Source organism: Tympanuchus pallidicinctus, unplaced genomic scaffold (assembly GCF_026119805.1).
Source record: "Tympanuchus pallidicinctus isolate F22 unplaced genomic scaffold, pur_lepc_1.0 scaffold8, whole genome shotgun sequence".
Classification (NCBI taxonomy): Eukaryota; Metazoa; Chordata; class Aves; order Galliformes; family Phasianidae; genus Tympanuchus; species Tympanuchus pallidicinctus.
The window spans coordinates 28,616,693-28,730,815 of NW_026294802.1; the positions used below are offsets into that span (position 1 = coordinate 28,616,693).

Consider the following 114,123-nt stretch of genomic DNA (forward strand, 5'->3'; position numbering starts at 1 on the left):
AGGACTATTCAACAAAACCAAACAATGTATAGTATGTGGAAGACAGACTTTGCTGAAAGTGTGTTGTTTCTGAAGACCACTACTATATGCTGCTCCCACCAAATCTATTCATTCTGCTTATTAAATCAATTCACACGCCCCAAAACTATAAATTCCTTTCTCCAACTGGATAGAAAGCTGGATGGGTATTTTGGCATGGTCAGACTTGACCACAGCAAACTGTATACTGAGAAGTGAGAATCTTGTTTTGCAAAATGTGGCAAATATCATCAGAAATAGTTCCCCTCACTGCTCAGAGCCCTCATGATGCTGGTGTCTTTGTCTGTTCAGAGCTTCTCCTGTATTTAAACCATCGGTCTCAGAGACTGTCTTCCCACATGGCTGTGTCCTCCTCTGGTGGCTACAATCCACTAGACCTAAACAGTTTGCTTCAGGAAGGAAAAAGCAGGAGACAGAGGTATTTCACAGAAGCTAGGCCCAGGCCACTGCAGTCTTCTCTTTTGGAGGCAGGAATTGCTGCAGGACTTTAAAGAAACCAAGCGCAGTGTTCTCCTTTGATCTGATTTGAATTAGTTCAAGTTTCTCACATGTACATGCAAACACTACGTATGTGTTCCAGCCAAGGGAACCTTTCCTTCTCCAGGTTGGAAGGAAAAGGAAAGATGCAATTGTTCTCTTAACAGATATTTGAGTGTGTGCCATAGAAGGGTGTCACAAACATCTCACAAGTAAATAAAGCAGATGAACTTTGAAATTTTATTTTTACTTGCTTGTGATATTCTTTTCTAATTTCTTTTGTTGGTTTTTAATATTGAACAAACTGTAACCAGAACTTCAGTTTCAAACAAGATGTCATAAAACAATCAAAACAATGAACTCAAGGAAACCACTAGATGAACCTACTGATAGAAGTCTCACATAGTTGCAATCCCATAACACGATGAAAAGGAAGAAAGAATGTTCTTCTACGTACAAGAAAGGTACAAAGACTATAAATATTATCTATTCTAAAGATTTTTTTCCTTCTACTAGTTCAAATGAAACAGTGCTAGCAGTTTTTCAACCACAAAACAGTGAAGAATTCCCCAGTCTAGCATATCTCAGCATTTGGAATGCAAGTCTAACCGGTACACTGGCATAAATAAGTATTGAGATTATGGAGTCTTAAAGTGACTTAAGTAATTATCTTTTTGCTACTTTCTCTGATTCAAGTGGTATAACATGATATCTGTATTTTTATTCAAATTTAGACACACGTACACCCAAAAAGAATAGCAGCAAGTAGACAAGATTGATGTTAACTGTTGATGCTAACTGCTGCTGAAACTCTTTCTTCAAGCTTCCAGTGGTGGAGGTCACACGGCCTCCTTAAGCAGTGCATTCCAATTCCAAACTATCCTCAAGTTAGAAGTATTTCCTAAAGTCTAACCTAGTCTCCTTTGCTGCAGTGTGGGACAAGAGATAATGGGCTTATATCAGTGGTTAACAGAAACAGTCAGTTTGATAGCATCATCTATCCTCTGTTTTCTTGAAGACTAAACACCATTATTTTAATCCTTTCTCATGGCTTATGGCTTTATTCTCTCTGAGCTTCTTTCTGTTGGACATCATCGTAAAAGGGCGGTGCTCAAGTCTGAGTACAGCACTCCCGCTGAGGTCTGAACAGCACTACTATGTCACATGCCTGCTTCTATGTCCCAGCAAAAGCTTTGCTTTTTTTTTCCCCTTGGTAGCAGAATGCTGCTTAGCCAGTCCTCATCCTGTTTGTATGTGATTGGACTTACGAACATACTTCTATGTCCATTGCTTCTTATTAAAGCCTAACACATTCTGAACAACAAGGAAAAAATTTCTGGACCTTCCTATCCTGCAAATTTAGTAAGTGCACTTCCTATTCCATCAGCCAAGTCATTAATTAAATTATTGCATATTATCAGAACTAGGATGATTCTCTGAGATTATATGCTTTAATAGCTAACCATTCAAAACTGTGGTTTGAGCATGGTTTTTAAAACAGTCATGTTCTGTCTTGCAGTAGTTGATGCCAGATGGATTTCTCCCTTACTTCTAATGACATGTCATAGTAAGGAATTTCAAAAGCCTGTCTATATCACATGAATAGCTCCTTTCCTAGTTCTCTTGGAATTAGTCAAATGATGTGCTCACATCAGACAATAAATCTGTTGCAGAATCAAAACCCAAAACAGTTCATAGTCCTCTGCTGGAAATGTCAGCTGAATCAGCATGAGAAATGAGGGCTTGAAACGGTGTCTTAAAAGTAAATGTTCATGAAGGACTTGTATTCCTTAATAAAATCAAGAGTTAAATACCAAAAAATGCAACACTAGGAGAGAAATTCCTTTTGTACGCTGTATGCATCTGTGCACAACCTGCAGAAAACTCATCGACACAATAGAAGAAGAATGGCAAATTCTCGGCCATGTTAAAAAAAAAAAAGATTATCATACTTCTGTATGACTACACAGAACCCAGCTTAATTAGGGAAAAATATAAATGAATGAAGAAAGAATACCAATTCTCATTTTTGAGGGTACAAAGCAACTAATAGGTAACAAGGATTAAAAAGAATTTTCTCCTTTGAGCAGTTTGCAGTTGTCCACTTTGACCATAAGACTGATTTTGCAAACAAGTTGCTGGGCTAAGCAGATTCTTCTGTTGCTTATAAAACAAATAGTGCTTCTAGGTTTTTTGAAGGTGCTTATAAATGTAATTCAATACTGAACGGAAGGAACAAAAAAGCTGTAATGGCCTCACCAACTTATGTAAGGACTGACGTGTGGTCTCATTTATCTTTAGAAGCAAGCCAGGGACAGATCGTGAGTGCAATTATAAATAGTATGTGTTCATCCCTGGTTGGAAAATGGCAGAGTTGCCAAACCTGATCTCAGAAATCAGACAGTAAAAATATGAAGTGCATTTTCATCTGAAAGTTTACTCTGTGAAAGCCTAACAAACTTCATAGTCCTGGTAAATCATAGAATCGTAGAATGGCTTAGGTTGGAAGAGACCTTAAAGCCCACCCAGTTCCAATCCCCTGCCATGGGCAGGGTTTTCCATCCTCCAAATCAGGCTGTCCAGTACCCCATCCAACCTGGCCTTGAACACCTCCAGGAAGGTGTTCTTAGTATCCAGTTCATTCTCTGAATATCTTCTGCCTCATCTTTCCCTTTCTCATGCTGTCAGACACTTACACAACTTACACCCTTTGCCCAAGACACAACTGAAAAAAATCCCCCATCCTTACACTCCCCATTGCATTTGGTGGCAACATGTCTATGTTTTGGTTTGAGTCCTCCTATAATTTGAGTGCAAGTAATGAAGAGATGAAGAGTCTAGTTTCTCTCATCAGTGCAGCAGTGTGCTTCAATCACACATCTACCAATGGCAATATGTTGCACCAGTGTTGCTTTACACCATTCATTACTGCACAGTGCATTTCTCTTGGTTGTACACTAACCTGGATCTCCATTCTCATTAATGATTTTTCACATACGCAAATCAAAATACATTCATAAAGAGTATTTTTTCAAAGAATTAGTAAAGTTGTTCTTGTAATTATTAAGTGGGAGGAATGCAAGGGTTCATTTATACTATTAACCATATTGTTCATTGTTACATGCTATTATTATTACGTTTCCATGTAGGGAACAAGAGTTTCCATTTGCTGCTCTCAGGGACTTAGCACCACCCACTAAAAGCCTAGCCTATTGAGCCATACAGAGCGTAGAATTGTATAATCACCAAGGTTGGAAAAGACCTCCACGATCATCCAGTCCAATCGTTCATCTGCCATCAAAATTTCACACTACACCATGTCCCTCAGCACAACATCTAACTATTTCTTGAGCAACCCCTGTGTCAGTCACTCCACCACCTCCCTGAACAGCCCATTCCAGTGCCTGACCACTCTTTCAGAAGTATATTTGCATATTATAATTGGTTCTCTTGCAAAGTGGAATGGCACTGGCTTCAAACTGTATTAGTGACCAACCCACACACGCTGTTCCAGATGAACAGTAGCACTTCTGAGAAGCAGACCTGAAGTCAAGAAAAAGCTGACCTGACATTCAGTCCATGTGCTGGATTTTGAGTCCAATTCCTAGTCACCTCACTCTCAGCTGCTTTGTCAATCCCGTCTCTGTCTGACAGCTCCCACACCATGACATCAGTTTGCTTTTGTGGGTGTGCACCTTCTAGGAATAAAGGGACTGTTGAGACTGATAGCAATCTCAGTGACAACAATATTTCTCATACCAAACTCAGCGTTAATACATAAAAAACGATGTTTATTTCGTTACAAGGAAGTTGCAAATAAAGTGTTTCTGAACACGGTTTTGTGGGACTGAGAATTAATCTGTCAGGGCGGCCAGCTTTATCCTGCAGACAAATTCATTTGTAATCCTCTGAAGTATTTTACCATGTGACTTCCAGAGATAAAACTGCCTGCTTTATAGTGTATTTTCACAGCCCACACTGAGTGATGCTAAGTATGGCAGTATCTCTCTCACTAGATTAACTTTTAATTATTGCCATTTCTCTCATGAAAGTGACTGTGAGATATGAAAGCAGCTCTCCACATGTTCCTTCTAAGGTCAGAGGACATTTTATGTTAATTTGTTCATTTATTCATTTGTTTAAGACAGGAATTCTAGCAGCAAGTGACAGTAAGTAGAAAAATAAAGCAAAACCCAATCCATTCTCATCTGAGAAAATCTGACAGCAGCTTCTTTAATATTGCTCTCTTCCCAATATTCTAATTATTCACTTCCTTTCTATGAAAGGATTCTTTCATGTCTTTCAGACCACATTTTTGCCTAGTTGTTATGGCATTTCTTTGGATTTGGCATAATGTGGTGTTGTTACAGATATTGACGTGTTTGCTTGAAGATTCACTAACACATGACATGAATCAGTCTTTCTTCCAGAAATCTTCCAATCTAGGAGGAAAACTAAAAGGAAAACAATGGAAAATAAGAGAAATAGAAAGCACAAAGAAATGAAATGATTTGTATATTATAGATTTTTACCTGCTTCACTGGTCTTGTTAAACACCTGCTGATGGTATCAGCAGAAACCTGTCTAATTATGCAGTGCAAAAATGTTTTTGTCCCTGCATCATTTACGTATGTTCAAAAGACATCAAGAGAACATGAATGTAAAATATATCATTAGTAGTGACTGTCAGTGGAGCTGTGCATTTAGAGGAGCTTCTGACAATTATTCCTGCAGATGAGACTCAAATTTTTGTCTTCCATGTATGCTTTTTAGGCCAAAGGACATCTTTTGCTCGTATTTGGGAATGATGCAAAGGGTGCTCATCAAGAAAGATCTCAAAAAGCACAGGAAGTGATAAAATTAGACCAGTCATTGCAAATGTGAAATACTGTTTCACACACTTCACAAATCCAACAGCGTTTGATAATCTTTTAAAAACGTGCTGTATTCAAACAGAATTTCTTCATGCTACCTGACATATGACACCTGTTAAAAATAGAAAAGGTGTGAGTATCTAAAACAAAGTATTACTCACTAATCATCTCCTGAAGATATCTTTGTTTGGATTAATGATCCATAATAAGACTCCATATCAGTTTTGAAAGGTATGCAAGATTTGCAAAATCATTCCTTAACTACCTGCGTGAAATAATGAGTTGTTTCAAGTGTAAAGATCACTAGAACTCTAGCAATAATTTGCAGGTCCTTACTCGTTCTGATGAGATGTTAAGAATGTGCTATAAAACTTCTTCATTCACTGCATTGCACTCAGTTACATTTTAAAATCTCATATATGATGATGAACATCCATGTATCCTATGGTGGAAGCAGTTACACAGCAGAGTGGAGACAATAAAAATACAAATCCTTACAGAAGTCTTTTCCTTTATAATTCTTCCGAATGCACTTATTTATTTATTTCCTGTGTTATGTTGTACACATCAGCAGCCTGCTAGCCAGTTAGTTACTTTGCAGCTTATCTATCTGAGCATACAATCATAGAACCACAGAATCACAGAATGGCCTGGGCTGAAAAGAATCACAATAATCATCCAGTTTCAACCCCCTGCTATGTGCAGGGTCACCAACCACCAGAAGAGGCTGCCCAGAGCCACATCCAGCCTGGCTTGAATGTCTCCAGGCAAGGGGCATCCACAAATGACTTCCAGTTTGTAGATGGGCAGAATTACTTATTTTCAATGCTAGTGGTCCCAGGAGTAAAAGGAGTCTGTGTGGAGGTGGTGCACGCCTGGTAGCCAAAGGCAGATGGGGCCAAAGGTGATATTTAGATTTAAAAGATCAAAGAGACCTCTTGTCGTATTGCTATTTACCTGGGAAAAGAGGCAGACTCCCACCTAGCTATACAGCCTCCTGAGCCTCCTCTTCTGCACTCTGAACAGTTCCCTCAGCAGCTCCCCATAAGACTTGTTTTCCAGATCCCTCATCAGCTTCACTGATCTTCTCTGGACACATTCCAGGGCCTCAATGTCTTTCTTGTAGTGAGAGGCCAAAAACTGAACATGGTACTTGAGGTGTGGCCTCACCAGTTCCAAATTAGGGGGGCAGAGGCTAGCAAAATTTTATGGTCAGCAAAAAAACAAAAAACAAAAAACAAAAAACAAAAAACAAAACAAAACAAAAAAACCAACCATGTTTTAAGTCTGAGTAATTCTCTTCATGGCAACCTTAGAAGATCCCCGTCGTTAGGAGCTTTCTGGCAGAGGGCAGTCGCTGTAATAGGATCGGGCAGCATGTTTCCTTATGCCAAGTCACCAAATGCTAAAATGATTTGTCATCTTTCACTGCAGGCCACTGCCTGAAACACACATGCCCCAGTCTCATGTCTCACCCGCTTTGACATCAAAGTGTCTTCCTCCTGCAACTGCCAATGAGAAGAAACGCAAACAGTGATAGCGACTCATTTGCTTTCAGAGAGAGTTTTAATTAAATAAGTGCTCTTGGATAGTTCTTGTGCCTTATAATGGGGCTGAGGCAGGGGGAAAGATCTTTCATCATAAAATGTATTAAGTCTATAAATCTTGCTTACCCTGTCCCCCTGTGACTTCTTTATTTATTTCATAGTCACATTATTCCATTCTCCATAGAGATTTATGTCAACATTTTATGACGTCTCCCAGGCTTTCAGTCTGTCACCTTTTACAGCTGCCTCTTAATGCCAGGAGTCATTAAAGAGGGAGTTCATCTCATTTTGCAGAGGGGAAGGGGGGGAGGAGTTCCCTTCAGCCACATAAAGGCTGTTGTGAACAGGTTCAGTTAGCCCAATATGACTTCCTATAACAACAACTACACCTGTTTTGAGGAATGGGTGTTTTCTGCAGCGTGCCCTGCAGTTCTAATTTCCCAATTCCAGGCAGCAGGTCAGCAAGAGAACAGCAATGCGCCCCAGGGGGTGATCCAAGAGCAGCTGTGGCACATCCCCCAGTTTGTCCCAGATTTGCCCAGGTTGTCCAGTCTTCCTATTTAGGTGCACTCTGTGCCATTCCCTAACACGTCTCTGCAGAGCTAGGTGCAAGGAGGCAAATCTTTAAAGGTCATGGTGGAAAATGCTTCTTGTCTGTCCCACTTCGGGACAGGGAGTAAAAGGAAGAAAACGGGAGGTGCCAGCCAAGCCATGGCGAGACTCTGCATCCAAATGAAAGGGGTCCTTCCGGCGGCAACCGGCGTTATAATTATAGACTAGAAAAGAGCAAGATCAGCAGCTGCTGCTGCCGCTGCTGCTTGCGTTTGTTCCCTGTGTAACTGACAGGACGGAGGACTTGGCAAAAACAGCCTTCCAGAAGTGGAAAGTCATTTTAACCCCTGTGCTTGTCAGTCCTCTCTTCCCGGGACGAAGTGGAAGCAACTCCCTGCTCCAGGTTACGGGAAGAGCACAGGACGACAGCAGCCCAAGCGGATCTCCGTGTGGGACATCAGAACAGGAGGAAGGGTCTGGGATTTGCCTTCGTGCCTGGACTGCCAGATCCACGCAGCAGGTCAGTGGGCACAGAGAGTGCTCAGCGTGCTTTTGTATTTGGTTAGCGCGAATCTCTCTCTCTTGCTTGTTTTCTCTAATGTAGCATACACTCATATATCAGATAACTCAGTGACAAGGGGTAGATCTGTGCAGAGGCACTATTTATTTATATGTTCTGTAATGCCCCTTTAATGGTCAGTTAGGGAACACTGATTGCTGTTATTTTTTACTGTGGTTTCTCTCTGAACACTAATGCATCCTGAAATTCTCAGCCAGGCAAAAAACCCATTTACATTTGGTCTCAGTATCAGTAGGGGAAAAAAATCTTTTATTTTTAGGCACTTATGTCTAAGGGCTTCTGATGATCTTAGCAAAAGTGAAATGCTTTATAACTCACATTTCAGTCCAGGCTGGAGAAAGTTTCTTGAGCCAAAGAGAAAGCAATGTCACAGATACGAGCCAATGCATTTGCTGGCACAAAAGGTGTATAACTCGTGTCATGTCATCGAAACCCTCAAATCCAAACCAACAAAAAGCCTAACCCTTTATCTGCTGATTGAGGCAGGGCAATGCGATTGATCGGTAAGTCCGCAGCAGCAGTTACTGTGGTGTCTGATCCAGAGCTCTTTCCCTCTGTGCCCCAGCCAAGATAGGCAGGAATGCGCTGGAGGTATTGGGATCATTTGCTCTTCCTGTCAGCCTCAGCTTTAGCTTTTTAATTTCCTGTTATCATGAGTAATGTTAGAAGGACTCTCAGGCAAATGCTGCCCATGCCCCATGAGTCGGAAGCACCGGGCAGGAGTCAACCATAGATTCAGATGAGAACTTGACACGTAAACGTGGGTGTGCTGTACCCCGATGAGGGCAGCTGTTCATGGAGGAAAAGCACAAGTGTAGAATTAAATCTGTGTTTGAGATGTTGTGAGATCTAACCAGACAGGTATGTTGCTGTCTGTCATAGCTTCCTATAGTCCAAAGCGATCTTCAATCACCTAAAATGACCTAATGTATATTTTAGGACATTACATTTCACCCTGAATACCCTGTATGAACCCAATGAGAAATGTTCAGTAAAGCATTTTCTTAGCAGGAGCTTAAAATACAGAGTGTCTCAGGAAAGGAAGGAAAACAAAGGCACCACAGCGTGAAACTTCGGTAAGAGTCCCACTTCTATTTGCCCCATTCCAGAGGCAGAAATAAAAATTTGCTGGTATCCAGCACCTCCTGAACTCATGTGAAAATTTTCTGCTCGTAGCCAAGGGCTTCAAAGTGCTAATAGAGGTGGCAGGAATCTGATTAAGTGAAATGTAGCCTCTGGAATTAAGAAGACACACTGCAGAAAAATCACCTCTCCCAGTTCAATGTAGGGGAAAATATTTAATCTGGAATCCTGTTACTATTACATCTCTGCAGCTGTAGCCAAAATCCACCCCCTAGGCATTGCTGCAGGTCCTCAGAGGAGGTGAACCCAATTTGTCCAGCTAATTAGTGCCAATTTTTGGCACCATACAGTCTTTGATGTTTCAGAGGAAATCCAAGGGGAACACACTACATACACAGATCTCAGTGATGGGAAGGGAAGTGGGGGAAGAAACGCAGCCCTGTACCCAGTTCAAGGGAGTGGCGGTGATGGTGGTTTCTGAACTCTGGGCAGAAACAGCTATGGGTTTGATGTGAATCACTGTCTTCCTGCACAGCTGCAGTCCTTTTTCCTTCATGGTCCATGACAGAGGAAAACAAACAGAAAATTTCTCGACACCAGAGGAGACCAGTTCCAATGTTTGATTGCCTCCCCAGTCAAGAATTTATGTTTTACTTCAGATTGCGTTTGTCTGACTTCTCCTTCTGTTCCCTGCACCCTGAAAGGGTACCAGCCTAGCTATTAAGTCATCACATTATCAGATATCTTGTCAATATCTGTGCCTCTATACAGTTCCATTATGAGCTGTATATTAGTGGGGAGAAGGTTGCTTCACTGTACTGTTTGAACACACAGTTTGTCATTCACAGGCAAGGGCAGAATTCTTCTACAGCTATCTCAGGACACTCAGTGTGCACTGACACTGCTTTTCTACCCTATTCCCACCCTGTAGCTTAGCCACAGACTTCTCTCCGTGCTTATAAAGCCCTGTTTCTGCTCAAGAATGGAGATCTCTACTTCCATTTTCTTAAATGTTGCATCCTGACCACAGGCTTCCCAGCAGAAGGGCTGCTTGCTGCTTGCCAGGCAGTCAGCTTGGCTCCCAAGATGAACTTTCTGGAGTTCAATGACAACAATGAAATTGAAAGAGATGTGCCAAGTCCTAGAAGCGGAAAAGCTATCATTTGGATGCTAGGGAATAAAAGCTATGCAACTCAAAAAAAAAAAAAAAAAAAAGCAAAAAAAAAAAATTAAATAAATAAAAACCATGGAAAAAACAAAAATGTCAGAGCCCAAGCTGGCAAACTCAAGCAGACATTCGGCACATGGGAACAGACAGTCTGTCAGTAATAGGAGGCTTATGGTGTCTTTTCTCTGCTGATTCCCTGATAAGTAAAAGAAAAAATGGCACTTTTACAGCTGAATTTTAATGGTCTGTTTTTACGCTCTGCATATGAGATGTAGCCAAACTGCACTAAATACTATCTAGCCATCAATTAACCGTGGGTTCATATTTTGTTCTGAGAGTTAATGACCTACCCTGGCACCAAGAAAATACAGCCAAGAATCACATTTAGGCTAGTGTCTCAATGATGACTACCTTGAGGCTTTGCGCTTGTCTTGTTTGCTCCCTTTCTTAAGTGCTGTACAAAACTGCTGTCATCCATATTTAGAGTTTTCTGTAAGCACATAAAAGCTGCTGTGGCATCCCTATGCTCAGTAAGCAAGAATGAACACCAGAGCATACTATTTACCTGTACTTTTTTGGCATTGCTTTAATTAGGCTGCATTGCACACTGTGGACCTGAGCAACCTCATGGCTCTTTGCATGGTCATGCAATGCCGAAGTAAAGTGATGAGCATGCCTGGCTGCCAAGGAGCCAAATAACAGGGCTCCCCAGCCACCCTCAGCTGCTGTCATAACTATTAATGAAAGAAGCTGCCTCCAGATCTCATTTGCTTCTCGATGACCATAATTACCAAAGCCAGCTAAAAATACTGGCTGGGGAGGAAGGGGTATTTACGAATTTTACCTTTGCTTCTATTGCTGGACCACTGGAAATTTTTCAAGCAAATTTGCTTCCTTTTCTTTTCTTGCACCAGACTGGAGCAAACTGGGAGTACACAAAAGCTTTGGAGGTGTGATGCATCCCTTCCAGCACTGCTGCTGCCACCCAAAGTTCGGCACTGGCCGTGCCTTTGGCTGGTGGCTGGGGCCATCCCCAGGTGCAATGCTGCATCCATCGACCTGCAGGTCTCAGCGAGGCACAAAACCACAACACCTCCACACTTCTCTCTCTTTTCATATATAGAAAAACAGCATGTATATCTGTATACATCTAGCATTGTATGTCTGTATGTGTGTGTGCATCTGTGTATCTATCTATCTATACATGGCTGCATTCAGGTTAGGATATGCTGTCTAAAATGTTGTTGGTTTCCTGCTTCTCTTCTACTGTTTCTAGGCTCAGCCTGCCAAGACGATGACAGTCACTTATTCCAGCAAAGTAGCAAATGCCACTTTCTTTGGATTTCACAGATTACTCCTAAAGTGGAAAGGCAGCATCTACAAATTGCTGTACAGAGAATTTATTGTTTTTGCTACCCTTTACACAGCGATAAGTGTATTATACAGGTACACTCTTTACAATTCACATCTCATTAAATGTTGTACTGAAGTTTCACACTTCATAGCATTAGGCTGATAAGTGAGTTTGGGGCGGGGGGTACTACAAAGTTGGCTTTTCTTTGGACATTTCTAATGTCCTCTCATTTCCACATTTACTTTAAAGTTCCATAGGAAGCATGTGGAGTGTAAATAAGATACAGTCTATCATATTTGAAAAGTTTAGATGTCATAATGAGGAACATGGTTTAGTGGGGAAATACTGGTGATAGGTGGATGGTTAGACTGGATGATCATGGAGGTCTTTTCCAACCTTGGTAGTGCGGTGATTCTATGACTATGATTTGATTTGAATGAGCTCAGTCCTTTGCCTGTGTTGAACAGTTCTTCTGAAGTTAAGCCAAATAAGATAGCCTGAATTAGTTATGACAAACAAATGCCCACAGCTAGCTCACAATGTCTACCTGGCCATTATTGTTCTGACAATGTGCCTCTCTTCTCTGAGTGATGAGAATAGGCCTTTCATTCTGCTTGCTGTAGTTTGACAGCTACTCGGAGATAATTTCACTGACGACACAGAAAGGATTAATTTGAGGCAGAGGTTATATTTAGTCTTTTCTCAGGAACTGTGAGGTTTTCCTTCAAGCTAGAAGAGAATGCCAACCTTTATTTTAAGAACCTAATTTTGCAAGACTGCATGGAACACGGCTGTGGTTATTGCCTGTATGCAGAACAGCACCAGAGGAACATCTCCTTATTCTACTGAGGTGTGAGTTAAGCAGCAGCAATGCATCATTTAGTGCAGTGAGCCTTTAATTGATGAAGTGCACTAACATTAGTATCAAAATCCTGATTCAGCTCTTACCTTGATGTGTAATTAGATCGCAACGTTTTCTTTTTATGGATAGCAAAGAAAATTAGCATCTGTTTGTCTATATTTAATCAACAATTTGGCAACACATTCAGTGGTCTATCCCTGTGCATTCAGAAAGAAAACTACAGTATTAATACATTAAAAGAACACCACTGAAGTCGGAAATTTATTAAATTAACTAGATTCACCCAAAAGTTAAGCAATTAAAAACCATAGTAAATATAGAATGGAAAGCATTTCATATGCACTTTAGACTTTACTACAAAACCATAAGAAAATCCACTAAATATTTGCCACGTGAAATCAAAGAGTGGCTGTAATACTCATATATTCAAATAAAATAATGGCTCATGTTTTTGTATTTCATTAGATAACTCGCGCCATGGGAAAAGCTGCTGGGCTCCACTCATTTTCTACTATGTGGTGAATCTTTTCCCCACTGTAAGATAGGCACTGCTGCATTCTTCTTTGGTGGATAAGCAAAATTTTGTGGGAGTAAGAGCAAAAACTGCTGCAACTATGTGGCATTTTCAAATAACAGCCAGTAGAGATTGGTAACCTTTTGCAATTCAAGCAGCCCTGAGCATTTTTTTCAAGCAGCTCTCCGGAAAACAGGAGAGCAAGCTCTGCTTGCTGACTCACCTCTTACTGTCATCATTGGCCTCGATGGGATAGCTTGCTAGTTCTCAATGTGCACTGATTTTAATTAGTAGTGCTAGTTGAATTAGGAAACTACAAAGGCAAGAGAATACTATCATCTTCTCCAGTTTCTTTATTACATGCTACAAGTGTTCAGCACTTTAAGAATCTGCCTGGAGACGTTAGCCAAGTTTGCTCTCTTGTATGTATTTGCACTCTAGCAAGAGCCAGAATACTACAAAAGGACATATACATTTTATTTTTGCTGCAGATTTTTTCTTACAGGAAGCCAAAAGCGGTTCTTTGAAAAATTATCAATTTACTGTGACAAATACGCTGAACAAATCCCAGTAACTTTTGTGCTTGGTAAGTACTAGTTACATGTGAAATTACTCTCCAACACTGTCTCTGTTCAGGCATCTTGTTAATGCCAGTGCATGGAAGCATTGAAGAGATGAGGGAGTTTAAAGAAGGTCTCCTTAAAGTCAAGTTGCTTTTGTCACATCAACATTTATGCTCAGTTCTTAATATCCCAACAGAAAGTATTTTCATACATATATATATGTATAAACATATACAGTGCCCACTAACATTGATACATGGTGCCTGACCTTTCAAAGCACTAAAAACATTCAACATTTACTACAAAAGAGAAAATCTGGAAGTTTGTGTTAACACTGTATGAGATACTCAGCTGTAACAGGTCATAAAGTTGCAGTGTCTACTAAACAATAAGTTTTGATTGCGTACTGTTTTTGACTTGACATACTACATTTATTCTGGTACAAGGAGCAGCTTAGTGATGTGAATGACACTCTACAATCTAAATCAAAGTAAGCTAAACTGAAGCACTGAAAGGCACTGAACATTTTTCCTTCTCACACACAGGTTTCTACGTCACGCTGGTGGTGAATCGCTGGTGGAACCAGTTTGTGAATTTGCCATGGCCAGACCGACTGATGTTCTTGATCTCTAGCTGTGTCCAGGGAAGAGATGAATATGGCCGCTTGATCAGGAGGACTCTAATGCGTTATGTGAATTTAACTTCTCTGCTGATCTTTCGCTCCGTGAGCACAGCTGTGTACAAGAGGTTTCCCACCATGGACCATGTGGTGGGTGCAGGTACTGCTGCGTCCTTCTCTGAGAATTTCTTACTTCCCCACACGGGTGGGGGCACGGGGTAGGAAGGTGTTTGCTTCATACACGTATTGAACGAGGCTTTATTTTCTCTCTACAGAGATTTGGTGATCTCATCCAAATAGCACAAGTCATATTTTTACTGAAAATCTTGCATTTCTTAAAATTATTCCTTTGGCACAGATTAGTAAGCAAAGTTGTAGCAAGTTAAATTATGCAGTGCATATATACATATACAGATTCAAATATATGCAAGAAGCTTTGGGTGTTGAAAAAAAGAAATCCAGGCAAAATGCAGAACGCAGAACGCAGAATGCAGAATGCAGAATGCAGAATGCATGCATCTTACCATAAGAAATCATTTGTGTTTCCACCCCATTTTCAAAATTCAGTTGAAGTTCTATTCCTTTTGCTTTCCAACAAAATTGTTTACCTGAGCCTGCAAGAGGTCAAGGAAACTTCTGTCACTCTCCCCAGCAATCTGCTTCTAGCACACACTGGAAAATTACCACATTTCCAACAGGCTAATCCAGCTCTGCCTCCCTATTGCTAAAGACAATCTGTTCCAAAAGAGACAAAATTGTAGACTGGAAAACAAGAGTGCTTTTTTTCTTTTTTTCTTTTTTTTTTTTTTTTTTTCCCCCTGTACGTTGGAAAACATTCTAGTATAAACAGCATCACTAAATATTGACAGTATAGGCATCTTGGTGGATTTCAGTACAGATTGTGTAGGCTCTTATACATACTGTGCTGCAGAATTTTTGTTGATGTGGTATTGAGCACTTGGGAGTAGATATTGCTACTACTAACACTGAGTGATTAAGATAGTACTCTGTAATTATCCCCTTCCTAATTCCCTACAGCATTATATAACAGGCTGCAACATTTAGTATGAATGTGAGTGGCAGAATCTGATACTTACAGAGCAATCATCACTGAAACAACTTGTGCCGATTTTGCATTTTGTTCTCAAACTGAGAACCACCGTGGTATAAGTACTGCTACACGTTTCCCTTCTCAGCAAATGAACTGCTTAAATTTGTAGTTTTAAATCTGGGAGCAGTATTATGATAATCTAGTCTGACTCATCCACAACACATGGCATAAAAGCTTATTCACCATCTCCTTTTCAAATTGCAATTTCTGACTGAACTATAATACCTTCTAGGAATCCGAGCAGCCTTGATTTAAAATTCAGCTGAGTACAATGGAGAATAAACAGATCTGACATTCACAATTGTGAACTCACTGTTGAAAAGTGGACTTTCATTCCAAGTCTGAACTTGCATACAGTCATCTTCTAAGTCACTGGATTTTTAAATGTGTTTGGTTGTTCTTTTTTTAATTAGATAAAATCAATGTTTCCTATCAATAATTCCTTATTAGCAGAGTGTATAGGGGCTTGAGAAAACTTACAAGATTGGTCTTCTTTAGTCTCTCCCTGATAAGGTATGGTCTTCATATCTTGATCTTCCTCATAACTCTTTTCTAAACTCTTTTTCATTTTTTAACATTTGTTATGGAACTGTAGGCAGTAGATTGATGTAGATCCATGACATTGAGATGTTGAGTACTGTGACACATGTGCCACAACCATCAGTGCCTAACAGTCATGAGTTTACAAATCCTGTTAGATGCAAGGTGAGAGAGCAAAGTTGGATGATCAAGAGTATGAATCTTGGAAAATGTGAGTAATGAGACAACAGCTGGCCAAAGAGCAGCCCAAGACAAGCAGTAGGGAGTCACAAAGAGAAACATGAGTTATCAGCCCAGGGACATGAACGCCTACTGCTGGTTGAAATTCACAGACCCAGACCTACCACTGGAATGAAGCATCTAATTAGTCCTTCTCACATGACAGAGAAACAGAAAGTAGGACTTGTATCTGCTTAACCTTTGTTAGCACACTCTGGGGAGATGTGGGAGATGATCGCCAATCAGATCTTTCTTCCTCTAACCACAGGATGTTATAGTTATTTACATGGGTATCTTGAAACAGTCTTGCCTCAGTCCATGCCATTTTGATGGGAGACCCAAACATTCCATAAAGCACTTCAGGGAGAGCACAAGTGTATTTTTCCAGACAGGGTTATGTTCTCATTAATAATTTTTCCATAAGATTACTTTGGTTGGCACTGTTCACATTACTGTCTCTTCATTCTTTGCTGATTGTACTGTCAAGATTTTAATACTTTCTTTTTCCCAAGCATTTAATTCCCTGTCATTCCTTAGATCATCTTTCTCAAGATGCATCTTGAGATCTCAATATCCTGGCACAATATTTGCAAATATTTCCAGTTTTCTGGAGCTGCCCCCATCTTCCAGTTCTTGTGAAAACCAACAGTTTTGTTCAGAATTTCTCAATTAATTCTTCGAATGCTTTTAAATAAACATTTAATGAACGTAGTTAGAAACCATTTAATTTTAATAAATGAGCTTTAATATAATCTCCTGTAATTTATGGAATAGAAAATGTTTCCTTATCCAAGCAGTTACAAGTGCTTCTGTACTGCATATTGGTTTTACTGCAGTAACTTTTGCCAGCAATAACAGCAATCAAGAAATGTTTAATATTTCCTAATGTTTAATATTTTCTACTATCTATTATATATGTCCATCAAAGACAATGTTTAATTAGTGTAAACGTGAATGCCTTGACTTTAATAATAATGGCAATTTGAATGCTATTGTGAAAACAGTGGTGCTTTGTCTTGATTTTCTGAACAAAAATGTACCCAATTTAAGTGGAAAGCTGAACTGATCCCTGGAGCTTTGCTATTCTTCATGTCCCCCTCAGGCTGTGTCCTCAATAATGACTTCCCAGAGCCTCTCCAGGGAATTTCATGCTCCAGACTGTCAGTTTTTTTGTATTCTGTCTGTCAATTCCAGTATGATAAAAACATTCTTCTCCTATCTTGCAGTAAGTAAGCTGGTCAGATGAAAATCAAAGATAGCCTAAAAGAGTGGCACTCAGGAGTCAGAGCAGTCATAACTAGCACAATAAATTGATTGCCCAATTTTTTCTGTGCAACTCGTTATAAGAACTGGATGCAAACTGTGAAGGGACCTTTAAAAGCTATATCTTATCCTGCTTTTATGTTCCAGGATTCTGCAAAAGTACCATATCTTACTGGTGAACTGCTTGTCTTCTAGCTCAACAGCAGCATGTCCTATCCTTGTACTCCATCTCAGTACAGAAAAGTATTTCATACCTCCTGTGTTGTGCGGTTCCAAATACACAACAGCAGCATCAATCTCATCAGGGTTGCCTTGTTTAACAAACCTGTTCTTGCCTTACTCATATATTTGTGCAAGAAAAACAACTGTGTGAGTTTGTATACATTTATTTTTCATAGCTTGGTGTATAATTAGCAACATTATTAAGAGCAGGCCAACTTCTAGTTAATAGCTGGAGTCTAGAAAAATTAGTGTCTATTCTTAATTCAAAATCGAATCTTCAGCACTCAAACTATTGTTCAAACTTATAATTAGTTGGAGAAGTCCCTTATTTTGCAGCTACTTTGTTATTAACTTTGTACTGTTTCAAAGCTAATATCAACACAACAAAAGAAGTCTTGCATCCATCTGAGCAAAAACTTAGGTTTCCCAGAATTAAAGATTGCTCGAATCCCAGAATATCTGAGATCTAGGCAAAAGAAAATGTAAAATTCCCTTTGTGAAATTTCCGTTGTATTTCTTAGAGGTGTGGGTGAAGGGAGGAGAGCAGAGCAGAGCAAAGCTTTTCAATCCACGAAGCCCAAGGGGTTGAGGCGTTGCTCCAAAAAGCGGGCTGCTCCCGTGCCAATCCCAGGCAGTGGCGACTTTGTCAAACACAGCCCTGGCTGCCCTTGGAGTGCCTTACAACAGAGGGAAGCGGGGCTTCACAAGGCCATGCTGCCTCGGCGGGAAGCACGGTGCCCTCCCAGCGCCCGGCCGGGCAGGCTGCCAGCCAGAACACAGCTTCAATCTGCAGGCCCACAGCCGGGCCTGGCCCAGCGCACCGCTAGCAGTAGCGCTTCTCTGCGTGACTCCATTTCCTTCCCCTCGTGTCCCTGCATAGCCCCAAAGAAAATACAAAATCTGGCAGAGAAGCATTTCGTTGGCAGAAAGCACGCTCTCAGCTGAGCGCTGTTTCATACGTGTGCTTGTGTGCTCCATTTCTTGCTCACTACCTTGCAGGTTTACCAAAAAATTATTAGAACCAGGTCATCCGACTGCCCTCGGAACAGATTATGACATCCTGCTAAAAGCCATTATTGCCGAAAAGTGATACCTTATTGATTTTCCTAAAAGTAGAATATGAAACTAGAGAGTAATCTGGTGAATCTGTGCAAGGCTTAGTGGTATACGTATCTACAGTATTTCAGCAGTCACAAAGGAGAGCTGAAGCATAGCAAATTGTCACATATATTGATGGATAGGGATTGCTTTTTAGGTAGTTAGAGCAAAAAAAATTGCTTCAAACAAGATGCAACCTGAGAAAATAAATAAAAAAGGAGGCTACTAGATAGAATCATAATTAGTGTTTTGCACGGTTCTATGCAAATAAACATAATTATATATAACAAGCTGCACTGTCAATACAGTTTTGTTTTTTGTTGTTGTTTTATAAACAGGTTTTATGACAAGACATGAAAGAAAAATATTTGATGACCTTAAGTCTCCCCATCTGAAATATTGGGTTCCGTTTGTCTGGTTTGGAAATTTAGCATCGAAGGCACGAAATGAGGGAAGAATTAGAGACAGTGTGGATCTACAGACGCTAATGAATGTAAGTTGAAAAAGTAAACCTCCAGCAAACCAGTGTTAAATTGCTATGCAGTAGCTTTTCACCTACATAACTTGATTTAGAGCACTCAGCTCTCCAGTGTCATCTGAAAGATCTTAGAGAAAATCTATAACACTTTTCTGGTGTGCCAGTGTACACTCAGACACACACAGTAGAAGTTCACTGGGATTGTGTTTATATGACTAAGAAAGAATTACTTGAAACAACAGTTTGGTGAGTAAAAGCCTCACTGTAAATTCATACTTGGCCCATTACTGTAGAAAAAAAAATCTGATTGTTATTTGGTAATTCAAAGATTTTAGTGTCAATTTCAGGGAAAACAGACTCCCTAAATATTTTGTTAAGTGGCCCGACATTATTTATGTAATAAAATGCATTCTCTTATATATCACTAAGCTGTATATAAGATAGAAACAAAAGATCATTTGTGAAGAAATAGATATTATATTAAGCATTCCAACTCCATAAATTAAGTGAATATTCAAACATTACAATGAGCAGCTGAGTATTATTATTCTGTGAATTTATACGACACCATCTTATCTCCCTGTCCTTTTGCATGTATAAAAATAGACTATAACTAAATGTTTGTCATCCAGGATTAACTCCATTTTAGTTTGTTGGGATATGTTTCTTCTTTTTCTCTCTTTTTTTTTTTTTTTCTTCAGGAAATGAATAAGTTCAGATCTTGGTGTAGCCTTTTGTTTGGCTATGATTGGGTTGGAATTCCTCTGGTCTATACACAGGTACTGGATAGTTTCTTTCACCTGTTTTCTTTGAAATACTTTTTCCGTAAAAGGGGACATTTGTGCCAAACATCCATAGTCTGGACTGGCATCTCCAAGAAGTCTGGGGCTTGTTGAGTATCAGCATCTGGCTAAATATTTAATGTTAAAATTAATGTTTAATGTGGAGATGTTTTGAAATCCTTGCATAATTTGGGAGAGCAAGGAAGCTCCAAGATGTTTTTGTTTCCTGGGTCTACCTCCTGGCAGTGATTACTCTTGCATCCTCTTTATTTGTAACACTTTGTTCCAGTTTTGTAAATGATATTACAAAAGGCAGTCGGAGGCCTTTGGACTTGTGATGCCTTATGCATAAGACTGTATTATTACATTTCCAATTTAGTTTTTCTCTTCACAGGTTGTTACTCTTGCAGTGTATACCTTTTTCTTTGCCTGCCTGATAGGCCGCCAGTTTTTGGATACTGACCAGGGGTATCAGGGACATGACTTAGATCTTTATGTTCCAATCTTCACGCTGTTACAGTTCTTCTTCTATGCAGGATGGCTCAAGGTAAGCTGGCATTCTGGGAAGGCAATGGGGGAACCTTCCTTACATGAGCTGCTGAAGTGTCAGATTCGTGGCCCACTAAAATCACCAAGGTTTTGGGGAGTTACAGCAAAGCTAAATTCAGCCCAAAGTGTCTTGCAGTTATAAAGAAAAATTATCCAGTACATTGTTAATTCCACTCAAAAAGATCTTACCATAAGGAGTTTTCAGGAACCTGAAAGATACAATTTCATTTGGAGCAGCACAGCAACAACTCCCTAAGAAAGATAACTAGCAAAATCTGGTCCCTGGATGTGGACTATGAAGTAACAGATGAAAAATGCTTTAAATATTTTTCCCACTGGGCAATTGGTGGGCAAATACTTTTGCAGACCTGGCATGGGCTGAAAGGAACTAAATCACAATTTTGTCTTATGATCACAGCCTGCCTTTAGTGTCTGCTACTAACTAATATGATTCAGACAATTTAAGGTCTGCTGTTTCATAAGGCTCTCAAACAGTGATAGCTGTTATTGCTTACAGTCTCACTGCATAAAAGCATTCATTAAGAAGAAAAATTATGGAAGGCCTTGGATGCTACCCCTCAGCCCATTGATGCCTGGTTAGTTAATATATTGCTGTTGATCTGATAGATAAGTAATTAAGTCACACACCTCACACTGGCTCTCTTCTTTGCTGTGAGGATCAAGATAGATTAACTGAGAGAAGTTTTAAGTAAAAAGCAAATTTGTACATTAGGGCCCACGTACTTAAAGGTTTTCTCTTGGGATTATTAATCATAGCTGGAAATTTTAAGTTCACTTTTCTTAGGATATAAATAGTACAAAATTGGCCCTCTTTCCTTTAATGCCCCCATTTTTAGAGGGTTTTTTCCCACAGCCATCTCAAAATGGTAGGGTAAAAAAATGCAGCATATCAACCTGTTGAACTGCAAAGGTCTGGGGAGGGATTGCAAAGCTGCTCACTCTTCAGAGGCCTGCAGGGTAAGCTCTTTTAGTCCTGTATGGCAGGAAATTTTTTGGGGGGGAAAAGAGGCTGCAGTATAGGGGCCAGCCTGGAGAAGGAAGAAGGGAGAGGATTCTGCTGCAGGAGGAGTGCAGTATCCATGGATGTGGAAAACTTTGCACATGAGAAAGAGTTAGGATTGGTTCTTCTTTGATTTCCATCTGGTTTTGCCACCTGCTTAATGATGTTTTATGTTTAATAGCAAGTGAGATACCTGCAGGCCTTAAATTCCTATCTTTTTTAATTGAGTTTCAGCACTGATTTTCTTTGAAATTATAGATATGAGGCTTTGTCTCTAGGCACTACCTTTCAGGGTTGTCCTGGTGGGTTATAAAACTGGAAGCTTATCCTCCTGACCACTCTGCCCAATGTGTCAGGAAGCCATGGGGGATGGTTTCCTCTCCATCAATATCCATCTTTTCCAGTTACAGGCTTCCAGCCAACTCCAGGCAATAGATATGGAATATCATTATAACTGAGAAATCTTCTGCATAAGAAAATGAGGAGGAGGAAAAGCAGCTTCTAAAAACCAGACAAAATCAGCAGTGTTCCCTCAGACTGCCACAGAGTGCATATCTTTCTGTTCTGAAGGTTAAAGCTGTTTCCTGCTGAGCGCGTTGGGTTTTGGCTGCCAGTGTGCATACAGGGCCAGCACTATTGACTTCCAGTAACTTGGCAATTCCTCAGAGATGATAGCAAAACTGAGCTCATTCCTTGGCCTCAAGCCTGATTTGTTATACCTGCAATACAGGGGCAAAGTTTCACAACACGTGAGACTCTGCTAAATCCCTATTTCATTGCTGCAATAGACAGACCATCCAAATACAGGGCTTAGCTGTCTAGCATTGCATTCCTCTCCAGACAATAGAAGCTAGTGGCCAGGAAATGTCCTCTGTCCTAACCCTGCTCACTGTTTTTTTTAGCTCATGGGAGAGGTTTTGCAGTGGATTTTTGGGCAGTAATTCCTAGGTTAACACTGAGCTAATCTGGTGCCTTCCCTGGAGACCCACAATGCCATTTGCATTCTGCCATCATCTGATTCCAGCAGCCACATAGCTGTACCCGAAATGTAATGCCCCAGGGCACACACACAAATGTGAGCAGAGGTGTTCCCCTTCTGCTTCTCACTCCTCCTGCCTCCTTTTTTGTTCTTATAGTTTGTCTTCTCAGCATTTCATTCGTCATCTTCCACCACCAGCAAAGGAGAGTCAGCAAGCGGTTAGGTAACAGTGCAGTTGAGCAGTCCTTAAACATGAGGCACATGCAAATAAATAGCCAGGGAGTGACAGCCTTACTATTAAAAGTTATTTAGATCATAGCAGCCCATAGCGATCATTTTGCCCAACACCATGATGAACGTGGGGTCTCTCCACTCACCCTGCATGACCCTGGCCACCTCCAGGATCAGCAATGGCATCACTAGCTTAAAAAAACAAAAAGAGGGAAAATGTGGAGGAGGGGAGAATATTTAACATTAGTTCACCAAGAAACTGAGAAATAAGTAGTCTGAATGTCCCACTGCTGTTTTTCTCCAGTTCTCCTATTTCAGATTTTTCTTCTTCCTCAGCAGCAGTGATTTCATCCCCATAACGGTTTTTGGTGATCATGAGGCCTGGAGCAGCCTCCGATTATTTTTCCACTTATTAAGGCCTTAGCAGGTGGGGAGTAAGTGAGGCAAGGGCAGCCCAAGAGGTTTCCTTCACCTGAGGCACCTCACCATGGACCTGCCTGAGCTCCCTGAGCAGTCACGTCCTCCACAAAATAGTCTCTACCCCTGCAGCTTTACTCACTTCATTTACAGAAACAGAAACTCCAGGCTGAATTAAAGAACAAACTCAGACGCTGTCTCTTGGCTTTGGCTACCATGCCAAATGACTTTCACTGGAGCCAAGCCTTTGGGTAGGCTGCTTTTCTCAGACCTTGAGAGGGATACAGTTAGCATGACCTCAGGTCAATCGGCAGCAGCCAGGGGCTGATGTCCAGGACTCAGGGGATGGGCTGTGTTCCTTCCAGAAGACCTCAGCTATCTTGCCTAGAAACACTGAGTGGGCCAGTGGAGTATCATAGACCATAATGCAAGAGCCTTCCATTGCTAAATCACTAATGTAAGTCAGCTTGAGAAGCAGTGAGGGAAGGTAATGATTATCTCATGTGACAATCACAGCGGCCCGGACATTTCTCAGTTCCTGTAAAGCAAGACCAACAATCATGACTGACAGCACCAATGAGACACCATGGTCTGCATGCATAGGGAAAGCAAGATATTCTCTGCTCGACTGGCACAAACATCAAGCTCATGTTATGATTGCAAGTGACAGGCAGGGAGAGAGAGAAAAATCAGATCATATTTGCTCTGAGGCAGCAGTCCTGACATTGCATGTTAACCTCTATTCACTGTCTCATCACCCTCTCAGGTCGCGGAACAACTTATTAATCCATTTGGAGAAGATGATGATGATTTTGAAACTAATTGGTGCATCGATCGAAATTTACAGGTTGCTGTTGTTATTTCTACTTCCAGCTTTGCGGTATCATAGATCATCATTATATTTAATCCCCTTTCTTACGTCGAAGTACAAATTAAGGGCAATGAGTGTCATTAAAACAAACTCTTTCCCTGAAGCAGTGCCTGTAGCTATGATCCCCAGATTGTATTTTCATAAGCTAATGCATCCTGGTTTGGGTATTTGGCATCGCTTTTTTTCCTGACTAACATGCAAACATCTGACCTCCAAGTCTAAGCTCACCTTATGCCGGGAAAAGCAAGTAATGTGGGTCAATCCTGCCAAATCCAAAAGCCATCCACTCCCATTTAGATGAAAACAAGCTTTGCTAATCTGAATGTCTAATGATTGCAATGTTGTATATTAATCTTCCTTGTATAATATCTCAGAGAAGATCCCAAAGCAGAGCCTTCGGTCTCTGGCTTAATGCTACCTCAGGCTGCTGCAAGGGTGTTGCAGAGCCCTTTTGATGAGACCTCTCGCAAGGCCCTAAACAGGGACAGTCACATTTGATTCTGAAAGGGTTAAAATGTGGAAGAAATCTTCTCAGGCAGTGGAACATTCAGAGGAACATAACGCATTACAGACTACCCACTGCACACTGGGATCACAAGTCCGTTTAACCGCACCACTGGTGAAGTAAGGACTTCAGACCCAAAGAAACATCTTCACAGCACAAGACTCAAGTTGCATTAAAATTCAGACTTTCACAGGTGTATGAAGGTATCAAGACTGGATTTTAGTAATACTGAGTTTCTTCACAATGACCAGAGCACACGGTTTAGTTTAAAGTGTCTCTAAAAAAAAAACATTGAGCTGAGTAGTACAAAGCAGGTTATTTTGTATGCTGTAATAAATTGAACGTGACATGATTTATTCAAAAAATCTAAGGTCTCACTACTGGCGGTGGATGAGATGCACATGAACTTACCAAGAATGGAGAGAGACATTTACTGGAACGATTCTTCCGCCCGGCCGCCCTACACAAAAGCAGCTGCTGATTACTGCATTCCTTCATTCCTCGGATCAACAATTGAAATGGGGTGAGTGGCACAACAGTCCCTACTGCCACCACCAAGATTGCCACAGCTGCAGCCCCCACCTCTGCAGCTGAGGGGTGTGGGCTGTACCAGCGACTGCTGCAGGACCTTCGCTGGTCTCCAGTGGCCAGTCCTGCTCATTAGCACTCATCCAGACAGCTGCCTCAAGAACTGCATTTTGTAACACACAGTTAAGACAGTTTCCATTGGGGGAACGTGGTAAAGAGGCATGGGGCTCACAGATAGGATGACATTGTGAGTGGGAAATGTCAAGAGTGGAAAGGGTGTTGCTGGGAGGGGGCAGGCAGGCTGGTGTTGATGGGAGGATGTCTTCAGCAATCCCTGTGCTCATAGAGATTGCGCATCCACAGCACATGTTGTCTAATTAATAACTAGAGAATGCCTGGGGGGAGCGCTCACAGATGTTCTCTGACTATTGGACAGCACCTGAAGACAGTGACAGACTTCTTAATAATTTTCCACTTACTATGGCTTCTCCATACACCACCAAACAGCTATTCCTTTGTTCGTTTGAGTAGCAGATGATGGCTGACATTAGTCCAGATTTTTGAGAATATAAACAGGAAGTGATCTGAAATGTAGTATGGCCTTTAATTGAGTAATGATCCAGGCAAGGAAGCTGGAACGGTCAGCATTTGTGAAAGGGTAAAAAAGAGGAATTATACAAAATAACCCTTGTTGTAAAGAAATACTGAGAGTTACAGGACCACCCAGAGTTGTTGCAATCTGTATTAGACTGCAGTGATGGGCCTGTCAGTTTAGCAGGTGTTGAGTTTAAGCACTTGTGACATACCCTAGCATAAAACCAGTCAGTGTGTGTAAATATCATCCTGCCTTAGCAAAGGCCAGAGCAAGTCAACATTTTTACCTGAGTATGTTTACAAAAGCAGCATAGAAGTCTTTTTTGTAACTTCATAATTTATTTCAACAAGTTCTCAATTTTTTCAGAAAAAAAAAAAAAAAAATAAAAAAAATCCATCCTTACCAAAACAAAAAATGTGGGTTTTTTCTTTTTTTCTTTTTTTTTTTTTAATTCATTTGGCCTTGGAAAACCAAAGTGATGTTTTCTCATTTTTATTTCTCCTATTTGCTCTGTTTGCCTTCTACTGCAAGGAACAGTGCTTTGTATTGGTTCCTTTTCTCATATGCCACCTTTTCAGAAATCCTTTCATTCTGGAAAAAAAAAAAAAAAAAAGAAAAAAAAAACAAAACCAACAACCCTATACATTATTCAAGAGAGAAGATAAATCCATAGACTATAATTTATTTTACTCTAATTACCAGGGGGGGGGGGAAAAGAATACATATTATTAAGTCTGAGAATAATTTTTAATAAGAAGCCAACAGCCTCATAAATGCATAGTGAGATTCCCTCTGTCCTTCTGTATCAGTGTTGCCTCCCTGCTCTCCTTGCCTCGGGTTTGGCCCACATCCTTTTGTAGTCCTTGCCCTTAGGAAAACTGAATGGCCTTGTTTGACTTGTCTTCTGAGATGAACCCAGACTATAGTGTGCAATGCATGGCATGGCAAGCAAAACAATAGCTGTTCTCATTAACCACAAGGCTGGGAAGGGGAAGAGCACCAGCTACAGGTGAGACTTTCAGATACCCTATCATGCCTTGGAATTAAATGAGGTTTGACCACCTGAGTCTAGCATTATTCATTTATTTATTTATTTAGAAACCATTTCACTCTGCTTCCAGGAGTAGCTTTTTTTTTTTTCCTTTTTTTTTTTTTTTTTTTTCTTTTTTGCCTGAAGGTCTCTCTAGATGGACAGCACTGAGCAGGCTTTCCTTCTCCCCTCCCTACCTTCACCCTAAGCTCAAGCCAGCTGGGACATGCCCTTCTGAGGGACACGTAAGGGCTTTTGATTCCTAACATTTCTGCCTTCCTGACAAGATAGTAGGATATATGTGCATGCAGACTGCACACTTGCTACGTGTAACACCTACTTACCTACTTTATTTGGCAGGCTGGCTGATACAGAATTCCTCTATGGGGAAGAGTGGCCCTGGGAAGAGGAGAAACACCACAGACAACATTCAGTGCTGAGGAGAGTTAAGAGATTTCTCAGCGTCCACGAGCACCCTTCCTCCCCCACTCACAGGCGCTACAACAGGCAGACGAGTGAGAATTCGGTGTTCTTCCCCGCAGATGAAAAGGGACACATCAGGCGGCTGCAGGAAATGCACACTAGGGGGAGACATTCTACTTCCAGCTTCAAGAGGAAACACGAAGGAGCTGACCGAAGTAGCAGACTGCACAGTAGCAGGGATCTAGGACCTATAAGCGAAACCTCCAAGAATGAGGCGCTGCTCAATGACAGTGACACCTCATCTGAGACGAACAAGCCGGTTCCTGAGGTCATCATCTCTGAAGCTGAGAGGAAAGAACCTGATGTGCTGGGCAAGCCAACTCTGCAAGCAGAGAGCGCCGAAGTCACACCAGAAGAGAAGCTCCAAAGGAACCTAACTGAGGCAGATGTGTCTCTTATGGACCTTTCTTTATTCCCCCCAGAAGTGACTACACACTTCCCAGGTACTGAGATGCATCAGTCACTGCCTAGCATAAGGGAGCCCAAACACGAAACCCACAATAGTAACATAGCTGGTCTCATAACAGATCATGAGAGAAACCTCCAGCGATGGAGCTTACCGAGCTTCCATAGTCCCAGTGCAATGCCCAGTGCTGACTCTGCACATCTTGTAACAGATGCTGCAACATCTTCACAACCAAGGACTGTGGTAAGTGATGGAAAAAGCGTTACTTCTGCTACTGCTCCAGAGACATTTGAAATGCACCATCTGTTGGATAACCTGGATACCAAAGAAACAGCCATAGTAGAATTTTCTAATGAAAAAAGTAAAAGAAATCCTTAACAGTGCTTCTGGTTCTGGCTGCGCTTCCTGTCTTTTCTTGAAAGTGGTTCTCACAGATGTCTGTTGGAAGGTTCATAAAGGCAGACATGATGCTCAGACAAGTCCTGAGCAAGATCCAGCAGAGGATTCAGGCATCTAAACACGAGGCACTGCAATACGTCAAGCCACTTGGTCACTGGTGGTAAAGAAAAACACAGAGAGGACTGAGAGCCTCAAAAATGGATTCAAACTAGCCAGCGCACATGGTAGTGAAATGTGTGGGCTTGCCTAGAGGAAACACTAAGGTGCAGAGGTGGCTTTTTCCACTTTATATGCACCTTGAATATTGCCATGTAATCTGACAGATGATCCTTCAGATTTAAACCTGTAACATCCTTGTAAGACGACCAACACTCTTGGTTTCTAGTCAAGGAGCTAGAAGGGGAGATTTGGGCTCAATTCCCTCCTCAGCCCACTAAATTCCAATACTTAGAGGTATGCTTAAATAAATCAGGCACCTTATTGTGGCTTGTGGAGGCAAGAGCCTGCTATGGTCCTGCTGAAGCTATGCCACAACGGATTGAAAAATAAAAATGAAATACTTCATATTAAAACTCCATTAAGAGAAACACAAAAGGCAAAATTTCTGATGAACTAGGCATGGGAGGTATGAGTCTTGTTCTGTGCTCCTTAGAGCATGTACATAGCTTATCTAGGGGCCATAGGCCTCTCTCAAGAAGGAGAGCAGCGGAGGTAACTGATCGGAGGCCTCCACCCGTAGGGAGCTGCAGCTGGCAGCACAGGCATAGGAAGGATTTTCAGCAGTTATGGAGAAATTGTATACTGTCTAGCTCTGTTATTACAGACCAGGAACTGTTCTTCCCTCTGAAAGGAGATTGAAGCCAGAAATTGGAAATGACTCTGCCTGTAATATAAAACTCCCACAGATCCACACTTATTCCAGTCCCACCACACCTCCTCAGTATCTTCCTTCACATAACTTTCACCAGGGAGTGGAAGCAGCCTGGCCAGCAGGTCAAGGGAGGTGATCCTGCATCTCTGCTCTGCGCTGGTGAGACCCCATCTGGAGCACTGTGTCCAGATGTGGAGTCCTCAGTACAGGAGAGATGCAGACCTGTTAGAGCGTGCCCAGAGGAGGGCCACAAAAATGATCCAGGGGATGAAACAAACACTTCTCCTACAAGGACAGGCTGTGAGAGCTGGGGCTGTTCACCCTGGACAAGAGAATGCTCTGGAAAACCTGAGAGCAACCTTATGGTATCTAAAGGCAGGTATAAGAAGGAAGGGGACAGACTCCTTAGCAGAGTCTACTGTGATAAGACAAGGGGAAATAGTTTCAAACTAACAGAGGGGAGATTTCAATTACCCAGTTGAAATTTTTTAAGAATTTTTTTTTTTTTTTACAAGAAGAGTGGTGAGGCACTGGACCAGATTGCCCAGAATGTTGGTGGATGCCCTGGATCTCCTTGGAGACATTCAAGATAAGGCTGGAAGGGGCTCTGAGCAAACCTGATGTAGCTGTAGGTGTCGCTGTTCGTTGTGGGGGGTTGGACTAGGTGACACTTAAGGGTCCCTTCCAACTCAGACAGTTTTATGATTCTACCTTCATTCCCCCAGCTCAGATGTCAGCTGATCTGTCTCAGAATAGCTCAGCCTGCAGGAGCCTTCCCAGATTCTCACTGTCCAGCTCTGCTCATCTTCCATCATTTTCTTCTCAGCATGGCCACTGCTAAGAGCACACACTGATGCTATCCATCAGACTTTTGTGCATCTCATGAGCAATGACTTTGCTGCCACTTCCACTCACTCTGTCTGCACTCCCTGCCCCAGTGACAGTACTCCTCCAGTGGAGGCCATGGGGGGGCCATACAGTAGCCACAGGGTGGTTAAACTTCAGTTAGGTCCCACAGAGGCATCTGTTAGATACAGAGAGGTTAGGGATGACAATTCTGAAGTCCCACAGCCTATTATGCAGTAAACAAACAGTACATCACATGTAGTAGGCCAGCTCCAGGATAATTAAAATATTCCATTCATTAGCTCACAAAGAAACTAGTGCTGGGATGAATTATCAGAAAAATTTCCGTGCATTTAGTCTACTATCTCACTGTTGCAAACATCTTCAGGCTCTGTCTTATATTAAATTTTCTTTGGGGATGATGTGCTCCCTTTACACTACTTCTGGTAAACTATTTGCCTTAGCATAGTAAACAGACAATTTCAGCAACCTCAACAATTCACAATTCATGTTCACTGGCATAAAGAATGTAGAATTATTGCATGAATAAAGGCATTTTGAGAAACACAGATGTCTTGACTGTATTGAACTGTCAAGAAACGCTTCTGGCAGAGATGTGAACTACCGTGCAAGTCAACTCAACTTCTACCTGGAACAAAGAGGCAAACCTACAGAAGTGGGCAAAGCTGGAAAAGACTGAGGAAGTGATGGGAGCAACGTGGTTTTCTAACATATTTATATACCCTGACCCTATCAGGTGACGTCAGATAGGATGAGATGCATCAGAATAAAGTGAGGGACACTCCCTGAATGCTCATGATGATTTTCCACATATTTCTAAGATGCGTTTATGCTCCATGCCAGGATTCACAGAGCCAAGCTGTCAGCATGCTGTAGAGACAAATCCCACTGCCTTCAAAATCCTCAGTCATGAACAGCAGATCTCTAACTTTTCCTGTAACTTCTCATTCAATGAAAAAATACGTATTTCAGAAACAATGGAAACGTACCAGAATTGTAAGTCAACTGCACAGCAAGGAAAACAAAGATACTGGCTGCTATGAAACAATTGAAACCTCTTCGTGGATGCTTTTTTTTGCCCTGGTTTATGACCAAAAAAAAAGTTTTCCAATTCAAGAAGTTTTCTTATGGCCATTCTTCTCTAAGCACGATATGCACAATGAGGAGATAATGCAAGGGAGGCATGACATAAGTGCTAACTTCATATAGTTTAAACTTTCCCACAAAAAGAAACAAATGGCAAATGAATTGCTATTGCTATAGGCTGATAGCTGTGGTATCAAAAGTCCAAAATAATGTAGTTGCAAAAGAGAATTGTAAAAACACACACCAGAGAGAGAAAATATTTCATATCTGAAGGCAAAATCAACACCTCTGAGACACCTACACATAAACCACCGCACTCTGTTAATACTTATCAAGTCTTACAGCTGAAGCCTTAAATCTCAGACCTGTGATGGTAACCCTGCCAAGATGCCAACAGACACTGTGCTGTGCTGCCTGTGTGCAGAGCTCATCCAAACAGCTCCTCGTGGCTGTTGGTCTCTATTCCAGGAACACCAAAGCTGCATGGGTTCCTAGTCGCCCTACAGCTGTGCCCAGGCCATGGGCTCCACTCAGCTGGCCCCAGTCCATGTTACCAAGTCTGTACCCAATGCCTGGTGCTGAGGCTGCTCCAACACCACCAAAGGTGAATACTATCCATATATACCACCACTGTAACCTCCCTCCTGGCCCCACCTGACATCAGGCCCAGCTGTGAGGGGAGGTGGGAGATAACACACCATTTGGGCCTGATGGAGAGAATTTGATCCTTCACTTACAGGCCTTCAAGTCATGGCCCTTCTCACCCGCCTCACTGGAGACTTTCCACACACAGGTATTTCAGGTTTGGGGAGAGAAGAGCAGCACAAGCATGTCCTATCTCTCCCCCCCCGGACTGCCAAGCAAGCTGTATATTTAATTGCTGCTGACCCTCTCAACCCCCTCAGAGCAGGTGGCACTGGCATGGCAGGAGCCACTGCAAGGAAACAAAAACCAAGGCAGCACTGAGTCCAAGCAGAATTCATTTGGTTAAGTTTTATTCACATGTACAGAGGCAGCAGTGGTTTTTAACAATCGAAACAAATATTCCAGTAGGTTTCATTTAGGTAAATCTTCTTTGGCTCGATCAACTGCAGAAAGTTCAGCAACTCCCCTTGTGTGGACTGCAGTGTGGTTTTTGCAATGCAAATAGATACCCTGAACCCAGAAGATCAGAATCAAGTGACATTGAATACCAAGACCCAGAGAAGGAGAAGTAAAAAGTCAGTAGAACAAACCTAGGAGAAGAGCAGGTTTGAGAGAGCTGTAAGCTGTCTGCAAGGAAGTGTATCAGAAAGCATGGTGGTCACTCAGGGATCACTCCTTTTCATAAGAATTGGTTGGAGCAAACCCAACAGAATGTACATGGCAGGAAGGAGACAAAGTTGCCAAAACAAGAACATAATGGGAAAAATGAAGTCAGTGGGAAAATGAGATGGAAATGGCACACAGGAATAAAAAAGGGTACAAACAAACCAGCCTGGGATTAGCTTCACTCATTTCTAACTGTTATACTCTCAGTCTTATGCTTTTCAGCATTTTCATCCTTCCTGCCTTCTTGCAGAGCTGCACAGCATGCTGAGATGAGCTCTCTTCATCGAGAGAGTTATTCAGGAAGCTCATGTATCTCACTTGTAAGTATACAGATATTGAACCAAACTGAATAATTTGGGACAAGGATTGCCTCGAGCACTTAAAACTTGAGGAGCAGGTCTGCATTCTGGTTCAGTTTCACCTTTAGTCCTTTTTCACAAGTCTGCTCAAAATCATTATATCAGCATCCATGCCGATGCAGAACGAATGCGATTACAACTCACTAATAATCGTCCCTGTGAGCAGATTTTGCAAATCCCACTCTATCATTCCCACGGTCAAAAATGCAGTAAAAGGCAGACATAAAGACATCTCCTAAAATCCAGAGCGAGCCACTGCGAGTTGGGATGTCAAGAGACTGGAAGCCGCTCATGCAGAAGGTTTGGTCATCGATGGACTCCTGGAAGAGAAAGAATATCTCCTTGCAGTGGCTCTTCTGGCCCTGACCAGGAGCAGAGAGTCAGGAGGACACGCACCTTCACAACGTACTGCTCTGCTGTCAGCTTGTATTCGTGGTGCCCAATGGTGAAGCTGATGTGGGGCAAGCTGGACAGTCTTCTGCAGTCTACAAGAAACTGTATGCAACACGCTGGTTGGCATGGGATTGATTTGCCTTTTTTTAAATACTGTTCTTTGCATTCAAGCTTTTTGCCACTACTAATGGTGAATTTACTGCAGAGGAGCATTAGGCCAACTCATGGCCCAGCGCTGCCACGGGTCCCACACTGGGTCATAGCAGCTGCACCAAAGCCCCCAGGGCCTCTGAAAAGCATTGCATGCCCTAACGGGACAAGGTGCAGGGCCATTCTGATGCCCCCCATGTACAAAACCAAGTTTGTGCCCCACAAATAAGAAGAGAGAAGCAAGGTGTGCTGAGAGGAATCCCTCCAGGTGTCGGACTGTGGTGGGGTCCTGGAGCTGCCTCCAGCCCACGCAGTGCCTTATCGAAGGTAACATCACTGCTTCAGGAGAAAAAAAAGGGAACCATTCAGAAAGCTCATGAGGAACACAGCACTTCATCTGTTTATACGTTCATATATTCATATGTTACCCTGCACTGGAGTGGGATTTAAAGAACAGAAAAAGGACTGAATGTTGGCATGTCCATTAATTTCTATAAATAATGCATTTGCTTACAGTAACCCAGCAGATCATTTCCTGGCCTCCCAGCTATTTCACCAACCAACCAGTGTGTGAAATGGCACTGCACGATGCTCCAAGCCCAGAGGGATCTTTGAGGCAAACTGTAGCGTTTGAAGTCATTGTTAGGGCCTTCCTACAAGGAAGGCACTATTTTTGCTGTTGTTAAATCAACTGAATCAAAATACAGCCATAAATCTTTTGTATACCAAGCAGGTGTCATGCCATTACAGCAAGATAAACAACAGGATAGAGAAGATAAGGGAAAGAGAGCCAGCACAGTGATTTGCAGGATATAAGAAGCATGACATAATTCATTTACATCGTCAGTACATCCAGAGCAAATTAATCCTTTCTGGAAAGAGATAAAAGTTCTGGTAAAATCACTGATGAATGCACCTACTTACACCAGGACAGATTTAAGCCAACACACTCAGCCTGCCTGAGTTTTAAAAAAAACCAGTGACATAAAGAATGTCTTCCAGGTTTGTTTTTACAGAATTGGAATAAGTGGCCTCATGGTGAAACGATGCATTCCTTGTTTATATAGTATCAATGTGATTACTTTGAAATTACCTATTTTATCTACATCCATGAATATGTGCCGTTATAAAAACAACCTGTTATCAAAACAAACTTTCTAACACGCATCTGAAAACTTTAATTGAAATATAAGGTTTAACTGAAAAAGAAATCCAAAGCCCCATCAGTTACACAGAAGCATCTCCAGGCCTCCCCCTCCCAAAGGGAGACGGATTAAAGCTCGCTTTCTCTCTGAACTTTGCCTCACACACAGGGCAAAAGTAACACTTAATTCTCTCCAAAGTGCAGTGCTGTCGTGATAACTGTGGAGTCACCCAGAACTGTAGGAGGTGGTTTTACTTGCAGTACTGGAGTGTGGCAGGATAGAAACTGACTGTGGGAGTCAGCCAAAGGTCAGCAATAATGCATGGAAAAATAAGCAGCCTCCTTCCTGGAGCTGGGTAGGATTAGCCATCAAAGGCTCACTGTCTCAGTGATTTACATATTGCCAGGGCTTGGAAAAGTAACAAGGAGAAGGTATAAAGGGTGGTAGAGGAACATCCTTGCTGAGAGGGCAGCGACCAGCCCAACCTCCAGCAGCCTCAGCTTGTGTAACCCCCAGAGAGAAGTGTGGGGAGCTGGGAGTACAGCTGTGCAGCTGGAGAAGCCATGAAGCAACAAATCCCAGCCACCTCAGCTGACTAGAAGAGGTGGAGGTGCTCCTTGGAAGAACAGCAGTGAGGAGGGGGAGTGCTGGCTGGTATCAGGAAGGGGGATGCAAGAGGAAAGAGATATTCAAACAATGAGGAAATGCAAGAAAAGCACTGAGCAGGGAGAGCAAGAGGCAGCGAGGTCTGTCCTGTACTCCTGGGGTACTCCAGAGCCAATGTTGTGAGAAACCTGGATATGCCCCTCCCCAGAGCCCTGGCATGAACCCTCCTGATCTGCAGACAGAGCGGGCAGTGGGAGGTCCATCAGCAGAGCCACTTGGGGTCATAATTAACACACCGTTCTGTTGCCATTCCTTTTTAATGTTGATTGGGATGGCCATCAACTCCCTTTAGCTCTGGGGAGCCCACAGCTATAGCTGGGGACTCGGCAAGGTAGTACTATTCTGATTGTCCAAAAGAAAATTACCTTTCAGAAAAAATGTGGAGCATGGAACAATTCCTTAAACAGATTCCCCCAGTTTCCTTACACATCATCACTGAAGAAAACTGGAGAGGAGGTAGACACTGGGAGGAGGGCTGGGGCAACAAGGCAGGTGCATCAAAACCAGCACAGCACTGAGTTCAGCACTGTCCTAGAGACAAGGCTTTCTCTGAGACCTCTCTCAGCCATTATTTTGGGTATTTTTTTCTTTTTCCCTCCCTCTAAGCTCTTTGCACCAAACACCAGTTTCTCTTTCTCTGGCTGATTCTGGTTGCACAGTTATTACCTCTCCAGAACGCGATGGACTTGCCCCAATATACTCCTGTAATCGTCTGATTTGTGACGAGGGACCGGTGATGAGAGAAGTGCCAGAATCAACGATGGCTTCACAGCCATGGGAGCAAAATGCCACCCGGCCCTGGATCTTTATACTGCAAGTGGAGAAGAAGGCATCTTTAAACAAATGGTAAATACACTGCCTCTGAAGCAACACACCACTGCTATCTGACTTCAGAGTCAGGGAACAATCTGGAGAACTGGCTGCCAAGCTTTCTAAGTCTGAAGATACAAGAATGTCTTTTAAAAATGAGAAACAAAAAGAAGCAGCTCTAGAAAGACCCATGTGTGGAACCACTTTTCTCCCAGGACTCCTGCAGCCCCAGTCATTTGCTGATGAACGTCCTCATGGGTCTTCATAGCTTTTATGCAGTACAAAGGGATGTGAACAACTTTGACCAAGGTTCAAAAGAAAGATTAGAGCAAGACCTGGGACTGGACTCTGTTCATTGGTGCCTTAGCCACTTCCATGAACAGTCCACCAATACGCAGTCTGACTGTTACTGAATCATATTAAAGCATTTTAAAATGCCCTCAAAGAAAACAGCCATCCCTTCCACAGCAGATTCAGAGAGCTGATAGTCCTCAGACTCATCCTGGCAAACCTCCTCTTTGAGACCCACTAAGGAGAAACACTACAGCCCCCTTCATCTGCACTGTTGAGCCTTTCTGCCTCTGTGGATTTTACCCGGGGAGATGAATTCCACCACGTAGTGCATACATACTTGTTCAGATGTATCTGCCAGTAGCTCTTCTCAGTGACTGGGACCCAGTGAATTGAGCCTTTATAGAGGGAGTGGTCTATGCCCCCCAGGATCAGCTCACCACCATTCTCAGTGTCATCTCCCCTGGAAGAAGAGCACACATCAGCACAGGCATGGGAGTATGTTGGAGTACAAAAACTAGATCAGTCTTAAAAGGAAAAGACAAACCACAGTGCTTTCTAAATTCAAGCATGGATGGCTGAACCTGATTATTTCTGAATTGTAACTTAATATATCTCAATTCAGAACCTCCAAGCACTCTCTGAGAAATTGTGCTGTGAATTGCCAAGGGCTGACAGCAAGCACTAGGAATACATTGAGCCAGTTGCTCTCTCCCCTCAGAATTAAACCTAGACAAATTAGTAGAGCTACAGACAGGTTCATATTAGAGAGCAACATTTTTCTTCTTAAATGCAACCACTTGAGTGTAGCATTGCAATTCTGTTCATCTCCATTGGTAAGAGGGAAACCTCCAGCAGCTCAGCACACTTCAAGTCTGAGTTAGGAGCTTTTCTTTTGTCCGTGATCAGTTACAACAACAAACGTCTGTCCAGAAACTGGTGGTCCCTGCTCACTCCAACATATTTTCCTTTTCACTCCATTTTTCCCATTGGAAAATTGAAGGAAAAAAAAATAATGAGAGCAATTACTTTCTGGCACAGAAGATTTACGAAGATGCTCCATTGCCTCTATCAAGAACTAAAGTGCATTTGTGTCTTGCTTGGCCCTGCCACTGCTACGACTGACCGCTTCAGGTAGAAGGAAAAGACTGGCTCCTCCACCAGCTTCTGGTTCATGATGCTGTCAAACACAGGCAGAGCATTGCCCACTGCTAGGGAGGGGTAGCCCAGGCCCAGGACACCGTCAAAGTGGGCAAGGGCAAAAGTCATTCCTGGCTCAAACACGGACTCGCCGAAGTCCTGTCCCTTGATGGAGATGTTACTGATCTGTTCAGTAGGAGAAAAAGAAGAGGTGAAAGAGAAGACGCCATCAGTGCCAATGAATGAGGCACATGTCAGACTCCACACCCAAGGCCGCTCCCAGCCGGAGGCTCACCTGCAGCGTGTCCTTGGCCGCAATGCCCAGAAGCTGCCCGGTGCCATACTGCAGGGAGAAGGGTTCCCCACCGTGCTCGTATGAATCTGACAGAAAGGACTTGAACCTCTGGTGCACCCCTGCACAAAACAGACCACACCTGCACCCCGAGGGAAGGGCCAGGCCGCTCACCTTCTCCCCATATAGAACTGGCTGTGATGCTGGTGAGGAAGCTTTGAGTTTCGGTGTGAAGAAGGCACCGACAGAGGCACAGCTGCCCTGCAGACACCCCATTTTTCTGCTCTCGAATACCTTGGGGGTTATTTTTGGTTTGTAACTCCCCGGGTACATTTTCATGCTTTCTGCTTGACACTGCCCACCCTGTCTGCCACCGGCACAGAGAGAAGCGGGCCAGCAAGGCTTCAGGGCTACTCCAGGCTTTTGCCCTCCCACAAACCCCTGACAATTCAGAAAGCAACACCTTGGCCCTTCCCAAATTTTGCCCACACATGCACATGGTGTTATTGGAAAATCAAACGCCAGTTAGATCTTTGCTTGAATGTGGCCAATTTACCCAGGATGTTGGGAGCACGGGGAACAGGAAGATTTCTTACTGCATGCTTCGCTGATGCAATAAACAGAAGGGACCCAAAAGTTGGAGGAGCCAGTGTCAAACACCACGGTGAAGCTCTGAGGCGGTGTGCCAACGCTGATGACTCCGTAGTACTGTGCCTGGGAAGGATAACCCGGTCAGCTCCACCACTGAGGTGGTGAACCCATGATTTCCTCTGGGCCTATTGCAATGAGCAGCTATGAGCAAGTCAGAAACAAATTCTGTTCCACAGACTGTATCTGATGTACTGAGTAAAGTTCATCCTGCGGTTAAAGGAACCACTGACCGTCCTTGGGCATCAGCTGAAGATAGAGATATCTGTGGACACGTGATTGCTGAAGTGAAGAGCTTATCAACACGCAGCATGCAATTGTCTGAGTGCCCGTATCTGGCCATGAAAGAGCACTTTAGCATTAAGAGACTTATTTATAGGATGAAGCATTTCTGGAATTCAAAGGCACAAGTCTTTTGTAACAGTAAAAAGTATTTGAGTATGTATCTTCAAGTGTATGCTTGTTAATTAATACACTGAATACAGCTTGTGACCCTGGAGTTTACAGTCTGAACAAGATAACCATAATGCAAACACGCGTGCAATGTAACAGAATATTAGAATATCCAGCTGTACAGCAGGGAGTCCTTTCTTTCTGTATCAAACAACCTATAAACTGAGGCAGCCCCCTGTTACTTAAGTAAAAAAATAAAAAAAAAAATCCCAGAAACTTGCAAAAACCGCTCACAAAACTGTTACAGATGCAAGCTGGATATGCTGGGGAAGTAGCTTTGGTTTAGTTATTTCGATAAGTCTAAGAGCAGGTTGAAAACTTTCTGCCTTTGTTCTTCTTCACTCACATCTCCGGCTTATCTGGAGACTTCTTCATAAGCCTCAAATGTCAGAAAGCTCTTTCTGAATAATTCACCTTCCCCCCACTGCCCACAGCAGCCTCTACAACATTTCTGCAGCTTCTCTTTGCTTTAGACAAACATAACAGATGAACCGAAGCAGGAAACAGACCAACAAAATGGACAAAATGCTAAAACCAGGAGACACAGAATGGTTGACCTGCTCCCTTGCCTGTCTCAGATCCAAGGAAACTCAGATTTTTCCTTTCTCAGCATAGAGACCCAGGTCAGTCACAAATATGCAACACACATTAGACTCAGCAAATAAAGCAAAAGAATAAAAACTCTATTTGGGTCCTCATTATCACTGATTTATGACTCCAAGTGATGAAATAAATGAGATCTGGGGATCTGTTATAACACGTAAACATACAAGATTCTGATAAATCTGAACTAATCTGACTCTGCCCAGCCTTCACCCCAGATTGATAGACACAAGCATTCCACCTTTCTTTGAAGACCCGATGAAGACCAAAACAGATCTGTACAGAAATCAAACTCATCACAGAACTACTCCTGATAAATTGTATCAGTTTTCTGTCAAGGTCCCATATTAGCCTCTATCTATACACATTGTGTTTTGCAGACCGTTAAACTAATTGTGATGATCTAGTATTTACAATGAGTCTCCCATCTCAAGTCCTACAATGGAGAGACTCTATTTCAAGTGTTGTCCATTTCAAGTGGAAAAAATCTGCCTTCAGTGGAAGAGAGCCCATGCAGTTGCATTACCATAACCGTACTTACGTTCATGTAGTCATACAGCCTTTCTGAAGCAGTTCCTACTGACAAAGTGAGATCTGGAGGGAAGCAATAGAGGTGTCTCCGAGCAAAAATGTCAGGGTGATGATTCCTCCAGAATTCCTCCAATTCTCCCTTTTCTTTAAGTTGTGTCTTGATAGATTTGAATCGAACGAGTGGGACCCTACACAAATAAAAAAACCACATGAAAGCTAACTGAATCTCCTTCCTAGAGTCCTTGTATGCTTTTCTTTGTATCTTTTTGGAGACCCCAGTAGCAATAATCGCTATCATGCCAGGAGCCAGCTGGAACAGGAGGATCCAGGGAGGCCCTGCACACTCTTACCGTTGCAAGGCCACGGTGAAGGGGATGTAAACCACAGTCAGCAGTATGGCCCTCATGGCTTCAGCTGCCCCTGAGTCCAACAACACTCATTTCCTCTGAAGTCCCTTTTTTATACCCCACTGTGAGGAGGGAGCTGCTCGCCAGGTCAATCAATCAGAGGAGGTCAGAGCTCTGGCAGCAAGCGGAGGGATTTGTTCTCAGAGCAAGCACTGGATTGAGCAAATATTGGTGCCCAGAGAAGCTGAGCACAGATAGCCAGGGCACAGTCTAGACCAAAAATATGTTTACTGACAATCATTAGTATCTTTCACGTAATTACAATAAATGGGGGAATCTTGGCTCCTGTTAGCACGGGAGAGAGAAGACAGCCCAAGGAGCTGCCTGCTTCCCTCTGCATAAACTATTTTTCAAGCTTGCTTTAATGACAAGAAGGCCAGGAGTGTCAAAGGCAGAGAGAGAAGACAGAACACACAACTGACTCACTTCTACATGGAGAAGTACTGAGCATATGGGCGCTTGGTTGGTTGGTGAGAAGCCATCCTCTAACAACTGAAAATTAATTCCCTATTTACACAAGAAATAATTATGACTGCCACCCAAGAGAATATGTATAAATGGGCCTTAAAAGTAAAACAGACAGCAAAGCAATAAACAGCCAGTAGTTTTCTCGGCTAAGGCTACTTCGATCCAGAGCTCTGTTGTGCAGGTTCGGAGCAGCTCACTTGGGCTGATTCTGTTCCTGGCTGCTCCCACCCCACCTGGCACCAGAGCTTACCTCAGGCTGGCAGGAAAGCAACGGTATTAAAAAGACAGTGATGTGATGGACAGCAAAGAGCAGCCCGTCAGCCCCCTGCGAGGGGGCTTAGCACCCAGCCTGCTTCCTTATGGGACTTTCTGAGCCTTTGGAATCTGAAAGTGCATGACTAAGAATGAATGACAAAACCTGGCCAAGATAAGGAGTCATCACCTGCTCTACGGGTGATGTTCCAATGAAGAAAAAAGAACAAACATACAACATTGGTGAGCGAAGAAGGGATCTAAATGCCAGCCACAGATTTAAAATAAATCTATATCAGATGATTTGCAGCAATCAGCGAGGACTATTCTCAAAACTGTTTCTTCGAGCTTCTTGCTTTAATACACCAGCCTGACCAAAGAGAGAGTTTTGCAGAGTAGAGCTCTCAGAAAGCAGCAGCACTGTTCACAAACCCCTCCCATACCCTCCATGCACAGTAGAGCCCTCTACTGCAGCACTGTCACTTTGACAGGAGCAAGACAACGTCTGTGCTGAGCACCTTTATCACTTGAACTTTTCCTGAAATGCCACGAATGCTTCTGGGCAATCACTAATGCCATGTTGCAGGGCGTGAGGAGCAGCTCCACAAATGCAGTGACTTCCAAAGCACTGCAGTTGGTCTGCAGAGGGGACCATCTCTGCCTCATGTCCTCCATTGAGTCAGTGATTCTCAGACGGTCCAGGATCGTTCATTTTATTGCAAATGCAGACCTTTATTATCCCACAACATGAAGGTTATTTTTCCCAAGCACTGATCTCACACTGTGTTCCAAACAGACCTTCGGTGAAGCCAGCAGAGGTACAAAATGCAGCAATAAAAGGTCATTGTGACTTTTTTTGATAAGGCAGAATAATGATTAAACTACAATGCAGAAAATCCCAAATAAATAGTTTTCTGAAGCTTAAAAGATTCATTAAGTAGAAATGGTTCAAGTAGAAAAATACATCTACATAGCTATGTCTATAGACGACATATATTGCATACTTCTCTCCATATGGCTTATTAAGAAAACTATATCTAAACCACATTATTGACAGCTGCTCATCTATAGGCTGCTATGCCATGTGACCAGCAGGTCTCAGAGGGGATTTGCCTCTGGGGCTTAACTTCTCTTTGTTGTGGGTGTAAATTCTACCCCTCAGCCCCCAGTGTTTGTACCAAACTCCTTTGTATGTGGTTATACAAGGAGTCTCTGTTCCCCAGCTCCACATTCCACCCAGCTCCTCAGCACCAGTGCAATGGCATCAGGCTGTAGTACTGTTCTCCATCCCCAGCTGCCCTTTCTGCTGCACTCCTGCCAACCTCCATACACTTCATGCCATTGCTTCTATGCAGAGCAGACCAAGGAAGCACCCTATACCCAACATACATGAAAGAGCTGATGTACACTTAAAAGCAGGTGATCAGAGATCTCTATCACCAAATCTAACTGCAGATCGTGAGGCAACATAACCTGTCTGACATTGCTTTTTTCTCAACCTCCTGTCCTGCTTTTTGTTTCTCCAAGGATACGTGGCCTCCCGGCACTCACATCTGTGGGTGTGTAGCACCTGACCCCCAGAAAGTGACCGCAAGAAAATAGCCTCCCTGAAGTAGGTGTGGAAGATGGCAGCATTGGGCTGCAGAGGGCAGAGGGCCAGCTGCCAGGCAGGCTGCTTCCCTGCCTGACACAGCTCTGGGAGGTACAACAGAGCCACGGGTTGGTGTATGCACACCCACAGCAGTTTCCCACCGGGCCTCAGCCCAGGGACAGCCATCACACAGCTGGAAGGCTGCAGAGAACAGCTTGGGCTGGCTGCGATCGCGTGTGTGAAGTGGGGATTCAGGAAAGATGCAAAGCAGAAGCCAGTGAGAAGGCCCTGCATGGCTCAGGATGTCAGGGACTATAGTAAACGTGGCTACAGAACATAAACACTGCAGCAGCTAAAGATAGCCGTTTGCCAAGGATCTGTATGAAAGGTTCCAGATAAGTACTGGGTGGCAAGTTACACTGTTCAATTGTGTATTTGGCACCTTGCAAGGCAAGTGCATAGAAGTGCTACTCGTCTGCAAAGTCGGTCAAGTCCTGACAGGTATTTTGAACAGCAATTCGATCACAGCCAACATTTCTGCTGAAAATTTAATTAACGTTGGAGTTGAAAAATTCAGTCTTCTGTCGTGTTTCGTTTCTGCAGCCAATCCCCAGCACCGTGCCAGCTGCACGGACCGCACCGACACAGGGCAGTGAGGGGGCATGGAAGCGGCTGTTTGGACGCAGCTGCAGGGCAGTGTGCAGGCCGGGGGGAGGATGGCTCACTGGGGAGCTGAGGGGCGCCGAGCGCTGTGGGGCAGAAGGAGGCCTGCGCTACAGGTCACCATGTCTGCAACCATCACCAAACACTCGTTCCATTATCAGGAACATTTCAGAGCTCTTGAGATTAGTGGCTGGTGCCATGTAAACAGAGCCTTATATTGGGCAGACGGAGTTACCACCAGGCCAGCGCGCAGCGGGAGGAAGCCAAGGCCGGCCCCAGCCCTCAGTCTCCGAACAAAGAAGGACCCGAGATGGGCAACAGCCTGAAAGCCATTGTCGCTTTTGTGCCCTCCGATGAGTGCCAGAAGTACCTCCTGGAGGACCTGGAGGAGATGCCCGTGGACAAAATGGTGGATCTGAGCGGCAGACAGCTGCGGAGGCTGCCCCTGCACATCTGCTCCTTCAGGGAACTGGTCAAGCTGTACCTGAGCAACAACAACCTGGCACAACTCCCTCCTGAGCTGGAGCAGCTGCAGAACCTGCAGATTCTGGCACTAGACTTCAACAACTTTCGAGCACTGCCGCTGGCCGTGTGCGCGCTGAAGCAGCTCTGCATCCTCTACCTGGGCAACAACAAGCTCTGCAGCCTGCCTCTCGAGCTGCGGCTCCTGCAGAACCTCAGGACCCTCTGGATCGAGTCCAACTGCCTGCAGCAGCTGCCCGAGGTGGTGTGTGAGCTCAGCCTGCTCAAGACGCTGCACGCTGGCTCCAATGCGCTGCGCACGCTGCCCACCCGCCTGCGGCGCCTGCGTGAGCTGCGCTCCATCTGGCTCTCGGGCAACTTGCTGGCCGAGTTCCCCTCCGTGCTCCTGCACATGCCTTCTCTGGAGGTGATCGATGTGGACCGCAACGCCATCCGTTTCTTCCCCAGCCTGGCCCACCTGCCCGGTCTCAAGCTGGTGATCTATGACCACAACCCCTGCCGCAACGCCCCCAAGGTGGCCAAGGGGGTGCGCAGGGTGGGGAGGTGGTCGGAGGAGAGCCCCGAACCCCGCAAGCGCTCCGGGGCTGTGATTGAAATCTCGCTCAGTGAGAGACCGTCACCACCTCCTGCCAACAAAGCTGAGCCAGAAGCGGAGGCCTGCTGATCTCTGCCGGCCCACAGCACGACAGAGGAAGCAACGTGCAGCAGAGCTCTGTTCTTACAGCTGCTGTCTTCTTCCCAGAAGATCTGTGACCACTCTGGTTTTGTTGTTGCCAAGTAGCAGTTAGAATGATTGTGAAGGCAGCTGCATGCGGCTATGCTGGTTTTTGTGCCTGTAGGGTCTGCCTTAGGGGCAGCTGGGCGTGCCAAGGTTTGATGCAGGAACAAAGAAAACCAAAGCCCTGGCTAAAATGGGAGAACCATAGCTGCAGCAGAGGGAAGCCTGCATGTGGAACCAGAGGGCTGGGAGCCCACCTCTCCAGGCTCACACAGGAGCTGTAGCTGAGGCAAGTTACTGACTGTCCAGCCGGGAACGGCTCCAGCTTGCCAAACTCAAACCTCATCAGATTCCCTTGGAAACGCACAGAACTTCTGTTTTCTAAAGTGTATTTTGCTTTGATTGTGTAGCACAGAACAGAGACGCAGTTCAACGTGTCTTGATATCTAGCTTTTGATTCCACAGCTGTTTACTGGAAGACAGCCCTCTACCCCAGGGCGGGCAGCCCTCGGTGCTGCAGGGCAGCCACGTCCCTCTCCCCATCTCCGCTGTGGTCAGAGCCACCCCTCCCAGCACAACAGGCAGCAGTGACGGCTGGCTGCCCCTGAAACCTTGGAGCCAGTGCTGGTTTGTTTCTGCTTAACATCATTCTCAAAAAATTCTCTGAAAATGTATACTCTATTCACACTTGCTGGCTTGTTAAATGAAGTCTGCATTTGGATCTGGCTGGCACCTGAGTGTACTTGCAATATTCATTAAATAAAGCGTTCCAGAGTCTCACCAGACTGTCTCGCTTTGTAACTACCTGCACCCTCCCTTTCCCCAGTCCTTACCTAAACTTTTTTTCCACAATCTATTTCATTTTACGAACAGGACAAGAATTTGGGGCTTCAACTCAACATCCTACAGAACTACCTTAGCACTCTGTTTAGTGGGTGGGAGGGGAATATGTGCTTTCACCCATTCCTTGAAGGCTTGCATTGAGGCAGCGCTGTCACTGCAGTAATTTGAAGTCTATTTTGATTTGGAGGAGTATTTTGAGTCCATTCTCTTCATTTCAGGAAGAAAAACCATTTGCACAGATAGATACTTTCCTGATTTCAAATTAATCTTCCTGCTTTGGCAGACAGCCGGCGTCATTTGCTGAGGTGCTGTGTTGTCTGCAAAGGGCCAGATGGGTCACCGAGCTCAGCCAGCTCCTTTCTGCAGGCTGCCATGCAGACGGGGCGCCGCCACTCGGCCCTACTGAGAATCGCCTCCAAAACTTATGCGAAGGCTGCCGTTGGAATCGGGCTTCAATGCTGCTTCAGCTAAAGGCACCGCTAGCCTAACAAGGAAAAGCATTACCTTTGCACCAACTACTGGAATAGGAAGGAATGTACAGTTCACAACAGAAACGGGGCTAAAGGGGAAGAAAAAAGGGAAAGCAATGCAGTTTGGCACAATTCCCCACCAACTGCCCTAAGTTTAATAATAGGTATTTGCAAAGGCAGGCAGCCTGTGTCTATAACCTAGCACACACACAGACTCTTCAATCCAGCATGTTCATACTTCCCAACTATTTCCCTCTGAAGCATCCTACACTGAATTTGCAGTGCAAAAGGCTGCAGTGTGATTTAAGTTACTGCCTAAATTTCCTCTTCAGCTTTTCATCTTCTTAGCATCAGAAAACAAACAGTACTCCACAATCACTAGAAAAAGCTAACAACTCTAGAGCCTATTACTTGGATTTCAATTCCAAGCCTATGTGGCCAGGACTGGAATAAACTGCTTATAAAAACTGAACAAAGACAACCTAAAGAAGGTGATAATGGCACACACAGCAGATGAGAGAGCAACCCTAGCATTAACTGATCTATTCACTTTAAAGCATCTTAAGTGTGAGTGAAGATACGAAACACAAAGACCAACACAACACTGATGAATTTTATTTTTTATTTCTGTGTATCTTAAGTGGAACATGGAAAGGAACAGAAGCTGTACGGTGTATAAAGCCCATGTTTTATGTGGAAGTGAATCTTACCCACAACACACATGAACTGAAATAAGTTAAAAGAAGCTGAAAACACTTTCTTCTTGCCATTGTTGATGGAGCTGCTCATCTTAAGCTTCTGTTCCATAACCTCACAAAAACTAAATCATTAAAAAAAAATTACTAAGTGAGATCTGGTCCACGCAGTCTCAGGTGCCAGAAGTTTAACATGGGCGATGGTCTGGAACGCGTTTTCTGGGGAGAAAAAAGACAACTCAGAAAGTTTTCCCCTGTGCTGAGGCCAACAAGCCTCCCTCCACCTGCCTTTATTTTTCAATTGACATTTTGCACTCAGTGCTAGTTTCATCTCACAGCTTTGAGATGATACTGTCTTTTGTGATAAGACACAAGCTTTGGCCATTCTAAGAAAGAACTGTGAGTCATAAAACAGTGCAAACTACTTTGTAGGGGCAGCATAACCTGCCTAGAAGTAAGATTTCTTCCTATGCTTTGCAACAAACACAATTTTGTTTTAGGTGCAGATTCTATTTCAGAAGCAGCTGCACATTCAACTATGCATTCTTCTAAAGAAAAGCCCCCTACATTTTGGTCAGCCACTTCTGCAGATGTTTTAGTACTCTAAGTGGCACATGAGGAGATGGTGCCTTCACATTAAGTAGGCATTTCTCAGGAACACTATTCTGAGTGCACTGATGGCTCTGAAGGCCTGTTCATATTGCTCATACAAAAATAAATCGCATATAACAAGTGCTGGCATGTCAGATGTCAATTTTCGTTCCAATAAAATAGTTTTAGAATGAGACTTTTTCTGCAGTCACTCTTGCATGGAAGGAGGTCACTGCATACTGCTGGAACTGACCAATGCAGACATGCTAGTCATACCTCGGTGCTGCTTTAATGATGTCATCTACACGAAGAATCATTTCTGCTGCTTCAGCTGCACTCAGCAGAACTTGTCTCTTGACTTGGAAACTTTCTGTTACTCCCAATGCTGCCATGTCTCCAATGATCCCCTCTTTCATATCTGAAAGAAAGCACAGGTTAAGAAGTAGTTTGTTTTGTATGGATTTTTTTCCTTCTCTTGCTTACTTGGAAGGAAATTACCAGAAGCTGACAACCCAACAGTTTACCTGCTCAAATGAACCATACTGATAGTAGGGGAAGTATTAAATAAAGTCATTCACATAAAGGTCCCTGCCTTAAGTTCAAAATTCCATTTTTTTTAATTATTATTATTTTTTAGATGAGCACACTTACTGTGCCATCAATATACTCAGTTCTTCCAGCTGAATTTATCAGTGACAAACAAGTTCAGTAAGTCTAACTCCCCTCCCCCCACTCAAACACCAACCCAAGAACAGAAATAACATCAAGCTCTTTACCAAGTCCATAAGTTGTCTTCCCTTCACTGTGAGCAGCTCTGAGCTGAGAAACCAAATCTGCACTGTCATAGCCAGCATTATCAGCTATTATTGTTGGGATCTAAGCAGATAAACACAAACACAAGTTGGTTTTAATTAACACATGGACTGATTCCTACAGTCAAAAACATCACACACTTCGACACTGCTACTTATTCAGTTTCAAGAAGAGCAGCTGATCAAAACCAGTAGATTATCTGTTGCACTGATCAGAACTGAGGAAACACGATCCAACCCAACCACCCGTTTGTTTAAAACTGGAAGACAACCGCTGAGAGGACAGAAGTGCATCAGCAGATTTGTCACCATATTTTATATGAACAGAAAGAAATACGTCTCTGTGTCAAATCACTTCAAATTACAACTGGAGGATTTGAGAATCCAGCTTCCTGGTCAGCACCAACCACCACATCACTCTGTTTGCAAAACCTGCACGAGCTGACAGCAGATGTAATGCCAAGTCTTACTTCACTCTTCAATTACTTTTTTTTTAGAGAGATGCTTCCTCACAGTCTAATTCCCTAACGAGGCGTTTCCCTAATTTAAAATAGAGAAACCGGAAGGCAACTGGTCCTCACACTGAGTGTCTGTTAGCAGCATAATATCCTATAAACTTATTTTCTTGCAGTACTCTAATTCCTACTAAGATGCAATCTCCAGCAGGAGTCTAGAAACTTCTGGATAGCACTAGAGCACAAATAAAATTAGACAGAACACAAGGGCTTTTGCAGAAACCCTAATTTTTCATCCAAGATACGTTGCCGTACTTCAGTTCTGAGTTTTGAGAAAATCAGAAGCTGGATAGAGAAGCAACTGCCTGCTACAAGGAGTCAATAAACCAACAAGCTCTTGTAGATTTACGTTAATCCAGCACTCTGATTAAACAAACTTACCATTCGTAAAGCCTTAGCAAAGGACTCCATTGCAACAGATTCTTTGCCAGGTGTTCTGATGGCAAGTTCTGCAACAGCATTAGCCATCAGCATCTCTGAACAACCTGTATGTTGAAGACACACAAGTATTTTATACATGAGTTGAATAGTGATACAAAACGTGTATCATGTCCATAGCACAGAGATTTGAATACTCACCTCCACCATAAACAGTTCTGGTGTCCTTCACAGTCTGCGCAAGAACACAGAGAGCATCGTGCAAAGACCTCTCAGCTTCATCTAGAATTTGTTGTGTTGCTCCACGCAGAACTATGGTACAGGCTTCACCTACAAAGTTCAAATGCAGGAAGATTTAGAACAAACAAACCAAAACAGTAAGATGAGTGTTAACATGACACAAGGCAACGATATCACAGAGCACCTGAAATGGTTTTAGCTATGGCCGCAATTAAATTCCACACAAAGTAATCGATCTGTAGAGAGGAAGAGGGGAAGCGTGATGACATTTCACAGGCAGATTGAAATGATGTGCACTATACTGCTTTCATTGGCGAGCTGCTCCAAATCTTTCCTCATTTAATAGAAAGTGAATCCTTTACCTCAAAACAAGCACCTGGAAATTTACGGTACTGGTATCTTATTAGAACAAGCGAGCCAGTTCTTCAAGCATGACACACTGCTACTCCTCTCGTCAATTTAATCACCCCAAATAGAAATCCTGGATACCACACTTGCACTTATGTAGATGTTCAATGTTATGTAAATGAACAGTTTTCAAGCATGAAGATGTATTTGTGCAGGAATCATGCTTTATTGAAGAGCAAAGCGTTCAGAAAAAGATAAGTCATTACATGGCATTGCCATCCTGGTAACTGAGCAGTGCTAGCACAGAGTTAACAGATATTGCAGCATGTCATCCCTGTTAAAACACTCACCCATTGCCACACCAGAGAAATGAATGAGTTTATCTTCTCCAATCATGACTTCTTCAATAAGCTTGCAACTTCCTAGCTTTACCAGCTCAGGGTGATCAAAGGTTGATGCAATTTCACCACCTACAAATGTAAGATTATACCAAGTCAAAAAGCACCCTCACTTCTAGCCAAGACCAAAAAAAGGAAAGAAAATTTATCATCCTGCACTTCCCATGGCTAAAGTATCTTTTCCCTTTTCTACAAAAACTTTTCAACTTTTCAAACTTTTCTAACATTTATCAAGCAGGGACTTAATCTGAAGTATTTTTACAACACCAAAGATAATTTAGCCAGTTTGTATTTCTATTTTGCGCTTAGTGCCATCACCCTTTGTTCACAGTTGGTAGAAAAAACGTGTTTACATCATTGTGAAGGAAGGATTCAGAATCAATCATTTTACAAGTGAAATGTTATATGCTGAAAACAGAAACCGAGTCACCTGCTATGGAAAGAATGCCGATTTGATAAATCCACAGCTTAGTGTTAAAGTTACTGATGGTTAATTTCATAGCCCTCCATACATGTTTGTATGCAAGTTGTGTAAAATAAAGCTTATTCTAAGTACTTTCCATGTTCACAGATCAATCTTTGACATTTGCTGAAGACAGAAAAAATAACCTCCAAGTGGCAGGCAGTACAGCAGTCTAATCTACATACCTGTAACAAGAGCCAGACGCTCCACACCAGCGAAGTCTGCATGTTCTATGGCCATGACACCAGCAGCCCCAAAAAGCTGTTCAGGATAGTTGTAGATGAGTTGTCTACAATTAAAGCAAAGGCACAGCTTCCCATTAGAGAAAGAACAGATGTTTTGAAAGATTCTACAACTAGCAGCATGGACGTAGATTTCTGAAAGCTACAAGAACAGCTGTATGTGAGGCACCAGCCACCCAAAGTTACACTCACACACAAGCAAACAGCAACGACAGGAAAAAAAAAAAAGCTACCAAAAAAAAATCCCAACTACTATAGTTCTGAATACATTGCCTCTGATGACACACTATCAATGCTTTAAATTCCAAGCCCTTTGATTCTAGGTGCCTGACAGAAGCTTAGCTGCCAATCCTATAGCAGGGTGAGCTAGAACAACACGGCAAAGGCTTTCTTTAGTTCCTTACCAACACAAACACCCAGCAGCACACAACTCCGTGTGTACCTGGCCAGTCTTCTCACACGCACACAGCTAAAAGACTACAGAGAAGTGTATGTGCTTCTTTATTTATACGGATTCTCCTCTCTTCAAAGCGCGGTCAACAACCGAATTATTTTTCCCTTTCAAATTAGAGGAGGACTGTAGGAATTCAGAAGCTGGGAGATGACACCTCAAGAAAATAGATACTTATCATCTATCTTCAAAAGAGACAGGTGGCATTTCTGATTACATACAGAGAAGATTCTTCCTACTGTAAATCAATATTGCCTTGACCCATCACACATCTCCTCAGTCGTATTTAAGTGGTAAGCATGTGAGATGTGGAAGAGATCTACAGCATGGCTGTAAGCAGAAATCAACTGTACCAGTGAATAAATCAGACTTAATACATTCTAACTAGAATATCATTAGCCTGGCTACAACTGATGGCTACCTGAACTTCTTAGGGCAGCCACCACCTGTTTTACAGGGAACACTGCATAGCAATGGGAAGTTAAGAATTCTTTCTGCACTGCTTTGAAGCTTTCTTCCATCAATCCACTCACTGGAGCCCTGCCTCTAGGACTCTACACATCTGTACCACGTCTACTGGACAGACTGCTCTTTTGCCTACACTAGAACAGAACATAGTGAGACGTGACACGGGTGAAAAGACTCTCAGATTCATAGATCTATCATTAGTTATGCTAAAACTACAGCAACACTACTTAGACTACTTGGGCTTTGCCATGGATCCCTAACTACAGAACAGCCAAACAGCAGGACAATAGTGTACAGGACATTGGGGGGGGGGAGGGGAGAAGGGGAGAAGAATGGTGCAAAGGAAAGGTGCAAAGGAAACACTCACCTCAGCATCATCTAATTTTACAGATCTAGGTATAAATACTATTCTTCATACACATACTGTATTACAACCTCACTACTTTGTGTTTGCATTAGAAACCCTACCTCTTTTCCAAGAAAACATACCTGTTAATAAAGCAGTTTATTCCATGCTTAAGAATACGATCTACTTTCTCCTTCATTTTTTCCTTTTCTGCCTGTTCTATTTCTGCAACCTTTGCTGTAGAGTCCACTCTAACACGAGAGCCAAAAATCTAAATTAAAGAGAACAAGGAGTTCAGCCTGCACAGTTAATTCTGCTTATGAAAACGCTGTTTCAAAACAGTAGTTCTATCACATACCTTAATCTTGTCTGTATCCATACCAGTATTTGCAATAAGAATCTTTGCGTTCTCAATCCTTTTGGGCTGGTTTACACCAATCTTCTTGTCGAGCAAAAAGCCTATAATAATAAAAGATATTGGTGGGGTTTTTTTTAAGACTTCAAATTAAGAAAGGACAGCAGTCCATTTATATTATTGCAAAAACAAAACTCTTGTGCCTTACAATTCAGTATTTCCATAGCAATGTCTAACTTGTAACAGCTTCCCTTCTTAAGCACAATTACAGCCAACACACAAACACTTACCTTCATCTAAGTAAGAATCGGCCAAACTTCCACCAAGTTTCTTAATGATGTGGATAGCCTCCAAGTTTCCAGAACCCTTCAATCTAAGAACAGCTTCTACAGCTAGCTTGACAAAGTGATCTTTATGATGAGTAAGTAATTTTGATGAAAGAGTCGTTCCTGCAATGTTCATCAAGTCTTCACGGAACTTCACTTCATCATCACTACAACAAAGGTAGCAGCACAGCTCCATTAGTAGGCAGTAGGCCTCAATTTCACAGCCTTAAGTACCACCAGACTATCATTATCATGGTATTTCTGCTTAGTGCTGTGAGATAAGATCCATTACTCATTTTGAAATTGGAGAAGCCACAGGTGAAAGACTTTTTTGAAGCTGGTTTTAGTTTAATTTAGCCTAGCTTTTGTTGAAACAGTACTTTGTTAACTGTTAGTTGTCTTTACTTTTACAAAATCAGTTCAGCCTTACAGTGATTTACCTGCAGTTTGCTGTTTTGATCAGGGACCATAATAGCACATATTCTATCAGCAACCTGCATGTCACGACTACATCCAAGATTTTTGGCTATGTAACATAGCAAAACATTTAAACTCACCCTGGTAACTACATATTGGTGCTTCTTCCTATATCAAGGCTTTAAAAAAATCTTATTTCACTGTCCTTGTACTATTTGTACCACAATACTGAGCTGGCATTCTATAATGTGTAATTTCACTACAAAAATAGTTCAGACTGATTAAGAACAAAAACGTTGCATTTGGAAAAGCCTGTGCCGTCACGTAAAGGATTCAAACACACTTAAAATCAGAGCAAGAGATCTGAAATAACGACTCAGACTTTTGGCCTATGGGGAAAATTACTGTTCATTTTCTGTTTCTGAATACAAGTAATTTCCAATAGTTTTACAAAGCTTCTACAGCTCACCAAACTCAAAAGTCTTTTCCTCCAAATGTTCAATTCAATCACTCTGTTGCTTTCAAACAGCAAAAAAATTCCCAGTACTCTTTAAGTCTCACTGGTAAGTTTTCATCTCAAATAGTTTATAAAGAACTACTGCAACTATACATTACTAACCCATGATCCACAGCTGCTTTCAAGAGTGCCTCTCTGGAAGCTTTTGTGGCTGCCCTCCAACCTGCAATGATGGTCTGAGGATGAATCTTCTTTGAAATCAGCAATTCTGCCTCCTATTTGAACAAAATTAATCATTAGCTTTCTTACATAGGACATTTACATTCACTAGGAAAGACATTTCAGAGCAGTCTGAAAATTCTGAATGCCAGCAAAAGCATCAGAACTATAAAGTGAAGACCTAAGAGAAGAACATTCTAGGCACCTTTCCACTCCCCCCTCCAACCTAGGCAATTACGATCTGCCCTTGGAATTAAGAAACAAAACTAATTTTAATACAAACAGAAACCAGACACATGTAACAAAACAGCCAACTCTCACTTGATTACACATCCGTTACACAAGCTCCTTGTTCACTTAAATCTGTAACATAACGTGGAGTGGGGGCCCAGAGGAGAGCAAGGAACCCCCTCAAAGTTCCTTTTGCAAGGAAGTCGGCAAGCTGACACGCCATTTCTCAGATGCTCCTGATCTCAGATCCACAAACCATGACCATTGATTCCCCTGGTACAGTCTGAGTTCTTCAGTTCTAAGATCTATTTCACAGTGACTTCAAATATAGCGTTTGGCAATCTTCAATGTGCTGTGTTTACAAGGAACGTTATGAATTCAGGTCTTGTGCACGCAACAGAATTTGACAAGGTTGGTCTTTCCCCTCTTAACATAGTGGAAAAGGATTTCAAAGGAGCAAAACGAAATAAGGAGAATTTTTTTTTTTTAACTGTACCAAATCTAAATATTTGTGAATTTATAACTTATATGGACCACAAATATAAAAATATATTTCAAAAAATACATGAAGACAGTACCTAAGGGTTTTTTCCCATCAGTTTAATGGCAATGGGGCAAAGTATTCCTATCCTTTGGGAGCCCACTTCATAAGCATCAGCAACACATCTCCTATTGATATCCCAGGACTATGCAGCCTATATAAAAACATCTAAAAACATTAATACATCACCCTCAGTAACTCAGCTGCCAATACTGTGACAGACGTAGTTCCATCACCAACTTCATCATCTTGAACCTTTGACATATCTAAAAGAAAGCCATTGCATTAATGCTTGGATTCACAACAAACCGAACACCTGTGGCAGCTGTAATCAAGAGCATTTTTCTCTCTCGTTACTGTGAGATTCCTTCTCTGTTTTTTTGGCTCAAAGCTTGCTTCCTGAGGTATTTCTTGTGATAAGACTCTGAGTGATTTGTTGAGGAGGCAACTAATGGGTGCTAACCGTGTGACAATGGATATCGCTTTGGGAACATTTAAAAGCCCCTTCCCCCAGAGCTGCTTGCTCTGTAGAAGAGTGGATGAGAATGCTCAGGAGTGTTTACTGCTTACTGGTTGAAGATCTGGCCTGTGACTAAACAGCTCCAGCTAGTTGTGGGAAAATTGGGGAATGATACCATTGTGTTCTGTGAGAAACAGGATGCAGATGGGCATCCCTGCTCCCTCTTATCTGCTGGCAAGGCCCGGAAGATGGCAACAAAGGATTTTCTGCTGAGATCCCAGAGCCAGAAGCTGCCACTCAAAGGAGAGCTGACTCAACCTCTTTGGATTTGAGCTGTCACTCCAAAGACAGCTGATTCGACCACTCTGAAACTATTGAAAAGGGGCCATCATCACCATGGTCGTCTCTCGTCGTGCTTCTCATCGTCACTGTCAACAGAACAACTCTGCCTGACGACCCACCGCTACTGAAGATCAAAGACTGAACTATGAACCACGCTGGATCCATGGTGGTGACTATGTCCCTCTTGCTTCCTATAAAGACTCCTTGCTTCTTCTTTTCTATCACCCTCCTTCCCTTCCCCATTACCCTAATTCATAGTAGTGTCCGTCCTCCCCTTCCCCATTTCCCTGATCAGGTTTTGTAATAAACTGGTCGGACCAACACTTGAACCGTTGCCTCTTAATCTCACGCCGGGTATACGGATAATAAAAGAACCTCCTCTCCCTCCTACAAATTGGAGCGAGACAGTTACTTTAAGGAAAAAAGAATGTTACTGCCAGACAAAGAGGCTGTCAAACTGTAACTCACAGAAAAACCTGAGATGCAAATCAAACACAGCACCCTTCAAATTCCCCGTTTGTTTGCAACAGAGACCTATTCTAACCTGGCAGTGGTCAAAAGCCATCCCTCTCTCAACCTGTGCCTAAAGATCATCATCAAAATGAAGTAAGGCCAGACAGATGCTCTCAAGTATAGATATGCAATATCTATCACAGAATATGTCAATTTCTCACACCATGTAGAATATTTTTCTATGAAGAAGTTAAAACTACGTAAGAAAGTTGCAAGTGAAGAAATTCCAAGTATGACAATGACAGACTGTTAGAAACTCACCAACCAAGACCTTGGCAGCTGGGTTGTCAACTCCAATAGCTTTCAGGATGGTTGCACCATCATTGGTCACTGTCACCGTGCTATCCCTGCCAGTACTCAGGAGAATCTTGTCCTACATGATGCAAAAATTAGAACAGTTTGAAACACAACTATTATAACTAAATTATCATACAATGGTTTGAATTGGAAGGGACCTTTAAAACCATCTAGTTCCAACCTCCTGCTTTGGGCAAGATTGCCACCCACCAGCTCAGGCTGCCCAGGGCCCCATCTAATCCGGCCTTGAACACCTCCAAGGATGGGGCATCCACAGCTTCTCTGAGCAGCTGTGCCTGAGAGAGAAGAATTTCTTCCTTATATCTAATCTAAACCTGCCCTCTTTCAGTGTAAAAATATCACACCTTGTCCTGTCACTGCACTCTCTTCCCAGCTTTCCTGTAGGCCTCTATTTAGGTACTGCAAGGCTGCACTGAGGTCTCCCTGGAGCCTTTGTTTCTACAGGCTCAACAAGCCTAGCTCCTTCAGCCTGTCACCGTAAGAGAGGTACTCCAGCCCTCTCATCATCCTTGTGACCTTTACCAGACCAACTCCAATAGCTCCATGCTCTTCCTGTGTTGGGCACCCCAGGCCTGGACAGAGTACTGCAGGCATGCCCTCTTAAGAGAGAACAGGGGGACAAATGCCCTTCTTGTCTCTGCTGACTGCACTTCTTTTGATACAGCCCAGGAAACGGCTGGCTTTCTGGACTGCAAGCACATGTTGCCGGCTCATATTCAGCTTTTCATTCAATAATCTACCCAGGTCTTCCATCATAGGGCTGCCCCCTATCCACTCATTGCCCAGACCGTGTTCATGTTTGGGATTGCCTTGACCCAGGTGCAGGATCTTGCACTTAGCCTGGTGAAACTTCATGAGGTTTACATGGGTCATGGCCACAGATCAACAGGTAGAACCACTGAGAACTTGCAGCTATCTTACCATGCCTTTAGGTCCCAGAGTGCTCTTGACCAGGTCACCGATAGCAATTGCACCAACAAAGGATGACTATAATGAAAGCAAATATGCCTTAGAAAATTATTTCTACTTTAAAACAATAAGTAAGTGCTAAGCTATAATTTCCAAGGGGACATCTTAACCAAACTCTTCTACAGGCAAACTCCCAGCAGAATCCAGTTCCAATTTCCTTGAATGCTACATTTCAACAATGAGACAAAATGTATTCCATTTTTGCAGTAAGCGCTAAACTACATATCAGAGCCAAAAGACTTCTGAGGAAGTCTTAGGAGGTTCTTGTGAACCTCCAAAGCTGAGATACAGAAGAACTCTGTTGATATACACAAAACACTTCTATTTTCTGCAACAGCAAAAGACAGTAAGAGGCAGATGAAGCTCTACATCACCACAAACTGGAAGTAAACTTAAATTTAAAAGAACGACTATCATTACCCAGAGCATCACCAGTTTATCTTAGAGAAGAAACTTACCAACCGAGCGGTTTCTGCCTTCTCTTCATCTGCACCTGCCTTGAAAATGTTCACGGGAGCAAGGGAAAGGGACGCCTACAACAGCGAGAGCAGAGAATACTTCTGCAGCTTTCACAAAACACCGCATTTTAAACACAAAACCCCGACACCAGCAATCTTAAGGAACAGTTTTAATGCTGAAGTAATTCCTGTGGCCCATTTGGCTTTGATAACGAGAACATTAATACTGAATACACCGACTCCTTGTTTGAAATCCGTATCGCGATCTGTTCGCCGACAGATTACGTGAATTACGCGGTGAAAAGACGGTGAGACAGACCGCGTCTGCTCAAAGAGACGCGACCAGAAGCGTGCCGCCATCCCCTGGCTTCCCAGGGCCGGCCCGGGCAGCGCCTCAGGCCGAGCGCCCACCCCGCATCCCCGCATCCCCGCATCGGCCCCCACCCGGCGCCGGGACCCGCCCGCGGCCTAACGGGCGCGCCTCGTGCGCGCTCTGGAACCTTCCAGGCCCGATCTCCTCCCCCACGCCACACGCGGGCTCCCCCGCCGCTCCGCGCCGCCTTCTTTTTCCTCTCCCCCTGGGGTGGAAGCGCCGTGGGCACGGCGCGGGGCCGCCCGCCACTCACCATGCTGCCGCGGGACACCCAGCCGCCTCCGGTACGGGATAAGCGCGCACACCGCCGCCACAGCACCAGCGCCCGGCGGAAGTGCCGTCAGAGGAAGCGGCGGAGGCGCCGCGCGGCGCTGTGGGAGCTGTAGTCCCCCCCCGGCGGAGGCGGGAACGGCCGCTGCCGCGCCGACTCCTCGCGGGTTGCCGTGCCCGCTTTTCAATTCCGTGGCGCGCCTGCGGCTGGCCTCCCGTGAGCTTGGCTGCCGGCCTCAGGCTTGTGTCATTGTATCGCCCGTATGGCCCATTGAAAGCAAGCAGAATTAGATCAGGGAGGCAGTCCTCTCGGTCCCTCTCCTCTCAGTGGTTTCCCATAGGGCACCCGGAGCACTGCTGCCAGTTCTCTGGGAAGTACAGCTGTGCCGGTGCCGACCTAAGCCTGGTGCTGTTATTTTTTTCTGCTAACAAAAAGCCTGCCACCTACAATCGTGGCATCATTAATAGAATCATGAAGGCTAGAAAAGACCATGAAGATTTCTATTCCAATCATCAGCCCACCACTCCATGCTCACGGCCCTCAGTGCCACATGGTTCTGGAACACCTCCAGGAGCAGTGACTCCACCAGCTCCCTGGGCAGCCTGTGCCAATGCCTCATCTCTCTTTCTGAGAAGAAATTCTTCCTAATACCCAGTCTGAACCACCCCTGGTGTAAATTAAGACTGTTACCACTCATCCTATCGCTGTTTCCTGAGAGATGAGGCAAACCCCCAGCTCAATACAACTTCCTTGCAGGCAGTTGTAGGGGATGATAAGGTTTCCCTTGAGCTTCCTCTGGACTGAACAATCCCAGGCCCCTAGCTAATCCTCATAAAGCTTGTGATCCTGATACTCATCAGCTGGTCAATAATCAGAAGGCTTTGGGGACACCCAATAGAGGCCTTTCAGTGTCTAAAGCTGGGCTACAAGAAAGAAAGGGACAGATTAGCAGGGTCTGTTGTGATGGGACAAGGGAAATGGCTTCAAACTAACAGGGGGGAGATTCTGGTTGGACATAAGGAAGAAGTTTTTTGCAGTAAGGGTGGTGAGACACTGGAACAGGTTGCCCAGAGTGGTCGTGGATGCCCTGTCCTTGGAGATACTCAAGGTCAGGCTGGGGGGCTATGAGCGTCCTGATGTAGCTGTAGATGCCCCTGTTCATTGCAGATGGGGTGGACTAAATGACCGATAAGGGTCCCTTCCAATTCACACAGTTCTATGATATACACATAAATTGGTTTCTATGACTTATTCCTCAAGAACGTATTCTAACTGGTATTCTCTTACGGTCAGATTACTTATGCCAGAGATTGGGATTGTGCTCTCTCCAATGTTGTGGGTGGGTTTTTTGTTTTCTGTTTTTCTGGCTAAAAAAGCCAAGCCTTTTGAGAAAGCACATCCCAAGAAACATCTCTGAGTGTGTGTTCGAGACTCAGGCTGGCCAAAGCCATGTGTCTTTCCCAATGGAGAGCTATAACAACCTCCTAAAACTCTGCCACCTTTCATAGTTGTCTCTCAATGTAAGGATGCCTAGTATAGGATTTTTTTGAAGGTTTTTTTGTTCTATTCAGGGAATGGGACATGGTTTCACTCCAGTCTTGTTCTGAAAATGAGTACTGATTCAATTATAGCATCTTCAGTTTCCATCATAGATATATAGAAAAATGTCTGAAGTTTTGGGTTGGGTAATAGACTGGAAAAAAACAAAGATAATAACTACTTTTATCTCAAAGCATTAGTAAGATGCACATTGAATTAATACTGATTTTAATTCACATTTCTGTTATCGTGGTGTAAGTTGAGCTATATAAATGAGCTGCGTTCTGGGTTGTTTTAACATGAACTGAGACAACAAGTTTTGTGCTTCACAGTACAACCCCCAAAAAACCCCAGAGGTCAAATAACCAACATAACCTTCTCAGCTAAGATTATTTGCACTTAAAAATACACATACACACTCAATAGCAGATCATGCCAATGCTGAAGCTGTACCTTCTGATCTCTGCTCGTTGCAGTATTTTGCTACAAGCAGAAGCTCCTTAAACTGATACTACTTCTCACCTCACCCTGTTATGGGATGACTGTCTAAGAGCAGACTATGCTGCACGTTTCAGCTCTGGAGCCGACTGTTCTGCATGCTCTGTGCCCCTCAGCTCCAGGTCCAGTGCAGGCCCAACGCTCAGGGAAAACAATCATCACAAAATCCAGCCCTTTGGATGCCGTAGATTAACACATGTATTATTGTGCTTTCAAGAGCAGTCTGTAGCATTATTGGTGGAGAATTGGCTTTTAAACATCATGTAAGTCAACTTCAAAATTTCAGAACACAACATATTTTTACTGGTAACAGCGATGGATTACATCAGTTGCATGATATTTTAGCAACTACATCCCTCACATTATTAATTTTATTTATCACTTATTCGGATTTTACTATGGAGACAAGCTAAAAGAACTGAAACTGCTCAGCCCAAGAAGAGAAGGCTCTGGGGAAACCTCAGTGCAGCCTTCCATTACCTAAACAGGGACCTAGAGGAAAGCGCTTTGTCAAGGAGTGCAGTGACAGGACATGGGGTAATAGCTCATTTTAGCTATTATAGCACGGAAAGAGGGCTCGTTTAGATTAGATACAAGGAAGGAATTGTCCACTGTGAGGGTAATGAGGCCCTGGCACAGCTGCCCAGAGAAGCTGTGGATGCCCCATCCTTGGAGGTGTTCAAGGCCAGGTTGGATGGGGCCCTGGGCACCCTGAGCTGGTGGGTGGCAACCAGCCCACGGCAGGAGCTTGGAACTAGATGGTCTTTAAGTTCCTTCCAACTCAAGCCATTGTATGATAATTTTGTTGTATGATAGTTTAGTTCTACGATAAATTAGTTACTAATTCAAACTAATCTAAATCTTGCATCATGCAGGACAAGATCACTACATTTTATCATCTCTGGAGGAAATCGTAGAGGCCATCTGGACAGGGCTTCAACCTTGTATTTACTTTTCCTATTACGCTTTCTGAAATCATTGGGTACAACGCTAAAAAAAAAGTTCAGGCTTTATTAAATCTTAGTCATTTAATAACTTGACGGTGATTTGCTAACAAGTAGCAGATAGCAGCACTACATCAACAAAAATCCAGGCCTATGGGCAGAAGAAAGGAACAGAGCTCTAACAAAAAGGAAACAAAAGCCTGTAGAAAAATTTACAAACACCGGGTCACTGTCTTCTAGATTGTCTTCCCACCACTGAATGGAATACTAGAGGGAAAAAATAGCTATTGATCATTGCCTTGAAGCGGTGATTTGAAGAAAAGCAAAAAAGGCGACTAATGCAGTACATATCAGCACTCACAGTAGTAAATATTGAAGTAACCCACACATTATTTTCAATGTAAAATCAATAGTTTATTGCCATGCTACAATTATTATTTTTTTTTCCAAATGAAGTTGGCACTGGTAAAGGGGAAAATGTTGTCGTAATACATAATACATCTTTAAAAATGAACATTTGGTAAGCTTTCTCAGTAAGGATAGCTTAAAACAAGGGGGAAAATTGTTTTTCAAGGTTTTTTTGTTTTAAGATTAACGTGGAATGGCATAAAAATACACTCTTTCTGCATAGTATAATATAATTTTCTTAAAAGAAATATGGAATGTTTGTTAAAACAAATTCATCAAACAGGGCAAATTAACTGAAATTTTATAAACAGTTTGGCAATGATACTCTCACTGTTTAGACCTTTTTATATAAAAGAAATAAAAATCTAGAAAGCTACCTTTATACAAAGTTGCTATATTTATGCCTTTAAGTAGGAAAAACATTTTATAATGCAAATTAGGACATACAATAATCTTACAATATCATACAATATAATGACAAGAAAGGAACATACAACATAAGATTTTGGCCTTTGTAGAAATGTGTATTTCTGCATTTAATAAATGCATTTGTGGCACACTGGTGACTATTGTATTCTTACTCCTACCAGCCAGCACACATGATAGAACTGTTGTCAGCTGTATTGTAAGGGCAGCTCTGCAGTTTAGGTAAAACACAGACAATATTTCATGAGACATAAGGTGATGCTGCAGTGGATTGAGATGTAACACGCAGAAAAAGGCAACATGCCTGCTGGTTGAGACATCTGTGTCGTGGGGAACTCTACAACATTGCTGTCTTTCATACCAGAGCATTTCATATACATTCAGTTATTAAGTACCAAAGTCTTACAAGTGAGAACATTTGTCTTCAAGATTTGGCAAATTTCAGGGGAAATACAAAGTTAGTACCAAATATATAATATATTATATATAAAATGCAGGTGTATGATATACACACATATTCTAATGCAAAAAAACTGCATTAATATGGAGTTAAGTTCACTGATATCCATTCCTAAATAACACAACCATTACAAATACAGGTGTAATCCTGACCTTTCACACACTTTAGACTCACTTCCTCTCATACAACATAGTTAAAGCAATATATATGCAGGTACAACTACGAAATCAAAACTCACATAGTAATCTGAACTCTGACCACAACAAATAGGATTTCTGTTTTCAGTACATGTAATTAAATATATTTATATTTTTACAGTATTTTTAGACCATTCCTGAAGAACTTGACCAACAAGGTCCTCAGGTACAACAGAGCTGCTGTCAGCAGAACTCAATCTTGTAGGAACACACTCGGAGGCCCAGACGCAGGTATGAATTAGTTTGGCTTCAAGGGATGCTGCATGAGGCCCAAGCGCTAGGAAGGCAGATTCTCTGACATCAAAGCTCCTACCTCAGACTTCCTTTTCTATTGCCAAAGGACAGGACCAGAGCAAAGGACGCACCGACCCCAGGCTCTCTGGGCTGCTGGCAAGTGGTTGGGAGTAACCACACATGGCATGGCACTGGGGAGCGGCAAGGTGAGCTTCATGGCACCTTTGTACTGAGGTTCTTCAGAGAGCAGAACAGCTGCTCCTTCACATTCATCTCTTGACAGTTTATTCACCACAGGTCTCGGATGGGAGCTGTGGCTGGGACCCCGAGGCATGAAGGGCTTTGCAGACACGCAGGAAGACAGTCCCTGTTCCAAAGGGCTCGAGCCTATTTCATAATCGGATTTTTACAGAATCTCCTGTGTATATACACATATTTGCTACATAAAATAGAATTACACCAAAGTAATGGGTATATCAGAAAACTGTCACAATGTATGTATATTACCACACGAAGTAATTATTAAAACTGCAAGAAAAAATTCAAAATGCCCTTTGTAATATATAAAAATATAGAAATGTCCAAAACTCGTTTCATCAACCATAAAGGTAACTTTATATCTCATGTTCTATCTGTACACCTACAGTTCCAAACAAAACACTGCGTTAATCTGGAGCAAACACCACATTAGGATAACATCCTCATAAGACATCTGACAACTTAGTCACATACCTTACAGCACAATATCACAAGAAGTAACATACAAATGGTCAGAGTTACAGCTACTAAGACTTTTTTTTAATTCACTTATCTTGTCCAAAGGAGGAAGTAATTTCTAAAGATTGTGAAAGGACCTTTGCTCATGACTTTGTGTCTTTTCAATGCACGCTATGTATGAAGGACACCAACAGCCTTGACTCCATCTTAACGCAGTCTTTTGTGATGGAATTTCTTCTTTTTTTTCTTTTTTTTTTCTTTTTTTTTTTTTGGAGTGTATATGAATTTAAAATAAAGATGTAAATGAATTTTAGTTGATATTAAGTGAATACTGTCAAATATAAACGCCTGATTTGTTGTATCAAAGAAAAGATGGGAAAAGATCTTAAGAATAAATTCCAAAACCACTTAATTCTGTCTATCAAACCAGAAGGTTCAATTTTCTTTTGGCTTCTTGGGGTTACAGAAAAACTTCAGATCCCAGTCAACTACCAGTTCCTAATAAATCAGTTTTATCTTATTTGCAACCACTAAGTTAGTTTGTACAGTGCAAAAAAAAACAAACAAACAAAAAAAACCAAAACAAAACCCACCATTGAATCCACATTACACAAAGAGGAGAATACTGCTCAGAAATAGAGGTCCAAATCAAATACAGCATGATATGCTCAAAGTAGTACATGAAGCTGACCAGAACTTGCAGTTTTACTTCCCCAACAGTGAAGGCAATTTACCATTTCGTGATTCCATCTCAATGTGAAACAGTTACATAAAAAACAGATTCTGAGCAAACACACTGTCAAAAATCCAGCAAAATCAACTGCTGGCCAGTTTCCAGCAAAAGAGCAGCCCTTTCTCTGACGTAGTTTTGAACCTGATACAGCTAAGACCCTTCCCTGGTCACTTCTATACCAAAGCCCTACTCAGAGCTTTAAATACACAAGAATGTTTAGGTACCTGGGGCAGCAAGGGGGATGGAGATTAAGCAGTTTATGATATGCAATATATTTAAAACCCTTCAGATTTCTACAAAAGGTTTGTAGACTTTAGTAAGAATAGTGTTTCAATGCACACCATTAAATTTAACACATATGCAAAATGTACTTATGGGGGGAAAAACAACAGTCAGGAATAATAGCTAAAAGTCATTTTTTAATTTTCTTCTGGAGCTGCAGGGAAACACTACCAAATTAAAATTAGACTCCCTCTTCGCATCGATTTGAGGAGAAATATTTTTGTTATACAACCAACGGATTAGATTCTCACTGAGTGTATTTCCAGTACAATTTTATTACATACTTTTGGTCACCGCTTTGACATTTTCTTTCTTTAAAAGATACTCCAATGTCTTTCACAAGTCATTGCACTGAAGGAATATCTACAGTTAAAGGCTTTCCCTCGTTAAACGTGCTTGAAGGGCAGCAGCCAATTGCATGCGATGGGAGAACAGTAGAACTGGTAGCGGTGTTGCCATTCTTGCAGGACTTACTGTGTAGAAACTTAGTCTTAGTTACTACAGAAATTTGTTACCTACTTGAAGGTTCTCACTCTATACACCTGTGGGGCCAAAATAAATACGAGCTAAATACTGTGGTGAGACTTCAGCTGAAAACTCAATCCTAAATTACAGACACTAAACCTAACAACACAACCTTTAAAGAGACTGAAAATACATTTACCAAGTCTCAAAGGGTAAAGTGCATCACAACTACATCTACTTCAAGGGTCATAAAATAGAGAAATAAAAAGAAGGCTAAAGATGAGCAGTGCAGGTAACGGGACTACCCAGTACGTTTGCAGCTTACACAAAACAAGAAAGCGTTATTCCACCTGTAGAAGAGGATATAAAATATAGTCCTGGAAAATATGGTGCCAGATTTGTTAATATAGCTAAGGCTACAGAAAGTTTTCACTTGACTCTGCTCGGTGAGTATTTCATTTAGTATCTATTAAAAACAAGAAGAAAAATAATGCCATGGCTATGCATTCAGAAATCATAGAGAATAAAATCTCAATGAGTTCCCAATTCTGGGGACCAGATCTAAGAAAATACCCCACATGAAGTATTGTGAAACTTACATTAAATATATATATATAATTCAGATCATCTCTTCTTTTGAGACTAGGATAAATGCATAGGGCAGTGCACCAGAACTAAGGAGGGATCTTTCTTGTAATTTTGGCAGCTTACTTTGGATCTGCACTAGGTCTGTTTCCCTATCTGACAATTATGAATATTGCTCCTCTGCCTCACAGCTGTGTTACAGGGGTTGAGTTCATCACAATTTGAGACACCTGTACTATACAGATGAGGACCAAATATTTCTAGGCAGCTATCTAGATCACACACATTTACCTCAAAACACATGCTGAAGCAGTAGGCTGGCTCACAGATTTAAGTGTGCTTAAACATATGTTCCTAAGTTAAGAACCACACCAGTATCATTAACCCAGTATTGTGCAACACCTCATAGCTTCTCTTCAGTACGACTGGTCCATAACACAAGGTAAAGCAACGGAAAAGATATGAAGGAGCATTAACACTGCAGACCTGTAAAAATCTCTAGTTCTAGGTAGTCTTCACCTTCTTGAATACCAAGTTCTCCCCACAAATCAAAAAATGTATCACAACAGTTTGCATAGGTTGACAATGAAATCATTAATTATCTCATTAAGTTCCTCATAATGGTCTCAGCACATCCATCTCTTACTTCTGCAAATTGTGTTCTCTGTAAACCTGGTATTTCGATACCACACAGTCTATAAAGAATAATTAAAGTCTTTCAGAGTCAAAAACTTGCCTGATATCCCTTAATGATGTGGCAAGAAACATGTATTTCAGATGCTACCGTTGCTACCACTAAAAACTGAGAGAAGACCAAAGAAAGAGTTAACAGAGATACAGGGATACACTCCAATTTAAAAACCTGAAAAAATATATATATTTTTAAATAACACAGTTTTAAATATTGCATGAAGACCCTTATTTATTTTTCAGATCTTCACATGGCTTTTCTTGCATGTTTTTCCTCACAAAGTTCAAGGGTTATTTTACATCACACCAGTTCACAAGTGTCAGTTCCTTTACAGGCTCAGGAGTAACCTCTGCTGCTGCTAGTACCAAGGTGCACCTGCAATACTGCCAGAATTCTAAAATTATTCAGAGCATTGAGAAAAGGAAACAATTTCTACTAAGGGTGCATCTGGCATATTCAAATGACATTCTGCTTGGATGTACCTGTAACACTGTGCAGCTATTATTGAAACCAAATTCACCAACTGCAAAAAGGAAAAGAAGTATACTCATAGATAATACTACCTTCAGATAATTTACTACATTTCTTTCTAAATTATACTATCATCTATGGATGCACATTGCTAGAATGTACAGTTTCCTACAAAGAACTACGAAGTCCAGTACCCTGACTCCCACGTAACCTGTGTCTGAATCTTTAGAGGAAGACAATGACTGCATAATAAACCTTTCCAGTTGTGCAATAATGCATGCTGCTGGAGAGCTGGGGTATCTCAGTCAGGCATAAAGAAGTACAACGCTGGACAAAGACGAACATTTGACCTTCAAGAGTCTTTCTTTGTCAAATGCAGAGAGTGAGACAAACACATACACAACCCTGAACAATAATTAAAGCTATGTACAAAATTTTGACTCTTAAAACAACAAAGAAACACAAATGCAAAGAAAGGAAGGCACAGTGAACTAAGAAATGACAAAAGGGCCTTAATTCATATAGCCAACCTGTGAATTCCTTCACAAAAAAACTCTAACATTAAAATCCATCTGATTTCACAGAGAACATGATATGCCACTTGGAATTCTCTTCTATCTGAAGTAGCTTAAGGCTGGGTTTAGATGTGTTTATAGCAATGATCAACGGACTCTGATATGACCTCTCAAATATCACACCACTTAAGAAAACTACAGGGAATTAAATGCCTTCTTGCCCATACGGTCTTTGATGAAGAAAAAAAAAAGTTTGGTATTTATATCCCTTGAGATGAACCAATGCATCTTGTGTACATCAAACTGAGTTAATGAATTACATACATTTCATTCTGAAGGAGCCACGTCAATGAGAAATGAATGTAGATATCTGTCTTGAAAGATTAGGTTTACCTGCTAATAACACATATATCAAGAGGCTTTAAAAAGTGTTATGAATGCCATTAACGACTATAGGCACCAAACCAGAATATTTATAAATTCAAAACTGGCATGTCACTCAGACTCTAATCAATTTAAAGAGGCACTGTGAAAGGTGGCGATGCTGCTATGCAGTAATTACTACCATAGAATGAAATAGTGTTACCTAAATGAATACTTGCTCTACATTAATTCCCTTTAGTTAGACAAGTACATGAAGTATGCAGAAAAAGTTCTATTAGTCTATAAAAGGCGTTAGTGTTAAGAAATGCAAAGTACTTGCATCTTCAATTTTATAAACTTCACAAAAGGTGCAAATGATTTAATGCTTCCCAGGCTCACATAGGCAGGTCAGTACTGTTATGTCTAGTTTTCCTAGAAGTACCATCATCTCGGGGCAGTGCTTTTTGCAGGCTTGACATAGCAGCAGTTCTTTCAATGTCTATCACAGCATACAGCTCTGTGCGCCTGGTTGGAGTTTGTGGAAGTGGAGTGGTGGGGGTTTTGGGAGTCTGAGGGTTGTCGGAATCACTGCCACCTTCCAAGTCAACCTGTATGTAGTTGAGCTGCCTGTGTTCTAAACTCGGACGTCTAATGTCAAAGTTAAAGACTGTTGGGGTACAGTCCCGACGTCGTGGAAATTCTATTTTATGAGCACTTGATGGTACTGTTACATTCTCTGTATTGACATAATTATGCATTGGATCTAGGTTATTGTGGTAGCCATTCAGAGATGGGGTCTTTGGTCCTAAACTGTCATCTTCATCTCTACTCAGCTTGCGGGATTCCCAAACAGGAGGCAAGGATGGCAAGTTCTCATAGTTCAACAGCGCAGTTCTCCTCTGAGCAGAGTTGTTAATGTTCTGGGTATCTGAGGTACTGGTGGATGTCAAACGACCTCTCCTGACCCCCGAGGCACTAGGGATTGATAACCTATTTATATTTTCATACACCAACTTATTACCAGATGGTGTTTCTCTGCGTTCATCACTGTCGTACCCAGTGTCCCATTCAGTATTGTTTGTGCTGCTGCCACTAACTTGGTCTCTCCCAAGTTGCTCCAGTTTCTCTCTTTCCATTAACTGCCTTTGAACAGGGGTTGGTCCTAAAACAAACTTGACTCCTTCAGGCTCCAGGAGAACGTGAGCATCTCTGTCATCAGTACATATCTGATCTTCTTTTACTTTAGTTGTTTCAGTGTTTGAAAGCTTTGATTCCAGTGGCGCATGCACACTCGATCGATTTTTTCTTTCCTCTTGTACACCAGTAGTGTTGACATAAGTGTGCACCTGAAAGGGAGAAAAAAAAATAAAGGAAATTATGCTGTCTCTGTCACATTTTGTTGAGCTGTGCTCTATTTTCATTACTGTTGCTTTATTGCTGGTTTTGTTACCGTTACTCTAATAAAAGAGCAGAATTTAGCTGCGTTCTAGTTGCAGCTTTTCAGGTTCTATTCCAGCTCTGCTCTGGTCACAGAAACCTTGGGCTTTTTTAGCCCAGCTCATTAGTACGCTTGGACAAATTAGTAAAGCAGAGTTCTGCTTTGTCCTCTCATACCATGACAGTGACCAAAAATTCCAGAGTTGCTTTGGCTAAATTTATCTTTCTAATTTCCACACTGGAAAGGAAATCTGCTGTCCATTAAAAAATATATATATAATCAGGACTGCACCTTGTATACCACTCAGTTCAAGAGTGAGAATGAGATTAGCTTTCAGAAAGAACAGGCATTCCTTCTTCAAGAGCCAACAGCTTCCTCATACCAGAAGCTGAAACAGAAAAACTGCATTTCCATATGAACCGTGGCACTCAGAATTAAGAAGTAGCAGGAGTTAACAGCAGATGCCACAAAAACAGACAGGAAGATACTAATTTATCCTTCCAAGTTCCCACATCAGAGCAACATTCAAGTCTGAAAGGGAAGGACTAAAGAACACCACCTCTAAACTTAGACTTTGCCTGCACACTCAAATAGCAAGGGCAGTATTTGACAGCAGGACTCACCCCACCTTTACAACTTCTCTGTCAAGCTCTACAAATTGAAGTGTTATTTACAGCTCACTTGACTCTACACTGATTCTTTAAACTCATCCAGTCTGCAGTAACAACTCCTCCTAAAATTTTCTGTGGTGGCTCCAACCTAATTCTCTCCCAAAAGACAGTTCACTTGGCACTGCTCACCTTCTTTTATTTTCAACAGTTTTTTCTTACCACCAGATTATATTTTATTAAATTTAACTAACGTTTTCATCAGCAACCTGAATGATGAGAAAAGCCTCAAAGTTTCTGATAGTGTTCTTTCTCAGACTGGTAAGGTTTTCATTGAGGACCTCAGTCACCTACAAAAATGGCCTCACATAAACTTCATAAAGTTCAGCAAGGCAAACGTAAAGTCCAGTGCCTGGCACAGAACAATACTGACAACACAGAGCAGGTAATAACTGACTAGATAAAAGTCTTGTAGAAAAGCACCAGAGGTCTAAGTTGAATGTGAATCACCAGTGCACCCTTGCAGCAATGAATACAAAATGTCTATTGGTTTGTGTTACTTAAAACACAGCCAGTAGGTTAAGGAAAGTAATTATTATCTTCAATTCAGTACTGTTGATACTGAATCTGGACTGATGGCTCCTAGAAGAGGAGAGACACCAGTGTACTGGAGAGAATCCAGTGAAGGGCCATGATTAGAGGCACTGGAACACATGATATACACAGAGAAGCCAAGAGAGATGTCTTTGTTGCCTTAAGTAAAGGCTAGGAAGCAATTTAATAGCACTTTTCAACTGTTTTTAGACAGTTAAAGAGAAGACAGAGTCAGAAACATATGAGAGATGTTCAACAAAAGCGTAAAGGGCAATCAACACCAGCTGTAACAGGAGAAATTTGAGTAAGGGAAAAATGCTTTGACAGTAAGGTGGTCAAGCTCAGAGACATTGTGGGATCACCACTCAGTGTACGAAACACGACAGGACAGGGCTTTGTGCAGGTCTCTCCTCTTAACTCCACAGTAAGACCTGGAGGACTGTAAAGATCGCTTCTAACTTAAATTATTCCATTATTTAACAAATAGAAGACTTAGGCGTAAATAATTTTGACCAAGATCTCTCTCTGTGAAGTCCAACTTAAGAGTTTAAAAATAGTTTATGAAATTTTTGAAAAGAGCATATGCCAATACATCCTTTCTATACCTCAACTCTTATACAAAAACTTCAAATCCTCAGCCAACTATCCTAGAAAGTATCATTTTAAAGAGACAAAACAAGTACTTTTCTGACTACTAACATACAGTAGAAATACATTACACCTGACTGAACAGCACAAAAAATGAAAACATAAGCCTACAGAATAAACAGGAGAAAAATCTGAACAAGTGTTGGACATGAACTACACAAGGAAAAAAAATACCCACTTGCTCCTCTGCTACAAGTAGAGGATGCGTTGATTCTTCACCAACAGAGGGGAGGCGTGCACTTCCAACAGAAGGGTGCCTGCTGGAAGGATGTGATGAAGCATCTCCAAAAGATGGATATCTGGGATAGCCATTAGGTAAACTCTGTGCATTGAACCCAGGAGCTGATTCAATTAGAAAATAAGCAAAACCATATTAGAGCAGAACATTTTACTGTATCCAAGTAAAATACATTTTATACATTAATCTCCAACTTTCAAAAGAAATAAAAAATATGAAACTATTAAATATTCACAAGGCAGATTTGCTGAGGAGCTGCAGGAGTAGAACATCCCAGTACTTACTGGGAAAGACATCTGAAGCAACCACCAAAATCAAGGTGTACAACACACCACAGTTTTCCCAATAAGCTCCCTACCCAACTTTTTTTTCTACCATTGAAATCATGCCTACTTTAAAAATAAATAAATACAGGATTTTTATTTTTTTTTTTTTTTTTTTAACTTAACTTTCTATTTCTCTGAATTCCTACATTCAGGCATCTTGGTATCTGCCTGGGATTACCTCAAATCCTCCAGCAGTTTTGATAAGACTTCATTCTACCCATCCACCCACCCACAGCAAGTTGCCAAATCCACTGTAGATGTGATAATGTTATTAATTTTTCCCTAACCAAAAGGCTGGAGCACTGACTAATGTTAACATCTCTCTGAAACACTGCAAGAAAAATATGGTGACATATAGCAGAGCAACTGCACAGGTATATGTTTAAGCAATGCAAAAATGAAATTCTCAAAGCTTGTTTCTTAAAGCTAAAAAACTTGACTACAGAAATTTTGCTCCCAGGACTTCTGTAAATTCTGTAAACAGAATCTTCAGCAAGTGCCTCAAGAGAATGTGTTGCTAGTAATTAACCTCTCAGCTGAAAATAGCATTTAGTTACTTAAAATTTCATGCAAATTAAGGGGAAAAACCCACTAATTTAAAACTAAATACCACATTATATTCAGGTATGTCATTTCCTAGTATAACCATACTTACTGGTAGGTGTTCGAGGGGTTCTTGGAGCTTCCAACTCAGTTTGATGGTTATTCCTTTCTACTACTGGTTCTTCTACCACATTTATACTATTATTCTGCATTATCTCTTGCAACATATTAAATAGCTCTTCTGCACGGGCACATTTAAAGGCAAAGATTCCTATAAATACACAAGAAAAAAAAAAATCAAAATCCTTTAAAAGAAGCATAACTTACTATATATATGTATATAACTTTCAAGCAAAATAACTGGAATCCACATCACGAATGCCTGCTAAGGAAGAAAAAAAGTTTAGACATTTTTATTGCAGCAAAACACACACAAATACAGTGAGATCCTTTCAAGTGCTTATCTGATAGGAGAAACACATTTCCCATGCACCCAAAGTTAACATGGAACAGAAATCAATTCCGTTAAAAGCAAAACTAAGTTTTGAGGGCTAAACGAGGGGTAAAAAAGAAAAAAAAAAGAAACACAAACAGAAAGAGTTCTTTTAAGTTGATAACAAGGATGCCTACAAAAAAACCTAAATGAAACTACCGTGATGCTACAAGATCACATTTGTTAAACCAGATTTCTATTAAATTGCTGTATGATGCCTGCATGAGGGGAAAGAAGAATTTAAACACTGCAAAAAAGTTCAGTTTCTTAAGACGATCAAAATGTAAAGCTAGTAGGACAAACTGCATGAAACAGACAGCAACGAACCAATTGGTTTTGGCTAAAGGGATAGACACAAACACAAAGTCAGCAGCAATACCGTGCGTTTGATGTGTGTATTGTGCCGCTTTGCCTTTGAACAGCAGGGAGCGCCCCAACTTACCCTCACCAGCAAAGTCGCAGCTTTGGGTTATTCTTCCATTGAAAGCATGAAGTTAAAGTTGACATGCTTGTTACACGTGGCTGCAGGTGCTCTTTTTTTTTTTTAATGAGTATCACAATCTTAAAACACTCTTCACTAAAAACCACCTCCACCGCAATTTCTGTTAGTGCAAAAATGCAACATGCTGGCAACTACTATCACCATATATTTATTTATGGACACGGGACTGCGAAAGAAGTACCAGAAATGCTCCATATGGCAGAAGCTCACAAACCTCAATGGGAACACACCAAATGGGCTGAGAGGAACGTCTGTCAACAACCGATATTCAGGTAGTGCAATGAGTAAGTTCCATGCTTGCAACACAACAGCTGTAGAGCTGCTTCTACCTTTTACGTGCTTCTAAAGCCTATATTTCATTTTTGCTGTATTTCCAAAAATTTGCACTGGATACTTAAACCTTAACAGGTCAAAAAAGAAAAATCTAAGAAACAAACAACAAGAACACTGACTAGGACAATTGGTGAAAGTGGCAGGGCAAAATTCTTGCGTATTCTCAAAGGAAGCATTTTTTGGTCATCTCATCAACTGATGACGAAGTTCTGCAACCGTACCCACAAATGCTACTATAGGCCTCAGGAACAACGCACCACTGCAGAATGGCAGCAGGGAGAACATTTTCTGGCTGATTTCTTTTTTCTTAATATTCATAGTACTTAATATTATGTAAGGAAGGCGAGAAAGGGAGGAAAGGGTTGCTGCTCACAAAGTCTGCTTAATCTTCTCTTGAAAAGAAAAGGAAATTAGAAGCATAGAAGAGAGTTGTAGAGTCAGCGAAAAAGCTTGCAGACTTGGTAAAAGGCTGTGGAAAAGAACTTTCAAAATACTATTTTCAATTGAGTTTCATTAGTATCTATTTTATACATTTAAAAGAAGTAGTGAATTAAACATGCAAAAATCCATTTAAGTGCATTTTTTCATACCAGAGTTCACAATTTTCTCCTTAGAAGTCTGAAAGTTTAGTTTAATGCACAGTGTTTTGTAACATTTGAAAACATTTCTCACTAGGAGCCAAATCAAGAATGCATTCTAAACTCATACAGTAAAATAATTGTCTGCCCTTACCTCTGCTTTGTAGTTTGACAATGTAGTTTGACCAAGTTTGGTTAGGATCAAGTTCATTATTGTTCCTAACTTAACAGTGAATTTAAAAAATATTCTGCCACTGCTAAATAACATGATTTACAGAGACTCTACTAAATGCTGAAAATCTCTAAGAAAATAAGAACTCAAATTTCACAACAGATCAATACACGAGAATTCCAAGTACGCAGAGCTGCATCGCAATATAAAGATGCAAAGTGAGGCTCAGCCTTCAGCCAATACAGCTATTCCTCCATCAGGGACTGCTGTTACAAACAGCAACAGAAAAACCTACCTTGGCCGAGATGGGGTGATCTCAGAGCGGAAAGGAAACTGACTTTTTTCTGATTAAAGCCACACAGAAAATAACTAAGCATAGCTGGAGTTTATAGTCTTCAGATAAAATTTGAAAAAAAAGTGAGATTTATGTCATTGATACAAATGAAAGTGATATGAGTTTCAAGAAGAGGATGAGACAAAAGTGTGATGCTGAAGGCAATAAAAAAAGGTAGGCATATCCAGCAAACTTTGTGTTCTTAAAAGATTCCTCCACAGCCCCAACTTTCCTTGCCCTTTAACACTGACATTAAAATGCCCTCAAACTCCAAAGGCAGGAAAATTTCCCTGTGAAAACTTCCTAAGCTGACCAGAGCTATCAACCCAAAAACACCAAGCGCTCCAGCCCAAAAACTGCAAACAGTTCAAATCCTCATTTTACCATATGACCATTCCACTTTTTTCCAGGAATTGCATCCACATATAAAACTACACCCATTATAACCCTTGTCCAAGGGCAGGCAAGTACACAACGATTAAACAAGTCCTCAGATATCAAACACATTTCTGAAAACCTCTTTATACGAAAGTTCTACATACCTTGTCCAGTTTGACACCTTCTACCACTTTCAAAAGAGAAAAGATTTGAGTCGTAGCCATAGCGACGGAGACAGAGGTAGTGCCATTTTACAGAGTCCCTTTTACGGGTGTACAAAATTAGTTCTGTATCTGTGAGTTCCATTATGCCAGAACCCAACTCGTTACCATCATCATCCACATTAATAACCTACAGAAAGGAAGTTAAGTAGCATTAGGTAAGTATCTGAGCACCAATACTATTATCACCTGAATGTCTCACTAATGCGCTCTATTTGTTCCATCGTACGACTTGCGATCCTTGAGGGAAAGTTTAAGAAAAAAAACTCATCAAACCAGTTCCATTGCTTTTCCAACCCAGAATTAAAATAACACATATTTAAAAGCAACATGAGTGAGAATATATAACATCATTGCAAAATCTGTGGTGATATTTAAAATAGGAAAATTAAGGTTAATGAAGTTTTAAGCTGACACTACGTACACATTCTAGTATTTACACAGGGATATCTCAGATAATGAAATCTTTCAAAGTCTCTTCTCTAAAAATATATATATATATTTACTTTGTCATGTAACCCCACTTACAGCTGAGAAAAGGACTGAGAAAAGGCTATAAGACGAAGCTTCCTTCACGTACCTGTAGAGCCTTGCACTGTGCTCAGACTGCCTTAGTTTGTTTTGTGTCTCATTTTAACGTCAACAAATAATTCACATACTCTATGGTTATCTTATGTGAAAACACGATGTGTTTAGAGCTTATATGCTTACTCCTTCTGCTCTTACACCAGTTGGAGGTCTTCTGCTTCCTTTATGGAAATCTAACTCTGTGTATTTTCCCAGATGTATTTTATCTCGCAGTGCTGCTTTTAGCGGAATTCTTTCTTAACCAGTAAAAAGGCTACAAAAAGATCCCCATGGTATCAATTAATTTTACTCCTTAAAGAAGCATTTTCAACTCGAAATCTAGTCAGTTAAAAAGAATCAGAAATAGTTTCATCTGTCACTGAGGCTCATGTCAAATTTCTTCATTTTGCAAATTACATTCTTTCATCTTCTCCACCCCGCTGCTAAATCACAAAAACAAGAACCACACAAACAATTGAGAAAATCTACAAGGAGAAAAAGAGGAACTTGTTGCACAAAGTGATGTCAAATATATTTTAAAAACCCAAGACAACAGAAAAAAGTTTTATCCTTTAGCTTTTTGTACTGATAATATTGAACATTTCCAGAAATTCCCATTGTTTTAAAGCTCATTTCAGTGTTGCCCTAAGGCAACGAATGAATCATTTTTCACTATGGAAGCATCACAATCCTTTGCCAACTTGGAGATAAAGTTTGGAGCACAGAAGCAAATTTGAGTTGTGACTATGCAAAGCTGTGTTTACTTAAAGGCACTGACTTCAGTAGCTTCTTGTTGTTAAGACATGAACAAGCGTTCACAAGCTTGTAAATTCCAGCAATAAAAGGGATAGAAGCACACACACGTGATGTTTACTTAAGTTAAGAAACACAGAAGTTCTCCAAATGATATAATTCACAGTGATCTTCAAGTAAAATCTGCAGTGCTATAATATTTCATTGCTGACTCCACTTCCAGGTTTATAATATACACTTACCCAGTTACGCCTCTTACTCTATACACATGGTCCATAACCTCCCAGAAGTAGCGTTTAACTGGGCTTTACCAACTGCATGGAGCTGTACCAAAAACGTGAGGCTGCTTCTCCATCCTGAAGATTGAAACTCGGCCTGTCTACAGAATTCCTGTCACCGCTGCTAAGAAAAGATTTTCAAAGGGGCAAGATAAACCTATAGCCACAGACACCTGCAGGTCTGCAATGCTTTAACCCATCTTCTAATTCTTCGCCTACTTTCATTTAGGTGTTTTCCATCACATACCTATTCAAGAAAGCAACAAAATAATTCACAGCATACCACATCAGGTGCTTACCTTAAACTTGTTTCGATGGTTATCTGGGACAGTTTCTTTATCTGGACAGCTACAACAGCTACCCATGACTTCTTTAGAAGACCATGTGATCTCTAAAGTAAAAATCAACAAATCACAACCAAAGCCAATGTGATCATTTATGTGAGCATCATCCACAGAACAACCCAGTATAACTTGCTCCTTTAATTACAATTTTTCACGATGAATTTTGCAGACATAATTAATAAAAGATTAGAACTTTTTTATAGGAATTAAATTAGATTTGGCCTCACGGAGCGACTACAATACGCCATGGAAGCCCTACCAGTAATTGAAGCTGAGGCTACTACCAAGCAGACCCACTGGAGTGTCACCTTAATTCCTATTGTAGCACTTCAAGCAGGTGGGAGAAAAAAAAACAATTACATAATGGCTGCAGTTCTCATCTCCTAAATCAAGATCTCTCCACCTGGCTTCCAATTTCCCTTAACTGAGACTCCCCAGCTCAGTCTGCTGAACACAACGCTGAGTGGCTCCCACACCAGCTCTGTGTTTCAGGTTGCCAAGCACAGGCAGCAAACACGCAGGCAGCCCTGCCTTGGGGGCTGCCGTTCAATGGAAGGTGGAGGCACACCAGGCCTTGCGGTAGCCCTGTACTCAGATTCTGCACTTCTACTTTAAAACACTTCCCACGTAGCAACGTAGATACAACTAGTACCCAAAGTAAAGGAAAAAAGAGCCCTACACATTTTACAACTTGTTTTTGTTGTTTGTTTTTCAGTTGCTAGTAAGTTTTCTTTGGATTAAATTGTGTTATACAGTCTACTCTGTTTACTACACAACAATAAAATATTCAACTAATACCATGCATAAACCAAGAAAAAATAAATATTTGATATTCTTGGGATGTTAAATTAAAAAATTTTTGTACAAATAGTAGACATTCATAGAATAGTATGCTAAAACTGCCACAGAATGAAGTCTCACAACTTTCTTCTTCTATCACCCCACTATAGATCAGTCTTAATCTTATGTTGTAATCATGTGACATTCTTTGCAATCACCATAAAGGTAACTAAATAGTAAACTTAAACAGTCCAATTAATAAACATAGTAAATAATACAGGAAACAGAAGTAAATGTAATCGGTGAAAAATCTATAGAGTTGCAAAGAAAGACACAGTATAAAAACATATGTGTAGTACACCGACCATATCTCAAGAAGGTCAAAGAAAGGAGATGTAATCAATCAATAATCACACAAGCTTGTTATTTTTTCTCCAATATATTCTAATATTAAAACTTCAGAATACCAAGAACCATAATGCTGCTTCAAAGCAGAAACGGCAACTACAGCAGTGAGGAAGAAATGAAACAGCCATGGAACCAGCAGAGTTAAAATCACTCACCTAGATTTGGCCATTAATATTCCCAGCTTCTGTTGCGGCATCAGGGCTTCTGTCATACTTCAAAGTGTCATGCTGTCTTGTCACAGAACTAATCATTTGACCTAGAACTAGAAAAGCAAATAAAAAATGTAATTTTTTCTCATCTTTAAGATAAGCTGCTAAATAATCTAACAAAATACATACAGACATTTTATTTTGGCAACATTACATCAAGTGAGGTCTTCATGGCTAGGCTGATTCTAAAGTGGAGCCTTAGATATATTCTCATGTCTTATGAACTTCCTAAGCATTTTAGTACCATCTGGTCTTGGAAGAAAGTAATGCAGTATCGCTGTCTGTAGGGCAGCCTGTCACACTGGGGACCCCAACTACCCTTTGCCCAATTTACTGCACAGAAACAAAGCAAAACTCCTCTTATGCTTCTTGCTTACAGAACCAAACCACAGCAGACAAACAGAGAAGCACACACAGATCACTTTGCTTAAGTCTCCTGCTTATCTCCTGAACACATACAAATTCCAACATGTATGGCTAACACAACACCCTTTCATCTGCACCCCTCATGATTCTTGCTCCATGATATTAATCACAAATTGCCTCCATTCACTGGTTGTTGCTACAGATTTTGGAAAGACATCAGGAATGATCACTGAACATTCCTTCTTATTATTCCCTTCCCTATATATGAGGGAAAAGTAACGCCTCCCAAAAAACAATGATTTGTAGCTGAGAATTTGCTCTAACTAAAAGTGCTACTATGCTCTTCGTTGCAGATTCCACTGGAATAAATAGGAGTCATTACTTTCAGAGCAACTTATTTATATACTATTGACTACTCTAAGAAGCAAAGTACTAGACTAACAGATTACTTCAGTCTAACCCCTTAAAAATACATTCCTAGTATAGTTTTTGAATATACATTTTTAGTATAAAAAAAGATGACAGGATTACGCATACATTTTTAATGCAGTCACATTAAATAATAATAATAAAAAGGAATAATTAGCAATTTGTATTTAAATTGAAATTAAGACCAAGATGTCACAAAGGCTCAGAGGGACAACCTCATGGATATGTCTATTTGTGTATGTAACATATAGGTTCCCTCCTGTGCCCAATAAGTATCCAGTTTCAGTAACTTGCAGCAATATAATTTATTTGCCCTTTAGCCATATGCCTTCTTGATGCTCAACAATTCAAAACCAAACCCTCTGCAACACACATAGGCACTATTTCAATTATGGTCCTACCCAATCTGTTATACATAGATTTTCTGGCCAGGTTTGATTTTTCTTGGCTTGGCACACAAACCATCTTAGCAGAGGGTCAGCACAACTCCAAGCTAGCTGGGGTCACAATGACCACCTCACTCACCTCTGCCCAATTTTCAGAAAACTCAGCTCTTTCACTAATTACCAGGCTTTCGTTTAGCAAATTCCTTGCTAAAACTTGCAGGAAGGGAGAGAAAACACGAGAGAAAAATACGACTCATCCTCTCTGATGGACTCTTGCATCTCACAGAACAAAAATCATACATAACCACAAGCACGTGCAAACTACACCAGTGCACGTGTTTGCAATATTCACCCCAATATTTTTCTGGCAGTTTTTAATCCTTCACATGGTTACACTATGTAAGATAGACTAGCCTGCTTTAATTATATAAGAATTCTTAAATGATCTAAAGGTCATTTTTAAATAAACAAAAGCACACAAAGCAATAACAAAATTCTCCAACAAGTTGCTCCCAATTACAAGCTGGATTTTATTTAAAGGTTGTTCATTCCATTTTGAATTTTCTTAAATTTTCCCTGATAGCAAAGTATTTACAGTAATTCATGCATACAAGGAGAAGCAGACATTTTCATAGCTGCAACCCTGAAGTTAATGTTTGCAATGTCAGACTTAGGAGCTGCAGTTTCATGAAACATCAGTGGTGCAAGTGGTGCAAGGAGCAGAAGAGTATTTTTCACTTCTTCTCAGCACATTTATTAGTGCATTGCAAGGAAGAAATGCCAGGAAAAACAAAGGAAGACTGTACTTATCTACTTACCTATCTTGTTAAAAGGAGTGAAAATTAGGAACTGTTACATCTCCAGTAAGATTTATTAGTTGGATTACTAACCTAAAACACGTCTATTTTCCCTCACAGACTAAGCAGATCCTTAGACACAAAACACCTTAAGGCTTTCTGTGGGAGCCTCTCAGCCAGCACTACCAGCACGACGGCAGAATCAAACATTAACTTCTGGGGGATGTTTTCTGTTCGCACTGATTCCTAGCACACATTTTACAAAAGTCAGGGAATGAAGAGCCCTCCCAGTCAAAGTATATTTCAGAAGAGGCAGGAAGAGGCAGAGGTATCCTGGCTGGAAACTCACTTGCATGAACACCCCATGCCTCCCCGGCGCAACTGCCAAATCCTCTGCATATTGCCCTCAGTCAGACCCGCAAGCAGGGAGTAGAGAACATAACTAAAGCATATGAACATGATTTTGGTTTTTTTTTCATGCCACAAAATTTTAGTTAAAAAAAGAGTTTAAAAAAAAAGACTACAATCAGGGTTTTTCCTTCTTCTCCAGAAGTATTTGGTAATGTTTTGATTAGAGCTGAGCTATATATAACTCTCTTATAGTATCATTTTTTTGCCTGTAACATTCTAAATTGCATAATCTGGAAGACAATGTCTATTTTTTTTTAAATCCCAAGGCATCAGCGCTCATTGTTTTCAAGGACCTTGTTTATTAAAAACAGATTGAAAGAACGGTCCCAACAAGTAGAACACACAACACCCCTATGCTTTTATTTCCTGCTCTTATTCAAAATACTTGCTTTAAAAATGGAATTAAAAAAATAAAAGTATTATCAACTCTCAACATCAAACATCAGTTTGAAACAACTGCAAGTTTGAGGGATATTAAAATCATAAACTCATTCAGAGATGGGTAGATCAATGCCATCAGTATTTCACCTTTTTTCATTCATTTAAAGAATTCCACATAGCATACTACGTAGAATAGTATTTTTCAAACCATTAATTATTTTTAAAACATGCAATATCTTACAAATTGATGCTGGCACATCTGGCATTTCATATTTGTCTTGTCTTCAATTATAATGCACAGATGAAACTCTCAGCTCAAATCCTGCTGATTTTTAAAGCATTTCTCAAAAGGTGTTCTGCAACCATCCTAAAGCATTAGCCACGATTTACCTGAACCTGAAACAAGTTGACCAGGAGAACTTTATCAAAGAATCATAGAATGGCTTGGGTTGGAAGGGACCCAAAGGATCACCAAGTTCCAATCCCTGTGCCACTTGATCCCTGCCGGATCAAGTACTAGACAGGATTGCCCAGGGCCCCATCCAGCCTGGCTCTGAGCACCTCCAGGGACCGGGCATCCATAAGCTTCTCTGGGCAGCCTGTGCCCAGCTGAGCATCTCACCACTCTTCTCAGTAAACAACTTCCCCTGACATCTAATCTAAACCTCCCTTCCTTTAGTTTAAAGCCATTCCATTGTCCTATCATTACCTACCCATATAAAAAGTTGATTGCCCTCATGTTTATAAGCTGCCTTTAAATCTTGGAAGGCCACAATGAAGTCTCCCCGCAGCCTTCTCTTTTCCATGTTGAACAAGCACAGTTCCTTCAACCAGTCTTCATAAGAGAGGTGATCCAGCCCTTGGATCATCCTCATGGCCTTCTCTATACCCTCCCTAAAAGCTCCACATCCTTCCTGTGCTGAAGGCCCCAGACCTGGATGCAGTGCTCCAGCTGGAGCCTCTCGAGGGCAGAGCAGAGGGGTACAATCGCCTCCCTCACCCTGCTGGCCTCTCCTCTTCTGATGGAATCTGAGACACCACTGGGCAAATCAGAAAGTTCAAAAAATTTTGTGTCTCCCTTTCCCTCATTTTTCCTTTTAAGGCCCTAATTCTCCTTTTAAAACTTTCTTACAGATTTAAATTTAATTCTGCAAATTTAATCTGTGAACAGTGAATTTTTGCACGGCCTACAAGCAGCGGGGAATGGAATTCGAAGCAGGCTATCTCTATAGGTCCCTCATAAAAAAATACCAAGGATTGAATTACATCAAAGAAGGAAAACACGGTTTAAGAGACACTGTGATTTAAAATCCAATTTAAAACGTTCATCCCAAATGGTGGCAACAGTTGCACTAACTTCATTTGCCCAAATCTCTTCTGACAGAACCTAAAGTGTACAAACTCTGTTCCTTTGAAAGCTACTGACATCACTGAACTCATGCTTTGTTTTTCTCCTTGCCCGAGGATGAGCCATATAGCACACAACCTATCCCTCTCAGAAGCTCCTTCCAGTACATCTTCCCCTGCAACTCTCACAACTGGAAATACCTGAAGAAAACACAGACAAATCCCTAGGGACACAACAGGATAAGCAATTTTTCCCAAGCTCAGAGTTAATGATGAAGCTATTGCAGAGCATGGAGGAACTCCACAAGGACACTGTAATCCCAGAGATTAAGTACAAACTGAAAGTAAAAATTTGAGCTTTTCTGGTTACACAGACAATTTCTAAGTAACTTGGGATACAGAAGTCACTACAGCAAAGCTGTTTTATCTTCTCTACACAATTTTTTAAATCAAAATGGAAGGCACTGAAGACAGCAGGCAGACTAACACAGAAACCAACTTACCACGTAGGAAAATTGCTACTGAGTAAAATAAAAATTGTTCTATCATCATTTCATTCCTTCCAGCAGATAGGTAAAGGAGGCTGAAACAGTACTGCAATCAGTCCTTTGGAGTTCTGCTGACAGTCAAAATCTGCCCATCTCAGAAATGGGTAACAGAACAGATTCATGCGTAACTGACTTTCTGATGTGGCAAATTCTATGCCTTTAGAGTTGTGATGTAATCCATGGTGGCAAATTCTATATGATTTAAGAATCCTGGTATCCTACTTAAAACTTAAAATAGCCCACGCTATGACCTTCTATTTATTTTGGCTACCATATATTCACTACCACGAAGCCAAGTTCTTTCAATTGGAAAACAAAACTTAGGTTTCTGGAACATGGGACTCCCATGTCCCAGACCTCACATGCACATAAGAAATGTAGCATCAAAATAAAGCATTTGCCTTGAACTAGTAATTACATACTGCGGTCAGCTCCCAGAGACTTGTTCCCCCAACGGTCACAGAATGGATGGCTTCACTTTGTAATTATTTGGAAGAAAAAGAAAAAAAAAAAGATTTCTGTACATCAGCAAAGACTGACTAATTCACTTTCATGTTTGGAGACAGAACAGACATAAGAGGTGCCAGAGCTGGAACGTGGTCCCATGGAAACACAATTTTTAGGGATATGAGTGCTTAACAGCAGTAGAAGAAAACTTGCCTCCCCACACACTGCCATCATTCCCATACACTCCGCTCTCCCAGATGCACTGGTTGGCTCTGGACCCTCAAACTGACCACGGTAACATGACTCACCCCCATGCTGTGAAAGAGATTCAAAAGAGATGATATTTTAACAGTAAAGCAAACTGAGCTAAGGTCAAACTTAATCCCTGCCCTTCATCCATCTGGCAGTGATAATTAAGAAAATTAATACTGAAGCTACATAAGTAACAGGATGAAAAGGCAGCAGCACTCGCTAGTAGAAATACTGGCAGGATGAAACAACAACAGAACTAACAAACCATAACAGAGTTAAAGACTACAGCGAAGGAGATCCAAGAAGAGAAACATGCTGAGAAAGAGCTTGGTGCCACTGGAGGCAATTATGGAAAACAAACTACGAATGGTAGAGGTGAATCTGCAGAATCTGCTTTATAATTTTATTTATGCTAACAGGTGGAGTTTTACCTCAAGACTTTTATTAAGTGTCACTCCTGCAGGCCGCCCTCAGAGCCCTCCTTGAAGGCATGGCTAGGAGAGCTGGTGGGGATCGCATCACCTGCCCACACCCACAGCAGGGCCCTGCCCTGGGCAGCACTGCTCTCCCAGCAGCACTCTGCCTATAGCAATGTGTCCCTCACAGACCTCAGGCCTAGCAGCATCCCACTCCCTACTTTCAGGGGACATCCTCTTCCCAGACCCCCCCCCCCCCCCCTTTCTTTCTCAACACCCAGATTTGGATAGGAGAGTTTCTGATCTTCAAAACTTCAGTGCTTCTGCTTTGCACATAGGCTTTATGCCATTTTTTGGTGTATTTGGATTCAAACTAATTACCAACTTTTTTTTTTCTGTTCCTTCTTCCCTTCCCTGCACTACATGGTACTATATAAAACAATAACGCAGAACTAAAAGAAATAACAATATATAAATGAAGAGCACATTAGGAACTTTTTTCTTAAGAAAATGTTCCTAAAGAGCCTGCCATGGCAATGAACTGCCAACTATCCTGAAAAGCCACTACGTACAATTTTGAAATTGCATATTAGTATTAAAAAAAAAAAAATTATCTGCTGTTCTTAAAAGTGATTATTTTAACCTGAATTTGAGCATTTTGTTAAGTTAGTTAAACATTTCTTGGAATACCATTCCTCAGTAATCCCTTAAAAATACTCGCTCACTCCCACCAGGAAAGCATTTATATTCATCCCAGTTACGTTGTAAAAATGAAGATTAAAGACCAGCTCAAAGAGTTGGGTGAGAAGAGCACAGAGAACTGCAGCAGGTAACCACGCCACGCTAATGACACAACATCTAACACTTGCCTATGCAACACCAATCCTATACCTGCCCACTTAGTTCTAGTGTAACTCTTTGAGACCACATTCCCTTTTCCTGACTTAGAGCACACTGTATTTTGGCCCATCCAAATGTGACAAAAGAAATCACATCTATGTACACGTTGATCAAACAAGTCCTGTGGGTGGGGATCCTGGGCAGCCTGAGCTGGTGGGTGGCAACCAGCCCACAGCAGGAGTTTAGAACTGGATGATCTTTAAGGTCCTTTCCAATCTAAGCCATTCTACGATTCTATGAACAATTAAGAAATGGGCCCTATGAGGAAGGGAGAATCAAGCTTAATTCTTGAAAAAGATGCCTGGCTTGAAACTGTAGAAATAGTGAGTCAGCTCTCCAGTATTTAACCACAAATGCCTTCTAAAACTTGAGGCTCATAGCTCTTGCCAATTCTTCAAAGCCAACAAAGTGCCAACTCCTGTAATTAAGTGGCACTGAGTTTACATTTTGCAACATTATAATCTCTGAAATACTGTTCATTCAAACATTTCAGGAAAGGTTAATTTTATTTTTTTTTTTATGTTTTTGACACGTTTTGCACGCAAGTCTTCTAATTCACTAATAAAGATAACACTAAAATACCTGCAAGGTCTGTCTGTCCAAAATTAAAAGCAGACGTAGTAAAACATCATCAAAACTAAGAACATGCCAGTGTGTTTTATAAAACTAAGTAAATACATACGTAAGTATGTATTCTCAATTTATGCCCTTCTTCACCCATCCATTGGTTTCTCTTTCTCTATCAAAAAGATCCTAGCACGTGGATCCAAGTAATCAGGCATTATTTCAATATTACAGTCGTATAGCAGATTTTTTGTTTGTTTCTCAGTAAACTGAAAATTTAATCTCATCATTAAATCTGTGTTCTTTTAAAAAGTTTGTCATCTCTATTTATCATTGTTCCCATTTCTTAATTCTGTTCACTCATGTGCTTTTCATACATTATTTTGCCCACTTTAAGGAAAAATTCCAATAGTATCTAACTCCATCTTCCCTACAGCCCCAACTCATGGTATACACGGGGAAGATGAACAACAGCTATTTACATTCTCCTCTGTATCAGAAGGACTGGGTAGACTCTTTATTGGCAATTGATGAGAAATAAGATCCGTGACCTCAGGGAACCTTTTGTAATCATTAAATTGCATCTGCCAAAGAGCAAGTTTAATTTCTTTATTCTTTACAGTTGCAACAGAAAGGAACATACATACAGTTCGTTTGGTAGAACCACAGCAACCTTACTGTGCTTTATTTTGTTAGGTGAGTATTACAGTACTTTAGACAAATGCTGTCCAGTGTTAATATGACACAGCATTGTCTTTCCACAGAATCCATACTGAGTTGCCCTCTTTGTATGAACACCCTCTACAGATTTTAAAGATCACTAAAAATAAAATGGATAAGCAACACAAATGGAAACAAGAATGTTTGTGTGTGCATGTACAAGTGTCAGTGCCTGAACATCAGAATGAGGATTAAAAGCTTAGCCTGTACTGAGGAAGAATACTGCTCCCACAGCAGTGCTCCCAGCAGCAAGGCAAGCTCCCTGATCACAGTACAGAACTCTCAGACCTCTGCCAGAAGCACCGACCCCCACAAGCTTTCACTGCACGTATCAGTCCTTTTCCTGCTATCCCACCCACAACACAGGTTACAGACAAATTTAAAACATATAAAAAATAAATTAATTTTTAAAAAAGGAAAACCAGACAATGAATCGCTGCCTGTCTTCAAGATTTACAGAAGCTGAAGAGAGAAACGACCATGTCACAAGACCTGCTAATCGCTAAGGAAATAAAAGGTCATCCAAATATTACCTCGGCACCACCAAGACCACCATCAAGAGGATTTGACAGCTTTTTTCTTGTCCTGCGTCTCTCACAGGAGATCCTGGCCAATCCACTGAGGCACAGGCATTTTATTGTTCCAAGTCTGTAGTTTGAGTGCCTGTTTGTACAGCAAAGGTGCCAATTTTGAAGAGAAGGAGTTCATCATAAATTAAAGCCTCCCTGACCAAAGAAAGTCGCATTTAATTTCATTTAAACAAGTCCTTCCATAAGATTCCTTCCATTAACAAGCTTGACTAGGTGTGTTTTAGAAATCAATTCTGTGAAAGGTTTTCAAGATTCTACTGCCTACTCTGTGTTGTCACACAACATTTGTAAGCAGTGGAACCTCCAATTACAAAAAGCCGTAATTCTTTAAATCAAGAACATTAAATATATTCACCATATTGTAGTGAAATTATCATCTTTTACCTTAAGCAGCAGATAATTTGTAAGGAGAAAAAGTAGCCTTTCTGGACTCCTGTCCTGATAGCACATGCATATTTTGAGGTCAAGTGTGCTGTCTGAATTTTTGCAGCATGTGCTCTCACACAGGAGCCACATCATTTTCCTTAGTGCTGCATAAAGACTTATTTTACAGGCAGCTCCCACCTGCCGGATGCTCCTCATTTTTGGGGCAGCACATAGAGTAGGTCTGGGATTCCTAAGTATATACAAAGATACAGCTGCAATCCTCTCCTAATGAGGAGGCTCACAACAGAGACATAGCTCAGTTTAAAAAAAAAATTCAATTTAAAAAGAAATGAAAAATGAAAGACCTAAGAATTGTACTGAACTCGTCTGGTACTGGAACAGCAGTCTTTGGTCTCAGCCTCCAACAAACCTCACACACCTCCACGTCCCCATGGCTATGGGGCCATTCTTCCAAGCACTGCGCAGCATCAAACATGACCTGAAATGCTGCAGCCCTCAGTACCTTCACAAAAGATTTTTATTGCTGCAGTTGGCAGCAAAAAAAAGGCATTCAGTGGTAATCTCTATGCGTGAGTTCACACTGTCACTTCTGCACCTTCTAGATAGTAACAATATGGACTATAGACTTTAAAATACCACATGAAAATGTCAAACACTGAGTAAGCAAAATGAGCTGATTTGGTTTACAGCCAGCATGAGCCAGGTTCTCCTTGCCTATCCATTTTGCTAGCATCACATGGCTATTTTGAATGTCCATTTTCTCTTGAAAACGCTTAATTCCTGACACTGCTGAAGATGTCAGTGCACTATCACCACTGTTAGACATAACTATGACAAAGCAGCATCACTTGAAAATGGCATCAATTTCATAATTTTCTTTACCTGGGGATAACGCTCCCCAAATTTTCCTTCCATCACTACATACATTTTCATTCTGATCAATTTCCACTTTGGAAAGCACATATGAAAGGGGAAAAAACATCGAACATGAGTATTCCTAGAGTACAATGCATTAATTCTTCAAATTTAAATTATACTATTCAGTGAACAACACAAGTTGTGCTCATTCCATGCCAGCTGTACTATTCAAGGATAGCAAGGTAGTATCCCTTAGCAAACAGCATTACATTTCAAGATACAAGCAGTAGCTCCTCTATTGCACTTTTTATTCTTTAGCTTCAAACAGGCCTCTCAAATAAGAAAAGGAAAAAAAACCCACAAACTCACAACACCCAGGGAGCTCTCTGCAGATCTCCATAGGAATCACCAACTGAAGCAGTGAAGTAAGCTGACAAGTTGCCTTGCCAACCATCAGATCTCCTAAGCTAGCATTCCTCCAAATGAAGTCTGCAAGTTGATTTCACTTCCCCATCCCTCCTGCTTCGTCCTTCAGTCTGAGTGGCACAAGGCAGCACATGCTGGTTGCAGTGGAGCACAGCAAGGTGCCACGGCAGGAGCAGTCACAGCCAAACGCAGGCAGCATATCGGGCAGGCATTGCAGGAAGGAGCAGAAGGATTGCTGGGCTGCCTGGAAACACGTGGGCACCTCTCAGGAGGCCAACCTCCTGCTGTCAGGAGGCTACAGGAGAACACAAGACAGAGCAACTGCTATGCGCCCTCCTGTCTGCTGCCAGCCACAGGTGAACGCTAACTCTCATCCACCCCCATGGTAAGCCGCTTCATGGAGCAAGGCCAGTTGAAAATATATTTTTGGAAAGTTATGTTTCAGCAAGTTTAGCTTCCTGAGCTGCCTCCCTGCTGGCCTGGTGACAGAGCTGGCAAAACAGAGGGGAGGCAGGAATGTGCAGGGAGAGCAAGGCTACAGCTAGCTGCACTCTGAGCTCAGCTGCAGCGCCAAGCCAGACCCCAATCACAGCTTTGTCAGCACCACAGGACTAGAGATAAATCATCTCATGCCCTCTTCCAGCTAACAGTGCACATCTCTGCCTAAATGCAAGTGAAATACCATTTGCTGCTACTGAGAATTATAATATAAACAAAGAACTAATAAGGAAACCACTTACCCACCTACGTTTCAGCTGTCTCAGGGCTGCACTTTGTAGAAACACTTCTGTAGCCACCCATCACTCCCACACACCAATATTTCACTCATAGCTGATCTGTGTTAAAAATAATCATTGTTTTCCTTGCTGGGTTGTTCCTCATGTGGACCAGCTTCCTAATCAGGCTCACCACATGAGCACACAAACACAAGGAAGGGGGTGGCACTGTTTATACCAACAGCACCACAAAGAGAAACGCTCCTGATACCACACCCACAGATACACCTTTGTAGTTACTCTGCGCTGCAATTAAGTTATCAATCATACCTCGCTATCAGTGTAAAGGCACAGCAACACGGATGAACTCGATTTAAGCAGGCATTTTAACATGATGTTAACAGGGAACATTAATTGCAAAGCAAAATGGATACCAGCCCAACCCAGCAGCCTTCTGTAAGGCGACAGGTAATTTCATTTATACCATTTAAAACAGCCAGCTCGCTTCTTCAGGGTATTACAAATCCATCCAAAGCATGACAGAAAAAAAAAGAAAGAAAAAAATAAAAATAAAAAATAAAAAAAAAAAATCACACATTTTAACATCTACAGCACCGTGATTTTGTGGATGAAAACTTGGGTCTCTAACAAAGCAGCAGTTTGTTAGAAAACACAGGATGTAAAATGTTTTGGCAAAAAACATTAAATAAAATGCCCATAAAGCTTGCTGGCACTTACCTTGACAAGAATGGAAAAAAAATAATTTTCTCAATTCTAAGAACTAGGTTTGTATTTTAAATTAAATTTGTATGATACAATTCCAAAAAGAGGACTTCAACTACAAATCAGTAGATTTAGAGAATAAATAATTCACACAGAAAATACACAAACTCCCTTCTAGAGTTACTCCTGAGCTGAAAGCTCAGAGCAGTAAAATATCTATCCAAAGCACTGATCTCCCTTGTTATCTACCCAAAGCACTGGTCTCCCTCCCTACATTTCTCTACTCCAGCTTACCAGCATTTTTACAGTCAACTACCCATCTTAACAAATAGCTGTTTTAAGTACAGTAAACTGCTGTTCTAGTGTTGATACTGAACCTCCTCCCCTAAAGTAGTTAAAGAATCTTCTCAGTCCCTACAAGATAATTCAGCTGCTCAGGAAAGCCCCGGGAACAATGTGCAAGCCAACAAGCAAAATCCTAAACCAGCTTTTTTTGGTGTATTTTGTTGGTTTTCTGGACGTAAGATTCAGGGGAAGTGTTTCCAATCAAGAGTCTAAAATAAAAACCATTACCACGTTATTTCTGAGGTGCTTTCTTTTGCTCAAGGGAGATGTGGGATGCTGCCAGGTATCTGAGTAAGTTCATTACAAATGGATTAAGATGAGATTTCTGACTGAGAAGTTTTAGTTTAGTAAATATGTACACCCCCAAATCATTGGTCAAATGGAAAAAAAAAAGATGGTTTACACTTCAAGAGAAGATAACTGTTTAGAACTTTTGAGAATGAGAAATCTGTTTCAAAAGCCATTAAGTATAAAAAACCACCAAATGACTAAACACACAATAAGTACATGGTAATTAATGTATGCAATAAACTGACAAGAAAACTGGTAGAGCTTTGATCTCTTGAGCAGCTCGAAAATCAAGCTTGGATACTTTTCTGGAGTACATTATTTAGGTAGAAAGTTAACTGGTTTCAATTCAGGAGTAAATGGGTGAGATGTAATAGCTTATCTGAAAATGAAGTCAGACCAGGTTCTCCATTCTAGCCTTAAGCAAGGTATGACTAAGAACAAATGCTGGCACTGAAAAGTAAAAACAAAACAGAAGAGTAAACCTTTCTCCACTATTCAAGGATTTTTGAAAGCAATCAGAGCAAAAACTAAATCTGAACACTATATTGCTCCCAAGAACTACATTTTAGTATATCACCTCATTTCAAGTAAGACTGATGTACGTTACAGAAATGACTGAGAATCCTAAAACACGGAACAGTGAAAATAATGGGAATAAACATGCGTGGTTGCAAAGCATCTTTGGACAGAAAAATCAAAATATTTGCTATGTAACAAAGCTACAAAGTCTGAAGGTAAACTGGAAGATTTCATTAACATAACTGGTATTTTTGATCTACTACCTTTGATAAGGAGTTTCACATAACTTCAGTATGCTGTTAAGAAGAAATTTTCCAGAAGCACACAGGTCAGGTAACAGTATCACAAGACACTTGGTTGAAATTTGATTCCTAAAGCATGGTTACCAAAAAACAGTCTCCTCCTTTTTCGGTCTACCTTGGGATTTTTATACTCTTTTGTCTTTCCTGTATCACCTCATCTCCTGCCACAGGACTACCACTGCAAAATACTCCGAAAGCAACAACCATCCCTTTGGTACCAAAGGTGAGGTTTTATGACTCAGCAGGCTGATGATCATCACCACAACCTCACTTACATACTGTTTAGCATAGAAGGCCAGTTGGATGGAGCCACACAACACCTCAGATGACAGGACCAGGCACCGCTGCTTGACTGCCTGCTTCCCATTTGTTCCCTTGTCTTTGTTCAGCTAATCCTTAGCCCAAACACATCCAGGAAATCTCTAACATTGTTGCTGTTGAAGTACAACCATTTACAGGGCATGTGTATTTTTCATATATTGTGTGTCAATCTTATCCATTTATACAACTGTACAATTTATGTTCCCTGCAGTTTAACCTTAATTTCAGTACAGACAGTTGAGTTTGTGCATGCAATCCCATCCTTCAACTGAGATTTTATTTGATATCCTACTCCACATAACTCCTTAGACCCCACAGTTGTATAGAGATATCAAACTTGTGGCTAATGGGAACAGACTTGGAAATGCAGATGCACACGACCTCTTAGTAAACCTGACCTAGGTAAAGCTTCCTAGTGAAATGCAGCTATACTTTCTTTACAGTCAACACTCGGCTGCAACAAATCCACCTTTTTTTTTTCCCCCAACCCTTTAGTGCAAACAGTCCACAAGAGTAAGAGTCAAGATTATAAAATGGACAATGACCTTGAAATGAAGACATCCTGAAGACACACTCTGCCAAAAAATACTTTGCCATATAGGAACTGCATTCTAAGAGATAATACAACTTGTGAATATAAAGGTCTTGTTCACACGAGATTAAAATCCTTCCCACTGCCACGCTTAGAGCTTTACTTGCACACCAAGGCAAAAAAAAAAAACAACTCAAAAACCATAGAATCATAGAATCACCAAGGCTGGAAAAGACCTACTGGATCATCCAGTCCAACCATCCACCTACCACCAATAGTACTCACTAAATCATGTCGCTCAACACAACATCTAAATTTTCCTTGAACTGCAGGGTCAGTGACTCCACCACCTCCCTGGGCAGCCCACTCCAGCACCTGAGCATCTGGGCAAGAACTCTCCCACAATTCCCATACAGTCTGAAGTCTATACAAGCAGAGAAGATGGGTCAGAAGAGCACACACCCAACAAACATTTCAAAAAGCAGTTATTGCACAGTAAGTGAAGTTGACCCCGTATCAGTGTGGCTTGCACTCTAAACAGCCAGCAAGAACTTCAACAAATAAATAGTCATTAAAACAGTGCAACTCATTTCAACCCAATGCACCATCTGTCCCAGCTGCACAGCAAGCTTCCAATTTTGATATTGGCATGTTTTGGAAACACATCAGGAAATATGCTTAACCGGCGCAGAGAACTTTGGTCGTCAATTGGATTGAAACATCCATTTGTTACCTAGTCACAAAACACACAGAATTATCCAACTTACCAGGCTTTCATACAAAAAGGTCAGTCTTTACTGAAGCCAAGCAGCAAACAGGCAGATGGAGGATTCATTTGAACCCACCAGCATAGTAATGTCCTGGTGGAGGGGGCTGAAAACACAGCCAACGTTGTAACAGATCTGTGAGAACTACCCCAAAGATTTCATATTGACCTAAGAAGGGGGGAAAAAAGCAATGCCCCAAATGGTCAAGCAATATAACAGTATCACAGGTATTGACAGCCTGTGCATGTCTTCCCAATGAATTTACCCACACACAATATAATGCTGAATAATATCAAAACAGTTATTAAATACTGGATGCTTCCATAAATACATCAATTCAATGTAGTTATCTTTAATTGTTCTTGCTTCTTCTCTTCATTCAGAAAAAGAGCAGTACAAATAGCAAAACCAGATGTTATAATGCGATTAACATCACAAGCTCGCCTGGTGATTCAGTGCAAAACACAAGTTTTCTGTTGTCTTTAAGGACATTTCTGGGGAGAATTGAGAAACCAAATTCCTGTGAACATCTGTGTTTAAGACCACCCTTTAGTAAAACTAGAAGTCAACATCAACAATTTCAGTTTTGTGTAACAAGCAACCTATCATTCTGAACTTCACAGTGAAAAGAACTCCCAGATAAATTAGTATCTTAATCTATTCTGCACATCAAAGCAACAATGCTAATCTAGGCAGACAAAACAGGAGCAGGCTGAATGTAACCAAAAGCACACCTATTTTATCAGTAGCAACAAGTAGTTTATGAAAAGGAGCTACTGAGGTTAAGGTTAAAGAAAGTGCTCTTACAAGCAAATATTCATAAGGGTCACATTTAACGTCAAACATTTTAACACTGCAGGCAGATATCTTTGAAAACTGTTGGAATTGCAAACCACGTACTGAGTGAAAAGCTTTTGAAAGTTTAAGAGCTTCCCTTAAATATTGCATTTTACAATTTCAGAAGCCACGTTATCTTGAACTGGTCCCAGCACCACACCTATGTACGTGTGGTATAGGAGTGACTGGAAGCTGGAGAGAAGGATGTACAAAGCTCCAGTTTACTTATGAAATTCAGCTGCATTGCATTCATACCTCCTTTCCATTATTAGTACCTTGGCACTTTAACCAGAGATCTTGGTATTAGTTACGCAAAGGGAACAACTGAGACCACTGTGTACCTTTAAAAAAAAAGCCAAAAGAGTGAATACTGCTAATCAAAACAATTGTGTAATGCTCACTAAACACTGCAGATTAAATACTGAGCTACTGCATCAATTTTGGCAGTGCCAATCCCTGATTGCTTCCCTGAAAACAAACCAACAACAACGAAACAATAATTTCTTACTGCTCTTGTGAAATCTTGGACAGTTCAAATCATGACTCATGCGCAATATTTAAGTATCTTTACAAGTTTGTAATTCTCTACCAGAACCAGAGTAAGTTTAATCCTGAGCACCGCATTTATCTCATGGATAAGAAGGCCCCACTACCACCAACAAAAGGAAGGGTGGACCATGCAGCCTAGGGAGAAGTCACACATTTTTGCCTGGCTACTGGTCATAGTTTCATTGCTCTAAAGTGGCCATAAAAACAATTTCATTATCGTGTAAAGAGATACTACAGGAACCTGCTAAAATACATCATCTTGTATACCACTTTTACTGACACCTACAGAACACCTATGGACAAAGAAATAGGGCTGTAGCCTCTGAAACAGCTTCCTCTCACTTAATTTATGCAAAGGTAAACTGGTATAAAAATACAGTTATGCATGCAAAGTATAATTTCAAGCAAAACTAAAATTTGTTTAAAAGTTGGGGAAAATAAGGTTTTCATAAAAAGCATAATAGTTCAGTTTCAAGACAAACAACAGTATTGGTATGACTCACAAATCTAAACTTATACAAGCAGCATGCTGGCATTCTGCAACTCTGAGCAGTGCAATTTTTAACACCCACTGACACAGCAGTTCAAGTATCAAAAATTCTGCAGAAATACAGCTTCAGAAGTCCCTAAATACTTAGGAACAAGAATGGCAACCATTTACCCAGCACAGATTTTGTTTTAAGAAGAAAATAAAAATCCACTTACTCTTTCAACTTTACAGTACAGACATAAGACTTCACTCGAGCATACAAGTTAAGATTAAGCTTCTGACATTTAAGTCATTTCATCTGACTGACAGAAGTCATTCCTATCACTTTTTGAAAAGTCAACACAGATGTGAAGCATCCTTACCAACTCCATCACTGCCCCACTCAGCAGTAAATTATATTTCACAAACGCACAGCGTGATGCCTCTGGAAGTCCGTGATTTGCAGACATTAGTGTCTCCCCTCCCCAAGTGGGAGTGATCTGTGTACGTGCTCGATCAGCATTAAGACTAATTCAAGTAAGATCATAAGCTTCAAGCCTTCACATTAAGTATCACATTTTGTCCGGGCAGCAAGTCTGATTTCTAATGGCTTCTTTCACCTTGAAATTAATTTTCAGTAAACTAGAGGGGCAGCAGCATGTTTTATAAGCTTCTTACCCTACTTAGTATTTCAAGTTAAAAGGGTATCTTTGAAATGATAACTAAGTATTGTTTGAAAATATTTTGGCAGTGGCACAGAATCTCCAAAGAATAGCCCTAGATTTAACTCAATTATCCTTTTACAAGAATTGTGGTTTGAGAAAACACAACAACTTCATAAACATAATAATCACTAAGCTTAATAGCCTTTGGCAACAATGTTCCAAAGCAAGTTTGGGTATTCCAAGATAAACCATGAAAATGCGTGTCTCAGACTGCACAAGCAAACAAAACACTTCTGTCGAAGCAACACATTATATCTAGCAATGACTGAATTAGTCAACAGGAACGTTGCAGAAACTGCAACCCAAAATCTGCAAAAGCTACTTCACGTTCTAGAACAGAAATAGAAAAGAACTGGAGAAAAATTGGAGCTGCAGAAGCAGTGTGAAATAATCACGACACTACTTTACAGGGCACGTTAATCTCAGATATTCTACCCATTTATTGCAATTCCTTCTACACTGGAAAACACTCTCTCCCAAACAAAGCACAGAGGTTATTTATCACTGCAGAAATGGGAATTTAGAACTAAGAAAGCTGATACCTAGATACACACTAAGACAGTCCAACATTGTAATGCAGACTTTACAAGCAACAGACGATAACAAGCAGGTTTGACTAACTCAAGCACCCCAAATGCAGAACGTGCTAAAATCAAGCTTCTTCCCACTGATTCCCAGCGCCCTTTTATTATCAGGTCCCACTCAATCCCTTAAATTCTTCCCCTGCCCTACCTTTCCAAGCTCCTACAATGTCTGGTTCTACGTCTGCATCAGATGAGTTTTCTGTAAGGTCTGATCAGTGTAACACACTTCTTAATTACTTATTCTAAAGATGATACATGCTCTGATTCTGTTGTACAACTTCACAACAATTATTTAAGTCTTCATATAGATCCAAGATTACAAACCTAACATCCCTAGGCCCTTTCAAACAAACAACCCATTTATGCTGACTAGCTGAAAGTGCAGATTCATTTCTGCACATCACTCCATAAACTACAGTATGATAAAACTGTATTTTATAATTCAAAAATAAATACCACTTAAGTGTCTGGAAGAATGAACATTACACAAAGTACATGTTTCACTGGAATTCTAATTTAGTCTATTTCAGTTACCCTATATGTTTATATACATCCTATACACATACGCCATACACACACACACAACATCACAAGAGATAGGGCAGCAAAATGTAGTGCAGAAGGGAAAACAAACAGTTGGAAAACTTTTAAATAATATAGCACAGCCAGAACATATTCATCCCGTTTGTGCTGTGCCAGCAGCTGGAAGGCTGTGTTATGCTGCAAGCAGGGCTCCTGTCAGACTGAAACCTGCCTGGTGCTGCACACGTACAAATCTGCTGCTACAGCAGAAATGCAGACCAGCTCCCCAAACAGCGGGGTCACTAAGAAGTTAGTTTATTTACAGGAAAGGATGAGAGAAACAGTATGAGAACTCCAGTTTATAGGAAGAAATGGGGAGAGAAAGATTAATCCTAGCGTGCAGCTGTTCTAAAGCAACGAAGTCCTTTCTGTACTATGGGACAAAGCTATACTTTCTGTTTTAAAGCCCTCATAAACAATTTGCTTCCCTCTAAGTAGTAAAAAGCTTAAGTTTATAAATTGCTTGTAAATTTTAGATCCAACTCAGAACTTACAAATGGAGGAAGCTCTGACCTCTGGTATGTAATTCATCAAGGCACACCAGATGACGTTTTCCTATGTGCCTCTTGCTTTGGTCTAAAGTTTTAATGATTTCAAATTGTAGAGGCAGATAAAAGAGTGAAAGCTGGTCAAGGCCCTTGGTTATCAGCCAAAATATGTTAATTCCTCTAGGTCATAACCAGTTTCTAGACATATCTTCCAACACAGATGGATCATTTGAGGTCTGTAACTGAGCAGAAGGAAAACTCCTGTTATCTGCAATCAAGGAAATGTAGAAGAAATACAAAGTTTTCATTTCAGAAATTTCATCTTTCAGTTCTTCTCCACACCAATCACTCTCAAATTATGTTTAATATTAGGTTTAGATAAAAAGAGCCTTTATCTGCTGTCATAGTCTCCAGGGTTGCATTCAGTAGAACAATGATCCAGTGTCCCTCCATAAATCACTTGAGCTCCTCAAAAAGTCTCTGATGAAAGAAACTACTGCAAGAACTTAATTTAAGACTCAAAACATGCAACAAGTTTGACTAGTGCATACATCATAATAGCGCTGCTGATCAGCCTACCTTACTGCCCACTCCCTTTGCACTGTAGACAAGCCCCTGATGTTCCTCAGATACAGCAAAGGTTGCTTCCAACCAGAAGCAACCAAGCTGGGTCTGTTTCTATCACAGCTGCTACTGAATGGTCGTTAACACCTCCAGAATAATCACTTAATCTGTCGTGATCTCGATCAAATGCAATGAACTTTCCCTGAAATCCACAAGCTGATGAATTGGTTCCACACAGCCCCACACTACCTCCTGCAGAAGTCTGCAGATGAGTGTGGCAGGACTGCCTACCTTTAATGGGGCCCATAAGCATGTCAACTTCCTTAACTTTCCCCATTCAAACAGCCCTTCATCAGTTGCACCATATTTATTTATTTCATCTAGAAAAACAATTCTTAGCTGCTGAGGTGATGCTTATTTTCTTCTTACTGTAGCCACTGAACCAAAGCCAAACCGGGTGAATAAATCCATATGTGTATGCCAATTTTTGTAACTGATGTACTGAAATGATAGCTGATTTCTTCAATCCTTAGAACATCAGGGCTCCCCTGCTGGTCATCAGACCGCCCAGGGAACAACGACCACAAAAACCCCAACCTCAGCATACTGCCCACGTGCCACTGGATACTGATGTGAGAGCTTCCTGAGAACCACGTATCGCTGATGCTGCCCACTTCAGCTACACATGCAAACACCTCTGTCCTGTCACTGTCACAGGTTTATGCCATTGACAGTGACACACCTTACACAAAGGGCATCTTTTAGACTAGCAACAGTCAGCAAAAGAAGAAAACAATACTAGAATACATGTATAAACAACACACAAAACACATGAAATGCGCATGAAAAATCCCAGAGCACCACAAGAGCCACGGTTACAGTTCATTATGTTAGGTGCAGGCTGACAATCATCACACACTTCTAGGGAAGCATTCAGACCTTTCCTGGAACCAAAAGGAAGTTCTAGGAAGCAGCAACCACCGTTAGCCAGGAGCTGATGCATATGGTTCACTGTGCTGCTGAGGTGCCAGTCCTGCCTCACGCAGGAGGCAAACACTGACCCACACACACATCAGCCACTACACTGCTGCAGAGCACAGCACGGCCTTTTAAAACAAGCAAACACCAATCTGCAAGGCACGCTGTAGAATGATTTACAAACAGTTTGATCAGCCACATACAAGACAGTTGTGCAGAGCAAACAGAAGAAAAAGTGCACTGGCTGTTCCAACCTGCAGTGCCTCTGCTTCTAGGTTACAATGAAAATGAACTACTGACATCCAGTTGAACTATCAGCACCTCACCCAGCCTGGTTTTAGTCTCACTGGTGCTTAAAAGCAAAACATTCACAAATACGGATTTGAAACTGAAAGAAATGTTAAATGAAGTCTGTTATTAGGGTTAGCCTACGAGGAACTCTGTAGGAGTTTAGCTTGAAACACACAGAATTGTACACCAAACATTTTGGTGATAGTTTCAGCTACGTTTTCTTTTAAAGTATAGGCTTACATGCTAAAGATGCCTCCTTACCCCTTCAGGTTTTACATTATCTTTAAACATGTCTATATCTTATTCCACAAAGCTATAAAAATTCAAAAAAAAAAAAAAAAAAAAAAAAAGCAAAAACAAAAACCCACCCACCTCAAAATAGTCAATATGTAATGATAGGTAATCAATGACCTAACTCAAAAAATGTCTCTCATCTTGGAATTTATTCACATACATTCACTCTTACAGTGAATGTAAACCACATTTTCTCTCAAATCACAAACAGCTTAATCCACAGTATCTACTATTTGAGGTAAAATACAACAATATTTTTACTGTTCACTGAAACCCACTCAACTTTATTATTCCATCTTTTCAAGCACTCCTCTGTTTTCTTTCCCCTTTTGTTCTGAAGTCAAGAAATACCAAAGGGTTTCTGGAGCTACATCCCCTTGATACAACACACTTGAGAAACTACTTTTCATACGGAACTAATTTACAGTCTAACTACTTAAAAGCCTCATTACTACAGCATTTCACATATTCCTCCTTAGCTGACAGGGAAGTTTCATATATTTCATTTCACAAAAAAGCTTGCCCTCTTTTCAGCTGCTGGATTACGTCCAATTTTTGACAATTTGAATGCCAGCATTTCTACAACACTAATGATGGAGCAGAATATGAAGCTGAATGCACCCAAATGACAGAAAAGAGCTGAAGAGTTTCTTTCCGTAGAAGAATGAACGTTATCTGACCCTTCCTCATCTACTCCTCCCCCCAATAATTTTAGCTAATAATCACCAACAAAACTCCATTAGAAGAGCAAATCCAACACATCTAGGTCACTCATTTTTATGCAGGACATTGGAAAACAACATGAAAAAAAAAGCTGTCTGCCACCTCTAGATTTTTTTAGCATTAGAAAATAGATTTTCCTTCAAGTATGTTTATTTTCTTGAAAATTTGCTAGAATTTCATGTAATCACACACTACAGTAGAACATAAAAACTATGTCAGTCAATTTCAAAGTAACTATTCTATATGTAGTACATGGAAACTAAGATTTTTTTTGGTGCAGAAGTTTAACACTGTATATTTCATGCATAGTATCCCATTTGTTCCAGTACTAAAACTTACACTGAAGGCAGAATGTTTCCACAAGGCACAATCCCCCACACTCTGCTCACAGGGCAAGTGAGCCAGGCACCATGCAGCCTGGCATCTCAAAATCAAAGCAGGAGCACTTGGATGTATCACAACAACAAGTGTGTATCACTCTACTTGTTAGCATGAAAGCAGTCAACCTTTAATTACTTTATTTAATCTTTCCCCAAAAGAGCTACTTCTCATGAAGCTCTCCAAGTTGCAGCTACAAGGTTTACTCCTCCTTCAGACATCTTCCTACACCAAACTACAAAGTACCCACCTGCTGGGTCTCCTTTGCTCCCACAGAGTTCAAAAGCAGTAAATAGCAAACTGAATGGCGTATACAGTAGTTGCACCTATTTATCTTACAGACCTGGCTGACTTTTCTCACCTGCAGTTGCACCAGAGTCAAAATATTAAGTGTAGAATCACAGAATGGCTTGAGTTGGAAGGGACCTCAAGGATTACGGATCTCCAACCCCTCTGCCATATGCAGGGCCACCAACCTCCCCATTTAATAGTAGACCAGGCTGCCCAGGGCCCCATCCAACCTGGCCTTGAACACCTCCAGGGACGGGGCATCCACAACCTCTCTGGGCAGCCTGTGCCAGCACCTCACCACTCGCTCTGTAAAGAACTTCCCCCTGACATCCAACCTAAATCTTCACTCCTTCAACTTAAAATCATTTCCCCTTGTCCTGCTGTTTTCTCTACCCATTCAAAGAGCTGACTCTCCTCCTGTTTGTAGGCTCCATTTAGGTTCTGGAAGGCTGCAGTGAGGTCACCCCGCAGCCTTTTCTTCTCCAGGGTGAACAAGCTCAGCTCCCTCAGCCTGTCTTCACAGGGGAGGTGCTCCAGCCCTTCAGTTCTTAAGCAGAACCTTAAAAAATATTGAGTTCCTCAAAATCATGCTCCAATTTACATATCAATAGATAAGCACAGTGGAAGCTACCAGAGGTGTGATGTGAACATAAAACTTGATTTAACTGCTTGGAAACTGATTTTTTACGTTTGTTTTTGTGAGCCCTAAAACTTTAATATCTAAACTGAGCACAACCAGTCCAAGGCTGCTCCAGGCTGAGCTTCGAGAGAAGTCAGTGATACTTATGTCCCTTGCAGGGGAGACAAGATGGGGACAGACCATACCCTAGATAAGTGTTACTGACTTATTTTAATGTTAGCAATGAAGAACTCACAAAAAAATTAAAAAATAAAATAAAGTTAAATATGTACAGTATCAGCATAATCACACCTTCAGAAAGGTGTTTTTGTTTTTAAATTCTATGCTATTAACAATATTAAGCTACGCTTCACTGTCATATAAAACGTTTTAAAACACACACTTTGAAGTGAATCGCATCCATTTAACAAACATGACTATGTAGCACAGGTGACTTAATACATACAAACTCTTCAAGAGAAGTAAACTTCAACTTTGCAGGTACATGAAATTGTGCTTTAAGGATCAACTTAGATAGACTTAACAGGGCAAGGAAGTCTGATGCAGGAAGAAATATATATTTATTAAGCAAACAAACTGACACTTATGGATGAAAGTCACAGTAAAAGAAAACACATATGTGAAGGTCAGATGATCCACATTCACTGAAGGCACAGAAAATCCAAGATAAATAACTAAAACTTCAGATTTCGAAGGGCAGCTCGTTGCCCTTTACTAGTAGAAATATTTCAAGATCCTAAGTGGCCATAAGTATCTGAAAATAACAGCCATAATACATACTTACACTCAAAGAGTCTTACAGAAACTAGAAGCTTATCTAAGTTTCTGGCCTGTGTTGTGCCCCTAAGACAAAACAAACATTGCTCCAGAACTGAAGACCTAAAAGACAATCAGAAATCGCTTTCCCCACTTTTGTTTTCAAAACAGGTTCTGGAACTTGGAGGAGGGGGAATGTAAGCACTAGGTAAGAAAGGTTTACCCACCTACCTGCCTACCTGAAAAAGGAGCAGTGGGGGCAGGGTGAAAGGAAAATAGTTTCAAGTCTATGTAGCACATTCCCCTCTTCCCTTCCCGTATACATTCTTTTCTAGTCCAGCAGCTTTTAAGAATGAAGCATTATCAAGAGTTGCAGGACTGCCCGATTGGCATGTATTACTCAAGATATCTCTAAACATAGGCCTAACAATATTATAATGCTAAATAAATCCCATAGAATTACAGTACGGTTTGGTTTGGAAAGGACTTTTAAGACAATCTAGTTCCAACCCCCTGCTGTAGGCAGGGACACCTCCTTCCAGACCAAGTTACACAAAGGTCCATCCAGCCTGACTATAAAATTCAATGCTCAGAGAACAACTTTTTGGATAACTGAGTATAACGTTAGCTTGTTCATTACTTTTTGAGATCTAAAATGTTCCAGCCAAATGCCTTTTACTAACAAAGATAAATGGAATGGCATTCTTCCCAGCCAAACTGCAAGTAAAGAGGATGCTTTCTCACTAAAAATCAATGCCACATCCTAAAACATATACTGTAAATGAAGATAAGAAGAGAGATTCACATTCACACAGAACATCATTCACACATTTGTTAATTAAATGCTTTTAGGAACCTCAAAGGAAGGGCTAATCATTTTGGAGAAAACCATCTCCAAGCTAGCTACACAAACACTGCATGGACTGATGCAAAACTTTCAGCTTACTTTGGCATTGATGTTGGTGCACCTAATAAAATTAACACTAGAGCTGCTCTTTCACAGTTGTTGCTGTACAGATTGATGAGCAACACACACCATGCTTTCAAAGCCTGGAAGGCTGCTCAGTGGTCTTAAGGAGAAGGAAACAGGGCAGCTGCTATGACTCAGAAGTGATTCATGACTATTTAATTCTATCATCCTAGAACTCTGCAAAGACAGGTACAGCAAGTTAAAGTAGTTAAACTATTGTAATCATTATAATTGAAAGCAAAGTCTAAATAATCAATAGGGAAATCACAAGTCATTTGTGATCCGATCTTCCATGAGACATAAAAAAATATGTAGGAGTCAGGTGGCTTCTCCTATTCATTAATAAAGGAAAAAAAAAAAAAAAAGAAAAAAAGGTTGCTTCTGCTGAGATCAACATTTGTTCTGCAATAAGCATGCCACTTAGTGCTGTGTTTACTGCAGGTTTAATTCCATTTGTGTGTCATCTAAAGAAAAGCTCCAGACTTCAACAGACTTGTCTTGCCCAATAAAATTTTTACAGAGCAGCAAAGAATATTTACTAATTGAAATCATGTATGAAGACCACAAAATCTGTAGTCCCACAGCAAAGTTTAAAGCACATCACTAGTGCTTCTTTCCTACTGCAGACTAAGGAAGTACAGCCATCAGACAAGAGAATGAAATTTGGAAGACATACAGCAGTGTAATTGTCATAGGTCTGTATATTTTTATTCATTTACTTTTAATAGAAAGGTGGCATGCATCCCCTCTAGCTTCAGTAGATGAAAGTGTAGTTTATCTGTATAAACAGAGACACAATGGGAGGGTACTCTAATAACCCAAAAGCAGAGGTGTAATCATTTTCTCTTGTAGCAGAATTAGCACATACAGTATGATAACACTCAGAAGGTATGCCATGTGAAGGGCATGCCATGTACATAAATGAAGAGATAGACCATGAGCAGCAAGGCAAAAGGAGAGTACGATGTGGAAATACAAGATGCAGACTGTTCAGACTCAAAGACAACTAATGCAGACCTGATGAGGGGAACCAGCAGACAGGCAGACTACTGAAACATCTCACTGGCTGCACCTCACACCAATGGCAGAGATGTGAATTTCAGGAGAGGAGGGAGGAGGCCCTTGAAGTACTCCAGATGACAGATACAGGCCTAAACTTTGTTTGTTAAGACAAAAAAAGAAAATGTAATCTTGGGAGATGATGTTTGGATAAGGAAAAAGGATAGGAATTAAATTTGACTGCGGATTGAAGGAGAAGGGAAAAAAAGAGGGCAACTCCCTAACTACTGCCTTGGGCGACAGAGGATTACAGTGCTGTCAGCAGCACTGCAGAGAGCAAATGAGTTAAGTTAGAGAGAGATGATAATGAGTTCTGAGGCATTCAAAATGTTTATGATAATGAGAAGCACTGCAAGGCAATGCAGGGCTGAATGAAGGCACGCAGAGCCATGAAGCTCCACAAAGAAACATGGTAAGCTAAACCAAGGAGATAAGACACAAGCTTCCCAAAAATACTGCACACGTTGGGATTACAGGGAGCAGGAGGACAGAAGATGCCTTCAGCAAGCAGCACTGCAAGCTTCTTGTTCCCAAGAAAGGACAAGGCCTTGGCAGCCTGGCAACCTTCCACATGTCCTATCTTCTCCTACTCCCACCAAACCAAAGCAGCTCTTAGCTGTATGCTTTCTAAAAGCACAACTACACTTGGAAAATGTAAATACGAGTTTGGCCTGTGATAACTATTCCTGTTACAATTACTGCAGTCATTTAAAAGGAAAAGTTTTTTTTTGTTTTTTTTTTTAATGAAATCATTCATCTAATTACACACTTCAAACAGTGCTTGGATTTCTGAAAAACACAATCAGACACAAGGAAAAACCTAAGAAGAGCATTATACCCCCTGCTTCTAATGGTTGAAAAGGCTAAACCTCCTGGGTGACAGCAAGGATTAACCTGAGTTCAATATCTTTATTTTTAATTATTAAACAAAACAACAATACTATGCCTATACAAAAACAAATAGATGTGTGTGTGTGTGTGTGTGTATAAAAACCAAATCCAACTAACAGTCTCCAAGACGTCAGAATAATCGTAACAAATGTCCCTGGAGAAGCAGCCCTCCCCATGTTTGCTTGGTATCTTAATTTGCCTTTGGTTTCAAAATCCTGTGCTTGCCAAGAGCTATTCCTTTCAAAACCTCAGGAATTCCATTACTAGTTTTAAGCTAAATTAAAGGAAAATAGAAGCATTCAATGCACGGCAAAAGTATGCACACAGCGTTTGTTGATACTCATAAATAGACTGAAAAATTTCATCGTCTGAAGGATAACTGCTGCACAGTGAGCTCTGTTTGTGCTGTACAAGTATGTAAAAAGCTGCTGTTGTCATCTCAGAAAAGCTCAGCAGAAGAGACATTGCTATCACAATGGAATACAGTTTGCACTAGATCATCCATTTTTTACTCAAAGCTTATATGTAAGCCAGAGCTTGTTTTTTCTGCAGAAGATAGTGGGAGTTTCCCATGTAAAGCTGCTGCTTCAACATCTCCACTTGGGGAAAAGATGGCATCATATGCTAAGGAACAGCAAAACAAGTCAACTCTCTGCACTGCCAAATATCTGACAAATTATGAAACCAACACATTCTGTCTCAGAAATACGTTGCCACATGCTACTACAAAAAAAAGTACTCCATATAAGGACAGAGCTTTATAAAAGCTTTTTATATTTTCCATCTAATATTGTTCATCTTTCCAAAGCTCAGCCAACAAACAGTGTTACCACACTCGTTTTTACTGACTGGCTTACAGTAACACTGAGATGCCCCCAGCTGTACATCGTGCCAGGTGTCACACTAATGCACAAGGTAATATCTCAGTCCAAAGAAGATCTGCCTGAAAGACAACTGCCTGATGTGTGATGGTAAATTCGAGCAGGTAAGAACCACTTTGTGATTGCAGGAATTCAGTGGACCTGTCTGATGACGTTTTACGCCTTCCATCAGAAATACAGGAATTCAGGTACCAGCATTCTGCACAGAGGGTCCATTTTCTCCTTGCAAAGGCAGGAAATTAAAGCAACTTTTCACTACTGAGTCAGCACACAGTAATGGGTCAGTGGTTTACAGCAACCGTCACCACCATAGGAATGACAACAGCAGCATCTCAATGCTGCCAGGACCAAAATCATTAGGAAGAGAAGCCAAGGGAAAGAAGTCTGATCCTCTGACTCAAAGTGCTAATGGAGACCCAGTCTCTCCCATAGTCAGAGTATAGACCAGAACTCCTCTCACTTTCTCAGATGTGCTAATTGCCCAGTAGTCCTCACAGACATTTCATATATGATTTCTGAATCAGAATTGCCTGAGTGGAAAAGGTGTACAAAAAAAGCTGTAAAGTAAGAAATACACAAGAGTAGCTTTGATGTAAGAACACACTTCTGGGACCTTTGGTAAAATCTCAGTTCAATAACCCACCAATACAGAGGCATTTTCACCAACAGCCAGCACTGGATGAGAACCTTTAGACCAAAAGGAAGGAAATGAGGTTCTGCAAGAAGAGCTGGCAGGTCTGCTAACTGTGGCAGACTCTGGAAGTTAAAGCAAAGGCAGCCAAAGCGGCAACAGCATGCATCATAACCATGTTCTGCTTGGAGGAGGAACAAGAGGAACACATTCTGTAACACAGGTATTAGTGTTTGTCAACTGAGATCTAAGTGAAAAGTCTGGGGATTATCCTGGGCCACCTGAGAGTGAGTGGCACAGTAAGCACAGCTCACACGGCAAGAACCTCAGTGCCCTCCAGATGGACGTGAAGGCATTTCAGGAGAACAAATAGGACATGAAACTAAAGGATTCAGAAACAAGGGAAGGAAATAGCAATCACAACACTTCCACTAATTAGAAAAGAATACATACAGTCCATCTCAAACATGCAAAAATCATGACATTTTATTGCACGAACATCAGAAGAAAAACTACTAGTTTTCTTATTAAAGCAATTTCAAGCCTGAAGGAAAGACTGAAATTCTGGAGGATCACATGGCTCCATGGGCTTTAACAAAGAGTGAACTACATCAGCTGCTGTGATTGCAGCCACCCAGACTGAGGCAGTGAAGAGGAATCTGAAGGGAGTGCTATACTGGAGAATGCTTCACACACACACACACACACACATGCTTACATACTTACATGAGGAGCAACTACACACCACATTATAACCTGTTTAGGTCTGAAATGAAAGTTTACATATAGCACTGATTACACAGAAGGGGCAACAACAAAAAAAAAAAGAAAAGAAAAAAAGAAAGTGATGCATGAGAGTGGACAATGCAAAGCCTGCTACGTTGTGCCTGCTCCTGTACCACTTCTGCTCAGCTAAAAAAAACACCTGCTATGCTGCATGGAATTACACCTCTGGACTCCAGTTTTCAGCCAATCGCTCCTCAAATGGCTTAGATGAAGAACAATGTTACTTAGTAGCCGGCAAAACCAACATCCATTAAATCTGTTTCAGAAAATGCGACTGAGAAGCTACAGGTAGATAACCGTTCCCAGCAGGCACTGCTGCCCACTTACTGCCATTCAGTCAACAGGGGTGATCATTTGTAGAGATCTGCAAGAGCCAGAATCACAGAAGGACACACGCATCCACTTCAGAGAGAGTTCACTGAGCTGACAGCCCAGTGAAAACAAGCAGAGCTACCGCTGCCCTGCGCCGCTCAGTGTGCCTCAGGCAGGCAGCGCTGCTAACAGCTTCTGTGCTGCAAAGGATCGATAGGCACGGCAAGCTACGGCAGAGCAGCAGGGACAAACGGCTGGGGTACACAGTCTCTAAAACTCTCCTGAAACATCAAACGAAACTTCTGTTACAGCCTTGAAGTCCTAAGACAGATTTGGAAAACCACTAAGCACTGCCTCATCACTTTAACAGAAGAGTCACATGCTGCCTCCTGGGAAACTGTCTGAAGCTAACAGCATTAAGTCTCAGGTCAGCCTCAGCATTTTCATCGTTTGTTGTTATTGTTGTTCAATTTAGTTATTACTGCAGAATATCCTGCAGGTTTCTTAGCACACACTGATAACTATCTTATTTTCTTAGTCTTTTTTATGTTTCAAAGCTCAATACATACACAACAAATTCATTGTCTCAAGAATCCAGTGGATGAACAGGAGTTATAAGCAGGAGCATATTTTTTCCATTAACTATCACTAAATTAAACAATAGGTATCAAGTAAAAATAGGAAAAAAAGAAAAAGGGCATCAGGATACAAAAGAGCAGGACTCTTCCCTTAAGATGCCTTCAAAGTGCATACTGAAACCATAGTCACATTGCCAAGGATTAAGGGATCTCAGGTTTTAAGTATGCCGACAAACCACAACCAAACAATGCATCCAAACCCTCGGTGCTCAGCCCAAGCCCAACCTCACCAAAGTCAGCCAGGATCAAGCACACTCCAGGCCAGCACAATGTGTCCCTGTTACCAGAAGCAACCTGCTCCCCTCACCTCCATTTGTGCAGCACTGCACCAGCCTCATCCTCACCCTGCACACCCCATTGGGAGCACCTCAGCCCAGTGCTGCACGGGCACCTGCCTGTGCCCAGGAGAAAGGAGCAGCAAGGGCTTGGGAGCAAACAGGACTGACTGTAATCTCCTGTAGTGGAGATGGTCCGTGACAGCAACACATTCACACAAAATGGTTTGGTTCCAGCTGAAGTCCCATAGTGCTGTCCACAGGTCAAGGCCCAAGCGGCCCCGCTCTTCCCCTCAAGCACATGGGTCCCACCACAGCTTTCACAAAACACCCAGTCCCAACCTCCCAAGGTGCCAGTCCAGGACATCATCATGGAATGAACCACAGAATGGTTTGGGTTGGGAGGGACCAACCCAGTTCCAACCTCCTGCCACGGGCAGGGTTGCCATCCACTAGATCCATCTTCCCAGGGCCCCATCCAACCTGACTTCAAACACCTCAAAGATGGGGCATCCTCAACTCCTCAGGGCACCCCACAGAAAAAACTACTTGCTGTCATCGGCTCAGCTCCATAGGCAGTACTCCCAGCACAAGGAGTGAGCAGGGGGCAGGCTGAAAGGCAGAACGTCCAGTCATGACCCACAGCTGATGCTGCAAAGTGCACCTGTGTACCACCCCATTTTACATTTAAGTTTGCCACAGCAGCTCAGCGTGATGATTCTAATACATTTCTTTTTGAGTTTAAGCATCAGCATTTTTTGGAAAGCTAAGCAGCCACGGTCTGCTTGGGCACAAGCAGCAGGAGGTGGGAGCAGGTAAATGCAGTAGCCAGCTTCACTCCCTGTGTGCTGCAAAAATGAAGTCTTACGCTAACATAGTAACCATACTTTCACCAGACATTCTATTTTGCATCACCGTAAAAACATAAATGCAATAGAACTAATACAGCCATGTTGAATATTATTTCAATTGTAGTTTATTTAACACAAGGAATTTAAACAATAGTTCAGGCAATTAAAGCGGTCTCGTAAACCTCTCTGCTAAAGAGTGAATTTCAGACACCACTCAAAGAGCTGTATTGCTGAAACTGTAAGACTCGGGGGTCACAGAAGTGAATAATGCTGACTGCAGGATCAGAACTTTACTAAGCATGGATATCACTATTTTCAAGCTGATCCTTGAGAAGTAAATTACTGTAAGTAGTAGTACACACTGACTGCTAGAAATAACCTTGCTAACTTTACTAAGCAATTACATTTCTTACTGCATTGGTAGATTTAAAAGGGAATCGTTCCCACAGCAAGTCAGTATACTTGTTTATACCCATCCGGCTAACAGAAGAAAGAAATGCAATCACATCAACATAGCAGACAAGAAGTATCAACCCTCCAGATCAAGAAAGGGGCAAATGAAGTTCATACTGACATACACTGAACCTGCCTTTGCCAGTGCCATCTATTTTCCTACAGTTTATGAAATTCTCCTCTTCTTACAGAGCTGCATTCTTCCACAGACTGCCTATTAAAGACTGCACAACTCCTCTTTAACCAAAGTTTCTTATAAGATTAAAAAGTGCTCTAAGTTTCTCTGTAGGAACTGTACTGAAATGAGAACAATTTATTTTGACTACAGCTAACCACCAGCTTTGAAGACAAGACACCAAACTGGAAAGTGAGCAAAAAGCTGTTTAACCAAATATAAATACAACTGCTGGAACGTTGTTTCAACAAGCATTTTCAAAACATTCTTGATACATAGGCAAATAAACCCAGGACTTCTCAGTCAAGAAATAATGTTCTTAATCACTTTCCATTTGTGATGCAGGGAATATTTTTGGACCTGAACTGGTGACTCACACTGATACCAATGCACATTTGTCTTGAAGCAGGCTCCAACACCGCCCGCAGGACGGCTGTGCTGCTCAGATGCACTTGCAAACTGAGGAAAACAGACAGGGAACCTCGCTGGCAGTTCTGCTGATCCAGACAAGCAAGCAGATCTCAATCTGGATTCAGTGGATCTGAACGTTTCTTCGTACCAACCCACTATTAAAGCAGCCATGTTCCTCTAAATACAAATGTACTGCAGAGCCAGCAGCGTGGACTGAATGAGAGTCATCACACAGAATGACCTGTATAGCTAATGCCATTAAAGCAAGGCACAATACACGTCTGTGCTTCTTGCTCGTTACGCTAAATGTCACTTTGTCACTAACACTGTAAGTGAAAAAAAGAAAAAGCTAAGAGACAGCACGGTGTCATCTCTGACCAACTGCCCAACAGCATTCCTAACCACTCCTCACAATCACCACCCCTTGTGCTTTGATGCTGTGCAGGACACGGAGACCGGGAAGCCAAGAGAGCATCCCAGAGAGCCACGGCTCGGACAGCGAACTAAGAAAGCCCTTTCAACCTCTGTGATCCTCCACATCCATCCCTCCCGAGCTCGCAGCGAGAGGAAGGGCCCCAACGCGCTGCGGAGAGCGGCCGTGTGCCGGGAGCAGCGGCAGAGGAGCGCCGGGAGCGGCGGCCCAGCGCTTGACAGCTGGCAGGGCATGGCAGGACCCATGGCAGCGCGCAGCCGTGCGGGCACAGCCGCTCCCGCATCCCGCTCCTGCCCCCGGCAGCCCCCGCCGCCAGGCCGGCCCGGCCGGCCCTCCGCTTTTGTTCCGAACCCGCTCCGCGCTCTCCCGACCGCGCTCGCTCGCTCCCTCCCTGCCCGCTCGCTCGCTCGCCCGCCCTCCCGCCGCTCTCCGGCCGCAGCCCCGCCCGCCCGCGTCGCACCGCCGGCTCCGCACTCCGGCGGGGAAGGAGCGCGGCCCCGGCCGCGGGGCAGGGGCGAGGGGAGCCGGCCGGGCACCCCGCGAGGCGCGGCCCGGACAGGGACGGGGGCAGCGCCCGCACCCACCTCCGCCATGAGCCCGCGCCGGCCGCCGAGCCAGGGCCGGGCCGCCCACCACCACGGGGGCGAGAGGCGGCCCCGCGTCCGCGGCGGGGAACGGCGGCGCCTCCCGACTGCGGCGGCGACAGGGCCTCGCTCTGGGCCGGACTCCGCCGCACAACTTCCGGAGCGCGGCGGCAACGCCTTCCGGGGCGGCCCGGCCCCGCCGAGTCGGGCGCGGTGTCGCCGCGGCTCGCCATAGGTCCGCCGGCCGGCGCCGGCTCCCGTTGGATCGCGGAGCCGCTCGGTGCGTCCCGCCTTCCCGGCGGCGTGTGACTGCTCGTAGGGCGGTTGCGGCTATCTGGAGTCTCTTGGAGAGGCGATGAGAGAATGTAGTCTTACGTCCTCTCTCCTGACGGCGGCCACAGCGGTGCTCCCCTCAGGCACCGCCCGTACGAGTGCGGGAGCTGGAGAAGTTGAATGCTTTGCAGAGATTTTCTTCAGCTGCACAAATGATGATGCCTGCAAGGGAGCGGGAATACGGCTGTTATTTAGGGCTTGTGCCGTGACAGCTGCTGTGTGTGTGAGCCCGTGCTCTGAGATCTGGATGGAACAAGGGTAGGGCATGAGATTTGGCTGTAGTTGGGTCACATAACGAGAAGGCACCAGCAAACATCATTATCTAGTATGCTGCATATGCTCATGTCCCATAAATATGGCATATCTCGTGGCTACAAAGCAACAAGCTGCTCTCAAGACAGTCATCTGCATCACCTACATGTCCTTTAGGTCCTTTGATATGCAGACTCGCCTTTATGTTGGCTGTCAGCTCAGCTGCCGTTGTTTGTTTCAAACTGTGAGTCTACATCCAAGCAATATTACTATATTGCAGTTTTCCATAGCCTCCTCAGCAGCATCTGGATAAGCAATGAAAAAGTCTGCACCGCTCTCTTCTGTTGGGTCTTTATTTCCTGCTCCCTCTAATTCTCATCATGCCTTCACCTGCTCATATAAGCAGCTGAGCTTGAACTGTATGTCAAGCTTGGTTCCAGGCTGGGTAGCACACTGTCTCTTTGACAGCTAAGTTCTCTATCTTCTACTGGTTGCTGGTCTTACCTACAATCATTTTTCATCATCCCAAACTGAGATGACCGCGTGTCCATCAAGATGCACTATAGGTTCTGTACAGATTCTTTTGAAGACTGATCAACTGCTTGCGGCTGTCTACAAATTATGAGCCGACATTGCTTTGGGTCCTTTCATGGCATCTTCAGTTCTGTTCAAGAATGCTCTAAACTTTCTTTTAATCAGCTTTGAAATCAGCGACAACTCTGTTTTTCCAAATATCTCATTATGCTGCTACTAATGCCACCTTTAAAGCTTCCCTGTCAACAGTTGGCACATAGCTAAAATTTGCTTATATACTATATTAGTAACTAAGCATTTCAGTGTTTACTTGGCATTTCATATATGGCCTTTTAATATACAGTGGCTACTGGAAGTGCTTAATACATGGTTTGCCACTGCAACAGAATTCATCGTTCTCTAATTCATAACTGGTTTACTCAATTAAACGTTGAGTTAAATGTGCTATTTTTAAATACTGCTTAGAAGAATTCTTTTATTATTAATGTCACTTTCACCCCAAATTAAAATTTCCAGGTTAACAACTTTTTTTTTTTTTTTTTTTAGTTTAAAAAGTAGGAGGCCATAGATATATTTTGGAAAGAGTCTTTGGAGAAGAAAGGAGATTGAACCACATCAGTTACACTGTAGCTCTTGTTTCCAGCAGCTCTCATTTCACTACTGTAGCATCTCTCAGTGTTGGTTCATAGACTCATGTCACTCCAGTTCCTGGATTTTTACAAGAAGGGATCAACACCGTGGGATTTATCATTGAATTTGGACCTAGCAGATTATTGCCTTTGCCTGTAAGCTACTTTAAAAATTAAAGACTATTCGGTTCTGTAATTAAAAGAGCAGCCCAATCATATATTAAATTTTATCAGTACATTTATCTCATTAATAAAGTTTTCCCTTACTCATCTTACCCTTGCACATAGCAGGGGGGTTGAAATTAGGTGATCGTGGTGGGCCTTTTCAACCCAGGCCATTCTATGATTCTATGATTCATCTTGTATTCTTAATGCCTGGGTCTGACAAAGAAGGAACACTGAGGGAATGGAATGCCAGATTGTGTTTCTGGAGTTCCTTTGGAATCTATCCCATTTCATGTCTTCTCTAGTGGGAAGCCCTTTCTGATCATCACAAGTTGTGTATACTGACCAAAGCCTTGAAATATTTTTGGAGATGGATACCGGTTCACATCATAAATGTTTCAACTACAAATTGAAACATAAAAGAGTAAACAGTTTCTCCTAAAAATAAAACTGTAGCAACAGCTTCATGACAAATCACAGAAAACTGCAGTCATTTCATGTTGTGATGAACAAGGCCTTTGATTTTGCTATAGGCACCACCTAGCTCAGCTGTAGGTGAGGGCTCCTATATAATAGTGCCTTTCAGGGTTTGTGACTCAGCAGCAAAAGCATGCTCCTGGCTGAAATGTGGTACAGAAACTCGCTCTCTTTCTCTGTTCTAAGACATTACCTAGGAGTGCAATTTTATTCTATCAGTCTCCAAATCCATTTGACACTAAAAAAAAAGATTAAAAAAAAAAAAAAAAACAAGTCCATAGCAAACATTTCAGGAGCTGGAAAACAGATCAGATTCACAAAGAGAGAGTGCGGGACTTATTGTGCTAGCAACAGGGCAACACTGGTCACATTCTGCCTCTCCTCATGTGTGGCATGCTAAGTAGAATGACCCTTTGTATGTCAAATCAAGAAGTTGTTGTTTCCACCGTCAAACAAAGCCCTTGCATACAGTAAGGGCCATATAGCAGCCACTTATGGCCTGATCTGCACTTCTTCAGAAAAAAAAAAAAAAAACTATCCCCATAGAGTTAAT

The 114,123-nt window shown here is 41.7% G+C and overlaps 5 protein-coding genes across 8 annotated transcripts; 2 read left to right on the forward strand and 3 right to left on the reverse strand.

Annotated features, from left to right (window-relative positions):
* The first annotated feature begins 7,735 nt into the window (after positions 1-7,735).
* BEST3 (bestrophin 3) lies at positions 7,736-30,245 on the forward strand. Of its 3 annotated transcripts, XM_052668956.1 has the most exons (10): positions 7,736-8,009; positions 11,597-11,766; positions 13,542-13,636; positions 14,159-14,392; positions 19,024-19,178; positions 19,865-19,942; positions 20,340-20,492; positions 23,909-23,989; positions 24,890-25,041; positions 27,032-30,245. In XM_052668956.1, the coding sequence occupies exons 2-10, from the start codon at positions 11,615-11,617 to the stop codon at positions 27,936-27,938; spliced, it is 2,007 nt and encodes a 668-aa protein (XP_052524916.1). In that variant the 5' UTR covers positions 7,736-8,009; positions 11,597-11,614; the 3' UTR covers positions 27,939-30,245. The 3 variants fall into 3 exon arrangements, with proteins under 3 accessions (XP_052524916.1, XP_052524917.1, XP_052524918.1); XM_052668958.1 differs by lacking the exon at positions 11,597-11,766 and having other exon boundaries at positions 7,846-8,009; XM_052668957.1 differs by lacking the exons at positions 11,597-11,766; positions 13,542-13,636 and having other exon boundaries at positions 7,742-8,009.
* Positions 30,246-31,761: 1,516 nt separating this feature from the next.
* On the reverse strand, positions 31,762-40,040 carry LOC128073778 (cathepsin E-A-like). The gene is made up of 9 exons (XM_052668972.1): positions 39,926-40,040; positions 39,586-39,763; positions 37,937-38,054; positions 37,344-37,462; positions 37,035-37,234; positions 36,249-36,371; positions 35,474-35,618; positions 32,850-32,948; positions 31,762-32,773 (listed from the first exon to the last, which is right to left on the reverse strand). The coding sequence occupies exons 1-9, from the start codon at positions 39,979-39,981 to the stop codon at positions 32,597-32,599; spliced, it is 1,215 nt and encodes a 404-aa protein (XP_052524932.1). The 5' UTR covers positions 39,982-40,040; the 3' UTR covers positions 31,762-32,596.
* A 3,133-nt stretch (positions 40,041-43,173) lies between these two features.
* Positions 43,174-44,937, forward strand: LRRC10 (leucine rich repeat containing 10). The gene has a single exon (XM_052668973.1). It carries the CDS (start codon positions 43,267-43,269, stop codon positions 44,101-44,103), a length of 837 nt encoding a protein of 278 aa, XP_052524933.1. The 5' UTR covers positions 43,174-43,266; the 3' UTR covers positions 44,104-44,937.
* A 1,141-nt stretch (positions 44,938-46,078) lies between these two features.
* Positions 46,079-57,785, reverse strand: CCT2 (chaperonin containing TCP1 subunit 2). Of its 2 annotated transcripts, none has more exons than XM_052668964.1 (16): positions 57,650-57,785; positions 57,024-57,098; positions 56,518-56,583; positions 55,540-55,651; positions 54,153-54,229; positions 53,135-53,247; positions 52,063-52,265; positions 51,776-51,876; positions 51,561-51,688; positions 50,096-50,199; positions 49,400-49,519; positions 48,663-48,791; positions 48,465-48,568; positions 47,533-47,632; positions 47,033-47,174; positions 46,079-46,384 (listed from the first exon to the last, which is right to left on the reverse strand). In XM_052668964.1, the coding sequence occupies exons 1-16, from the start codon at positions 57,650-57,652 to the stop codon at positions 46,354-46,356; spliced, it is 1,608 nt and encodes a 535-aa protein (XP_052524924.1). In that variant the 5' UTR covers positions 57,653-57,785; the 3' UTR covers positions 46,079-46,353. The 2 variants fall into 2 exon arrangements, with proteins under 2 accessions (XP_052524924.1, XP_052524925.1); XM_052668965.1 differs by having other exon boundaries at positions 48,663-48,785; positions 49,394-49,519.
* A 5,536-nt stretch (positions 57,786-63,321) lies between these two features.
* FRS2 (fibroblast growth factor receptor substrate 2) lies at positions 63,322-111,303 on the reverse strand. Its single transcript, XM_052668966.1, has 7 exons — positions 111,181-111,303; positions 77,887-77,993; positions 76,499-76,590; positions 74,545-74,731; positions 71,703-71,861; positions 70,662-70,825; positions 63,322-68,541 (listed from the first exon to the last, which is right to left on the reverse strand). The coding sequence occupies exons 3-7, from the start codon at positions 76,562-76,564 to the stop codon at positions 67,591-67,593; spliced, it is 1,527 nt and encodes a 508-aa protein (XP_052524926.1). The 5' UTR covers positions 76,565-76,590; positions 77,887-77,993; positions 111,181-111,303; the 3' UTR covers positions 63,322-67,590.
* Between the last annotated feature and the right edge of the window lie 2,820 nt (positions 111,304-114,123).

Coding starts and splice junctions, on each gene's coding strand:
- BEST3 (XM_052668956.1), top strand. CDS start 11,615: ATGACAGTCACTTATTCCAGCAAAGTAGCAAATGCCACTTTCTTTGGA. Junction 13,637..14,158: donor CCCAGTAACTTTTGTGCTTG/GTAAGTACTAGT, acceptor TCTCACACACAG/GTTTCTACGTCACGCTGGTG. Junction 19,943..20,339: donor TTCCTCTGGTCTATACACAG/GTACTGGATAGT, acceptor TTCTCTTCACAG/GTTGTTACTCTTGCAGTGTA.
- LRRC10 (XM_052668973.1), top strand. CDS start 43,267: ATGGGCAACAGCCTGAAAGCCATTGTCGCTTTTGTGCCCTCCGATGAG.
- CCT2 (XM_052668964.1), bottom strand. Junction 53,248..54,152: donor TGGCAGCTGAGTTACTGAGG/GTGATGTATTAA, acceptor TTGTTCAAATAG/GAGGCAGAATTGCTGATTTC. Junction 52,266..53,134: donor AAAGCAGCTGTGGATCATGG/GTTAGTAATGTA, acceptor CCTTTGTTGTAG/TGATGATGAAGTGAAGTTCC.
- FRS2 (XM_052668966.1), bottom strand. CDS start 76,564: ATGGGTAGCTGTTGTAGCTGTCCAGATAAAGAAACTGTCCCAGATAAC. Junction 74,732..76,498: donor ACCATCGAAACAAGTTTAAG/GTAAGCACCTGA, acceptor TCCTTTCTGTAG/GTTATTAATGTGGATGATGA. Junction 70,826..71,702: donor AACCCCTCGAACACCTACCA/GTAAGTATGGTT, acceptor TAATTGAATCAG/CTCCTGGGTTCAATGCACAG.
- LOC128073778 (XM_052668972.1), bottom strand. CDS start 39,981: ATGAGGGCCATACTGCTGACTGTGGTTTACATCCCCTTCACCGTGGCC. Junction 35,619..36,248: donor TGGCAGATACATCTGAACAA/GTATGTATGCAC, acceptor CTCCACTTGCAG/TATAAAGATCCAGGGCCGGG. Junction 32,949..35,473: donor GTCCATCGCGTTCTGGAGAG/GTAATAACTGTG, acceptor TGTTGCATACAG/TTTCTTGTAGACTGCAGAAG.